Source organism: Malus sylvestris, chromosome 10 (genome assembly GCF_916048215.2).
Source record: "Malus sylvestris chromosome 10, drMalSylv7.2, whole genome shotgun sequence".
Lineage (NCBI taxonomy): Eukaryota > Viridiplantae > Streptophyta > Magnoliopsida > Rosales > Rosaceae > Malus > Malus sylvestris.
Window position 1 is genome coordinate 19,912,451 of NC_062269.1, and position 109,818 is coordinate 20,022,268.

At 39.1% G+C, this 109,818-nt stretch overlaps 2 protein-coding genes, 4 long non-coding RNA genes and 1 pseudogene across 8 annotated transcripts; 1 reads left to right on the top strand and 6 right to left on the bottom strand.

Moving 5' to 3' along the window:
• Positions 1-12,526: 12,526 nt before the first annotated feature.
• On the top strand, positions 12,527-14,114 carry LOC126587852 (uncharacterized). 2 transcript variants are annotated; one of them, XR_007611236.1, is made up of 4 exons: positions 12,527-12,768; positions 12,837-13,152; positions 13,250-13,371; positions 13,501-14,114. It is a non-coding gene; the product is annotated as an uncharacterized LOC126587852 (long non-coding RNA). The 2 variants fall into 2 exon arrangements; XR_007611235.1 differs by having other exon boundaries at positions 12,837-13,371.
• Positions 14,115-14,777: 663 nt separating this feature from the next.
• Positions 14,778-16,051, bottom strand: LOC126587847 (uncharacterized). The gene is made up of 3 exons (XM_050252933.1): positions 15,749-16,051; positions 15,603-15,649; positions 14,778-15,178 (listed from the first exon to the last, which is right to left on the bottom strand). Exons 1-3 carry the CDS (start codon positions 15,963-15,965, stop codon positions 15,047-15,049), a joined length of 396 nt encoding a protein of 131 aa, XP_050108890.1. The 5' UTR covers positions 15,966-16,051; the 3' UTR covers positions 14,778-15,046.
• Positions 16,052-20,383: 4,332 nt separating this feature from the next.
• On the bottom strand, positions 20,384-22,436 carry LOC126587851 (uncharacterized). Its single transcript, XR_007611234.1, has 3 exons — positions 21,908-22,436; positions 21,097-21,540; positions 20,384-20,933 (listed from the first exon to the last, which is right to left on the bottom strand). It is a non-coding gene; the product is annotated as an uncharacterized LOC126587851 (long non-coding RNA).
• A 16,396-nt stretch (positions 22,437-38,832) lies between these two features.
• LOC126587848 (magnesium transporter MRS2-3-like) lies at positions 38,833-68,308 on the bottom strand. The gene is made up of 6 exons (XM_050252934.1): positions 67,630-68,308; positions 52,224-52,439; positions 51,998-52,126; positions 51,674-51,837; positions 51,360-51,588; positions 38,833-39,595 (listed from the first exon to the last, which is right to left on the bottom strand). Exons 1-6 carry the CDS (start codon positions 68,080-68,082, stop codon positions 39,308-39,310), a joined length of 1,479 nt encoding a protein of 492 aa, XP_050108891.1. The 5' UTR covers positions 68,083-68,308; the 3' UTR covers positions 38,833-39,307.
• A 13,033-nt stretch (positions 68,309-81,341) lies between these two features.
• Positions 81,342-81,937, bottom strand: LOC126587853 (uncharacterized). Its single transcript, XR_007611237.1, has 2 exons — positions 81,810-81,937; positions 81,342-81,501 (listed from the first exon to the last, which is right to left on the bottom strand). It is a non-coding gene; the product is annotated as an uncharacterized LOC126587853 (long non-coding RNA).
• Positions 81,938-90,853: 8,916 nt separating this feature from the next.
• Positions 90,854-93,427, bottom strand: LOC126584302 (putative serine carboxypeptidase-like 52; annotated as a pseudogene).
• A 441-nt stretch (positions 93,428-93,868) lies between these two features.
• On the bottom strand, positions 93,869-95,507 carry LOC126587850 (uncharacterized). 2 transcript variants are annotated; one of them, XR_007611233.1, is made up of 5 exons: positions 95,186-95,507; positions 94,866-95,081; positions 94,645-94,743; positions 94,474-94,554; positions 93,869-94,391 (listed from the first exon to the last, which is right to left on the bottom strand). It is a non-coding gene; the product is annotated as an uncharacterized LOC126587850 (long non-coding RNA). The 2 variants fall into 2 exon arrangements; XR_007611232.1 differs by having other exon boundaries at positions 94,645-95,081.
• Between the last annotated feature and the right edge of the window lie 14,311 nt (positions 95,508-109,818).

Below are 109,818 nucleotides of genomic sequence, written 5' to 3' on the forward strand. Positions count from 1 at the left end.
CTCATTGGCGGTCAAAACAGAACTTCCGTCTTCAAAAGGCTTAACACATCAGTATCTCGAAGCTCTATTTTCAAAAGGTTATCGAAACCTAAGAAGCAAAGCGATACGACTAGCTTTCCTCCACGACAGTCAGTTATGGAAAGACTTGGAGAAGCCAAAGAGCCTTCCAAAAGGAGAAAGACAACACCAGAAGTAGAAAAGATCGATCGTCTGGCAGAAAAGGATGACGTTCGAAGTTCCATTCCTTCAAGAATGAAGCGCCAAGCAATTTTAGAGGTTAACACAGTTGGATCACTGAAAGTGAAAAGGCGCACCATTATCCACACTGGACAATCTTCATGCCAACAAGCTCGAAAGGTCAACACTGAAGAAGAGGCCCAAGACGTCTTCCACATCACAATCCAAGAAGGTGAAGAAGATGAAATCCTCGAGGAAGATGTCATTGCAGCACCGTCACAACTCGAAGATGGAAGGCAAGCCACAGTTTACGATCTCAAAGAACTCAACTTAGGAATAAGTGAGGAACCAAAGCCTATCTTCGTAAGTGCATTACTAAGTGCAGACGAGATAGAGAAGTATTACCAGCTGCTATTAGAGTACAAAGACGTCTTTGCTTGGACCTACAAGGAAATGCCTGGCCTCGACCCTATCATTGCTGTGCATTATCTTGCAGTCAAGCCTGGAACGCGACCAATAAAGCAAACTCAAAGACGCTATCGATCCGAGCTCATCCCACAAATCGAGGCTGAGATTGACAAGTTGATCGAAGCAGGCTTCATTCGAGATGTGCAATACCCTAAGTGGATCTCTAACATCGTCATAGTTCTTAAGAAATCTGGACAAATACGTGTTTGCGTAAACTTCCGAGACCTCAATGATGTTTGCCCAAAGGATGACTTCCCATTGCCAATCATTGAAATCATGGTGGACGCGACCACTGGCCATGAGGCACTATCATTCATAGACGGCTCTTCTGGATACAATCAAATTCGTATGGCTCTTGAAGATGAGGAACTAACAGCCTTCCGCACTCCAAAAGGTATCTACTGCTACAAGGTGATGCCCTTTGGCCTGAAGAATGTTGGAGCTACATATCAACGCGCAATGCAGAAGATCTTCAATGACATGCTACACAAGAATGTAGAATGCTATGTAGACGATGTGGTGGTCAAGACAAAGAAAAGACTAGATCACTTGAAGGATTTGCGAGTAGTGTTCGAAAGGTTGCGAAAATACAACCTCAAGATGAACCCGTTAAAATGTGCATTTGGCGTCACATCTGGAAAGTTCCTCGGCTTCATTGTCAAGCATCGTGGCATTGAAGTGGACCAATCAAAGATCAAGGCCATTCAAAGTCTACAAGGACGGCTAGCCTTCATCAGATGCTTCATCTCCAACCTTGCAGGGCGTTGTCAACCGTTCAGTCGACTCATGAAGAAAGATGTTCCATTCGTATGGGACAAAGCATGCAACAATGCTTTTGAAAGCATAAAGAAGTATTTATCAAGTCCACCTGTCCTGGGGGCACCTGTACCAGGGAAACCGCTCATATTGTACATCGCTGCTCAGGAAAGTTCAGTTTGAGCACTCTTGGCACAGGAAAACGAATCCCAGAAAGAAGAAGCGCTCTACTACCTTAGTTGAACGCTCACCGGCGCTGAGTTGAACTACTCCCCAATAGAAAAAATGTGCCTTGCCTTGATGTTTGCCATCCAAAAGCTCAGACATTACATGCATGCTTACACCATCCACTTGGTTGCTAAAGCTGACCCGGTCAAATATGTCATGTCCAAGCCAGTTTTGACAGGACGACTAGCTAAATGGGCATTGCTTCTCAATCAATACGAGACCATCTACGTCCCAGCTAAAGCCATCAAGGGACAAGCGCTAGCAGACTTCCTTGCCGACCATCCAATCCCAGCCGATTGGAAAATCTCAGACGACTTGCTTGACGAAGAGGTGTTCTACATCGACATATTTCCGACATGGACGATGTTCTTCGACGGATCTGCACGAGCAGACGGAGCGGGGGCAGGAGTAGTATTCATGTCGCCACAAAGGCAAATACTACCTTATTCATTCCAACTAAGCGAATTATGCTCCAACAACGTCGCTGAGTACCAAGCACTGATCATCGGGCTCCAAATGGCAATCAACATGGAAATCATAGCCCTTGAGATATATGGCGACTCCAAGCTCATAATCAATCAACTCTTGACTGAATATGAGGTTAGGAAAGATGATCTCGTCCCATACTTCCGGCTGGCAACGCAATTGCTACAAAGATTTGAGGCCATAACACTAGAACACGTGCCAAGAAAAGAGAATCAAATGGCAGACGCTCTCGCCAACCTAGCATCGAGCATAACGTTAGGAGAAGACGAAGCCACAAATGTGCCAGTCTGCCAAAGATGGGTAATCCCGCATGTCACTGAAATGGTACTAAGTGATACAAATGTTATTTCCATACTTCCGGTCAACGTTGAAGAATGGAGACAGACGCTGATCAACTACTTTGAGCATGGAATACTCCCAGATGATCCAAAACACCGTTCTGAAGTACGTCGACGAGCGCATCGCTTCCTCTATTACAAAGGGACACTCTACCGGCGATCTTTTGAAGGAGTACTTCTGAGATGCTTAGGCGAGGAAGAAGCCAATTAAGCCATGGAAGAAGCACACTCAGGAATATGTGGAGCGCATCAGTCTGGACCGAAGCTTCATTTCCAGCTCAAAAGAATGGGTTACTACTGGCCAAGCATGGTAAAAGACTGCCTAGAACACGCCAAAAGGTGCCAAGCCTGCCAATTTCACGCCAACTTCATACATCAACCGCCTGAACCATTACACCCTACAGCTACTTCATGGCCATTCGATGCATGGGGATTAGACGTAGTAGGACCAATTGCGCCAAAGTCATCTGCAGGAGAAGCTTACATCCTGGTTGCAACAGATTACTTCTCCAAGTGGGCTGAAGCCATACCCCTGAAGGAAGTCAAGAAGGAAACTGTCGTCCGTTTCATCAAGGAACATATCATCCACCGATATAGCGTGCCTCGCTACATTGTCACTGACAACGGAAAACAGTTCTCCAACCGACTCGTGGACGAGCTCTGCGAGAAATACAAGTTCAAGCAGCACAAATCCTCCATGTATCATGCTCCGGCCAACGGTCTTGCAGAAGCATTTAACAAGACATTGTGCAACCTCCTGAAGAAGGTAATTGGCAGAACAAAGAAAGACTGGCATGAAAGAATAGGCGAAGCACTTTGGGCATACAGGACGACATATAGAACACCTACCCAAGCTACACCTTATTCTCTCGTATATGGCGTGGAAGCTATTCTACCACTCGAAAGTCAAATCCCCTCGCTAAGGATGGCTCTACAAGAAGGCTTGACTGACGAAGATAATGCAAAGTTGCGCCTTTAAGAGCTGGAAGCCCTGGATGAGAAAAGACTCGAAGCCCAGCAACACTTGAAGTGTTATCAAGCACGACTCTCCAAGGCCTCCAACAAGAAAGTTTTCCCTCGTTCTTTTCAAATGGGAGATCTCGTCCTTTCATTGTGTAGGCCTATCATCACAACTCACAAGACAAAGAGCAAGTTCACGTCAAAATGGGATGGACCATACGTAATACAAGAAGTCTACACCAATGGCGCCTACTTAATCATGGTGGAAGACGGCTTGAAGATCGGCCTTATCCATGGCAGATTCTTGAAGCGCTATTACCCCTGAAAGGTGACAACTCATGCTCTTTGTTCGCATGAGCCTAAATTGCATGAACCAAAGCTCCTAGCCCGCAAGAGCATAAACTGTGTACGGTAAAATCATCATCAAAATCACTGTTCAATTCATCACTAATTTGAACTAAGTTATGACTTGATCCCTCCTCAACAAAGGGTACGTAGGCAACTTGAAGCATCAAAACTTCAAGTACAGTCACACCATTTAAAAATATATATATATATATATATAACACTTTGAAGATTGAAAAGAAAATTCAAGAACATAAGTGCTTTATTTCTCTGGAAGAAGGAGTCGGCTCCAAAGCCTTATTATTAAAAAAAAAAAAAAACATAAGGTACTACTTGAAAACTATGTCCTTAAAACTACGAAGGCGCTCTTCAAGCGAGCCTTCCAAAGTCTTCAAAGTCTCTACCTCGATGGGAGACAAGATGGGCAACTCCATAGCCATGCCTTTCTCTCGTTCTAGGCACGAAATCTCCTCTTGGTACTGAGAAAGTGCAGTTCCCTGCTCCGCAAGAACACTTTCAAGTTGCGATGCTTCGATTACCAACTGCTCCCGCTCTCGCACCAATGCATCTAGACGCCCCTGGACAGAAGTTAAAGAAGTCTCCGTGACTTGATAATTTCCTGAAACAGCTTGGTGAAAAGACCGGACTTGAGCCAGTGACGAGTTTATCGTTGCTAGCTGATGAGCTCTAACATCTGGACTCAACTTCTCCAAGGAAATAGCACGCAAGGAAGAATACTCAGTCGAGGCAGCCATAAGTTCGGCAATCTTGATCTTCAAGGATGAGGAATCAACGTTAAGGTTGTCAATCGCAGAAACAAACTTCAACAAATCCTCATTGAGCAACGTAAGGTCTTCCAGTGGACACTTAGAAATCCTCGCTTCAATATGGCCCTTGATCTCCATTGCCGCAACAAGACTGATACGACGGATGAGTCGCTTAGTACCGCTAAGGTTGGGCCCTCTCAAAGAGATCTCAGAGCTAGCTGGCAAAGGTGTTGGACGCATGACAGGTTCTTGCATACCTCCACCTACACATGGCAAACTCGGGAAGTTCGGCGGATTTGGAACAAGCTCTACACCAGGCGGATCCCCGATCTCTCTATCTGTAGGTAGGCCACCTATAAATAGCATCTCCGTATAAGAATAAACATCTGCAGTTGCCAAATCAAAATGACGGGAAGGCCCAACCTAAAGACAACAAAGAAAGATGTTAGAAACAAAAGCCAAAATCATAAAAGCAGAAGAAATTATGAGAGAAAATAAAGTACATACATCTCTCTTAAATGTCGCACGGTCATCGAATTGAGGGGGTCTAAACACTTCTTTCTTCTTATGACGAAAATTGACATCACTGTCAGCCTGAGCATCCTCAAGTGGTCGCTTGTTTGAAACTTGTTGACGCTGCTGCAAAATAAATTCATCTTCGTGCGAGTCACCTTCATCTCCTGCCTCTTCAGAAGCATCCGAATGTCGAGGAGACAAGCATGGGCGTTAAGGAGCTAAAGCTACAGGCCTATCTCGCAAAGGAGTGACACTCGCATAATCAAAAGGTACCAACTGTGTAAGAACCACAGAACAACCCTCTTTTAACGCATCATGATGTGAATGGGAAGAATTGGTACCACTTGCCGTCCCTAAATTCTCATAATATACCTTTGACCACCAACGTACGTAAACACGGGTTACTGGATTACTTTTGAACTCGACCTTGGTCGGCAGGGTGATAGAAGCATTTGTACATGCACGGGTACACGACTCCCAATGCATATACACGGCTTGTAAAGATTCTGATCGAGCTTTCTCCCTCAACGTGCCTGGCATATTTTGGACAAAACCAAATTGCCTACTAAAGCGATGAGGACTGTACGGCTGAATAATACATCGGTCTTCTTGCCGCAAAGAAACATACCCTGAGCGGAGACTTATAAGGTAAGACAAGTCTGAAAAGTGGATATGTGAATCATCTATGATGTCTTGCCGCACCGTACCAAACCTCGCTAGGCGATCCATCTTCAATCCTTCACAACTTCTAAATAATGCTTGCGCCTGCTGATCGTCGAGACTCTTCACATAAAACACGCCAGAATACTTCGTCATCAAAGGTCCTAGCTTGACTACGGAAGGCCCAGACTTGTCTAAAGTTGACGAAGAAAAATGAGTACCAAAGTACTCACCCAACCAACCGTACACATAATGGTAAGGAAGTACCGCATCACGATCTTCAGTGCTTGCCAAGTCCGAAACAACTCTTAAGCCGTGGTAAATATTGGCTAAAACCGGTATAGCAAGGCTAAAAGATTCGCCTGCAGCCATCTTGCTAGCAACTTTGAAGACTCCAGGACGAATCAAGTTGACATCGTCTTTAGGGAAGACAAACTTATAAAGCCAACAAGCTAAGAATGCAGCTAAGTAAGATTCTTCCAAGTGCTCTAACGCCACGCCAAGATCCTCAAATGTCCTTAACTTGTTAGGGGTACGGCGCCCAGCTAGACCAATGACGCCTGACGGATCAGAATCTCCCTTAGGCCTGGTTGTTTTGTTACGACCATTTTTTTTCGAAGGCCTCTTGTACTTCACGGCATCCCAATACCAAAACTGGATCCACGAAGAAATCTTCACGCCTGACTTACCGGGGGCCTCTTGGAAAAGCTTATGGTATGCCCAGAACAAATAGCGGCAGCTAGCAGGCAATCCTCGACTGTTGCGACAAGAAAACTCCTCCACACTAGGAACAACCTCGTCATAAAATTTTCCCTGGATGGGCAGACCCCCTAGCTTGTGGAGATCCCTAAGTGAAATCGACATCTCCCCTTGAGCCGTGTGAAGCGTGTTGGTCGCTGAACACCAATGCTCAAAGAATGCACGAATGACGGAAGGATGGCGATCATAACTAAACAAAGATGCGTATACAGCATGATAAAGGCCTGTGTTGGTAAGTACATCTTTGGAGCGGCTCAAGACATCTTCAAGCCATTCCCAATAAAACTCAACGAAGGTGGCTCCTCCAGTAGTCGACAGGGTGCTATTCCAAGCTATAGCTCCGCTACGGATACGATCACCAAGAAGCTTAGACTTAACCAAAGGGATGGCACGATCATGGTGCGAAGAGTTCAAGATAAGAATCCTCGATCTGCACACCTTCCTCTTTGTAGTTGGTCGAACGGAGTCTACCAGCTCCCAAAACACCTCAGAAGACCACGACTTAATATGCATGGAGTTGTCTTTTATGGGAGGAACAAGTGCCTTAGGGCCAGTCAGTGGCACATAAAGCTTCAATGTCGTTCCACTATCTTGTGGATCGCCTTCCTTCGCAAGAATGGTGATGGTGTTGTTTTTAAAGCACTTAAGAAACACCATGACTGCAACGGAAAAGTTAGCCACAAAGCTTGAATAGGCACGGCAAAAGTGGGCAGCTACAAGACAGTCCTTCAAACATGTTACAGTAGCAAAGAAATCCATCAGTGAGGGAACAAACACACTGTGTATAAAAATAGACACATTATATGGTATTATATGTGTGTGCGTATATGGGTGTGTGTGCACACACACACACACACACACACACACACACACACACATATATATATATATATATATATATATATATATATAAGACACGTCAATCAAGTTCCATATACAAATATATATAATGTGTACACAATGATGGTGATGGGACGATTGAAGGAATATATATATATTCTAGCATCATAAACAGATTATATATATATATATATATGAGGTCCAAAAAAAAAAAAAAAAAAAAAGCTTAAAAAATACCTAAAAGCTTGCTGTTACTGCACCACGATGTCACTTGTCTGCATCCTCCCTCTGCTCAATCTTCTGCCCATTGCCAAGCAACCTATGGGGGTATTTATAGGAAAAAAAGAAGAGAGGGTGATGATTAAAAAAAAAAAAAAAAAGATGGTGCGGATTGCACCATCTAAAAAGGAAAAAAATATAAAAATATAAAAAAAATATAAAAAAATTAAATAAATAATAAATAAATTAAAAAAAGGGGGGGATGGTGCGGATTGCACCATCTCAAAAGAAAAAAAATATATAATAAAATAATATAAAAAATATATATATAAAATAAAATAAAAAATAATAATAATAAATAAATAAAAAGGGGATGGTGCGAATTGCACCATTAAAAAGAAAAAATTATAATAATAAAAAAATAATATAAAAAAAGTAGGGATGGTGCGGATTGCACCATCTGAAAAGAAAAAAAAATAATAATAAAAAAAAAATAAATAAATATATAAAAAAAAGAAAAAAAGAAAAAAAAAAGGATGTTGCGGATTGCACCATATGAAAAAAAAAAAAAAACAAATGCATTGAGAGAAATAAAGTCCATTTCATTGATTTCTCTAGAAAAATTACAGACGGAACATTTACATACCAAAAAAAAAAAAAAAACAAAAAGAAAAGTGCAAACAAACAAAAGCCTTCATTGATCAGGTGGCGCCTCAGTACTTGGCGGAGCCCCAGATCGGAGAGGCACCAGAGGGTGATTATTCAGAGCATTATCACTCGGCGGAACCCCAGAAGGAGAAGGCACCGAAGGTTGATCATTTGGAGCTTCATTACACGGTACAGCCCCAGAAGACGAAGGCAAATGCTGCTGGAACAAACCCGCAAACCTCCGATGATCAAGTAAAATCTGACCATCAGATTCCTGCATCTGGTCAATCTTCCTCTTCATGTTTGTCGCATAGCTATGTGTGAGCTTATGCAACTGTTTATTCTCTTGCTTGAGCCCTCTAATCTCCTGTTTGAGACTTATCACCTCAGCTGCCAATGATTCAACTTGACGGGTTCGAGCAAATAGGCGTTGGGCCATATTAGACACAGAACCTGCACACTGCACACTGAGAGCCAGAGAATCCTTAACAGCCAACTCATCAGACCGTTTGGAAAGTAGTCTGTTATCTCTGGGAGTGACAAGGTTTCGGGCCACCACCGCAGCAGTCATATCATTCTTCACCACCGAATCCCCATCAGTAAGAGGACCAGTAGGGGATATGAAGGATGGGCGCCATATGTTGTCTGGGGAAGGCGGGACTGCCTCTTCACCAAGATTTAAGTCAAAACGACGGTCGGAGGGTCCAGACATTTTCAAAGGTGTTGAAGAAAGAAGAGGTCGGACAAATCAAGATCTTAGAAGTGCAAGAAGGGAGTTTTCTACAAGCAAAAAATTCAAGTGTGCTTTGAAACAAACTGCGTGCCTCTATAAAAATCAACACTCGACGGGAGTTCAGAGATTGAAAAAGCGAGCTCAGAATTCGAAGAGGCCAATTCAAAAATCGAAGACGCAAGCTCAGAAATCGGAGAAGCATCTTGCTTTTCCAGATACGTTAGCACCCGTCACGCGCAAACTCAGCTTTGCGAAAATCACGGGCAATTTGTTAAAGCGCCAATCCCAGATATCGAAGAGGCGCTAGTCTTTTTCAGCCTCGTCAGCACCCGTCACGCGCAAACTCAGCTTTGCGGAAATCACGGGCAATTTGTCGAAGCGCCGATCCCAGATATCGATGAGGCGCCAATCTTTTTCAGCCTCGTCAACACCTGTCACATGCACACTCAGCTTGGCGGAAATTACGGACAATTTGTCGAAGATTTCTGATAAAGAAGAAAGCACGTGAAGCCATACTGATCAATCACGCATTGGTTGCCGACACGAGTAAAAGAATAGTACCTCTACAGGTACTAAAGAATTTTCTATAACTGTCCACCTTCACCCTTCATAGCAAGGCAGACATACATAACCTTTCTTCATCTCCGAGAACCTTTCTTCATCTCCAAAAATGCCTTCCCAACGAAGCTTCTCGAGTTACTCAGTGTTTCTTATTCCTTGGGGTACCTCTGCTAACAAATGACACCAAAGCAAAAGTATCTCATATCACCAGGGTAGAAAGCAAGAGTATCTCATATCATGCGTTCTCCCTGTCCTTTCCTTTGTCCTTGTTCTTACCTACAAAGACAAGGATAAAGAAAACAATATGCCGGAACCTCCACTCAAACTCGGATGCCACATTTGCCTGGAGAACAGATAAGGCAAGTGAAAATGATACCTTGCAGCATGTGGAGACAATGTGCAGAAGAAACAAGCAGAGAAGAATGCAGTCTTCACAGTCAGCTCAGCAGAAGGAGTCCGAGCTGAGGAACTCAATAAGCTACCACATCTGCCTGAAGAAACAAGCAGAAAAGAATGCAGCCTGCACAGTCAGCTCAGCAGAAGGAGTCTGAGCTGAAGAACTCGAGAAGATGCTACATTCTGCCAGAAGAATAGATAAGACAAGGGAAAATGATACATTGAAGCATGTGGAGACAAGCACAACAAAGCACGTGTCGATTCATCCGCTACTTCTTCAAAATCAAAAGTATCTCATATCATCAGGTTTGCAATCACTCTGGGTGGAGGACTCGTTTTGACCCTCAAATTCTTGGGTCGACTTGCTAGGCGTTGTGGGCTGCATATGCCGTTTCACCACCCTTGGATCAAATCCTTAAAGATCAAGTCACCAACTGGAAGAAGAACCCATCAATCTTGAAGATCATACCGTTGACCAAACTGCTCAGGTGTGAATTAAAAAGATTGAACAAAGCAACAAGCCGTCACCTTCACCTCGTGCCTGCTTGCCATGTGTTCGAGCCAACCTTCAAGAATCAAGCTTCAACGGCCCTTGAAGAAGTTTCCGGCCAAATTCAGGATCAAGTCTCGACGGCCCTTGAGGAAATCACAAGTCCGATTCAAGATCAAGCGTCCACCATATTTGAATCAAATCCAGTTCAAGAATAAGCTGTGGAAAATCAACAATTGGAGGAATCCAGAAAATCCTCCAACCTAGTTCAAGATCAAAGCTGTGGAAAGTCAACAAGCGCAACAAAATACGTGCCGATTCATCCACTACCAAAGCCAAAGATCATCTACCACATGAAGCTCCTTGTGGTCCAATTTCAACCTTCAAGATCAAGCCTCGACGGCCCTTGAAGAAATCTCCAACCCAATTCAAGATCAAGCCTCAACGGCCCTTGAAGAAATCTCCAGCCCAATTCAAGATCAAGCCTCGACGGCCCTTGGATCGACATCTACATTAAGGGACTTCAAAACGCATCTCCTACACGTGACAAGCACATGTATACGACGCGCCTTGAAGTGGGGGCATTTGTAGACATCGAAATTTCGGTAAATAAATGTTGACCGATAAATCAAAGTTTCAACGCTCATGTATTACATAAATTTTACACGTAGCGTGTGTCTAAACAAAAAATCGAAATAAATTGGAAAAGTCATCAAACAGGACACGTGTCAACACCTGGCAGAAACGACTTATTTCATCTGGAATATTATATTCAAAATTAGGCCTTGGAAATTTCTATAAATAGGAGGCTAATTCACTCATTTGGGAGGAGGAATTCATATTACACCTTGAAGCTCTGAAGCTCTGAAACTCCGAAGCTCTCAAGCAATTCCCGAAAGATCAAGAAAGCCCTTTTCGATCAACAATCATCCACCTTCAAGATCAAGCCCCAACGGCCCTTGAAGAAAGTGTTCTTCGTTCTTCGTTCATCATTCTTCCAAGATCAAGCCCCGACGGCCCCTTGGATCAACAATCATCCTCCTTCAAGATCAAGCCCCGACGGCCCTTGAAGAAAGTGTTATTCGTTCTTCGTTCATCATTCTTCCAAGATCAAGCCCCGACGACCCCTTGGATCAACAATCATCCACCTTCAAGATCAAGCCCCGACGGCCCCGTGAAGAACTTCCACCAAATTCAAGATCAAGCCCCGACGGCCCTTGAAGAAAGTGTTCTTCGTTCTTCGTTCATCGTTCTTCTAAGATCAAGCCCCGACGGCCCCTTGGATCAACAACATCAACAAATCCACACGTCCAACCATTCTTCAAGATCAAAGCCCAAAAGCCCCTGGAGATCCGTTCATCACTATTCTTCAAAGATCAAGCCCAAAAGCCCCTTTGAAGATCCGCTCAAATCCACCTTCAAAATCAAGTCCACGGCCCTTGAAGAACGCTCATCCTTAGATCAAGCCCAACGGCCCTTTGGATCAATCGCACATCCACAAATCAACACCTTACGGAGATTGAATCAGATGATCAAATTTAAGAGAGATTGTAACCCAAAATTATCAAATATAAATATTATTTTGTGCACGTTGTTCTTGTCTCTTTCGTTTCAGGAAATTTTCGTGTTCAAAGTTACACAGACTTTATTCAATCCACCAAAATTAATTTTCATAATGCTGTCTTTCGGTTAAACATGATTTGTTGCGGTATACATCGTCTCAAATCTATAGAACTCTCTTACAGTATATAAGTTGCAGTTTGCATTTTTTTTTTCAAACGCATGTAAAGCTGTTTGAAATGTGCACTAATCCTTTTTTTTTTGGTCCTTTTTCTGTCTTCACTTTTATTTAATACACAGAGAACATCATTTTGAATAGCACTGGCTCAATGCTTTTCTTCGTAGATCCAAACATTACAAAATTAAACTCACACAAATCAGTGTGAGTCCTTTCACCCCCATAAAATCAAAATCATGACATGGTTAAAATTCTTAAAAAAAAAAACTATTTGACTTATGTTCAATGTGAACTATTACAGGTTTTCAGCTTGGCCTCACCCTATTAGAACGCTCCCTCCTTCTTCCAATCAGGCAAATGAGATAGACATTTTACAAACTGGAAAGAAGGTGACAATCGAGGAATTGGGTTATTTGGATCCTGACTTATATAAGGTATATCAATAGTTAGATTTTATTGCATTGAACCAAAAATGTTTGAGCTCTTTTTAACTTCTTTAATCAAACTTATCTATTTACTAATTGTAGTGCTTGCAAATATAAATTTTAAAATATTTTGCAGAATGATACGTTTTTGTGCAAAATGTCAATCAAGCAGTATAGCACAAGATATGAATGGTGGTACACCGCTTCCGCTACATGTGCAAAACAAATGTTCAAGGAGCATTAAATTTTTAAATGAAGGTACAAAGTGTTCTTGGTGCTTGAAGATGATACGTGTGAAATCAATGCTCTAATCATTGGCAAATCAGGTGAAAAGGTTTTTGGCATGGCCTGTAAAGATTTAGTCTTCAATCGATCAGCAGATCAAAAACAGTTGCCAAGTGAGTTTCTCAGACTAATAGGCCAGAGAAAAAAATTTCACCTCCGGTTTTGGAAGTAGGAGATGTACAACATTTCTGAAGACCTTAGCATCCAGCCATCAACTCCACAGTCCATTAGCAGAGAAATTGCAATCTCTTCTACAACGGTTTCATCTTCCACTGCACCTATTGAGACAACTGGGGAATCACATAAAAGAAAAAGAGAACCAGTTAGAAAAACGCTTTTTACAGATTCTGAAAAAGGGTTATACTCTGTATAACATTATTTTTAACTACATCTCAAATTAATCGCAATCTAATCCAAATTAACTTTTTCGATTTTTTTGATATCTTTAACGCAGTGAAACAGGAGATCTCTGAAGCAAATGTGCAAGATTTCGATCAAGTTCCAATTAAACTGTTGAAAAAAAAATCCTCCCCAACTAGCTCAAAAACGGACGTTGCTGCACAGAAAAAAAATTAGGTGACTTTGTTTTCGTACTGCTTCTTTCATACTATAAATCTATTCATGTACAAACCGTATTCCATGTGTATTAACATTTGCTTCTCTTTTTGTATTTTTTTTCCAATTATCCAAATTTTTTATCTGCAGTGATTGCTCCAAGGAAAAAAAAAACTTTTGCTGCTCTACAGAGGATATTATCATCTGTTGTCCAAAACAGAACAGTGTTGACTAGTATTTTTTGTCTGTAAATAGTCCTTGCTAACATGAATTCCCCATTTTTTTGGTGTATAGAAACAATTTGCTGTTTTGAAGCATTTTATCTTCAAATGGTGATACCAATCAGCATCTAGGGTAGTTATCAAAGGGGAATATCAGGATAACCACTTTTGTATGTGGATGACAGAATAGTTGATAATGCCTTCTCTGTAAAAAAATATTTGCAATATTTTCTATCTCTACATATTTATATGTTAATGACATAATCTATAGCTATATTTTCGCTCCTGCAACAACGTGCGGGTAAAATTTACTAGTTTAACTCTATTTTGCAGACAGTTCCTTTTGAATTAAATGTGGTAAACTAATTTACTCCAAATTCCAATAATTTTAGTAAAATGGTTTGGTTTGTCGATAACTATGCAGATTCTGTCATGAGTATTCAATCAGGTTCATTGACGTTGATAAAGGCTCAAACTGTTTGTTTGATGATTTTGATTTTGATGGTTGTGTAATACTGAACCGGATCGAGTTCTTGGAGAAGAAAAAACCAGGTTTATACAGAGTTGGAAGTGGCTGCCGCTTTAACCGGATAGGGGTTCAATGCTCCAATGAAGGATTCACAGGACTGAGTTTGCTGGAGGAATTCCTGGCAGTACAGGAGGCGCTACTTATATGAATGCTGGAGCAAATGGGCAGGAGACTTCTAATGCCAAACGTAGTGTTGAATTTGTAAGTTTGTGACAATAGTCAATAGACGGGAAGTTTCATAAACTTAACAGGACTGATCTTGTTTTCGGGTACTGTTCATCTCCATTTAAAGTATGGAAGAATTAGCAGTCATCATTGCTGTTACATTTGAACTGCATCACTCCTAAACTTGTAGGGGAAGTGATTTCCAAATACCCTTTTCTCCCCTAGATCAATGTTTATTTCTAACTTTAGGATTGAATAAATCAAAAGAGAACCAAGATTTATAAATAAACATGAGTGTGAAGAAGGAGAAGGGGCGTATGGAAATCATTTCCCAACTTGCAGATGCTTATGGGTGGTGTGGCTAAATTTGCAGGAGAAGAATGTCTCAACCGGTTGGGGAACAATCCACTGGCTCGGTCTTCCACAATCCATTGGACAGTAGCCGAGATTGAGAAAGTCGGGTTGAATGGGTTTAGAGTGGGAGGGGCAATGGTATCCGAAATGCATGCAGATTTCTTTATAAACTGCGGTGGCACAACCTCTAAAGATATGCTTCACCTCCTTGCCTTAGTGATCAGAAATTTTCAGTACAACTCAAGGAAGAAATCTTATACATTCATACGGAATTAACCGATGTGAATGAAAACAAAGATAGATGATTTGCCAAGACTCTACATAATTGAATTGCTGATAAAAATATTCATTCAAATTGAAAAGATTTGTGCAACTAAGACACCAGATGAGCAGCTTCTTTGCTTTCAATTTTAAAATTTTGAAGTATTCACTTGTTATTTTGAAGCCAATCGAGAATACCCTTCTCTGATTCTGTAAGCTCCCCTTTCTTGGCCCTAATGGTTCCTTCCTCAAACTCAAAGTAGTCCTTGTAATTGCGCTTGAAATAACTGTCCATTCTCTGCAACATATATATGTAAAACAAGATGTGAAAACAATAAAAAATGCATTATTTATATGAGTGTTGCTATTTAGACACTCTCTAATACTAGTGAATACAACGTGCAATGGCAGGGTCCATCTTTATTCATCTTTTGTAGAGAGCGTGTCAGTTTTCTATGGCTAAATAAAATTATTGTATTTAGACCCCATGGAAACAAAATTATACACTATTGCTCCTCTAGCATTTCAAAGAACACACCACCTCCTTGTACAACAGTCATAAAGAAAACCATATATTTCTGGAAAACATATTGAAGAATTAGTAGACCGGTGTTACCTAATGGGCATTCCCTTGCACCGAAGTTCGAATTTCCCAATAAATTATTAGACATGTTTAGAATATTGCATTATGAAAAAAAATGTTGTAAAATTAGAAATGTTACCTCCTTATCATTCTTGGCCTTGTTCTCTTCTGACTTCTTCAGATACTCTGATACAAATTTCAATCACTACTCAATAAGTAAACGCAAAACCAACAAAAAAAAAAAGCAGGGACAAAATAAACACAATGAAGAGATAAGCACTTTACTTTTCAGAAGCTCAGCCCCAGAGTCACTGATTGGAGGAGTAGCAACTAGAGCGGATAAGAGCAGCCCTCTTCTTCCAATATCATTGGTGCTTGTGGCAGAAGTGCTTTTCTTTGGTGCTTTTTTCTGCTTTCTGTGAACCGCCTGCACATTTGATGAAGCAAACTTGTTCACAGTGACAGTCAGTGCCATCAAAATGCTCTGGCCTATTGAACTCATGGCTTTTGTACTACCACCACCAGTTTTCTAAGCATATAGATGACGACGATGAGGTTATCTTTTGGGTTCAGCTCTTTGTCTACAATTCCACGTCAGCAGGCTTGAGGCTATAGAAGTCTTATCACTACTGGTTCCAAATTGAAATTTGCTTATATATAATAGGTTTTTTAGTTAAAATTGTTTATGAGATTTGCATATCTTCTCATTTTAGTTTTTGAGATTTGAAATCAATACAAGTGATTCCTGAGATTGTCCACCATCAATTATTTTGGTCTTTTCGTGAATAGTTATGTTAAATAAAAATTAGAATAACAAAACTACCCTCAATTAATAAACAATAGGCAAGGATATTTTTGTTAGTTTAATCTTATTTATTGGATATTTTTTGCAGAATGATCAAAATGATTAATGGTGGACAAACTCAAAGACCAATTCTTTCAATTTTAAATCTTAGGATAAAAAAATATTATATAATATTACTTTTTTTACGCAGAGAGAGTTCGAACCAATGACATCTTTCAACTCTGAAAAGAAAAGTAATATTAGATCAATAACAAATTCATATTAGCTTCTTTACTAATAACAAATTCATAGTAGCTTCTTCATGTGACTTTTGCAAATATATTCATACAAAAGTAAACGAATGCTGAATCCTAAAGTTTTACTCCCATTACTCTATCCTAAAATTGGGGAGGGGGTGACTGTAGCTCAGCTACAGTGAATCTGAAATTGGGGGAATTTCAGTTTATTTACGAAATTACCTCTTCATCTTCCAAATTTCTTTTTTTTTGGCGGAGGGTCTGGGTTAGGCCCTTTGGGCCATGCGTTCGTTTGCATTGTGTTTAAGGGCGGGATTTTGAAGTTGAACAGGGACCTCGCAGAGAGAGAGAGAGTGAGGCCCATTCCTACAAGATTTCATCATCGTTTGACAAACCCATGCCCACATGTGCTGATTGAAAAGGTGAGAAATGTTTTTCAAATATTGTCTACATTCATCGCTTCACTGAATGTAGTGTGTTCAGTTCTGGCATTCCCCTCAAAACATCATTTCTGTGTAAGTGTAATTGCTGTTTTTCTCAGTTTCCTTCTGCCATTCCGTCTGTTCATTGAAGCGACGACGGAAAATTTATACAGATTTTTTTTTGGGCTGTGGCTGTGGTTATTTAAGCTACTTGCTAGAGAATTGGTTATTGAATTTTCTGTATAAATTTTCTGGGTGTGATCTAAAACAAGTTGGACTTGATTAGATGCTTACTGATCCTGCTTATGCGTATCTTTTTTTATAGTGCATATTACTTTTGAATAATAATATTTCTGTATAAATTTGGTTATTGAAAAAGCAAATTGTTTAACTGTGGAATATCTGGTTATTTTTCCATTGAATGGTAATTTAGTTGCAGTTTGTTGTCATAGTTTCATAGGAAGAATTTGCGAAGGCGCTTTGAGAATTTGAATGGTAATTAAGATCTTTTAGCAATCCTTTCCGGGAACCTGTAGTGATCCTAAATGAGTCTAACTCTGCCTTGATCATGGCTCAACATAGAAAATTCATGGAATATCTTCTTTATAAGCGTCATACACTAGGCTGGGATTTATATCTTTTGTAGGATTGACATCTCCATATCCATAAGCAAATCCACTATTGAAAATGTTGTTGCTATCATTTATGATCCAAGTTGCATACACAAAGGAGAGTTGCTAGCTCAAAATCAAAATCCAAAAGGATCATTGCTTCACATTGTGATTCTAAGCCTTTCATTTCCATATACAAAATTTAACGCTATATGTCATACTATCACTTACAGGCCTTTTATGCAAATGGAACCCCATTTTTATTATTATTTTAAATGGGGATTCATTGTGAGACTCACTCTACATCGAACTTCAATGATCCAAACCGTCTATTTTGTAAGTCTCAATTCATAGATCATCCTTGCAAAAATTCAATTCAATCCGGAACCATTTGCCAATTTAATTATCACGATGAAATTTCATTGTTTCTTATAGAACAAAACATTCGTTAATTTATTTGAATCCAATTAGATGCCTTAAATATTTCAGATTAGGCTAATATTTTGCAAGCATGATCTATGAGGTGCAACTTGAGAAATACACAGTTCACATTATTAAAGTTTGATGTTGTGTGTGCCCCACAACTAATTCCCATTTTTAAAAGAAATGAGAATTCATTTCCTTAAAGGCTTCCGTGTCCAGTTCATAGTCTCATTTATGGTAAAGATGTACATAAATATTCGTTTTTAAACTCAACCATTGTTTCCTCCTCTTTTCCATCCCATTCAATTACAGGATGAGAAATCTTGTATGTTTGCAAGTGTATGGCAACCCATTAAAGAAAAAGGGAAAAAAATTTGCTCTGTTGTTTGGCCATTTCATGCAATGTAGCTCAGAAAATGTACTTTAGGAAACTCGAACTATTGGTCCAAGTAAAATGGAACTTCTGCGCATCTAGTGTTGGTATGACAAATTGTTTAAAATTTTAGTTTATATAATAAATTGAAAAATATGAACAAATTCATACGACGTTTGAAAAAATTTCCCTTATATATTCTATTAGTAAAATGTGTTGCCAAATTGCAAATTTGTGTTATAATACCAAACCATCTTATCAATTATAATAAATAGCTCAAAATGACTTAAGTTCGTTGTTGAGCTAGAAATTTTTAACCTCGGCTAATAGAAGAAGGAAGCCAAGCCTGGCAAATGTTTGGAAATGAAATTAAGTAAGTCGAACTTGAGCAAAGTGATAATCAATTTAGCTCGTTGCTACCCCTACAATGTGATGGTCATAGTAAAAAAATTTCTTTTTCGTTAGAAACTAAGAAGCTGTTAATTATATGAGCTTATGATTACACTGTTATTGTAAGTATTTTTTTTTTTCTTTTACTATGCATCAATGAGTGAGATTCAAACTTTTAAAAGTAATAATAATAATAAAACTGCTTCCAAAACGTCCTAGATCAAATACTAATACTAATTGATACTTCATACTTGTTTTTTGTGCATAATTTTCACGTTATGGTTTCCTATACCTAATAATGAAGGTATGACTGACAAAGCAAAAGATTTTGGGTCAAAGAAACAAAAACATCACAAAATACTAGTAGAACAATAGAAAAATGGCAAACCTCAACTTTGGGAAATTGGGAGGGTCACCTTCACCCTACTATGATTAATTTATTATAGGCTTTTTATCCAAAATGGTTCATAAGATTTGCATCACTCCTAACTTTGGTCCCTGAGATTTGAAATCAATAGAAGTAGTCACTGAGTTTGTCCACAATCAATCATTTGACTGATTGTTTATTAAATTGAGGGTATTTTTGTCATTTTGATCCTTATTTAATATAATTTTTCATGAGAGGGCCAAAATGATTTGATAGTGAACAAACTCAATGATCACTTCTATTAATTTCAAATATCAGGGACCAAAGTGATAAGTTATGCAAATCTCATGGACTATTTTAGCTAAAAAGCCTTCATTATATTATATGCTTTGCTCACGTTGGTTTTTATTTAACACCATTCTAATATACTATACATATTCCGATCAATAAAAATAGGGATGTTTTGATATAGGCGTCTGATTTTTTTTAATTTTTTACAATTTTAGTGCCACATGATTTTTATTTGTCCATTTTATTATTCTTAAATTACAAAACGTGCCATAGATTTTATCAAAGCAAAACACTGATGCCCATAATCCTAAATTCTTCACGATAACAAAAAAAAAAGTTTCCTAAATTCTTGCTTAACTCATATCTTAGAGTTTGAATCAAAACAAATACTGCATAATATATGTCCTCCATGCAGATAACAAGCATTTGAATTTCATAATATATACTAACCATAATTATTTCCTACCAGAAATTTTTTTCCACCTCCACGATAACTTATGTCCGTCGTGCAAGATTTTCTTTTCGTCGTGCAAGATTTTCTTTTTCTTATGAAAAAAAAATCTTCCACTTCTCTTCTAACTCTCTTAATTTGTAGCTATAATTGAACTATTGCTTAATTATGAGTGCATAATATAGGTACGATTTGCCTTGTGCTTTGGTACGTTAGTTAATGTATATTTTGGTACGTATATATATATTTGATGCGGCATGTAAAGCGAGTTTGTAACGTAACAGTTTTTTTCGCACGATACGTAATGTTAATTTAGACTGTAACACTCATTTTGTACTTAAAGTAATACTTATTTTGAACATACCAATCATATGGTACATGAAGTAATATTAATTTTGAATGTACCAGTCATTAATTTGGTAGGTAAACAATATTAATTTTGAACGTACCTATCGTTTGGTACATAAAGTAATGTAAATTTTGAACGTACCACTTATTTGGTACGTAAAATAATATTAATTTTGAACGTACTAGTCATTTGGTACGTAAAGTAATATTTAATTTTGAACGTACCAATCATTTGGTACTTAAAGTAATTACAGTAACAAACGTGTTTGTTGTTGTAATTAAAAACATACTAAATACTGTTTGTGCAATGTGAGTTTGGAACGTTACCAAATATTGTTTGTGTTTTTTTTGTAGCACACGAACCAAGTTCTCACTCCATTCTCAAACAATGATTTAGGAAAAACCATATATGTATCAAGAAAATATACCAGCCATACTAGAGGATCCTCAATCCATGAAAGAAAGTCACAGTTCATTTTCTTCACAACCTGATGATTTGCTTGGTTGCTATCTAATCGCTGCCAAACACAATTAAAACTTCGAAATCAATCTCTTCCAAAATACAACTTGTTGCAGAAAAACATTCTCCATGCGCATTATTCATATTAACTGCACTATTTAAATCAAGCTCCAATAACACCGATGTGAAGCCAATATAAGCCAATATCAGGAGCAAACATACGACCCTCTCTTTGACACACCCTGACCCCGGATGTTCACTAGGACTCCAAATCGAGCTGTGATGGTCGACACCTGAAGGGTGACGAAGCCATAAAGTATGACGATGTGGAAAAATGTGAATAAATTTAAACCTAAGTGCCTAAATACCAGAGTGCGTTGGTGAGCGGGAAGGAATCCACTTCACACGTGACGTTAGAGCATAAGTAAGTACAGTAGAGTGGATTAAGAATCATACCCTCGAAAGAATCTCCAATACTAAGAATCGCCATGAATCTTCAACGATAAGAAAGCTCAGCTAATAAAACCTAGAGGGTGAAAACAAAACAAGGGTGAGTGGCCCTAGAAATGAAATTTTAATAGGAACCATCTATAGCATTATAACCCCTCGCTGCAACACCTGTATGGTTTTCAGAAAATCATACCACGTATCAACGTGAAATCAAAAGTATATCAATAGTAAACCATAAATATACCACAACACAGCATCTCATCATCAATATCAATAATCATGTGATTAATAACCCATATTAGCACACAAGTCGGAGTCACCTCTAGTGACCTGCACGACTTATCCATATCTCATCACATATGCTAGCTCATAAGTTAGGAGTCAGCTCTAGTGACATGTACGACTTATCCATATCTCATCATATATGCTAGCTCATAAGTCGGGAGTCACCTCTAGTGACCTGTACGACTTATCCATATTTCATCACATATGCTAGCTCATAAGTCGGGAGTCACCTCTAATTACCTGTACGACTTATCCATATCTCATCACATATGCTCGCTCATAAGTCGGGAGTCACCTCTAATGACCTGTATGACTTATCCATATCTCATCACATATGCTAGCTCATAAGTCAGGAGTCACCTATAGTGACCTGTACAACTTATCCATATCTCATAACATATGCTCTAGTGACATGTACGACTTATCCATATCTCATCATATATGCTAGCTCATAAGTTGGGAGTCACCTCTAGTGACCTGTACGACTTATCCATATCTCATCACATATGCTAGCTCATAAATTGGGAGTCACCTCTAATTACCTGTACGACTTATCCATATCTCATCACATATGCTAGCTCATAAGTCGGGAGTCACCTCTAATGACTTGTACGACTTACCCATATCTCATCACATATGCTAGCTCATAAGTCAGGAGTCACCTATAGTGACTTGTACGACTTATCCATATCTCATAACATATGCTCGCTCATAAGTTAGGAGTCACTTCTAGTGACCTGTACGACTTATCCATATCTCATCACATATGCTAGCTCATAAGTCAGGAGTCACCTATAGTGACATGTACGACTTATCCATATCTCATCACATATGCTAGCTCATAAGTCGGGAGTCACATATAGTGACCTGTACGACTTTTCCATATCTCATAAGTATACCTGCACACGAGTCGAAACCACCTAAGATGGTATGTACGACATGACTGAGTGTAAATAAATATGCTTAAATGCTACGATCACGTGAAGACTGTGTGAATAATCATGGGTCACCTACAAGTCGGAACCATCTATAATGATCTGTATGACAGGCCTGTGCACCTACCTTGGATCCAAGGTGAGCGTAAGGTGCGGGAGGTAAACATCACGTGAAGGATTGTGCCCTGGCCACGGGTGGGAGCACTAACACCGGGGTGCAGGTTTATGAGCTCTAAATGCATCTCATGTGACATTTATAACTCATAGGCAACTTGTACGACAATGTCGGAGTTACCTAAAACATAATGTGATCATGCCATAACTCAATCATTTCAACTAATACCATAACTCACCTGAACTTACCTGTGGGTTGCGCGTTCATCTTCACACTTCAAAGCATTCATAATAATTTTGTGCAGGTAGTATACACATGGATATGCCATGATGCAAATCTAAAACTCAACCTTAGCATAATATTTTTTTCAATATATATACATATATATAATATGGCGTAATATGCACAATCTATAACGCCCTACTCCCAAATTATTTATTTTCAGAAATAATTATCGGGGATAAGTCCAACTAAACATTAGTTTAATTAACTATCATTACTCACGTTTCCGTATTTCAGTTTCTTGATTCCTTCCACATTGATTTATGACCAACATCCAATCACTAAAAACATAAGGTTAAATCTCATATTTTCACCGATTTCCTTCACATTGCTCAATTCCCAAACATTGATTTATGACCAACATCCAATCACTAAAAACATAAGGTTAGACTGCCTACGTACCCTAAACAGGGATCAAGTCATTCGTAGTTCACATAAGTACTTCAAAGCATTCACAGTAATTATACGCAATAAGCAATTTATAAACGTTGTGGAATTGTCAATCACACACACACACACACACATATATATATAATACACGATAGAATGGAAAAAGACCCACTCACTTGAGGTCTGTGCCACGACTCCCTAGCACGCATGTCGAGACATCACGAACCATCGTCGCCTATGACCAATTATTAAATCACATCTCAGAGTTCGTATTGATAAAATATATAATTTACATAAAACACATCCCTACGTAATTCAATTTGGAAGATCTGCATCATGGATTTCTGATCCATTGCTTCCAAAGATCCACATTATACCTCTAGAACAACATCCTAAAGTCTCATTACGATCCAACGGTCGAATCTCCGCCAATTGCCAAAACTAAGTGGCAGTTAACCTTTTATTTCATGAACTTACAAATTCAATTCGAGAAGATCCATATATCGGATTCCCAATCCGTAAGTTCTTTTGGTCCTCAAATATTACGTACTAAAACATATTAAAGTTTGGTGACAATCTAACGGTCGGATCATAGATTCATACAATGACCTATTAACGTATCGTAGAGAATTTAGGTTCCAAAGATCAACCTACGTCATTCAAATATCAAAATTGAATTCAAAACATTTAACATAGCTTAAAAATATCATTGGCCGCGTGCCACCGAACGCGCCGCCGCGAGTGGCGGTCAGCCGCCCTAACTCGCCGGTAAATTCATCTATTTCCAAAAATTACCAAAACTTACAAAAATGAAGATCTCAAAGAGAGTAACAAATTTCATACCTGCCACAAAGTCCAAAAGTGGATGGAAGATGGTCAATTTTTCCCACGAAGCCAGCAGGTGCCTAAAGCTTCCCGGTGTCGATTCGTTGTTTACGATGGTCCAACCGGGTCAAGCTTGGTTGGGTTTTGCTCCTGGGATGATGGGCTACAAAGCCCAAGTGGTGTCATGGGCCATCGCTTTGCCAATTCGCCGGAAAATTGAAAGGGGTGGTCGGAGCATTGTTGATTGTCATCGAAGTTCGTGGCCTCAAAGCACCACATACCGTGGTTAATCAAGGTGGTTCTTGGGTGGGTTTTGTAGAGGAGAATGAGAACTTTAAGATGGTTGTGGTGGCATCGAAAAATTCCATTGGAGTTGGCCGGAATCAACCTTGGAAGATGGGTGTGGGCAATGGGTGTGGGTGCGGTTTTGGGGGGAGCTTTCTTTTTTTTTTTTTTTTTTTTTTTTTTTGCCCTTTTTTGATTTCTGATTGGGCTGCTGCCCATTTTTTTTTGGTCCTCCTTAACCAATTAATTAATTTTAAATAACCAACTTCAAACGTTCGTAATTATACCGTTATAATCCGGACTTGCAAACAGCTTTCGTCTATGTGTTTGTACTAACGAGTACTACTTAAATACGCTAAAAGAATATGTTATACGTTCCTCTAGACGATGGTCAACAGAAATCAAAATCCTTGCCTCTAGGCATTTTCATCAATTCCCTCGATTAAAATAAATTAAAAAATGAAATTTTAGGAACAGGTTGTCACACTCTTGCTGCCAAATGGGAATAAGATATATTTGTAAAAACAACCACTAATTAAAATGAAAAATTATATTCGAATTTCAAACATGGGAGATCACAAATTTCAAACGTGAAGATTAATTTCCAAACATTATAAACAAGCATAAAATATTCCCCTAAAAATGAGGCCACATAAAAAAAAAAATTAAAAAACAACTCGTAAAAACCGATATAATTTTAGCTTAAAAAGTATGTAATTTAAATAAACAACAAATGCTGATGTGGTCGTTGGTTCAAGCATCTTAATCAAATCTGAAAAAGAAACAAATGTTTAATCTAAAAATTGTTCAAAAGTTGCAGGGGATTCTAATTATACCTAAAAAAATCTATATCTTAGCATTAAATAGAGTTTTGGAACTAAAATTAATTTTTATTCTTCTATAAGACATTTTTCTAAACTTCATCTTATTTAAGGATTAAATTCTAATTTTCTATTTGTTAAATTGCATGATAACCTTGAAATATTGGCCTATGTTTCCATCTCTGACACGGCAGTTCGAACCGATATGGACTTCACCAAGGTATGGACTTCACCAATCCCATGATTTAGTTTGTTTCTAAACAGGGAATCCCTTAAAATGTGTTAATATTTACAAAGAAGTAGGTTGATAAGAATGTTAGAGAGAAGCGTCAAACCTGATTTTGGAAATGCATGAAGTAAATTGCAGCTGATAAGTATAGTTAATTACTGCACTAATTTCCCTATCCCGTCAGCCATTTTGTAAGATATAATACTAAAAATGGAGAATCAAAATTCAATGTGTATGGTTTTAAGATAAAGATGACGTATTTCTATATAAACATTTATACGTGCAGAGATGTACTCAAACATTGTTTCCTACTCTGGTAAAGATGTGTAGAGATATTCGTTTTTTGAACAAGAAAACTACCATAGTTCCTATTGAGAAAACCAGCCAAGTAATCACAATCCATTGGTTTAACTTAATCAAATTTGATCAGCTTCTTAAAAGAGTTAACAGAGATGTAGAACTAACAGGTAAAACTTCTAATTTTGAATGCTGCTACAATACTAAAAGCATCATGGTTAGTTTTTTTATTGAATTGAGATTATGCTGATGCTTATAACCATGGTCTAAAATATCCATAATATCCCGATATTTCCATCGAAATTTCCGTGTTTTTGGACTACCGATATTTCCGATATCATCGATATTTTAGACATTGCTAAGTCACTCATATATCTTACCATGCAATGTATAAAGTGTAAAATGTTGTACTAATTCACTATATATAAATGATTATGGTGTGTTTAAACTTCTTTCATTAATTACTACATATTTTCTATACTCACAATGTTTGCCAGCTCACTATATAATCAATTTAAATCAGTTATATCTATCATGCAATGCATTTCCTTCCAATTTTTTGTGATAAACTAATAGATAATTGACTAAATAAACATTTTACAAAGTTTCAATAAAAATTTCCAAGTTTTTCTTACAATTTCCATAGTTTTTATTCAATTTTTATCGATATCGATAACATCCTGATATTTCCATCGAAATTTCCATGTTTTTGAACTACTGATATTTCCGATATCATCGATATTTTATACCTTACTTATAACTATACTATCTATAGATGTTTATGGTTGTTTGATGGTTGTGCAACTAACTGAAGACGTCATGGTGCAAAATATCATACTCGAGAAAAAACAAAACCAGCAAATCCAAAATACCTAGCAAGTCACGCTTCTTTAACATTATGACTACGCATTTATACATGTATAACCATACAAACATAATATAGAAAACTCTAACTCCACTTTTTATTGTAGAGGAGAACAGTTAGAGTTTAGGCAGAAACTGCAACAGATTTTCATGACGACACATTGTAATTGCTTTCACCAACTGTCTTCATTACTTTGACTGCACTCAAAGTAAAGCAGTACCAAGGTCAATATTTAATCACTTCAAATTTGCTATTTGCTAATTGCTATCTTTATCTTTATAGGAAAACATGTTTTAGGGAGCACATGCTCAACAATTTGCTTTTTCAATCTCGATATTCCAGAACTTTCAAAATATAAACGAGAGTAAATCAACCATTTTTCTTTAATGTTTGTTTTATTTATATTTTTACTATCTATTTGGGTACTGCTAAAAATATGCAAATTAGGTTCAAATACGTAAAATCGCCCGTTGAAATTCTGCCTACTTCTGCACAAATGTATGCAAAGTCTCCTATTGCAGCTGATGCTGAATTGAAGACAATTAAACAGTAGCTTTTGCTTGATCCTGCACTATACAAGGTTAGTCCACTGTGATTGACATTGTTAAAAAAAAACATCCACTCTTCTGTGAATTGTATTTTGCAACCGGTTGATACTTGATTGTCTATTATAATTTGAAAATTTTGTCATATCATGGTAGAATGCATGTCTCATATGCCGAGCCACAATTGTGGGCTACGATTTGAGCAAAGGATGCATGAACCATGGGAAAATTTTAATGTGCTTTTTTTTTACATTCTTTTTATCTCTTTGCATTGCATATACTGCAAACATGGTTTTTTTTTTTAAATACCCAACGCTATGACCTTAGGAACTTAGAAATGGAGTGTAAATTGAAGACACACACAAAGCATGTTAGGAAAAAATAAAGCCTTGGGTTTGTTGCGATGACATAATTCGTTTCTTATTTAGGTTCAAAATAAATTTTATTGTGGAGAACACCAAGCCCGGATAAAGGAGGAGGGGGAGGGCGTCAGGTAGTCGACAGCCGGCACTCCATGATCACGTCGAATCCTTATGAAAATGAATCCAGAACAAAATCGCGCTAAAGCTAGGGCGTTACCCGTAAGTGGCGCGCTGTGTGGCCCGAGCACAGTGATAAGTGAGCAAGGGTCGCTGTATCTCCATCGGCACCCGGATGCAGTGTTAAATGAGCAAGGGGGCCATAGAAACTTCTTTTCGAACGACTCCACTCAAAGTTGTTTGGGAGCATATGCTCCTATCAACTTTACCCGGGACACACAAAAGAAGTACTTTGATCCTATTAGACGGGGGAGGGTGAAGAAGCTAGGACAGAAGGGTAGAGTTCAAGAGAGCAAAATGCGTTTAGGAACGTGGAATATAGGAACCTTAACGGGAAAATCTATGGAAGTAGTGGAAGTTATGGTGAGGAGAAGGATAAATATTATGTGCCTACAAGAAACTAAGTGGGTTGGTAGTAAGGCAAAGGATCTAGAAAACTCAGGGTTTAAACTTTGGTATTCGGGCACAAATAGAACGAGAAACGGTGTTGGCATCATCGTGGACAAGACCTTGGTACAAGATGTTGTAGATGTCAAGAGGGTAGGAGATAGAATCATGGCAATCAAGATTGTAATAGGACAAGAACTTATCAATGTGATTAGTGCGTACGCACCTCAAGTAGGGTTGGATACGAGTTCGAAGGAGAAATTTTGGGAAGATCTTGGAGACTTGGTGCAAGGAATTGCTCAGACGGAGAAGTTATTTATAGGAGGAGATTTAAATGGACACGTGGGCAGGGAGACAGGCAACTATGGAGGTTTTCATGGTGGCCATGGTTTTGGGGAGAGAAACGAGGATGGGGAAGCTATCTTGGATTTTGCAATGGCATATGATCTCTTCTTAGCCAACACCTTCTTTAAGAAGAGAGAAGAACATGTGATCACCTACAAGAGTGGGTCGTCAAAAACACAAATAGATTTTCTTCTAATGAGGAAAGGGGATCGTATAACTTGTAAGGATTACAAAGTTATACCAGGAGAGAGCGTGGCTAATCAACATCGCTTGTTGGTGATGGATGTACATATCAAAAGAGTAAGACAAAAGAACAAGACTTGGAAGTGCCCAAGGACTAGATGGTGGAATCTAAAAGAAGAAAAACAAGCCATTTTCAAAGAGAAGGTAATCACCCAATGTGTGTGGGATAGAGAGGGGGAAGCTAGCCAAATGTGGGATTCCATGGCTAGTTGTATCCGAAAAGTAGCAAAAGAGGTATTAGGAGAGTCCAAGGGCTTTGCCCCACACCAAAAGGAATCTTGGTGGTGGAATGAGGAGGTACAAACGAAGGTGAAGGCTAAGAAGGAATGTTGTAAAGCCTTATACAAGGAGAGGACCGATGAAAATGGTGAAAGGTATAGAAAAGCGAAGCAAGAGGCGAAGAAAGCTGTCAGAGAAGCTAAGTTAGCGGCTTACGACGATATGTATAAACGACTAGATACCAAAGAAGGAGAGTTGGATATCTATAAACTATCTAGAGTAAGGGAAAAGAAGACAAGGGACCTAAACCAAGTGAGGTGCATCAAGGATGAGGATGGAAAGGTTCTTGCTACAGAGAACGCGGTTAAAGACAGATGGAGAGGTTATTTTCATAATCTTTTCAATGAAGGACATGAAATGAGTGCTTCTTTAGGGGAGTTGAGTAACTCAGAAGAGTGTAGAAACTACTCTTTTTATCGTCGAATCCGGAAGGAAGAAGTGGTTGTAGCTTTGAAGAAGATGAAGCATAAAAAAGCAATAGGCCCAGACGATATACCAATCGAAGTGTGGAAACTTTTGGGAGAGACAGGTATAACATGGCTCACTGACCTTTTCAATAGGATTTTGAAAACGAAGAAGATGCCAAATGAGTGGCGAACGAGCACTTTGGTGCCTATCTACAAGAATAAGGGCGACGTACAAAATTGCATGAACTATAGGGGTATTAAGCTAATGAGTCATACAATGAAGCTCTGGGAGAGAGTCATTGAGCATAGATTGAGGCAAGAGACACGGGTTTCGGACAACCAATTCGGGTTCATGCCAGGGCGCTCAACCATGGAGGCAATCTATCTCTTACGAAGATTGATGGAAAGATATAGAGATGGGAAAAAGGATTTACACATGGTCTTTATAGATTTGGAAAAAGCGTATGATAGGGTCCCAAGAGACATTCTTTGGAGGATTTTAGAGAAGAAAGGAGTACGAGTAGCATATATCCAAGCTATAAAGGATTTTTATGAAGGAGCAAAGACTGCCGTAAGAACTCATGAAGGACAAACCGAAAGCTTTCCCATAACTGTAGGATTACATCAAGGCTCATCCTTAAGTCCTCACCTTTTTGCGTTGATAATGGATGAGTTAACAGGACATATTCAAGATGATATTCCTTGGTGTATGCTTTTCGCAGACGATATAGTGTTGATAGATGAAACTCAGGAAGGGGTAAATGCAAAGCTTAACCTTTGGAGAGAAGTGTTGGAATCTAAAGGTCTTCGCCTAAGCCGATCAAAGACAGAATATATGGAGTGCAAGTTCAGTGCAAATGGAGGCCAAAACGAGTTAGGGGTGAGGATCGGAGATCAAGAAATACCAAAGAGCGACCGTTTTCGTTACCTAGGATCTATCTTGCAAAAGAACGGACAATTAGATGGAGATCTCAACCATAGAATACAAGCTGGATGGATGAAGTGGAAGAGTGCATCCGGCGTGTTGTGTGACCGCCGTATGCCACTGAAGCTCAAGGGAAAATTTTATAGGACGGCAATAAGGCCGGCGATGCTGTATGGCACAGAATGTTGGGCGGTGAAACATCAACACGTACACAAAATGGGTGTAGCGGAGATGAGGATGCTTCGTTGGATGTGTGGGCACACGAGAAAGGATAAGATTAGGAATGAGGATATCCGGGGTAAAGTAGGAGTAGCCGAAATTGAAGGAAAGATGAGAGAAAATCGGTTACGGTGGTTTGGACATGTGCAAAGAAGGCCTACTGACGCTCTGATTAGAAGATGCGACTATGGGACAGAGGTTCAGGGCCGAAGGGGTAGAGGAAGACCTAGGAAAACTTTGGAAGAGACTCTAAGAAAAGACTTAGAGTACTTGGATCTAACGAAGGACATGACACAGGATCGAGCACAATGGCGTTCTAAGATTCATATAGCCGATCCCACTCAGTGACTTGGATTTTCCAAGTCTCCAACTGAGAAGTTTTCCTCACTCGGGAAATTAAGGGAACACTACCCCAACCTACATGCTCCACTCAGAAAGCTTCAACATACAAGCTTCAACAAAAGAAAATTCAAAGAACTTAGCGAAGAAGGCTTTGGTGTATTTAACACAATACGTTGAAATGAAGGAAAGCTTATTTATTGATATCCCCGATAAGCTACAAATATGTACATATACATGAGTCAAAATAAACACACAAGAGGGAGCCTTCACAAAGGTTGCTTAGGAGAAGTCTCAGCAGTCGGTAGAGCCCCAGAAAGAGAAGGCACCGGAGGGGGATCATTTAGAGCCTCAGTACTGGACAGAACCCTAGAAGGAGGAGGCATCAGAGGTTGATCATTTGGAGCTTCATTACGCGGTACAGCCCCAGAAGACGAAGGCAATAAATGCCTTTGGAACAAACCCACAAATCTCTGATGATCAAGTAAAACCTGACCATCAGTTTCCTTCATCTGGTCAAGCTTCCTCTTCATGTTTGTAGCATAGTCATGTGCGAGCCGGTGCAACTGTTTATTCTCATGCTTGAGCCCTCTAATCTCCTGTTTGAGACTCATCACTTCAGCCGCCAATGATTCAACTTGGCGGGTTCGAGCAAATAGGCGTTGGGCCATATTAGACACAGAACCTGCACACTGAACACTGAGAGCCAGCGAATCCTTAACAGCTAACTCATCAGACCGTTTGGAAAGTAGTCTGTTATCTTTGGGAGTGAGAAGGTTCCTGGCCACCACCGCAGCGGTCATATCATTCTTCATCACGGAATCCCCAACGGTAAGAGGACCAGTAGGGGAGACGAAGGATGGGCGCCATATGTTGTCTGGAGAAGGCGGGGCTGCCTCTTCAACAAGGTTCAAGTCAAAACGACGGTCGGAGGGGCCAGACATTTTCAAAGGTGTTGAAGAGAGAAGAGGTCGGACAAATCAAGATCTTAGAAGTGCAAGAATGAAGCTTCTACTGGTGGAGATTCAAGTGTGCTTTGGAACTTAATGCCAGCCCCTATAAAAATCTGCACTCGACGGAGCTTCAGAAATCGAAGAGGCGCCTGCTCAGAAATCGAAGAGGCGTTTGCTTTCTCAAAAGCTGAGCTGCTTAGAGATCACGAGGGTTGATCTCAGAAATCGAAGAGGCGTTTGCTTTCTCAAAAGTTGGGCTGCTCAAAGACCACGAAGGCCGATCTCAGAAATCGAAGAGGCGCTCGCTTTCTCAAAAGCTAAGCTCCCCAGAGATCACGAGGGCCGATCTAAAAAATCGAAGAGGCACCTACTTTTCCAGCCTTGTCAGCACCTGTCACACGCACACTTAGCTTTGCGGAAATTATGGGCATTCTGTCGAAGAGTTCTGGGGAAGTAGAAAACACATGAATCTTACTGTTCAATCACCCACTTCCCACACGCAACAATAGCTCATGGGTACCACAGATAACTTTGCCAAGAAGGGTAAAAGAATAGCAAAGAAACAGCACTAACAAAGTTTAGACCCATAAATTTTGAAGGTCTAGCTACCATATTATTACCCACAAGAGTAAAGGAACAGTACCACTGCTGGATAATTGGAAAGTCCCTGTGTGTCAACCTCTGTGCTTCGTGGCAAGGTAGACTAGCAAACATGCCCAACCTTTACTCACATTTGAGAAAACACTCCCAATAAGATTGCTTGCTCCAAAATCGAAGAGGCACCGTCCTCCGAATCTCGAGAGCCAGACTCCCAACATGACTACTTCATTAAAAATCGAAGAGAGGGTAAATGAACAGTACCATTGCTGGATAATTGGAAAGTCCCTGTGTGTCAACCTCTGTGCTTCGTGGCAAGGTAGACTAGCAAACATGCCCAACCTTTACTCACATTCGAGAAAACACTCCCAACAAGATTGCTTGCTCCAAAATCGAAGAGGCACCGCCTTCCGAATCTCGAGAGCCAGACTCCCAACACGATTACTTTCTCAAAAATCGAAGAGACACTGCTCCCCGAATCTTCGAGAGCCAGACCCCCAGCCTGATTGCTTTCTCAAAAATCGATGAGGCATCGTTCTCCGAATCAATCGAAGAGGCGCTCGCTTTCTCAAAAGCTGGGCTGCTCAGAGACCACGAGGGCCGATCTCAGAAATCGAAGAGGCACCTACTTTTCTAGCCTTGTCAGCACCTGTCACACGCACACTCAGCTTTGCAGAAATTATGGGCATTCTGTCGAAGATTTCTGGTGAAGTAGAAAGCACATGAATCTTACTGTTCAATTACCCACTTCCCACACGCAACAATAGCTCATGGGTACCACAGATAACTTTACCAAAGTTCTCTGCCAAAGTTGAGCACGTGAAGCTTGCAGCTCCCACTAAATCGCTCTGACCAAGAAAGGTAAAAGAATAGCAAAGAAACAGCACTAACAAAGTTTAGACACATAAATTTTGAAGGTCTAGCTACCATATTATTACCCACAAGGGTAAAGGAACAGTACCACTGCTGGATAATTGGAAAGTCCCTGTGTGTCAACCTCTCTGCTTCGTGGCAAGGTAGACTAGCAAACATGCCCAACCTTTACTCACATTCGAGAAAACACTCCCAACAAGATTGCTTGCTCCAAAATCGAAGAGGCACCGTCCTCCGAATCTCGAGAGCCAGACTCCCAACATGACTACTTTCTCAAAATCGAAGAGAGGGTAAAGGAACAGTACCATTGCTGGATAATTGGAAAGTCCCTGTGTGTCAACCTTTGTGCTTCGTGGCAAGGTAGACTAGCAAACATGCCCAACCTTTACTCACATTCGAGACAACACTCCCAACAAGATTGCTTGCTCCAAAATCGAAGAGGCACCGCCCTCCGAATCTCGAGAGCCAGACTCCCAACATGATTACTTCCTCAAAAATCGAAGAGACACTGCTCTCCGAATCTCGAGAGCCAGACCCCCAGCATGATTGCTTTCTCAAAAATCGAAGAGGCATCGTTCTCCGAATCTCGAGAGCCAGATACCACAGACCACTTTTTCAAAGTGCTCTGACAGAGTTAAAACATGTGAAACTGACAGCTCCCACTACCGTGCTATGACCAAGCAGGGTAAAGGAATATAGCATTACTACTTGTTGTTAGGGAGACTCCTATATATGTCGACCTCCATCCCCAACGGACAGGCATACCTGCAAAAATGCTCAACCCTTCATCATATCTGAGAGGGCACTCCCAACGAAGCCTTTCGAAATATTCAGCTTTCTTTCCCCCCGATAATACCTCTGCAAACAAGCTATACTAGAGCAAGAATATCTCATATCATCAGGGTTAAAAGCAAGAGTATCCCATATCATGCTTTTTCCCTGTCTTTTCCTTTGGCCTTGTTTTTACCTGTAAGACAAGGAGAAAGAGAGCAATCAGTCAGCACTTGGAATCAAGCTTCCAGCCAGGAACTGACTGCCTGGAACCCCTTACCTGATTACTTACCTGGCATTGCTCTCGAGTACTCATCTTCAACATCTTATGTTTCCAGGGAAGATTCCGCATCTGCTTGAGGAACAGATAGGGTGAGTGCGAAGGATACAAGGAAGCATGTGGAGACAAGCGTAACAGCACACGTGCCGATACATCCATTACTCTGTCAAAAGCAAAAGTATCCCATATCAGCAGGGTGGAACGTACTCTAGATTTGATGGACTTGTTTTGACCCTCAAATTCTTCAGTCGGCCTTATACTCTGGAGGAAACCAGAAAACCCTCCAGCTCAGTTCAAGAATAAGCCTGTGGAAAGTTACTTCTTCAAAAGCAAAAGTATCTCATATCATCTCTTCTCATTTTTCTTCTCTTTATCCTTCATGCTGTTGCAAGATGGGGAGAAGGTGAACAATCAGTCGGAGCTCTGATTGCTTACCTTGTCTGTCACCTCTTTCAGCAGACCCCCTAGCTCGGCAACTTGGGGGACTCCTACTACATGGTTTGTATCGCGCTTGACCACGCCTGAAACTACAAGTAAGCTTCAAGTGAAATTGATACATTACCTTGTGCATCTCCACCAGTTAAAGATACCACCCCTGGATGGAGGAAAAGTACTTCCAGAGAAGATGCCATATCTACCTATGAGACTATTAAGGCAAGTCAAGACGACACCACACTCCGATACTTAGAAGTTTCGTGATTACGAGATCATTCTCCCACAATATTTCCTAATGTCATTTGTACTAAATCATTCACTTGTACTCACTAAAGGAGAGCTTGAACCTATGTACTTGTGTAAACCCTTCACAATTAATGAGAACTCTTCTATTTCGTGGACGTAGCCAATCTGGGTGAATCACGTACATCTTGTGTTTGCTTTCCTATCTCTATCCATTTATATACTTATCCACACTAATGACCGGAGCAATCTAGCGAAGATCACAAAAAGCGACCGCTTTCGCTACCTAGGATCTATCTTGCAAGAGAACGGAGAATTAGATGGAGATCTCAACCATAGAATACGAGCTGGATGGATGAAGTGTAAGAGCGCATCCGGCGTGTTGTGTGACCGTCGTAGGCCACTGAAGCTCAAGGGAAAATTTTATAGGACGGCAATAATGCCAGCGATGTTGTATGGCACAGAATGTTGGGCGGTGAAGCATCAACGCGTACACAAAATGGGTGTAGCGGAGATGAGGATGCTTCGTGGGATGTGTGGGCACACGAGAAAGGATAAGATTGGGAATGAGGATATCCGAGGTAAAGTAGGAGTAGCCGAAATTGTAGGAAAGATGAGAGAAAATCGGCTCTGGTGATTTGGACATGTGCAAAGAAGGCCGACTGACGCTCCGGTTCGAAGATGTGACTACGGGACAGAGGTTCAGGGCCGAAGGGGTAGAGGAAGACCTAGGAAAACTTTGGAAGAGACTCTAAGAAAAGACTTAGAGTACTTGGATCTAACGGAGGACATGACACAAAACCGAGCGCAATGGCGTTCTAGGATTCATATAGCCGACCCCACTTAGTGGGAAAAGGCTTTGTTGTTGTTGTTGTTGTTGTTGTGGAGAACACCACAAATTAGTTCAACTTCTTAATAATAGGAAAGCATGCTGAAAATTTTCTGGGTATTTCTTACCAACTCTCTGGTCATTGAAAATGGCCATGATGATTCTTTTGTGTTGCCACCACATCTTAAAAAATTGATTGGTTGCACAAAAAAGTTTCAAGTCCGTTTCGGAAATCATAAAATGATTTTGGCAAGACAAACTTTGTTGTTTTTGGACTACTTGAGGAGGAAGTACCATTTGAGCCAGTGATTAGCTCCGTTGAACCACACACCTACTGCAATTACTCGAAAATAAATTATTGGTGCAGAGACGCCCCTCCCTTCTCCACCTTTGCAACCATAGGGTAAAAATATTTAATCAGCTGCATCAAAAATGGGTGTGAAAAGAGCGTTATTCACTGAAGAAGAATTTGCAAAAGTTCCCAGGTTGGATTTTTCCTTTAAAGTTATTTATGACTCTTAAAAAGACGAAAGACAATTTTAAATATATTGAATATCTTTTGATGTTGATCAAAGCCACTGGAGTAATGTTATGACATGATAGTTGATAAGTTTTGGCTACCATTTACTATGTTTCTTTGTGACCTTTTTAGTTAGACATTGAATGACAACAAATATCATAATGAGACCCAACCGCAGTCTGCTAATTCGGCCAGGGTATCTGGTGAATTTTTCATGCTGATTGTCCCCAAAATTGAACCTTTTGACAAATTTCCTATCAGCATTGGGAAACAGGTCACAACCAAAGAAAATAAAGGAGAGGTATAATTACAATGCATTGTTTAGCCAGTTACCTTAATCATATCCATGGCAACAACACTTATTCAATTATGCTCCCTGTTTCATTTCAGTGCTGAAGATGTTCATTCCCAAAAGAAATAAGCTATAAGAGACTTAATAATGGATTGGTGCAGAGCATTAGAAATGGGTATTTTATTTTGGTCATTTCACTTCTATAATTGCTTGCTACTGACACTATAAGAACCTAATTTAAATTTGTTTTTTTTTCTTTTTTTTGTAATCACTGAGGTGATAACAAAATTTGTAGGACCCATATTTGTTTTGTTGCATGCACAGACAAAATATGTGAACTGCATGCTACTTCTGTTTCTTATGTAAACCAAACCAAACCGAACCTTATTAGTTCGGTTTCAGTTTTGGAGGTTTGAAAACCAAACAAAACTTAAGCTCTTTACACTTTATGAATGTATTGCCTATGATGTTTCTTTTGTGAAACTTTGTTGCCAAATTTGAAACTAAGCCTGGAGTTTTTTCAAGGAGCATACTTGATTCAATTAGAGAGGATATTTTATTGGTTATAGAGGAAAGTTTTGGAAGGCTTTGGAACTTGGAAGAGCTTCTCTATTTGTTTGTTTTTTGAATGGATACAATGATCTTTTTCTTTGCAATTGAGATTGTTGATAGAATATGATTGGTTTATATGATCTTGTATATGTACAACTACCTTCCCACTTTTCACTTTCCCCATTTTCTTATAATTAGTCTACCAATGCCTATTTTCTAAATTCTATATTAAAAAAAGATTAAGTTTTATAAAATAAAAAAATACCGCAACCGTACCAAAACCAAACCAAAAAAAGGAATAAAAAAAACCAAAAGAAAATTGAACCGATTTGGTTCGGTTCGATTTTGGTTTTGGCAAAAAACCGAACCCAATGAAACTGAACCCACCCCTAGAATCAGTACCTTTCGACCCAAAAAAACCAAATTTTTTTTTTTTTTTTTAACTTGGCTCCTTAAAGTAAATAGTCATTCCTCACTCGGGACAAATTAGAATTTGACACATCTGTTAAAATTTTTACTTTTGTGCTTTTAGTGAGTTACTGGTGCATATGTCAAACTGCAACTTGATAATCATCATGAATTTTCTCAATAAGACTATCTCCAACTCTTGGGTTAAAACCTAAATTTTTTAACCCAGAAACATGTTTTATGCTCCAACCTTCTAGGTTAAATTTTTAGTACGAGATTTTAAAGAATGAATTTTGGATTCTTAAAGTAACATAAAAAAAACTATTATGTAGACTATCCTAGTTTAATTTTATGAACATTTTAACATAAAAATATTTAGATTCTGATAAATATTAAAAAATTACAAAACAGACACCATGAACCACCATAAAAGAATATAAAACACATGAAAGAATTTTTTAATTATTTTAGCCGTTGGATTTAAATTTGGACCGTTAGATCTTTTTCTTGACTGTTAGATTTGATCATATTAGATTAAAGCCGTTGGATTCAATGAATTTATAAATATAAAAGTAAAAAAAAATACACATATATTGTGAGCCAACCTATTAACCCGAAGGGGAATTCTGGGCTAAATTTGCCCCAGAAATGTGTTTCGAGTTAAAACTCATAGTTGACCCAATGGTTGGAGACTTTGAGCAAGTTGGGGTACATTTAGAACCTAAAATTTGAGTTTTACACGAAGAGTTGGAGTAGGTCTAAGGAGTCGAGCAACAACAACAACAACAACAAAGTATTTTCCCCTTAAGTGGGGTCGGCTGTATGAATCATAGAATGCCATTTTGCTCGGTTATGTGCAACGTCTTCCGTTAGATCTAAGTAGTAGTTTTTTCTTAGAGTCTTTTCCAAAGTCTTCTTAGGTCTTTCTCTACCCCTTCAGCCTTGAACCTTTGTCCCGTAATCGCATCTTCTAACCGCAGCATCAGTAGACCTTCGTTTCACATGTCCAAACCACCGTAACTGATTTTCTCTCATTTTCCTTCAATTTCAACTACTCCTACTTTATCTCGGATATCCTCATTCCTAATCTTATCATTTCTCGTGTGCCCACACATCCAACGAAGTATTCTCATATCTGTTACACTCATTTTATGTACGTGTTGATACTTCACTGCCCAACATTATGTACCATAAAGCATTGCTAGCCTTATTGCTATCCTATAAAATTTTCTCTTGAGCTTTAATGTACTTTCTGATCTCCAATCTTCACCCCTAACTCAGCACAATGATCTGGTGGTATTCTCCTTTACTTGTAAGTGCGAGGTCTTATGTCTGAATCTCGTAGATGACAAATTCGATATCAAATTAGGTTGCCTATTGTGTGGCTTACCCGAACTTCCCCCTTCCCGTAGTTTAAAATACATCATTGTACTGAAAGAAAAAAAAGATTAATTATATAGGAACATTCGCCTTTCTCCATTACACGTACAATTGTTGAACACCAACACAGTAAGACGGAACTCCGGCCACACGTAAGTTTTCACGTATATACATGCAAAACTCACAATGGCATACCGGATGCATTGTGACTTGAGTTCTGCCAATTCAGGTCGCCTAAGATTCCTCAAACTTTGACCCCAATCTTCTTACCAGCTACCGTTTCCTCGACTAGTAATCCAGATGATAGGAGGGATCGCATCTTTTGGATCTCTACACCCTGAAACATTATTCTCTTACAAACATAAAGTACATTGAAAATGCTGATATTTATTGCATTCATATTTGCATTACGTACGGTAAGCGAAGAAGCTGTACAAAGTAGCGTTTGTCTAGCCGAAGTACATCTACCAGAGGCAGCACACACTTCAGTTTTAGTTGCGTTCTTGATGATAAACGGCCTGGCCTCACTACTCCAGCAAGCGCTTATGCTTGCACCATCCGATAGCAGTCGCATATAAGAATATGGTCCCGGCAGTACTGCCACCAACTGTCCACAGGAATTGTGGCATCCCTGCTTTTTCTTCATCAAATAGGTCAATATGGATGTTCATGCCCATGACACCAGCTACAACAACAAAGCCACTCACAGCCAGGGTTGCTGTTGTCAACATGACCCCCATTTGGAGGAGATTGTTCTGTTTGTCATCCAACATTATGTTGATGTAATCCTCTGTGTCGTCGACGTACTCCCTCAGCTGCCAAGGAACAATCGATATACAATAAATATACAACAACAACAACAACAAAGCCTTTTCCCACTAAGTGGGGTCGGCTATATGAATCTTAGAACGCCATTGCGCTCGGTTTTGTGTCATGTCTTCCGTTAGATCCAAGTACTCTAAGTCTTTTCTTAGGGTCTCTTCCAAAGTTTTCCTAGGTCTTCCTCTACCCCTTCGGCCCCGAACCTCTGTTCCGTAGTCACATCTTTGAACCGGAGCGTCAATAGGCATTCTTTGCACATGTCCAAACCACCGTAACCGATTTTCTCTCATCTTTCCTTCAACTTCGGCTACTCCTACTTTACCTCGGATATCCTCATTCACAATCTTCTCCTTTCTCGTGTGCCCACACATCCCACGAAGCATCCCATGAAGCATCCTTATCTCCGCTACACCCATTTTGTGTACGTGTTGATACTTCACCGCCCAATATTCTGTGTCATACAACATCGCTGGCCTTATTGCTGTCCTATAAAATTTTCCCTTGAGCTTCAGTGACCTACGACGATCACACAACACGCTAGATGCACTCTTACACTTCATCCATCCAGCTTGTATTCTATGGTTGAGATCTCCATCTAATTCTCCGTTCTCTTGCAAGATAGATCCTAGGTAGCGAAAACGGTCGCTTTTTGTGATCGTCGCTAGATTGCTCCGGTCATTAGTGTGGATAAGTATATAAATGGATAGAGATAGGAAAGCAAACACCAGATGTACGTGGTTCACCCATATTGGCTACGTCCACGAAATAGAAGAGTTCTCATTAATTGTGAAGGGTTTACACAAGTACATAGGTTCAAGCTCTCTTTTAGTGAGTACAAGTGAATGATTTAGTACAAATGATATTAGGAAATATTGTGGGAGAATGATCTCGTAATCACGAAACTTCTAAGTTCCGGAGTGTGGTATCGTCTTGACTTGCCTTATCTGTCTCGTAGGTAGATGTGGCATCTTCTCTGGAAGTACTCTTCCTCCATCCAGGGGTGGTATCTTTAACTGGTGGAGATGCACAAGGTAATGTATCAATTTCACTTGAAGCTTACTTGTAGTTTCGGGCTTGGTCAAGCGCGATACAAACCATGTAGTAGGAGTCCTCCAAGTCGCCGAGCTAGGGGATCTGCTGAAAGAGGTGACAGACAAGGTAAGCAATCAGAGCTCCAAGCAATCAGTCCCAGATCAGAACTTTGATTTCGAGTTCCGGTTGATTTTTCACATTCTCCCTATCTTGCAGGCAGCATGAAGGATAAAGAGATGAAAAATGAGAAGAGATGATATGAGATACTTTTGCTTTTGAAGAAGTAACTTTCCACAGGCTTATTCTTGAACTGGGCTGGAGGGTTTTCTGGTTTCCTCCAGAGTATAAGGCCGACTGAAGAATTTGAGGGTCAAAACAAGTCCATCAAATCTATAGTACGTTCGACCCTGCTGATATGGGATACTTTTGCTTTTGACAGAGTAGTGGATGTATCGGCACGTGTGCTGTTACGCTTGTCTTTACATGCTTCCTTGTATCCTTCTCACTTGCCCTATATGTTCCTCAGGCATATGCGGTATCTTCCCTGGAAGCATAAGATGTTGAAGATGAGTACTCGAGAGCAATGCCAGGTAAGTAATCAAGTAAGGGGTTCCAGGCAGTCAGTTCCTGACTGGAAGCTTGATTCTAAGTGCTGACTGATTGCTCTATTTCTCCTTGTCTTGTAGGTAAGAACAAGGCCAAAGGAAAAGACAGGGAAAAAACATGATATAGGATACTCTTGCTTTTAACCCTGATGATATGAGATATTCTTGCTCTAGTATAGCTTGTTTGCAGAGGTATTATCGGGGGGAAAGAAAGCTGAATATTTCGAAAGGCTTCTTTGGAAGTGCCCTCTCAGATATGAGGAAGGGTTGAGCATTTTTGCAGGTCTGCCTGTCTGTTGGGGATGGAGGTCAACATATATAGGAGTCTCCCTAACAACAAGTAGTAATGCTATTCCTTTACCTTGCTTGGTCATAACACGATAGTGGGAGCTGCCAGCTTCACATGTTTTAACTTTGTCAGAGCACTTTGAAAAAGTGGTCTATGGTATCTGGAAAGCTAATGTTGCGTGTAAAGATTACAGACAGGCTCTAGTGGTGCCTCTTCGGTTTTCGAACAAGCAATCTTGTCGGAGATCTGGCTCTCGAGATTCGGAGAACGATGCCTTTTCGATTTTTGAGAAAGCCATCCTGCTAGGGGTCTGGCTCTCGAGATTCGAAGAGCGGTGTCTCTTCGATTTTTGAGAAAGTAATCATGTTGGGAGTCTGGCTCTCGAGATTCGGAGGGCGGTGCCTCTTCGATTTTGGAGCAAGCAATCTTGTTGGAAGTGTTTTCTCGAATGTGAGAAAAGGTTGGGCATGTTTGTTAGTCTATCTTGCCACGAAGCACAGAGGTTGACACACAGGGACTTTTCAATTATCCAGCAGTGGTACTGTTCTTTTACCCTTGTGGGTAATAATATGGTAGCTAGACCTTCAAAATTTATGTGTCTAAACTTTGTTAGTGCTGTTTCTTTGCTATTCTTTTACCCTTCTTGGTCAGAGCGGTGTAGTGGGAGCTGCAAGCTTCACGTGTCTCAACTTTGTCAGAGAACTTTGGCAAAGTTATCTGTGGTACCCATGAGCTAATGTTGCATGTGGGAAGTGGGTGATTGAACAGTAAGATTCATGTGCTTTCTACTTCACCAGAAATCTTCGACATAATGCCCATAATTTCCGCAAAGCTGACAGGTGCTGACAAGGCTGGAAAAGTAGGTGCCTCTTCGATTTCTGAGATCGGCCCTCGTGGCCTCTGAGCAGCCCAGCTTTTGAGAAAGCAAGCGCCTCTTCGATTTCTGAGATCGGCCTTCGTGGTCTTTGAGCAACCCAACTTTTGAGAAAGCAAACGTCTCGTGGTCTCTGAGCAGCCCAGCTTTTGAGAAAGCAAACGCCTCTTCGATTTCTGAAGCTTTGTCGAGTGCAGATTTTTATAGAGGCTGGCATTAAGTTCCAAAGCACACTTGAATCTCCACCAGTAGAAGCTCCATTCTTGCACTTCTAAGATCTTGATTTGTCCGACCTCTTCTCTCTTCAACACCTTTGAAAATGTCTGGCCCCTCCGACCGTCGTTTTGACTTGAACATTGTTGAAGAGGCAGCCACGCCTTCTCCAGACAACATATGGCGCCTATCCTTCGTCTCCCCTACTGGTCATCTTACTGTTGGGGATTCCGTGATGAAGAATGATATGACCGCTGCGGTAGTGGCCAGGAACCTTCTCACTCCCAAAGATAACAGACTACTTTCCAAACGGTCTGATGAGTTGGCTGTTAAGGATTCTCTGGCTCTCAGTGTTCAGTGTGCAGGTTCTGTGTCTAACATGGCCCAACGCCTATTTGCTCGAACCCGCCAAGTTGAATCATTGGCGGCTGAAGTGATGAGTCTCAAACAGGAGATTAGAGGGCTCAAGCATGAGAATAAACAGTTGCACCGGCTCGCACATGACTATGCTACAAACATGAAGAGAAAGCTTGACCAGATGAAGGAATCTGATGGTCAGGTTTTACTTGATCATCAGAGATTTGTGGGTTTGTTCCAAAGGCATTTATTGCCTTCGTCTTCTGGGGTTGTACCGCGTAATGAAGCTCCAAATGATCAACCTCTGCTGCCTCCTCCTTCTAGGGTTATGTCCAGTACTGAGGCTCCAAACGATCCCCCTCCAGTGCCTGCTCTTTCTGGGGCTCTACCGACTGCTGAGACTTCTTCTAAGCAACCTTTGTGAAGGCTCTCTCTTGTTTGTTTATTTTGACTCATGTATATGTACATATTTGTGACTTATTGGGGATATCAATAAATAGCTTTCCTTCATTTCAACGTATTGTGTTGAATACACCAAAGCCTTCTTCGCTAAGTTCTCTGAATTTTCTTTTGTTGAAGCTTGTATGTTGAAGCTTTGTGAGTGGAGCATGTAGGTTGAGGTAGTATTCCCTTAATTTCCAGAGTGAGGAAAACTTCTCGGTTTGAGACTTGGAAAATCCAAGTCACTGAGTGGGATCGGCTATATGAATCTTTGAACGCCATTGTGCTCGGTCCTGTGTCATGTCCTCTGTTAGATCCAAGTACTCTAAGTCTTTTCTTAGAGTCTCTTCCAAAGTTTTCCTAGGTCTTCCTCTACCCCTTCGGCCCTGAACCTCTGTCCCATAGTCGCATCTTCTAATCGGAGCGTTAGTAGGCCTTCTTTGCACATGTCCAAACCACCGTAACCGATTTTCTCTCATCTTTCCTTCAATTTCGGCTACTCCTACTTTATCCCGGATATCCTCATTCCTAATCTTATCCTTTCTTGTGTGCCCACACATCCAACGAAGCATCCTCATCTCCGCTACACCCATTTTGTGTACGTGTTGATGCTTCACCGCCTAACATTCTGTGCCATACTGTAAGAACTCTAACACAGATCGATGATATGCCAATTGAATTACCAATGTTCTGAAACAAGTCAAGTGACAAAACTTATGAACAAGAACAAGGATTGCTGAGAACATACCTGCATAATTTGAACTTGAAGAAGCCATAACAGCCTCTGTGTTCAAAACCTTCTCTTTTACGATCACAATAGCTTTTCTAATCAATAGGACTTAGAACAACATAAGCTAATATCGCAAGAGCAGTGGTTTGAACCATAAATATATAGTGCTCCTTCGTCCATTCCCTATAAGAATTGGACTAGGATTCAAAGACATACAAACCATAAAGATTCATGAGACTTTATAAAGTTCCAACACAAAGTTCTTTTCCAAAACCAATTGAAACTTCTCTCAAGACTGCATTCCTTATCAGATTTAGACTTCTTTATAATATCAATTATCCCAAGACTTATAAGAATCATACTCATACTCTTACATTCTCCCACTTGAGTATGATTCATCACAACAGATAATCATCTCAAATTATTATAAAGGTGATCAGATAAGTCATTCACCATCACACTAGTACATAGACACAACCTGCTTACATAAACCAAAACAATGAATTTATAATTGCCTCTGCAACACAAAATACAGATTTAACTTACAAATCACAATGTCCAGTTTATGTTCATAGCAATGTATCTAAGCTCAAATTGATATAAAAATTACCAAATGTTTTGGATAACAAAAGCTTATCCTCACATACAACTTACCTATGCATTTTAAAGTATTGAACTTAAGAATCTTTTCTGTTACATCGCAGAATTAACTCAAAAGTCACAACATACTTAATTTGCACATTGTAATTATGTGAACCAAAATAGCAAAACCAAACCAATTTGCTCCCACTTATCTAGGCCATACTTAACACAAACAAGTTAAGTATAAGTTAATATCAACTGTATTAACTAACAGTCATTGCAATACACTGAATGTCTTATTAATGTGATCAATTGCCGCAACCAATACGCAAACAAATTCCATGATCACATTCATCCAATTCGTATTTACAACAATGTGATTTTACTTGACCAGAGCAAACACATAATTGATTTGCTCCCACTATATCAAGTTATGTTTAGTTCCAGCAAATAGCACTAAACTTCTCATTACTTAAACAAATTAAGTAACATAAATAATTACCAATTGCTTCAATAAAACCATAATCTGGTTTTCAAGCATCCATATGAATTATAATGGCCGGCTTAAATACTCTTAGCCTTATGCTTACATTCGAACATACGATTCTCCCACTTAAGCATAAGGAGAATATACTGCACAGTCAATAAAGAAATCGGAGATATGAACCAATTGGTTCCCGATTCCTTACCTATTGCATAATCTCAGTTTAGTCATATACACCTAAACCATTATACAAAACAGTCTATGTATCAAAAGATAGTCACAATCCATTCGGAAAAACTTATCTCACATAAACTCAAAATCACCAGTTTCAACAATGATCAAAATCAGAATAGCAAGCACAATATTTTTGCATTCAATTTGATCTTAACTAGTTCAATATCCATCGAGCAAGATCAACCAAAATTTGATAATGTTTGGATATATATCACAACAATATATCTTGATTAAAACGAGATAATCAAGACTACTATTTCTTCTGGAGAACTCGAAGTTCATCTTTCTCCCTATTTGTGATTTCAACCAAAATATAATAGCGGAAGCATGCATCATGAAATCACAAATATACATATACAATAAGCATGCATCGATATATACATGATAAGATTAGTCGACAATAATCCAGATTAAAAATCTTCATGCCTTTAATTCATTATCAACACCATCATCAATTATATACAGATTCGTAAGCAAGTCCTTGGAGAAAATAATGATAACTGCATATCATTAGTCTTATGAATTTCCAATAAGATGACAAATAATTATTTGTTTTCCGATTCATAATAGAATATATATTTTGTAAATGGCTAAAAGTTTATTGTCACAAGACTCATTATAGGTGGTCAATAAAACATCTACCTTATATATTCATTTGTTCATATATTTTCTTGTATGCTTGCATCAATATTCAGAGAAACTTATGCAAGTTCTATTTGATATAGATAAAGCCGCATGCCCATAATTACAACATCTATGCACAAATGCTATCTAGATATGAATACAAATTTAATTCATATATGCGATTTATGTATAAGTCACAAAGCAATTGGCATCCATTTTATATATGCATTCCATGTTGTTGCTTTATATTGCTTGCCGACTTGCACATGATATGCAGTCAAATCCATTCCAACCCAAACTTGATATAAATCAAACCAATTGAAAATCAGGAATTGACAATAAGATGCGCACTTGTGCTGCTCCCCGCAATTAAATGTATCGAGATTCATACATGAAACAATGCATATACACAGACTCTTTAATGAAAAATGGAAAAGTATATCTAGACAAATTTGTTTATGCAGCAAAGTATGATTCCAGACATCTCACAAGTTGGCATCTATAGGGATTTCGAGTTTAATCATGCCTTTACAATTTATATAAATAAACAAGCATACTCGAAATAGCAAAAGGCCTAATTCATTATGCTCCAACTCATCACACTATAATCATGCATATAGGAGAACAATTAATCACGCATGAAACAGTGAAGTGAGTTACCTGAATGCATCATTGGACTCGTATTCGTCAACCAATTGCAATTCCTCGACTCCAAATCAACGAAATTACTTATCCATCAGTGCTCGAGAATCGTCCATGCGGATTGTCATCACTCCAAATTCCCATGCGGATTACCATCATAATCAACACAGCGGAAACAAGAATTTTGAAAATCAGAATTACGATGTTTATGAGAGATGTATACTGATAAATTACTATACTTATCACCAAATAAGCAAGCATGAAAAAGTTCTCTCAAACCCAGATTGAGAAACACGGTTTCAGAATAAGTAACTAATCTTGACACCAATTCCATTTAACTCAATCTAAATGTTATACAAAATTCAAGAAATTGCAATAAGATTTCAAAATACATACCCTTTTATGAATGGTTTCAGGATCGTATCAATCTTAGCATCAATCATGTATAAAGATTGCAGTATTGTATATGTTACATCAGGAGTTTTGTATGTATCAAGGATCAAAATTCAATAAACTCGATATAATACATCAGGAGTTTTGAATTATAAACATACCTTTGGGAACAAAAGAAAAATATATATTATCGCAAATCCAAATCTTAAATAAAGATGGTTGTGAACGAGAAGATCTAGAAGCAAAGCATGTTTGGATCATCACAACTTCAAACCAAGAAGAGAAAAAAGGTGCAAACCCAGAAAATTTCGAACAAGGTTATGCGTTTTGCCAATATTCAATTTAAACAAGGTTATACGTTTACTGGGTTTGGAACGTTTAAGTGTTCATAGCTTTTCCATCAGATTCTTGTGTAAATTTTGAACTTAATGACAATAATCAACTAGGCTCTGATACCACATGTAAGAACTCTAACACAGATCGATGATATGCCAATTGAATTACCAATGTTCTGAAACAAGTCAAGTGACAAAACTTATGAACAAGAACAAGGATTGCTGAGAACATACCTGCAGAATTTGAACTTGAAGAAGCCATAACAGCCTCTGTGTTCAAAACCTTCTCCTCTTTTACGATCACAATAGCTTTTCTAATCAATAGGACTTAGAACAACATAAGCTAATATCGCAAGAGCAGTGGTTTGAACCATAAATATATAGTGCTCATTCGTCCATTCCCTATCAGAATTGGACTAGGATTCAAAGACATACAAACCATAAAGATTCATGAGACTTTATAAAGTTCCAACACAAAGTTCCTTTCCAAAACCAATTGAAACTTCTCTCAAGACTGCATTCCTTATCAGATTTAGACTTCTTTATAATATCAATTATCCCAAGACTTATAAGAATCATACTCATACTCTTACACATACAGCATCGCCGGCCTTATTGCCGTCCTATAAAATTTTCCCTTGAGCTTCAGTGGCATACGGCGGTCACACAACACGCCGGATGCACTCTTCCACTTCATCCATCCAGCTTGTATTCTATGGTTGAGATCTCCATCTAATTCTCCGTTCTTTTGCAAGATAGATCTTAGGTAACGAAAACGATCGCTCTTTGGTATTTCTTGATCTCCGATCCTCACCCCTAACTCGTTTTGGCCTCCATTTGCACTGAACTTGCACTCCATATATTCTGTCTTTGATCGGCTTAGGCGAAGACCTTTAGATTCCAACACTTCTCTCCAAAGGTTAAGCTTTGCATTTACCCCTTCCTGAGTTTCATCTATCAACACTATATCATCTGCGAAAAGCATACACCAAGGAATATCATCTTGAATATGTCTTGTTAACTCATCCATTACCAACGCAAAAAGGTAAGGACTTAAGGATGAGCCTTGATGTAATCCTACAGTTATGGGAAAGTTTTCGGTTTGTCCTTCATGAGTTCTTACGGCAGTCTTTGCTCCTTCATACATATCCTTTATAGCTTGGATATATGCTACTCGTACTCCTTTCTTCTCTAAAATCCTCCAAAGAATGTCTATTGGGACCCTATCATACGCTTTTTCCAAATCTATAAAAACCATGTGTAAATCCTTTTTCCCATCTCTATATCTTTCCATCAATCTTCGTAAGAGATAGATTGCCTCCATGGTTGAGCGCCCTGGCATGAACCCGAATTGGTTGTCCGAAACCCGTGTCTCTTGCCTCAATCTATGCTCAATGACTCTCTCCCAGAGCTTCATTGTATGACTCATTAGCTTAATACCCCTATAGTTCATGCAATTTTGTACGTCGCCCTTATTCTTGTAGATAGGCACCAAAGTGCTCGTTCGCCACTCATTTGGCATCTTCTTCGTTTTCAAAATCCTATTAAAAAGGTCAGTAAGCCATGTTATACCTGTCTCTCCCAAAACTTTCCACACTTCGATTGGTATATCGTCTGGGCCTACTGTTTTTCTATGCTTCATCTTCTTCAAAGCTACAACCACTTCTTCCTTCCGGATTCGACGATAAAAATAGTAGTTTCTACACTCTTCTGAGTTACTCAACTCCCCTAAAGAAGCACTCCTTTCATGTCCTTCATTGAAAAGATTATGAAAATAACCTCTCCATCTATCTTTAACCGCGTTCTCTGTAGCAAGAACCTTTCCATCCTCATCCTTGATGCACCTCACTTGGTTTAGGTCCCTTGTCTTCTTTTCCCTTGCTCTAGCTAGTTTATAGATATCCAACTCTCCTTCTTTGGTATCTAGTCGCTTATACATATCGTCATAAGCCGCTAACTTAGCTTCTCTCACAGCTTTCTTCGCCTCTTGCTTCGCTTTTCTATACCTTTCACCATTTTCATCGGTCCTATCCTTGTATAAGGCTTTACAACATTCCTTCTTAGCCTTCACCTTTGTTTGTACCTCCTCATTCCACCATCAAGATTCCTTTTGGTGTGGGGCAAAGCCCTTGGACTCTCCTAACACCTCTTTTGCTACTTTTCGGATACAACTAGCCATGGAATCCCACATTTGGCTAGCTTCCCCCTCTCTATCCCACACACACTGGGTGATTACTTTCTCTTTGAAAATGACTTGTTTTTCTTCTTTTAGATTCCACCATCTAGTCCTTGGGCACTTCCAAGTCTTGTTCTTTTTTCTCACTCTTTTGATATGTACATCCATCACCAACAAGCAATGTTGATTAGCCACGCTCTCTCCTGGTATAACTTTGCAATCCTTACAAGTTTTACGATCCCTTTTCCTCATTAGAAGAAAATCTATTTGTGTTTTTGACGACCCACTCTTGTAGGTGATCACATGTTCTTCTCTCTTCTTAAAGAAGGTGTTGGCTAAGAAGAGATCATATGCCATTGCAAAATCCAAGATAGCTTCCCCATCCTCGTTTCTCTCCCCAAAACCATGGCCACCATGAAAACCTCCATAGTTGCCTGTCTCCCTGCCCACGTGTCCATTTAAATCTCCTCCTATAAATAACTTCTCCGTCTGAGCAATTCCTTGCACCAAGTCTCCAAGGTCTTCCCAAAATGTCTCCTTCGAACTCATATCCAACCCTACTTGAGGTGCGTACGCACTAATCACATTGATAAGTTCTTGTCCTATTACAATCTTAATTGCCATGATTCTATCTCCTACCCTCTTGACATCTACAACATCTTGTGTCAAGGTCTTGTCCACGATGATGCCAACACCGTTTCTCGTTCTATTTGTGCCCGAGTACCAAAGTTTAAACCCTGAGTTTTCTAGATCTTTTGCCTTAAGACCAACCCACTTAGTTTCTTGTAGGCACATAATATTTATCCTTCTCCTCACCATAACTTCCACTACTTCCATAGATTTTCCCGTTAAGGTTCCTATATTCCACGTTCCTAAACGCATTCTACTCTCCTGAACTCTACCCTTCTGTCCTAGCTTCTTCACCCTCCCCCGTCCAATGGAATCAAAGTACTTCTTTTGTGTGTCCCGTGTAAAGTTGATAGGTGCATATGCGCCCAAACAACTTTGAGTGGAGTCGTTCGAAAAGAAGTTTCTATGGCCCCCTTGCTCATTTAACACTGCATCCGGGTGTCTATGGAGATACAGCGACCCTTGCTCACTTATCACTGTACTCGGGCCACACAGCGCGCCACTTACGGGTGACGCCCTAGCTTTAGCGCAATTTCGTTCTGAAATCATTTTCATAAGGATTCGACGTAACTGTGGAGTGCCGGCTGTCGACTACCTGACGCCCTCCCCTTCCTCTTTTACCCGGGCTTGGGACCGGCCATGTAAGATAAACTTACATAGGCGGAGTTCGATATACAATAAATATACATGAAATAAAAACAGTAATGTTACACATCTAAACAAGAATGCAGAAATTCATTGATGATAAGAGGAGCAAATTCCACATATAAAGATGAATGCATAAATTTTATACTATGTAGTTATGATATGAAAGAAGGATAGGATGTCGGGAAAAGGAAATTTTGGTCTAGGATTTTGGAGAGTAGTAATGGAAATTGGCAATGAAAGCAACATGTTTTTTTCCAAGAACTGAATGAAGACTTTATAAAAAGATCCGGTTACATGTTTTAAACAAAGCAACATAACTTTATAATAGTTTCCTCGTATATAAGTTTTTGTGACATCCCACTTCCTTCTAGAGCAATAGAAGTTATAGAACCGCTCTCCATTTTAAATTATGTTCACTTAAAAATATTTGCACCGAACAAAATTGAGAGGTAAAATGTACTTGCATACCGTGGATAGCTTGTTCAGTGTACCATCAATTTGCACAAAATATGCCTCCAAAAGCATTTCAAGCTCTTCTACATCGAGTTCCTTTCCTATAGCACTATGCGTGGAGCTAGTAGCGGTCCCCTGGCTGTCCCTTCTAAGAAATTGATGCCGGGGGTCATCAGTGTTTTGAGGATCACCTTCAAAATTCAAGTGGTCCCCACCGGCTTCCATTGAGATTTCAGTAGGACCCCTGATACAGTACAACAGGAAAGTTACGACTGAAGAACTGACATGGCTATTAATAAAAATAAGAATGAGATTTTAAGTTTCCTTGCCTGTCATCCATATTTGATCCTGGAGCTTCAGGATCCATGTCATCTCTCTCACCCAAGGACGAAGTGGACGAATTTTCAAGATGTTGCTGAACCAACTTGTCAGTTAGATACATTTCAGCCATATCTTCATCATCATCAAGCAAGTGTTCTAGTTCATCCCTCACCTAGAGGTAATACATGACAAATTTAGCACTGAGAAAGCCATCTAGTTTATCCATTGGTTAATCATGTCATCAGAAATGTAACTTTGCCATGAAGGAAGACCTCCATTTAATCTTTGCCATGAAAGGAAAGGGGGTATGGATTATCAAATGCTATGCTAACCTTCTGAACACGGCCGGTAATTGCAACCAAGCGACTCTTGATTTGGCGGACGTGTTCCAAATTGAGAGTACTAATCTTTGAAGTGAGCTTATCTAAAGCTGGATGAGCTTTTTGCTCCAATGTTTTTGCCTGTTCTCAAATTTGCATAAACAAGGAAAACAAGTTACACATAATGGAATGAATTATTAAATGAGGCAATCCAATCCGGAATACGGTATTCACTTACTTCATTCTCTAAGACACTGCAAGCAGCCTCAAGGCATGCCTCCAATGCAACAAACTCAAAAGGCAGAACCTTCAAACCATCACGATTCTCCTCCAGACCTTGCTTCTCTGTTGCCTCACCTTCCCCATTTCCACCAGCAGCTCTTCTCACTTGTGCATCTGCCTCTGCTTCTTCCATTTCATACCAATTCGATTCATTGGCATTGCCCTCCTTCTCCTACCCAAAATTAACAACACAAAACAATGACAAAATCACAATTAAATACAATGTTCTAAAATTCAGCCTAGGCGCTAGGCAGTGAAGGCCTACCGCGACTTAGTGCAAATCGTTTCAAAAAATCGGTCTGGAGCTAGGTGGTCCTAGGCAGGCTAGGTGGCACCTAGGCGTCCTAGGTGGCTCCTACGTGGCGCCTATGCCGTCCTAGGTGTTTTTTTATTTTATGTTATTTTATTTTTTTATTAATTGTATGCTTTTTTCTTTTTTGAGTTTCATGGTGGTATATTTATGGAAATGGTGTACCTAATTTGCAAAGGATGGATTGACTACAAGTTCATCCAATTGTGAAATGAATTGGAGCACTTTTGAGGGGATACATACAAAGAAAAAAAATAAACTAGATACAACAAGGTTAAATAATTTAGGCTTTGTCCAATTCAATGCAAGGATCATGAACAAGAAGAATTTAGTCTATCATCCAAGAATACACCTCATTATGATTATATGCTTACTGTTTTTTAAATATTGAACTTGTTGGATGAATGTACTTTGTGTATTCTTCTACTTCTATTTTTGCATTTTATTTTTATTTTTTTATTATCCATACAAGTATGGTTTTTTTTTTTTTTTTTTTTTTTTTATTAGAGGTCGCACTTGGTGCGATGGCAAGTGCCTTCGCCCATGAGCGGTAGGTCTCGGGTTCGAGACTTGGGAGCAGCCTCTCCATAAATGGGGGTAAGGCTAGCCGACATTCACCTCTCCCAGACCCTGCGTAAAGCGGGAGCCTTGTGCACTGGGTACGACATTTTTTACAAGTATAGTTTTTTTAAGTGTAAATAGACACTTATTTACAAGATATACAATAAATTTACATAAATTTGCTTAGGGCCCGTGATCGGATCATATTTATATATATTTTTACTTCGAATTCACTCGTCTTTTCTTAGTTAGTTTCTTTTATTTTTGAGCTATTTACGTTATTTTTGTGTTTATAGGATTTGTTATGCAAAGAAAATAAAAATAGAACAAGTGAAATTTTATGTAATAAATTCGTCAAACTGTCTGTGTAGATCAGCTTTTAAATAAAATTAATTAAAAAAATAATAATAATGATAAATCATGATGATGTTTGAAACATCATCATGATTCATGTTTTGTGGCAGGAAGAAAGGCATAACAATGGAATAAAAATAGGAGGAAAGTGAGAGACTCACGGGGTTGAAAGGCAGAAAAGAAAGAAAACAGAAATAAATAGTGGGAGACAGCTACGGATCCAAGGGAAAAAGGCAGCAAGGCTGCCAGAAAGAAAAGAATAAAAGAAAGCTGCCTTGCAGCACACCAAGGAGAGAAGAAAAAAGGGGGAGCTGCCTTTGGGCAGCTCGCAGAGACGCAAGGGACAGGGTGAGCACAGGGAGCTGCCCTTTTGGGCAGCGTGAGAGTTTTGAGAACCAGCGTGGGAAAGGACAGCAGGCACGGGATTGGAAGGCAGGGCAGAGGAATATATACGGGACAGCCAAGAGAGGGTCAGAGAAGAAAAAGCTGCCCTTGCAGCCTTGAAAAACAGAAAGCTTGCGCGGACGGGAGGAGAGAGTAGCGCGGATGGGAGGAGGACAGAGACAACGTCAGGTGGACAGAAGCTGCAAGCCTTCTCTCTCTCGGTTAAATCTTTCCAACTTATGTTTTACTTTCGGTTTAATTTTTCCAAACTTCTCTTTTATTTCTGTTTTTAATAATGTGTAATTAAATTTATGTTGGTTAGAGGTTAATTCGAAACCATGATTATATTTGTAATATGAATTGATTACCTTCAGTTGTGATTTATAAGTTGTGAATTCAATTTACTTATCCGTTCGTATAAAAACTGATTTGTGTATGTTGGTTGAGAGTGCACGCTTAATTTACATGCATGAATTTGATGCTAGAATATAAGTGAATTTCACCTAATCGTTATGAACTTATTTTCACAAGTAGTAAAGGTTGCTAGTCACAATCACGTTAAGTAAATTCTTGGCAAGAGTATCATGCTTTTCATAGTTACGAATGCCTCGTCAATGCTTATAGTTTTCACAAAGTTTAATGATCTTTGATTGTATCTCTATTGTGCTTTTCACGTAGGGGACTTTTGAAGAATGTTTTGAATTGTTGTATGCGTTTTCCCGTCCAATTCAATAACTTAAGGAAAACTTGAAGATTAAAAAAGTGCTGTTCACGGTTAATCTGGAGTATTGAAATTTACAATTTATTAAAAGAACAACTGGAAATCATTTTGTATGCAAGTATAACATGTGTGGAGAAGAACCCTCTAGCTAGTCCGTCATTTATCATTTCACCTTAACTTCATGTTTTTGTCAATTCTGTAATTTAATTAAGTTTAATTTATTTTTCATCAAAACCAAACACCCATCCATTATTAAATTATATTATTTATTTAGTTTTCTTTATTGTTAGTCTTTTAATTTAATTTCCGTCCATTTCAGTTCCTAGTGTTTAATTTAATTGTTTTCATTATTTTGAGTCATTTTAAGTGTGTTTCGAGTTATTAGAGTTTTTAGCCTAGTTTTGTGTCCTTGAGTCTTGTTTAATATTTTTAAATTAATTTAGAATAGATTAGCAATCCCTCCTAATCCCCGGCCTAGAACGATACCCTACTTACATCTATACTACAATTGTCAACAAGAGGGTTTAATTTGTGTGTTAAGTAATTCACGCATCAAATTTTGGCGCCGTTGCCGGGGATTAGTAACTTTGCTAATCCTTTTATTTTTGTTTTTGTTTATGTTTATATTGGTGTTTGTGTATTTTACTTTTGATATTTGATTTATTTTTCTTTCTTTGATTTTAGGTTCAAATGGAGCCGAGAGAAATTTAAAGGAAAGATGCGTCCGGCTAAAGACGTTAAATCAAGCGCTTCTTGGGAGGCAACCCAAGCATTCAACGAAGGGAGACTTTGGAATCACTAACCCAATCAGCTTTGCATTCTTCCACCCTTATCTTTACTGCTTTCATTTTGTTTTGTTTAGTTAGTTGTGTTATTTGGTTGATTTCTGTGAGTTTGTGTTATTTAGTTTAAGTGTGGGGGAAGATTAACCAAAGTCTCTTTACATTAATTTACATAAAAAAAAAAAAAAAAGGATAAAATTTAAAATTAATGATAAAAAAAAAAAAAAAAAATTCAAAAAAAAAAAAATTCAAAAAAAAAAAAAAAAAGTACAAATATTTTACAATGATGTAAACTAATAGTATTCATTGGTCGGGTGGTGCTTCAGTAGTAGGCGGGGCTTCAGCAGTCGGCGGGGCCACAGAAGGAGGAGGCGGCAGAGGTTGATCAGTTGGAGCTTCACTACGCGGTGCCGCCCCAGAAGACGAAGGCAGATGCGGTTGGAACAAACCCACAAACCTCCGATGATCAAGTAAAATTTGACCATCGGTGTCCTGCATCTGGTCAATCTTCCTCTTCATGCTGGTGGCATAGCTGTGTGCGAGCTTGTGCAATTCCTTATTCTCATGCTTGAGCCCTTTAATCTCTTGCTTGAGACTCTGTATTTCAGCCACCAAGGATTCAACGTGACGGGTTCGGGCATATAGGCGTTGGGCCATGTTGGATACGGAACCCGCACACTGCACACTGAGAGCCAGAGACTCCTTGACCGCCAATTCATCAGACCGCCTTGCGAGCAGTCTGTTATCTCTGGGAGTGACAAGGTTTCGGGCCACCACCGCAGCGGTCATGTCATTTTTCATCATCGAATCCCCCACGGTAAGGGGACCGGTAGGGGATATGAAGGATGGCCGCCATATGTTGTCTGGTGAAGGCGGAGCTGCCTCTTCACCAATGTTCAAGTCAAAACGACGATCAGAAGGGCCAGACATTTTTCAGAGGTGGTAAAGAAAGAAGAGAGTCGGAATGATCAAGATTAAACAAGTGCAAGAAGGGAGTGTTTACAGGAGGGTACTCAAGTGTGTTGTGGAACAAGCTTAACGTCTCTATAAAAAGGAAGAAATCAAAGAGGCGCTCCTCAGAGAAGCGTCCTCTCGCAAATCGAAGAGTCGGGGCTCCGTTCTCAAACGTCTGATTCTTTTCTCAAAAGAGGAGTTTCCTTTCTCAAAAGCCGGATTCTTTTCTCAAAAGAGGCGTTTCATTTCTTAAAGGCTGGGCTTGCTCAGAAACCACGAGCCGAACCCCGGATTTCAAAAGATCAATTTGTCCAGACGTGTCGTCACTTGTCACACGCAAATTGCTTTGCGGAAATCTCGGGCAATTTGTCGAAGCACCAATTCAGAAATCGAAGAGGGAAATTCAACAGTCAAAGACACGCTAGCTTTCTCAAAAGCTGGGCTTCAACCCACGGGAAAATCTTCTTTTCCAGATTTATCCGCACGTGTCACATGCTACCTCTACAATCGACGATGCTCAGAGCTCGAAGCGCCGATTACAGATATCAATGAGGAATCAGCTTTGCGGAAATTACGGGCAGCTTTGTCAGAAAGCGCGTAATTTGTATTCTTCACCCATCCACCGGCTGCCGACAATGAGTGAGAGAACAGTTCCGGTTGTGAAGACAAGTCCTATAAGTTTCTACCTTCGCCTTCCACAGCAAAAGCACACTCTCTCAGCACACCCTCTCAACACCTCTTCATCTCCGAAAATGCATTCCCAAAGAATCCTCTCGAGTCACTCTGTGTTCCTCATTCCTTGGGATACTCCAGCGAACAACCCATTCAAAGCAAAAGTATTTCATATCATAAAGGTTGAAAGCAAGAGTATCTCATATCATGCTTTCTCCATGTCCTTCTCCTTGTCTTTGTTTTCCGACAAGGAGAAAGAGAGCAATCAGCCAGCATTTGGTATCAATCTTCCAATCTGGAGCCAACTGCCTGGAACCCTTTCCTGATTGCTTACCTAGCCTTGCTCTCGAGTACTCATCTTCTTCATCTTATGCTTCCGTTTTGTCTACCACATCTACTTGGGGGACAAGTAAGGGAGGTGAAAATGAGACCTCGAAGCATGTGGAGACAATTCAGCTAGGGACAAGGAGAAAGAAAGCAAGAGGTGGGCACTTGGAAAGATTGAAGAAAGAAATAAGGACCAACACCTTTCCCTCGTGCCTGCCCGTTGTGCAGAAGAAACAAGCAGAGAAGAATGCAGCTTGCACAATCATCCCAGCGGAAGGAGTCCGAACTGAGGAACTAGAGAAGCTGCCACATCTGCTTGGAGAACAAATAAGGAACTGCAACATAACCAAAGAGCAAAGCTTCGCCGTACAATATCATAAAATCATCACTTGCAAGTGAAAAGCTAAGTGTCACCCTGTTCAAGAGGAAAGCTGTGGAAAGTCAACAAGCACGACCAATGATTATTTATTAGTTTTATTCATTATCTTTTATCGTAATTTTCAATTTTTCGTTTGCAATTTTTTTTTAATTAATTTTCTTGCGTACTTAACTGAATTTTTCCTTTTCTTTGCAGGAACTTTTGGTTATTTCCACCCTTGAAGTTGATTGCAGAATTTTAGCTTGGGGGTCATCGCTTGATTTTACTGCAAATTAGGGAAGTTTTCAGTCCAATTGCGTTATTTTGTTTCTTATTATTTATTTATTTTATTTTATTTTTTTATTTGCATTATAGTGTTTTCTGACATTGGGGACAATGTCCAGTTTAAGTGTGGGGGTAGAAATCTCCAGAATTTCATTTGTTTCTGTGTTGCTGTTTTTTGTGTTCTTAATTAGTTTTGTTTTCTTTTAAAAAAAAAAAAAAAAAAAAAAAAAAAATTTAAATAAAAAAAAAAAAAATAAAAAATCGGAAAATTTAAAAATCTAAAAATATTGTCTTGTTTCCCTTATTGTTTTGAATTAGATTTTTGTTAGTTTCCCGACCCAATGATATAATTGGATCAAATTTGAACCATGATCATCAAGAACTTAGTTAACATGTGTTTTGTGAAATTCCTAATTCTCTTGTTAGTTTTGTACATGTTTGATCATCTTTGAAAAACCAAATGCACATAGCCTTGTTAATGTGAAACTAAAGTATGACTTAAAGCTTCATATGTGAATTTAGTGACCATATACATCCTATGTGAGTTTTTGAGCCGATTGAAAGTGTGTGCATTTTTCATACACTCCTATTCTTTCATGTGTGATGAACTTATGTGAGATACATCTCTAGAACTTGCGTAACGATCTTTCGAAATGTTTGTCATCGATTGCATGAACTTGGAAATGATAGAGGCATTAGGTTTACCACTATGGCCCAAAGAACCATGTTTCCCAAAGAAAATTGATATCATTAGATTGCCAATTTGAGCCGTGTATGTTGAGCCTTTTATTTCTTATCACCAGATATGTCTACCCTTATACCTGAAACATTTTTCCTTACCCTTTCCAAGCGAGCAATGTGAGATTGTCTTATGAGAAATGTTTGTAAAGTACTTTGAAGGTGTTTGGCAAAAAAAATAAGTGTGGGGGTATTTCATGTTTGTATTAAAAAAAAAAAAAAAAAAAAAAAAAAAGAAAGAAAAAGAAAGATTGTATACGAAGAAAAAAAAAAAAATAATGTTTTTAAAGTTTCAGTTTAAGGGTGTGATTGGAGGTTTCAGAAGAATCGTTGGAAAGATTGAGTTCTTATAAATCTAAACAAAAGAATTGCTTGCAATGTAGCTTGGAACTTGTGTTTTCCTATTCTTTCGTTTCAATAACCCTATCCCTAAGCCTCATTACATCCAATAAAAGTCCTCTTGATTTAAGTTTTGCAATTATGATTGTGGAGATGAGATCTTTATGCAAGCTTATGGTAGAAATTTCACATTTGATTCTTTGAGCAAAACACATTAAAACTAAACACATGTGTGATTCAGTGCATATCCCGTGAGAAGGTCGCTAGTTTGCATATGATGATTTTAAAAATAAAAACTTGAAATTGCATTAGCATGGCTATCTCACACACTACACTTCAAGGATGATTTAAAGATTACTGCTAATATTTGAATAAGGAAGATGAACTTGGATTAGTTCCTTGATGCTAGCTATGGTTCTTGATGATTTGTTTTCTTGAATGAAATTCTATGAGGGTCACATAGAGGGAAGCTAATGTTTTTCTTGTTACTTCTTGTTCTTATTTTCTTTGTTTTGCTCGAGGACTAGCAAAAGTTAAGTGTGGGGGTATTTGATCGGATCATATTTATATATATTTTTACTTCGAATTCACTCGTCTTTTCTTAGTTAGTTTCTTTTATTTTTGAGCTATTTACGTTATTTTTGTGTTTATAGGATTTGTTATGCAAAGAAAATAAAAATAGAACAAGTGAAATTTTATGTAATAAATTCGTCAAACTGTCTGTGTAGATCAGCTTTTAAATAAAATTAATTAAAAAAATAATAATAATGATAAATCATGATGATGTTTGAAACATCATCATGATTCATGTTTTGTGGCAGGAAGAAAGGCATAACAATGGAATAAAAATAGGAGGAAAGTGAGAGACTCACGGGGTTGAAAGGCAGAAAAGAAAGAAAACAGAAATAAATAGTGGGAGACAGCTACGGATCCAAGGGAAAAAGGCAGCAAGGCTGCCAGAAAGAAAAGAATAAAAGAAAGCTGCCTTGCAGCACACCAAGGAGAGAAGAAAAAAGGGGGAGCTGCCTTTGGGCAGCTCGCAGAGACGCAAGGGACAGGGTGAGCACAGGGAGCTGCCCTTTTGGGCAGCGTGAGAGTTTTGAGAACCAGCGTGGGAAAGGACAGCAGGCACGGGATTGGAAGGCAGGGCAGAGGAATATATACGGGACAGCCAAGAGAGGGTCAGAGAAGAAAAAGCTGCCCTTGCAGCCTTGAAAAACAGAAAGCTTGCGCGGACGGGAGGAGAGAGTAGCGCGGATGGGAGGAGGACAGAGACAACGTCAGGTGGACAGAAGCTGCAAGCCTTCTCTCTCTCGGTTAAATCTTTCCAACTTATGTTTTACTTTCGGTTTAATTTTTCCAAACTTCTCTTTTATTTCTGTTTTTAATAATGTGTAATTAAATTTATGTTGGTTAGAGGTTAATTCGAAACCATGATTATATTTGTAATATGAATTGATTACCTTCAGTTGTGATTTATAAGTTGTGAATTCAATTTACTTATCCGTTCGTATAAAAACTGATTTGTGTATGTTGGTTGAGAGTGCACGCTTAATTTACATGCATGAATTTGATGCTAGAATATAAGTGAATTTCACCTAATCGTTATGAACTTATTTTCACAAGTAGTAAAGGTTGCTAGTCACAATCACGTTAAGTAAATTCTTGGCAAGAGTATCATGCTTTTCATAGTTACGAATGCCTCGTCAATGCTTATAGTTTTCACAAAGTTTAATGATCTTTGATTGTATCTCTATTGTGCTTTTCACGTAGGGGACTTTTGAAGAATGTTTTGAATTGTTGTATGCGTTTTCCCGTCCAATTCAATAACTTAAGGAAAACTTGAAGATTAAAAAAGTGCTGTTCACGGTTAATCTGGAGTATTGAAATTTACAATTTATTAAAAGAACAACTGGAAATCATTTTGTATGCAAGTATAACATGTGTGGAGAAGAACCCTCTAGCTAGTCCGTCATTTATCATTTCACCTTAATTTCATGTTTTTGTCAATTCTGTAATTTAATTAAGTTTAATTTATTTTTCATCAAAACCAAACACCCATCCATTATTAAATTATATTATTTATTTAGTTTTCTTTATTGTTAGTCTTTTAATTTAATTTCCGTCCATTTCAGTTCCTAGTGTTTAATTTAATTGTTTTCATTATTTTGAGTCATTTTAAGTGTGTTTCGAGTTATTAGAGTTTTTAGCCTAGTTTTGTGTCCTTGAGTCTTGTTTAATATTTTTAAATTAATTTAGAATAGATTAGCAATCCCTCCTAATCCCCGGCCTAGAACGATACCCTACTTACATCTATACTACAATTGTCAACAAGAGGGTTTAATTTGTGTGTTAAGTAATTCACGCATCAGCCCGCCTAGCTGTCTAAGCGTTAGGCCCTTGCCTACCGCTCGACTAACGCCTAGCGTTTTTTAGAACCTTGATTAAACAACACCACAATCAGCAACACAACTTTTTTTTTTAACAAAAAAATATTATTTGTACTAAGAGGGAAATGGTGTGTTTAGCCTCATAATGAGTTAGCAATAATGTGCAAGGTTCTAAAAAACGTTAGGCGCTAGTCGGGTGGTGGGCTAGCGCCTAGTGCCTAGGCGGCTAGGCGGAGTCTAGGCGGGCGCCTAAGCGGCCTAGGTGGATTTAGGTAAATTTCTGATATATTATATAAATTAATTAAATTTACTATATAAAATGTAAATAATTATTGACTAATATGCTATTTCTTATAGAAGAACATTCATATATGAATGTTTTATGTACATATATGAAATGCTTGCCTAGGAAAAAAAAACAAAATATTATCTAAATAATTTATAATTTATATAAGATATATATACACACATAATATATATCCCAAACTTTTAAAAATATAAAAAACCCACATAGTGGGTGGTTTTCATTGTTAAACCATCAAATTGTCCATTACCCATCCACCCAAGGTGGTTTTCGCATCACCCGTCCACAAAACCATCAAAGTCCATGGTTTTCAATTTTAAAATCACAAACCGTCCATGCTCTTTCACATCACCCAAGCTTTTAGTCCTCAACTTGCACCACCAACACATATTGAAATGTTAGTCTCTCTCTCTCTCTTTTCACACTTTCTCTTCGCACTCTCTTCTCTGCTCTCATCTTCACAGATGAGCTACAGAAATTATGAAATTATGAAATTATCTTCACCGGCAGTCTCTCTCTCTCTCTCTCTCTCCACAGAGACGAGCTACATAAAATTCTCCGGGTCTCTGCTGCTACGTACGAGATTGGAAGTTGTAGATCCTTTGCGAAAATTGCAGCAAGTTTGGAATTTGCAGCTAGATTCAAACCACCTAAACTACCGCCTAGCCCGCCTCAGGCGCCTAGCAAGCGCATAGGCAGCCACCTATATCCTCTCCGCCTAACTGAACGTTTTGGTCTAAATCGGGTCGGAGCTCCGCCGCCCAGTGCCTAGGCCGATTTTTAGAACACTGATAATGTGGTTCAAATTAGCCTTTGGCGAGAATTGAACCTAAGACCTCTCACATAATGAATACCACTAGACTGTAGTACTAAGTGGCCACAATAATCACAATTAACAATGTTAGAATTCCCTCCTCATGAAATTAAATGCCTATCTTTAATGCGCAGCTGTCTAAGAAGAAAAATCCTTGGACAAAGAAAGGTTTTTCCAGTTTCAAGAACTGTGTAAATGTAAAGCAGCCCAATATTGATTGCTTTGTCTATGCTCTTCCATAGTTTTCTAGAAGGCCGTTGATTACGAATATATATATGTTTTTAGCCTGAAGCTCTTCTGCAGAGTGTGAGTGTAACAGAAAAATAGTGAGTTCATCCAAAAGTGTGTGCGTGCTCTTGAGTTAGTCAGCCTCTAAAGTTTAGAGAGATTAGTGTTTGTAATCCCATTCAAATAATGGACGTATTTTGGACTTTGTCCTGTGGTTTTTCCCTTCACATCGGAGGGTATTTTCCACAAAATTCTAGTGTCTTTTTGTTCACTTATAATTTCTGTTTACATGTGTTTTATTTCGTGTGATTTACACCAGCAGCAAGCTGCTGTTTTCGCTGCAGCAAACTCAACAATTGGTATCAGAGCCGGGTTGCTTTGTAGATCATGGATGTCAACACAAGTCGAATGGTGAGCCTAAATGGAAGAAACTACATTATTAGGAAGTAAAAAAATGGAGGACTTGCTGTATTGCAAGGATATGTTCGATCCAATTGAAGGTGACAAGCCGGAAAAAATGTCTGATGAGGAATGGAAGAAACAAAACCGAAGAACCATTGAAGTTATCAGGCAATGGCTTGATGATAGTGTGTATTATCACGTTTCGATGGAGACTAACGCACTTCCGTTGTGGAAGAAGCTTGAAAGCTTATACGGAAGAAAGACAGAGGGCAACAAAGTTTTGTTGACGAAAAAACTTGTCAATTTAAAGTTCAAAGATGGCACCTCCGTCAATGAACACTTGAACGAGATGCCAAACATTGTCAATCAGCTCTCTTCAATGAATATGGTGTTGGATGACGAACTACAAGCTCTCCTGCTTCTCAGTTCTCTTCCAGACAGTTGGGAAACCTTGGCCATTTCTGTGATCAACTCTGCTCCAGATGGAGTCCTGTACATGAATCAAGTCATTGCTAGTTTGCTGAACGAAGAAACGAGAAGAAAATCCACGAATTCTTCCTACTTAGAAGCTTTGGTTGTAGAAAAGAGGGGAGGAATAAAAATAGAAGTGATTATCCTCAGTTTGATGGGAGTTCAAGAAAGGACGTCGTATGTCATTATTGTGGTCTAAAAGGTCACTATAGAAGAGAATGCAGAAAACTCAAGAATGAGAAGAAAAATGAAGAAAAATGAAGAAAAACAAGAAGAGAAAGATAATGCTGCTATATCCTTAGATGGTGATATTATTATTCTCTCGGAGTGTGAAAAATCATGCTTGAATGTCTTATGAAGATACCACTTAGACAGTAGACTCCGGAGCCTCATTCATGCTGCTTCGAACAAGGCATTTTTTTCATCATATAAGGCTGACGAAGTGATTGGTGAAGTGATTCTAGAAACTGATCGTGGCAGCAAACTCATGCTCAATGAGGTTAGACATGTGCGAAACCTACGCCTAAATTTAATTTTTGTTGGAAAGTTGGATGATGCCGGATACAAGAATAAGTTTTCAAATGGGAGATGGAAGCTCAAAAAGGGATCCCTCGTAATTGCAAGAAGAAGAAAATGTTACACTATATACAAAACCCATGCTCAACTATGGAAGGGGGAGCTGGATGCAATGGAAAAGGATGCTTCGATCAATCTATGGCATAAGCAGCTGGGTCATATGAGTGAGAAGGGTTTGCAGATTCTTGCAAAGAAAATAAATCCTCCCTGAAATTAAAGGTATGCACATAAACAGCTGCATTCATTGTTTAATAGCCAAGTAGCATAGAGTTTCTTTTCAAAGAAATCATGAAAGAAAATCAAATATTTTAGACATGGTTTATTCAGATGTGTGTGGGCCATTGAAAGTTAAATCCTTCGGTGGTGCTTCTTATTTTGTCACTTTCATAGATGATCATTCAAGAAAAGTTTAGGCATATGCTTTAAAAACAAAAGACCAGGTGCTATCAACATCTAAAAGCTTTCATGCTATGGTGGAAAGAGAGACAGGAGTGAAACTAAAATGCATTCGCACCGACAATGGCGGTGAGTACTTGGGGCCATTTGATGAGTATTGTAAAATGCATGGCATTAGACATGAGAAATCTGTTCCAAGAACTCCACATCACAATGGTGTTGCGGAAATGATGAATCGCACCATTGTGGAAAAAATAAGATGGTTGTTGTCTCATGTGAAATTGCCCAAAACGTTTTGGGCAAAGGCGATGAGAACATCATGTTATTTGATTAATTTGTCTCCTTCATCACATTTAAATGGAGATGTTCCAGAGAAGGTATGGAGTAAGAAAGGTGTCTCATATGGACACTTGAAGACATTCGGTTGCAGAGCATCTATGCATATACCCAAGGAGGAGAGATCAAAGCTTGAAGACAAGGCCAAGCAATGTGTATTCTTGGGATTTGGAGATGAAAAATTTGGCTACAGATTGTGGGATCCTGTAAGCAAGAAAGTGGTTCAAAGTCGAGATGTGGTTTTCTTTGAAGACCAAACAATTGAAGATTTTGAGAAGAATGTAAAATGTGATCAGCCTTATTTTGATAGTCTAATTGATTTCAATCCAATTTCTCCTGTTGTAGCTCACGATGTTGAAAGGGGAGCTGAACTGAAATTACAGATGATAATCATGATGGCCAAGAAAATGCACCAGTAGATTATAATACCGAAGAGAGTCAAGAAGAACAACCCACGTGTGAACAAGATATGGAGTTAAGAAGGTCCAACAGACAATGTGTACCATCCGTGAAATATTCGCCCCACGAATATGTCCTACTTACAGATGGTAGCGGACCTGAATGCTTCCAAGAAGTGCAATCTGATGTTCACAACGAAGAATGGTTGAAAGCTATGCAAGAGGAGATGAATTCCTTGCATAAGAATCATCCGTATGATTTGGTGGAAGAACCAAAGGGAAAGAAAGTTCTTCCAAACAAATGGGTTTTCAAACTAAAGTACAATGCGAGATTGGTTGTGAAGGGGTATGCACAGAAGAAAGGCATTGATTTTGAGGAGATATTCTAGCCGGTTGTGAAAGTGACTCTCATTCATGTTGTTCTGGGATTGGCAGCAAGCATGAATCTGGAGATTGAGCAATTAGATGTCAAAACAGCATTTCTACATGGTGATTTGCATGAAGATATTTATATGGAGCAGCAGGAAAGTTTTACAATCAAGGGGAAGGAGCATATGGTCTGCAAGCTGAAAAAGAGTCTATATGGACTTAAACAAACTCCGAGACAATGGTACAAGAAATTTGAGTCCTTTATGGTTGATAATGGGTTCAAGAAGACAACTTCTGATCATTGTGTGTTCATTCAAAAATCTTCCGGTAAGGATTTCATTATATTGCTTCTATATGTGGACGATATGTTAATTGTTGGTCTGGATGCTGATAAGATTGACAAGTTGAAGAAGTTAAGCAAATCCTTTGATATGAAGGATTTGGGACCTGCGAAACAAATTCTTGGCATGCAAATGGTTATCTCAAGAAAGATATATTGAGAAAGTACTTGAAAGGTTCAACATGGACAAAGCCAAGTCTGTAAGCTGTCCATTTGCTGCTCACTTCAAGCTAAGCAACAACCAATGCCCTTCAACAAAGGAAGAAATGGAAGAAATGAAGAAAATTCCCTATGCTTCAGCCATAAGAAGTTTAATGTACGAAATGGTTTGCACTAGGCCAGACCTTGCCTATGCGGTAGGAGTGGTGAGCAGGTTTCTTGCAAATCCTGGGAAGGAGCATTGGGCAGCAGTTAAATGGATTCTAAGGTACCTTAGAGGTACTTCAAAGTTATGTTTGTGTTTTGGAAATAATAAGCCTGTTCTTGAAGGCTTCATGGATGCAGATTTGGCGGGAGACAGAGACACGAAAAGATCAACCTCAGGCTATTTATTTACTTTTGGAAGGGGAGCAGTGTCTTGGCAATCTAAATTGCAAAAATGTGTGGCCTTGTCTACTACAGAGGCAGAGTACAGTGCCATTACAGAATGTTGCAAGGAGATGTTGTGGTTGAAGAGATATTTCAAAGAACTTAGTCTTCACCAGAAAAAGTTTGTCATCTACTGCGACAATCAAAGTGCCATCCATCTCAGTAAGAATCCAAGCTTTCACTATAAGTCTAAACACATTGATATCAAGTATCATTGGATTCGAGATGTGCTTGAGAAAAAATTGTTGCAGCTGGGCAAAGTTCATACCAACAACAACAAGTCTGATATGTTGATGAAGGCTCTTCCTAAAGGAAAACATGAGCAGTGCACAACATCAGGAGGTCTGCGTTTCTTCGACATGAGTCGGGAAGGGGGAGATTGTTAGAATTCCCTCCTTATGAAATTAAATACCCATCTTTAATGCGTCTAAGAAGCAAAATCCTTGGACAAAGAAAGGTTTTTCCAGTTTCAAGAACTGAAATGTAAAGCAGCCCAATATTGATTGTTTTGTCTATCCCCTTCCATAGTGAGTTGATTACGAATATATATATATATATATATATATATATATATATATGTTTTTAGCCTGTAGCTCTTCTATAGAGTGTGAGTGTAACAGAAAAATAGTGAGTTCATCCAAAAGTGTGTGCGTGCTTTTGAGTTAGACAGCCTCTAAAGTTTATAGAGATTAGTGTTTGTAATCCCATTCAAATAGTGGACATATTTTGGACTTTGTCTTGTGGTTTTTCCCTTCACATTGGAGGGTTTTTTCCACAAAATTCTGATGTCTTTTTGTTCACTTTTAATTTCTGTTTACTTGTGTTTTATTTCCTGTGATTTACACCAGCAGCAAGCTGCTGTTTTCGCTGCAGCAAACTCAACAAACAACACAGCTCAATACTAGAAATCACAATTGCAATCATAAACAATGGCCATTAGACGAAATATTTAAACTTCTTGGAACCTGGATTTTCGCGGGTTTGGTGGTGGCTTGGTGGTGGCGCAAAAGCCGCCGCTGAAGCTCCTCAATAAATGGAGTGACAAACGGGTCTTGGGAATTGAGCAGCAGGACCTCATGGGCGGTGATGATGGCCTTGATGTGCTCCAAGTTGATCACGATAGCTCGCTCTCGACCCAACACCGTAGACGGGTACGAAAGAAGCGGATCCAGGATCCGAAGGTTCCTAGCGGGTAGACCGGTCCGCCGCATGATGGCGTGCTTGCCAGCCTCGACAACCTGCGCTTGCCCGCTGGAGTCCAAAAGCAGCCATGGCCTCACGCCAAAACCCTTCTTCCGCAGCCCGCCGGCCACCGACATGCCGAGGCCGGGCATTGTGGGTCGGGTCGGGTCAGAGTCGTCCTCCGTTGGGGCTGTGGCCGACTTGGATGGGTGGTGGGTGGGATGAGGGATTCTCATCGCGGCGGTTGGGAATTGGAATTTGCAGGTCAACCTTTCCTGAATCCCTCTCTGCTTTGTTAGAGCTGGGATGAGTTGCTGTGTTCCAAGTTTTGCTATAAAGAATTAAAGATGAGATCAGAGATGGTAGACAAGATTAATATCCCAGACTCAACTGGGGGAAACATTTTGCAGTAAGCCCAAAATACGGGGAGGTATTATTAGAGTCATGCTCCTTCTCATTTTGAGAAAGACCAGATTAGTCATATGATTAAAGAAACAGTTAATTTCCAATGATCAAACTGCACATGATAGTAAAAAAACCAAATCTTTTTTCCTAGGGATCCTAAAGATCCCGTGATCGTGATCGTTCATTGTACATCGTGCGGTCAGTTTTCGTTAGGTACTATTTATATTTAATTTTAAATTTTAAAATAATTTCTGACCACACAATTTATGATGAACGGTCACGATCACGGGATCATTAGAATCCCCAAGAAAAACATCTAGCGAGGATCCTTTTCTGTAAAAAAGAGTCACATAATAGGGTCTACGAGTCATCATCAGAAAAATTTGGCTAATAATAAATGGGAAATCATGCCAAGTCCTTCAAATCGACGATACAAATAAAGTTACATCGTGTTCAGATGAGAAAGTTTAAGATTGAGAAATTTTAAAATGACGGAAATTGGAATGATATAATTATATTTTCTAAAATTTATGAATTTTCTTATTTGGAAGCAGCCTCTTCATAAATGGAGGTAAAGCTAGCCGACATTCACATCTCCCAAATCTTGCGTAAAGCAAGAGCCTTGTGTGCTGGGTACCACTTTTTTTTTTTGTGAATTTTCTTATTTAGTTAACCTAAAAAAATAATGAAAGTTGAAACATAATTTGTTATTTTTAAACTCTCACTCATGAAAATTTAGAAATGACACTTATTTACATAGAATTTAAACTTGAGAATTGAAGGTCCCAAATTCCAAATTTTTTTCTCACGCGAAAATTCTAAATTTTCTATGTTTATAAATTCAAACAAAGAAATTAATGTAAGTCAAAACCCGGTACTGAAAACTAAGCATAGCTCAGACTATGTCCCTACATATTAATGTCGCTATTGAGATCATCTAACATGTTGATGTGGCTATTGCGATCATGCGAACCACGACAATGCACAACTGATGAACAAATCTCTACCAAACTTGCTTGATGTATGGTAATCTTAATTTTAGGGCAAAATAGGTCCAATGAAAGCTTCCAAAAATGCTTAAAATGGTTCGTCGGTGTTTAGATTATTTTTAATTTGAAGTCGTTTCTGTTTGTATTCTTTCTTCTTGTTTTGTCAAACATAGAATTCACTAGCAGGAATGCCCGCGCTTTGCTGCGGGTTTTCAAACTATAACCAACAACATACATGAAAATATCCACAGAAAAATTAAATGAAAATCTTGCAGCAATACAATCGCATTCTTAAATGCAACAATTTAGACAACCCACGTTTTACCTAAGCAACACTCACAAAACCACAAACAATCCCAGAAAAGTTACTGACTTTAGAATTAATTCAAGTATATTAGGAGCACGTTTGCACTCAATACAGAAAACCAGTCGAAAGCAAATCCATAGCTCTTCTAACTTTTCTATTTGAAATTTGTGGGCAATAAAAACTGTCGACAAAATAAAACAAAATTTTCACAAATTATCAAAATAAAATTCAGCAACAAATTGCCAATGAAAAGCACACAATTCATAAACAATCAAAATTAAAAGCATGAAAGAGTGAGAGTAGTGTATTAGGCCGATATCCGACTCGTCATGGAGAGCTTCAGTCACTGATCCTGGCAACTCGGCTAAAAGAGCTTTGAGAGAAAAATAGGCATTATTGCAACTATCTTGAGAAGTGAATTTCACATCCACAACTGAAATTTCAAAACCCACCACTGAAGCACCATATGGAAACAACAAAGAAGAAATTTAGTCAACTTTTCCATGAAAATCCACCTGTAGACTATTTGTGCATTCCTTAAACAAAGTTATTTTCTGATCATTAGTATCCTAACCAAAGCTATTTCCAACTTCAACATTCAAAACAAAAACATACAGAGTTTATATTAATCACTAAAAGTGATGTTTATATTTTGTACCACTACTGATTAACCTTAATACATACATTTCGAGGTCCTCACTAACACTTGAAACCTCTTGGACACTGTGAACACGAACTTTTCCTGAAACGAAAGAGACAAGAACAACGTGCATAAACAAATATTTGTATTTGATGATTTTGGGTTACAATCTCTCTCTATTTTGATCTTCTGATTCGATCTCCGTAAGGTATTGATTTGTGGATGTTTCATTGATCCAAGGGCCATCGAGGCTTGACCTTGGATGAACTGTTGGAAGTTTCTTCAAGGGGCCGTGGGCTTAATCTTGAATAATGGTGATGAACGGATCTTCAAGGGTTTTTGGGCTTGATCTTGAAGAACAGTGATGAACGGATCTTCAAGGGTTTTTGGGCTTGATCTTGAAGAACAGTGGTTTATTGATCCAAGGGCCGTCGGGGTTTGATCTTGGAAGAACGATGGACGAAGAACGAAGAACACTTTCTTCAAGGGCCGTCGGGGCTTGATCTTGAATTGGTGGATGATTGTTGATCCAAAGGGCCGTTGGGGCTTGATCTTGGATGAATGATGAACGAAGAACGAAGAAGGCTTTCTTCAAGGGCCGTCGGGGCTTGATCTTAAAGGTGGATGATTGTTGATCCAAGGGCCGTCGGAGCTTGATCTTGGAAGAACGATGAACGAAGAACGAAGAAGGCTTTCTTGATTCTTCGGGAACCTGGATGCTTGAGAGCTTCGGAATTTCAGAGCTTCAGAGCTTCAGAATTTTGCCTAATGATTTTGGTTCCCCCTAAATGAATGAATTAGCCTTCTATTTATAGAAATTTCCAAGGCCTAATTTTGAATATAATATTCCAGATGAAATAAGTCATTTCTGCCAGGTGTTGACACGTGTCCTGTTTGATGACTTTTCCAACTCATTTCAATTTTTCGTCGAGTCACACGCTATGTGTAAAATTTATGTAATACATGAGCGTTGAAACTTTGATTTATCGATCAATATTTATTTACCGAAATTTCGATGTCTACAAATGCCCCCACTTCAAGGCGCGTCGTATACATGTGCTTGTCGCGTGTAGGAGATGGGTTTTGAAGTCCCTTAATGTAAATGTCGATCCAAGGGCCATCGAGGCTTGATTTTGAATTGGGCTGGAGATTTCTTCAAGAGCCGTTGAGGCTTGTTCTTGAACTTTTGTTTGAAATTTCTTCAAGGACAGTCGAGGCTTGATCTTTAAAAGTTGAAATTGGACCACAAGAAGCTTCATGTGGTAGATGATCTTTAGCTTTGGTAGTGGATGAATCGGCACGTATTTTGTTGCACTTGTTGACTTTCCACAGCTTTGATCTTGAACTGGGTTGGAGGATTTTCTGGTTTCCTCCAATTGTTGACTTTCCACAGCTTATTCTTGAACTGGTTTTGATTTAAGGGTGGTAGACACTTGATCTTGAATCGGACTTGTGATTTCCTCAAGGGTCGTCGAGGCTTGATCTTGAATTTGGTTAGAAGCTTCTTCAAGGGCCGTTAAGGCTTGATTCTTGAAGGTTGACTCGAACACATGGCAAGCAGGCACGAGGTGAAGATGACGACTTGTTGCTTTGTTCAATCTTTCTAATTCACATCTGAGCAGTTTGGTCAACGGTATAATCTTCAAGATTGATGGGCTCTTCTTCCAGTTGGTGACTTGATCTTTAAAGATTTGATTCAAGGGTGGTGAATCGGCACGTACAGCCCACAACGCCTAGTAAGCCGACCCAAGAATTTGAGGGTCAAAACGAACTCACCATCCAGAGTGATTGCAGCCCTGATGATATGAGATACTTTTGATTTTGAAGAAGTAGCGGATGAATCAGCACGTGCTTGGTTGCACTTGTCTCCACATGCTTCAAGGTATCATTTTCATTTCCTTTATCTGTTCCTCAAGCAGATGTGGCATCTTCTCGAGTTCCTCATCTCAGACTCCTTCTGCTGAGTTGACTGTGCAGGCTGCATTCTTCTCTGCTTGTTTCTTCTGCACGTTGTCTCCACGTGCTGCAAGGTATCATTTTCACTTGCCTTATCTGTTCTTCAGGCAGATGTGGCAGCTTCTTTGGAAGTACAGCAGCAGTGGGAGACGAGTACTCGAGAGCAGTGCTAGGTAGGTAATCAGGGAAGGGTTCCAAGCAGTCGGTTCCTTACCCGAGTTTGAATGGAGGTTCCGGCATATTGTTTTCTTTATCCTTGTCTTTGTAGGTAAGAACAAGGACAAAGGAAAGGACAGGGAGAACGCATGATATGAGATACTCTTGCTTTCTACCCTGGTGATATGAGACACTTTTGCTTTGGAGTCATTGGCTTGCAGAGGTACCCCAAGGAATAAGGAACACTGAGTGACTCAAGAGGCTTCTTTGGGAAGGCATTCTCGGAGATGAAGAAAGGTTCTGTATGTCTGCCTTGCTATGGAGGGTGAAGGTGGACAGTTATAGGAAGTTTTTTTTTTTTTTTTTTAATACCTGTAGAGGTACTATTCTTTCACTCGTGTCGGCAACCATTGAGTGATTGATCAGTATGGCTTCACGTGTTTTATTCTTCAACAGAAATCTTCGACAAATTGCCCGTGATTTCCGCAAAGCTGAGTTTGCACGTGACGGGTGCTAACGCGTTTGGAAAAGCAAGATGCTTCTCCGATTTCTGAGCTCGCCTCCTCGATTTTTGAATTGGCCTCTTCGAATTCTGAGCTCACTTATTCAATCTCTGAAATCCCGTCGAGTGTTGATTTTTATAGAGGCACGCAATTCGTTTCAAAGCACACTTGAATTTTTGCTTGTAGAAACTCCCTTCTTGCACTTCTAAGATCTTGATTTGTCCGGTCTCTTCTTTCTTTCAACACTTTTGAAAAAAATGTCTGGCCCCTCCGACCGTCGTCTTGACTTAAACCTTGATGAAGAGGCAGTCCCGCCTTCTCCAGACAACATATGGCGCCCATCCTTCATATCCCCTACTGGTCCTCTTACCGTTGGGGATTCGGTGATGAAGAATGATATGACCGCTGCAGTGGTGGCCAGGAACCTTGTTACTCCCAAAGATAACAGACTACTTTCCAAACGGTCTGATGAGTTCGCTGTTAAGGATTCTTTGGCTCTCAGTGTGCCGTGTGTAAGTTTTGTGTCTAATATGGCCCAACGCCTATTTGCTCGAACCCGTCAAGTTGAATCATTAGCGGCTGAAGTGATGAGTCTTAAACAGGAGATTAGAGGGCTCAAGCATGAGAATAAACAGTTGCACAGGCTTGCACATAACTATGCCACAAACATGAAGAGGAAGATTGACCAGATGCAGGAATCTGATGGTCAGATTTTACTTGATTATCAGAGGTTTGTAGGTTTGTTCCAACAGCATTTGCCTTCGTCTTCTGGGGCTGTACCGCGTAATGAAGCTCCAAATGATCAACCTTCGGTGCCTCCTCCTCCTGGGGTTCTGCCTAGTACTGAGGCTCTGAATAATCACTCTCTGGTGCCTCTCCAATCTGGGGCTCCGCCGAGTACTGAGGCGCCACCTGATCAATGAAGGCCTTTTTTTTTTTTTTTTGGCATGTAAATGGTCCCTCTGTAATTTTTCAGAGAAATCAATGAAATGGACTTTATTTCTCTCAATGCATTTGTTTTCTTTTATATATATATATATATATATGTGGTGCAATCCGCACCATAGGACTAATTAATTTTTTTTTCTTTTTTTCACATGCTGTCGTCCACCATCATTCTTTTTTCTTTTTTTTTATTTATTATTATTATTATTTTTTCTTTCCTTTGCTTTCCACACGACACTGTCATTTAAAGTAATGATGCCCTCTTTTTTTTTTATTATTATTATTATTTTGTCCTTATGGTGCATGAACCACTTTACTCCACCATCCCCTTTTTTTATTTTTATATTTTGGCCTTTGGTAGTGCTCAAACACACTGCATCATGACCCTATTGAATTTTTGCTATTATTATTTTTTCTTTGCTTTCGGTGGTACCACCACTCATGCCGCACCAATGTTTTATTTATTATTATTTCTTTCTATATATCACTACAACTTTGATAGCTTCCTGCACCTCTCAGTTTTCTGCTTGACGGAGAAGATGATTGTTCTGAGGCAGTGGATGAAGCAGCTGTATTGATGGTGCTGTGTTTGTTGCAGAGGAGCTTGGTCCATTCCAACAGCAAAGAGGAGATGCGGGAAATGTCCGACGAGTCCTCGGGGTCTTGTCAATAGAGTTGTTGTGAGGATAATGCCAGCAATGGGGACCACCAATGACGGTCCTAACCAACGCTGTCCCCAAAGACGCCGACGACCGCCCCAGCACCGAAGCTGAGTTGAACGAGGGCGCAATGCCCAGCGGAAAGTGAGGGGACCGTGGTCGCCCGAGGAGGATGCAGTGCTAAGCTGAAGTAGCAGACTCCAAAACAAGCTTTACCGAATCAATCCACTCCCTATGATTATGTCTGAACTCATGCCTTTGAAAAAACTACACAACATTGGCAAGCAATTTGAGGGATGAAGCTTCTTCTGGCTGTGAAATCTTTTTCAAGCTTGGAACTTTTGAATTGCAGTATTCCCCAATATTTTCATGTTTCAAAACTTGTTTTTTCCAAAAAGCTTCTCAGTGGATTTGATCGCCACTTGAACAATCCTATTAACGGGAATCTTTACTTCTTGAAAGCAATCATCAGCTATTACAATTTTGTCTTGGACTGCGTGAAACTGTATAAGGAAGTTGCAGCAGCACGTGTCCAACACGACGCAGGACATTAGGATCCCTAGCAAGCCATCCAACAATATCCAGATCTTGTGCATCTGCAGGTCTTCTTTTTGTTTATGGGTGACTCTGCCACTTTCATGAGAGGAAGAAGACGTGGCGGATGACGGAGACATGAGATTTTGCAGGAGGAGGCCCTCGTGAACACCAGCACCGCCAGCGACCCTTGGAATCGCTGTCAGCGCCTTTAGCACCATGTGCGCTCCATACTACTTGGAGCTCGGCTTGCTCCCCACCGCCGCGCATCCAGATGTATCCCCGTCAATTGTCAGTACGTGGAGCTGGATCAAGAGGAAGCTGCACACCGACGGCAGCAAACGCAGATACAGCGTCAGGAAGATGCAGCTAGAGGTAAGGGATGACTCATTATCTTCTCTTCTACTGCAGCATCTGCCTGTCTTGTATCTGTTGCTATGTTCATATTCTCTGCCACTGTTGTAAGCACCGCGACAATCGAACAATGCCGTAGCTTGTTGCGTTCATGCACATGCCTTGGCCGAGCCATAGTTGTCGTTACAAAGCTTCAGCCAGCATTACAAACACAAATCTCAGCGTCGTCCATATTGGATCGTTAACGTCGGGAGCTAGAGCACCGAGAAAGACTGCGTTCGCCGGTGAAATATGTTCGGGTTCTGATTACTTTTTGGCCATCGTGCGGCGGTTTGGATTTGTGATTGGCGAGCGGAGAAGAGCAGTTTGGAGTCGCAGGGAGAGATCAGGGCCGGGGGTTGAGCTTTCTGCTGCTGGGCCGAGACACAAGTGAGGATGGGCTTGCTACCTTGTGAAATGTAGAGGAGAATTGAAGGTGGGTTACAGGGCCTGGGCTGGTGCCCTTTGTTGCTGTTGGGCCTAGGCATATATATATATTTCCCTTTTTTCTTTTTTCTTTTTGAAGAAATTGTATCTCTTTTTTTTTTCTTTTTTTTTTCTAAATACATAATAACATATGTATTCATTTTTTTTTGAAAAAACTGTAATTTAATTTTGTACAAAGAAAATTGCAAATTTTCTTAACAAAATAAATTTGTAATAAAATTGACCTTCTTTAATAAAACATTTATTCTTTTTATTTTGATGTGACTGAACTCGAAAAATTGAACATTCGAGCTGCCTACGTACCCCTCCAAATAAGAGATCAAGTCGTAACGTAGTTCAAATACATACATATTTTTTGGTATTTTCTTTTTGTGCCGTTTGCAGTTTTAACTCATGCAGGCAAGGAGTGTTGGCTTCGTTTGCAGTTTCAACTCGTGCAGACAATGAGCATTTGGTGCCGTGTTACAGTTTCAGCTCGCGCAGGCAATGAGCGTTTAGTGTTGCCTTTTATGCTCGTGCAGACCAGGAGCGTTGGTGTCGCCTTTTATACTCGTGCGGATCAGGAGCGTTGTGCCATGTAGTTTAGGCTCGTGCAGCTGAGGAGCCTCGTGTCCTACAGTTTAGGCTCGTGCGGACAAGGAGCTTTGGTTCGTGCAGTTTAGGCTCGTGCGAACAAGGAGCATTGGTTCGTGCAGTTTAGGCTCGTGCGAACAAGGAGTATTTGGTGCCGTGTTGCAGTTTCAGCTCGTGCAGGCAATGAGCGTTTGGTGTTGCCTTTTATGCTCGTGCAGACCAGGAGCGTTGGTGTCGCCTTTTATGCTCGTGCGGATCAGGAGCGTTGTGCCACGCAGTTTAGGCTCGTGCAGGCGAGGAGCCTCGTGTCCTACAGTTTAGGCTCGTGCGGACAAGGAGCTTTGGTTCGTGCAGTTTAGGCTCGTGCGAACAAGGAGCATTAGTTCGTGCAGTTTAGGCTCGTACGAACAAGGAGCATTGGTGAATTTGTCAAGCAATTTTGGAGAGGCGTTCCTCACAATCTTCATAACAATGAGCCTTGACCGAGTGATTGAAGAAGTCTTCGGGCAAGAAATCGCACATTGTGATGGGGATGGACGATCTTCGTGTCGAAGTTTCATCATCTTCAACACGTTCACGTTGCTTTGAAGGTTGACAAGAGCTGCTTTGCCCCTTTTTCGATTGGCGGACTTGTGGAGGAGACGTATGCTTCTTGTGCAATTTCTTAGGAGTGACTTGAGTCCATTTTTCAACTATGCTCGTCTTAGAGGATGCCCCCGGAGGTTGAGGTAAAAACTTTGAGTAGGAATAGCCAGAAGTGATGGTGGTATAGTTTGACTTCACCACATCGTCAAGATCTAGCTCGATGATTCCTTTCTGAGCCAGCTTCATGATGAGATCTTTCAGCACGAAGCACTTTTCTGTCGGATGACTAATGAAGCGGTGGAATTTACAGTATCTTGGACTGTCGGTGCGTTTCATCTTTTATGGTCGTCTGCACTCAGGCAAGCCGATCACCTTCTTTTCCAGCAAGTCTTCTAACATGGCAACCACATCAGAGTCGGGGAATGGATAAGTCTTCTCTTCAAGCTCTTTCAAAGTGCGTCTACGCATCTCTTGATCACAAAAACCTTCGGTTTGAATCACCTTGCCTCGTGTAGGGATTTTGACGGGAGTAATGTTGACCGTTATTGCTTCCTTGGTGGATTTCCACGCAGCCTTCTCCATCTTTGTCTCAAGAACTTTGTCAATCTTGTAGTCAGAGATCGGTTCTTTCTTCCCATGATGGGCGATGCTTAACTCCATGTCATGGGCGCGAGTGGCCAATTCCTCGAAGGTCCATGGTTTAATGCCTTGAATGATGTATTGCAAACCCCATTGCATGCCTTGGATGCACATCTTAATTGAAGAGGTTTCCGAGAGCCTATCTTTACAGTCGAGGCTTAGAGTGCGCCATCTGTTGATGTAGTCAATGACTGGCTCGTCCTTCCACTGCTTTGTGCTTGTTAGCTCTAGCATGCTCACAGTGCGGCGGGTGCTATAGAAGCGGTTGAGGAATTCCTACTCTAATTGCTCCCAGTTGTTGATGGACTCAGGCTCTAGGTCCGTGTACCACTCAAAGGCGTTTCCTTTCAGCGAGCGCACAAACTGCTTGGCAAGGTAGTCCCCTTCGGTTCCTGCGTTGTTGCAAGTTTCAACAAAGTGGGCAACGTGCTGTTTCGGGTTTCCTTTTCCATCAAATTGCATGAACTTTGGTGGTTGATAACCCCTTGGCATCTTCAAGGCATCAATCTTCTTGGAGTAGGGCTTCAAGTAGAACAAGGAGGTATGTGAGCTTCCTTCGTACTGTGCCTTGATGGTGTTGGTGATCATCTCCTGCAGCTGCTGGATAGAAAGAGATCCCATGAGTGCCGCTGCTTGGTCTGGCTCTGGCTTCACATCGTTTTTCTCCACCTGAGGCTCCTCTTCTTCGTCATCTCTTCTCTTTAGTGGATCATTCTCTGGGTCAGGGTTCTCGTCGTCCTGTGGCTCCAATCGGCTGACGAGTGCAGCGATTTGCAAGTCTTTTTCTTCAACAATCCGTGTTAGCCTTGCGATTGCTTCATTCATTTGAGCCAGTTGTTCTTCGATGGAGGTAACGCCGATGGTCATGACTTGTGCAACCAATAGACGTGACTTTCCTTTAGACATCCAAGATGCTGACGAAGAATGTCGTTGGCTGTTTTGGGATGTCATCTTGTGTGCCTTAGCAGCATGCTTCGGTGCCCCCAGCGAGGTCAGGTTGATGACAGACTCACACCTTTGATGCTCCCTTTGCTCTTTTAGCGGCACCAACTTTAAAGTGGCATGTTGAGGAGCGGTTGTGGCTCCAATGGATTGTCCCTTTTGCGGCAGAAGTGCTTAGGATCCTTCCCTCAGTGGCTGCGAGAACGGCTTGTCCCTTGCTTGATGCCATTGACTTTGAGGTGTGTTTGGATTCCTTGAACGGAGAAAAAGATGAGAGGTAGAGATGGTCCCACTAGGCGTGCCAAATTGTCAACACGAAAAATTCCTGAAACGAAAGAGACAAGAACAACGTGCACAAACAAATATTTGTATTTTGAAAATTTTGGGTTACAATCTCTCTTTATTTTGATCCTCTGATTCGATCTCCGTAAGGTATTGATTTGTGGATGTTTCGTTGATCCAAGGGCCGTCGAGGCTTGATCTTGGATGAACTGTTGGAAGTTTCTTCAAGGGGCCGTGGGCTTGATCTTTGAAGGTGGATTTGAGCGGATCTTCAAAGAGCCGTTGGGGCTTGATCTTGAGGATGAGTGTTTCTTCAAGGGCCGTTGAGGCTTGATCTTGAATAATGGTGATGAACGGATCTTCAAGGGCTTTTGGGCTTGATCTTAAAGAACAGTGATGAACGGATCTTCAAGGGTTTTTGGGCTTGATCTTGAAGAACAGTGGCTTGTTGATCCAAGGGCCGTCGGGGCTTGATCTTGGAAGAACGATAGACGAAGAACGAAGAACACTTTCTTCAAGGGCCTTCGGGGCTTAATCTTGAATTGGTGGATGATTATTGATCCAAATGGTCGTTGGGGCTTGATCTTAGATGAATGATGAACGAAGAACGAAGAACGAAGAAGGCTTTCTTCAAGGGCCGTCGGGGCTTAATCTTGAAGGTGGATGATTGTTGATCCAAGGGCCGTCGGGGCTTGATCTTGAAAGAACGATGAACGAATAACGAAGAAGGCTTTCTTGATTCTTCGGGAACCTGGATGCTTGAGAGCTTCGGAGTTTCAGAGCTTCAGAGCTTCATAATTTTGCCTAATGATTTTGGTTCCCCCTAAATGAATGAATTAGCCTTCTATTTATAGAAATTTCAAAGGCCTAATTTTGAATATAATATTTCAGATGAAATAAGTCGTTTCTGCCAGGTGTTGACACGTGTCCTGTTTGATGACTTTTCCAACTCATTTCAATTTTTCGTCGAGTCACATGCTACGTGTAAAATTTATGTAATAGATGAGCGTTGAAACTTTGATTTATCGATCAACATTTATTTACCGAAATTTCGATGTCTACAGACACATAAAGCTGAAAAATGCAAATAAGTAAATTACTTTGAAAAATATATTAGGATGATATTACCTTCCCAATCACAGCTCATTTGCATCTTGCCAAAATTGTCGGACTCGGATTTAAAAAATTTCGACATTGTATTGCTAGGACCACCCAATTGGGTTGATTAAAAAGCATTCCTTTCCCAAAACCTTTGAACTGTTCAGAGTCCAAATTCCAGAAAACAAATGCTAATCAATAACAATTAATGCTGGGTAATCACTGAAATTAAAGTCCATAATTTACTAATGTCAAACATACAGCCAAAGGAGCAATCAATTTACTGAACTCCAAAGAAAAATCTTCACAGAAAGTATCTAATTTCCAAAAGCTTTTTCATTCATAATTTGAAATAATTCAAAATTGCAAGCAAGAAAACGCTCCAATTCGAAAAAGCTCTGCAAGGTCATGAAATTGCCCATGAATATTGCCACAAATTGTCACTGGCCTTTTCACATGCATGCAAATAAATAATAATAAGTGTCTACCCATATGGTTTAAAAGATCCACACCAGTGTTACCAGTTCAAAATGAAGGACAATAATAACGCTTTTTTCCCATACAAAATGAAATAACAGTGAAATATGTAATGTAATACAAATATAATAAGAGACTAAAGAGACCAAAATTTACACATGAACATTGCTTTCTCCCATTAGAATTTCCTTGGCTTTCTCGCAGAACATTCTCACCTACAGTGAAGCAATGAAGGAATGATCATGTATTAGATGATTCTCATACCAAAAGACAGGAGATAACTTCTTCTTTCTTTTTTTTAAATAGAAAACATAATATAACTTAAAAGCTGCTTAAACAAACAATTCTGGCATATAGCCAAGTTCTATATTGAGGTAAAAGTCCCAGATTATACTTTAGTCCATTTCACATAGTTTTGTATGAGACAATTCACTTTGAAAAATACAACTGTCTTATCTTAAAGTGGCAATGCAACTGCCTTATCTATAGTCAATCGCTAAAATATTTATAGGAATCCAATCCATTTTTTAAATAAATGAGAAGCATGCTATAAGACAATTTGGTTCTTCACCTAATCAGCTCAAAGTTCCCTCGCCAAAATGCATTCTTCAACTGAAATAGATTTATGAGACTATAAGTATCACCTCTTTTTATGCCATATCCAACTAATTTCATGTCATTCCGAAAATGGCCTATTTACCATTTCCCGCAAGATACAGATTATAGATCTTGTAGTAAATTTAGACAAAGTAAGGCATTTGATTTAAAATCACAATAAACAGAACCAGCATTACATCACTACAAACACAAATAAAAGCAACTTGCTTGTAGTCAATTAGGCTATATGATCTTTGCTTGCGGCATCTCTAACTATTCGGTGAACGTCTTTCACTTAATGAATCATGCGTTTTTCAAAGCATTACTAATATACAATTGAAAATCATAGAAAGAACGAAAAATGAACATTTCACAACGAAGAACTAATTTCTAATTATTTAAAAATTAGTCATCAAATTTCATAAATAAATAAACCCAAAAGAATGCAAAAAATTGGAACCTTTGGGTGAGCAAGTAATGTCTCGTATCAAAATCCTTTCTCCCTTCGGCGAAAGCTCTGTGCCGCCGCTGCACCCAAACATGAATCAGAGAAGAAGCAGAGGATTGAGCATGGAGTGGAGAGAGTTCCACTGCGAGAGAGAAAGAACAGAGTGTGTGTATTTAACAATTTAAGCATGATCTGATGGATTTTTAAGAATGAAATTTCATATCATAACCAACTTATCTTAACAAATTTGTAATCTTTTCCTATCAGCCAAACACAAAATTCGAAGATCCTTCATATCTTCCTTTCTTTTTGTTTCGGGTTTTGACCTAAAACCCTAATTTGAACCAAAATGTATAGAACGAAGAAGAACATTAGATCTACTACTAACCTTTGTTCTAATCATTCTCTTTGAACTCGTTCTCCAAAGCTTTATCGATCATGTCGACGAAGCTGCCTTCTATGGGCTTGGAGAGCGAGACACTGGACTCGGTGGGCATTGGCGTTAAGGAGGAGATCTGAGTTAGTGACCGAGTCATCAGCAACAACATTCCCTACTCCTCACCCTCCCTCCCTCTCTCTATGTCGCTCTGTCTCTTCACCCTCTCTCCCTCACCTTTTCTCCCTTTATCCTATCTCTATCTCTATCTGAGAGGCATGGCCTCCCATCCCCGAAACGTCACCGAATGACAACACCTTCTCCCTCCATCTCCCTCTCTTCTCTCCCTTTGTTTGCGCTAAGCCATCCAATCCGTCCAAAACCATACGGACAAAATTACCCTCCTAACTTTTGATAATTACCTTCCAACCCAGCCAGAGATATGATGGTAGTGATGTAAATAAAGCAAAATCAAGGGCCAATCATTTGACTGTAGCTAAGCTACAGTCAATTCATTCCTCAATTTTAGAATAGATAATTAGAAGAAAATATTTTTTTTAAGGCTAAATGATAGCTTTATTGACAAAGTTAAACAGTACAAGAAGTTACTCGAACCAAAATTATAATCAAAATACAAAGCCAACTTCGGCTAGTCAATGAGCTGTGCCGCACTGCCGCTAGCTGAAGGACTTAATTTTTTGCTGAAAGGTTACTTTATTACCAATACAACATAATTACATAAGAAGAAGCCTAACTGCAACGAACGCACAAACAAAAAAATAGACCTCTGTGTGCTTTCTCTCCTCCGTGAGAGTGATTCTCTCCTCTGTGAGAGTTTTTCTCAGTGATCCTACTGATCTCGTTCCCTTGCTTTTATTCTCTGTCGGTCTGGGGTTTTAGATCTATTTGCTTTTCGTTCTTAGTTTAGGGATTTGGTTGATGTTAACCCTGGCTCCATGGGCTTGTAAACTTGGATCTGGGTATTAATGATTTTCTATGCGGTTGGTGGGTTTTACAGTTAATTCGAGTTTTCTCTCACTCGAGCTGTCTCTATCCCAAGCGACATCGCGGATTGTGCAAGGATGTAGTCAGAGCGAGGCGATCTTCCAATAAGGGGCAACAGTTGGTTGTTACTGGGGTCTGGATCTCAAGTTGGTTTTAATACTTGGAGACAGATTAGTAGCAGGCTTTAGGGTGGCGATATGGATGGGACTTCCATCTTTGTGGTCTTGGGGGTTATTTATGGATCTTTAATAAGGAAATTAATGGAACCCAAGACACGTCTGGATCTATTAATGGAGTCTCAACTGCCAAAAATTGATCAGGGGGTAGATGCTTGGTTTAAAGCTGTATGGTGGAGACTAACGAAAATAGTACATAATCGCGGGGGGGGGGGGGTGGATCTGCAGTAAACATCAGAAAGAACATTCACTTTGTTCCTACCAGTCTGAACGTCACTGGGTGTTTTTTCTCTGCTTTATACAGTCGGAAAAAAGATTATTGCTCTTTCAATTGAGGAGGCAGACAGAGAAATAATAGAGAGGAGAGAAACAGAAGAACGGTTAAGAAGTTCAAAGAGAAAATGGCGAATGCTGTGGAGGAATTGGTTGTGCAACTAGAAAGTGGAATGGAGCTCTCGAACATGGAATTTGGAGTGAAACTCATAGCAAAGGTTCTGGTGGATCAACAGTTTAACAAATGGGGTGTGAGAAACATTTTGAAGAGTGCGTAGAAAGAGTTTGGGGAGATTTAAATTAACTGGGTGCAAGACAACCTGTATGTGATCCTGGTTCGAGACGAGAATATTGCAACACGTTTACTGGAATAGGTGCCTTGGGAGGTGATGAAACAAAACCTCTCTGTGAAAAGGTGGACGGAAGATCTTGCAATGGAAGAAATCCCGATGCACATGGTGCCCTTCTGGGTGCAGATGAAAGGTATCCCTCCGTGTTTGTGCTCTGAGGGTAATTTAAACCACCTGGCAAATAAATGTGGGGATTTACTGGAGGTTGAGGATATCACCAAAGCTAGGGCTTTCCTTTGAATCCGAATTATGGTGGATACCACGAAACCTCTAGTAACGGGGTGCTGGGTTACCAGGGCAGGAAACAAGGAATCCTAGGTTGAATTTCAGTACGAGCGGTTGCAGGATTTCTGCTATAATTGTGGTATCATTGGTCATCCTAGTATTGAATACTCTGCGTCAGCAAGGAGGGGAGATGGGGCAGGATACGGGGAGTGGACTAGAATGAAAATGATCAGGGATTTTCCAGAGGCTCCGAGGGTGATTAATACGGCTCAAGGCAGGATGAGGCAGGCGGGAGTCAGCAGGGCGAGAGGGACTTCGAGTCAACGAGAGGGGGGAAATAATAATGGGGAAGAAGAGGGCAGTGAGACAGTCAATAGAGGAAGTGTGGGACATATTGGGGTTGTGAATACGCTGATTACCCAAGTTAGCTCACGAGAGACAGCTAATCCAACTGTGGGCGCTACGAGTACGATCACTGATCATGCTCACGGCTCTATGGAATGGATGGATGGGCATAACACTGTTGGGCTGCCTATAATGAGTACGGGTGTAATGGAGGAAGAAGGGCAATCAGGAAGGGCTCTTGGTACTCATCGGGTGAATATCAGAAGAAGGCAGGTTGAGGCAGAGGCGAAGAGGAGGGTGAAGGGGGTAGAGAGCACCTCACAATATCCTACGGGGATGGTAGATCACGGAAGTCAGTATGGTCAAACTGAGCAGCTGATGAACCAGAATCTGCTAGAATGAATGCAACCGAATAACTCTGTTCTAGGCCATCTGGAGGACATAAGCATTTTTCAACGAATGGGCCTAAAGAGGAATGCTGGGGAAGGAAGTAGCAAAAGAACCTCAAGACCGACAAAAAGAGCAAAATGACAAGCTGCTTCAAGGGGACGAGCTAGGAAATGTGGGTATACAGGATGTGTATCTGGACATAGTGAGACGAATGAAGCCTATGAGGAAAATCTAGTGGAGGTTCCAGTGTCAGAGGAGAATTTATGGCCTCATCTGGAGGACATTGTGGATGAGGAGGAAACTATGCGGAGTCAGCGATTAAGAAGCAATCAAGGTGGCGGTGGCGGCTGGCCCGATACAGCAGCAAGTCAACCATGATAAACCTGATTCGGAACTGTCGCACGGTAGTTCGAGCCCTACATGGGCTTATTCGAAAATATAGACCATTTGTGGTATTTTTAATGGAGACTAAGATGCAAAACCACAGAATAGTGGGAGTTCGTAGGAGGATGGGTTTTGTGAATGGGTGGGATGTTCCTCCGGTTGGATCAGCAGGTGGTCTGAGCTTGTGGTGGGATGACAATTTGGAGGTCAATGTTATATCATCCAACAGGAACTTGATCCATACTGAGATGCGACTTTTTGAGGATGAGTGGTTTAATGCTTCATGGGTTTATGGCACTCCATATAGAAATGAGAAAATTAAGTTTTAGCAGTGGATTACGGAGGAGCTGAGCCCGACGCGTGCCCCTTGGTTTTGTGCGGGCGACTTTAATGAGATATTATCTGAAGATGAAAAATCGGGAGGGAGTCCTTGGCATCGGTCGACTATTCCATTTTTACAGTCCTTCTTAAATTGTATGGAATTGGTGGACCTTGGATTCTTAGGGCCAAAATTTACTTGGAGAGGAACCAGAAATGGCAGCTTAGTGCAGGAAAGGTTAGACAGGGGTTTAATTAACGGAAGCTAGCAGACTCGGTGGCCAAACTCGGTGATTATTCATGAAAATGTTAGGGCTTCCGATCACTGCCCGCTAATATTAAATACTGACCCGCTGGCCCCCAAGTGTAAACTTATGTTTAGATTTGAGGCTTTTTGGTGCAAAGATGAGGGATGCAGGGAGACCATAACACGATGCTGGAATGTGGGAAGTGCTGGTAGAGGGGTCGCTACGTGGCAATGGAAGATTAACACCACTAGAAGATGATTGATTAGCTGGAGTTCGGGCAAGTTCAAAGCCAGAAAGCTTGAGCTTCAACGGTTATACTCTTATTTGGGGAATCTGCAACGACAATGGGAGGAAAATAAGGAAGAAATCAGTGAGGTTACTGCAATTATTAATCGGCTTGAGGCATAAGACGAATCATACTGGGCGGCAAGATCTCGCATTCGGTGGTTGCAGGCTGGCGACTCAAACACTGCTTTTTTTCACCAATCTACAATCTAAAGGCATAGACGAAACAAATTAGCCCGAATCAGGAATGAGGAGGGTGGTTGGCAGGAAGATCCGGCTAGAGTCAGACTAACGGTGGAAGCTTATTTTCAAAGGCTTTTTACGTCGAATGGCAATCGAGATTGGGGGGATATTCTCTACTGCTTGGATCCGATTGTAACAAATGATATGAATGAGACTTTATGTAGCCCCATCTCTGATGAGGAGATTAAAGATGTTGTGTTTAATATGGGAGGATCAAAGGCACCTGGACCTGATGGGTTTCAAGGTTTGTTTTTTCAATCATACTGGGACATTATTGCAACTGAGGTACATGGCATTGTTACTGACTGTCTTAGGGGTGATGGTTGCCCTTCTGTTATCAACTTTACTAATATTGCTTTGATCCCAAAGGTTTCAAACCTGGAAGAGGTAAATCAGTTTAGGCCCATAAGCCTTTGTAATTATTCTTATAAGGTTCTATCTAAGATTTTGGAGAATAGGTTGAAGCCCTTGCTGCATCAAATTATTTCTCTGAATCAAAATGCGTTCATCAAAGGAAGACAAATTCAAGAGAATATTATCTTGGCTCACGAAATTTTTCATTTCCTTAAGATGAGAAGAACAAAGACAAAATTCGAAATGGGGATTAAGCTGGATATGAATAAGGCTTATGATAGGGTTAAATGGGACTTTCTGGAGGCAGTTATGGTGCATCTTGGTTTCCAACAAATGTGGATTGCTATGGTTATGAAGTGTGTTAAAACTGTGGAATTTTCTATTTTAATCAATGGGAGGCCGGGGCGAACCTTTAAACTTACAAGGGGACTTCGACAGAGGGATCCCCTATCACCCTACCTGTTCCTTTTTATCAGTGAGGTTCTTTCGCTGTTAATCGGTAGGGCGGTTCAGTAGGGGTATTTGGATGGCATTAAATTATCTACTTCGGGGCCTATGCTCTCTCACTTATTGTTTGCTGATGACACTCTAATTTATCTGGTGGCTACCAACCAGAATTGCAGGAATCTTTCTTCCCTTCTTAATGCTTATTGCAGAGCGTCCGGGCAACAAATTAGCCTTCAGAAATCGGTGGTTTATTTTGGGGCGAATACTCTTGCCCATTTATCTTCGGAGCTTTGTAATATCTTAGATATGCCCAAGGTGGAAGACCCAGGAAAATATCTGGGTTTACCATTAATTTGGGGGAGGTCGAAGAAAGAGGCTTTACAGTTTATTATGGAGCGGATCTTGACGAAGATTGCGAGCTGGAAACGGCGTTTTCTATCTCAAGCAGGAAAGGAAGTTCTCATAAAAGCAGTGATCCAAACTATTCCTATGTACACAATGTGTGTGTTTCGATTGCCCATGAGTTTTTGCAAGGATATTGATGCAGCTGTGGCGAGGTTTTGGTAGGCGGGAGCGGATCGGGATCGTGGAGTACATTGGGTTAAATGGAATGACTTGAGTCGGCCAAAAAAAGAAGGGGGTTTGGGCTTCCGCAATCTCAATGATTTTAATATTGCCCTTCTAGCCAAACAATGTTGGCGATTGATTCATGACCCGGACTCTTTATGGGCTCGTGTTTTGAAAGCACGATACTTCCCGAATTCTTCCTTCTTGGAGGCTAAGAAGGGTGGGATGGCCTCTTAGGCTTGGGCGAGTTTATTGGAGGGGAGGGATCTTATTCTAAGGGATGCTAGATGGCAGATTATGGAAGGGATGAAGGTTCGGTTTTGGCAACATAATTGGATCCTGGGAATAACCGGGGGGGGGGGGGAGGGGGGCACCCTACTCCTCTTAATCCTTCAGTCATCAATAGGGAGTGCAAAGTTGCAGAGTTCATTGATCCGAGTTCGAGGACTTGGAACTTGGACCTTCTCTCAAACTTTATCTCGGATTCAGAGAGCGATACCATCTCTAAAATCTATGTGGGGCTGCTTTTAAGTCCTGATAAGCTTGTCTGGCCTTATGAGAGAAATGATTCTTTTTTAGTGAAGTCCGGATATTGGAGAAATCACAGTAGACACCCATGCATAAACCTTGATCGCCCATCCTCCTCACGCAGTGTTCATCCTTGGATTTGGGTTTGGCTATGGAGTTGTAAGGCTCCCCCTAAGATGAAGAACTTTCTTTGGCGAGCTCTTAAGGAGGCTTGTGCTACTAACTCCAATTTGTTTCGACGTAGGTGTGCCACTTCCCCCATTTGCCCAGTTTGTAATGAATGTGTGGAGACCTTGGAGCATATTTTCCTTATATGTCCTTGGGTGTCTAGAGTATGGTTTGGGGGTCCGTTGAATGTTCAGATCAATCAAAGCTCAATTACTACTTTGGCTGAATGGGTGTATGGGGCGTTAAATCAAAATATGGGTTGTCAGGAGGATCTCGTTCGGTCTATGAGGTACCTGATTTTTACATGTTGGTTTATTTGGAGAGCCTGATGTGATGCTGTTTTCAACGGTGTTAAGCCTTCACCTCTTCGATCTATTCGAACTATCATTATTGCTTTGGAGTCTTTTATGCAAGCCTCCGCCCCCCTGCTGTTATCATCCACAATCCAAACTAGCCGTCATCGAGGTACGCGCCTTCTCACTCTTTAGTCTCCTCCCCCAGTCAATAAGATTAAGGTGAATGTTGATGCGTGTTGAATGAGGGACTCCTGTTGTGGTAAGATTAGGACTGTGGCCCGTGATTAGTTGTCGGGTTACAAGGCGGTTAAAAGTGTATGGATGCATGCATCTTCGGTTAGGATGGCTGAAGCTCTTGCTATTCTGGAAGGGTTCTTGTTGGCTAAATGTTTGTAAATGCAGGAGGTGGTAATTGAGTCGGACGCACAAGGGGTTATTCGGTCCCTCAATTCCCCTTCTTTGAGATGTGATTGGGACCTTCTCCCAATTCTTAGCCGTATCTTGGATGTTGGGAGGAGTTTTCATTCATGCTCCTGGTCGTGGATTCCACGATTGGCATATATGGCGGCGGATTTTGTCGCAAGGAATATTTCACCGGAGATATGCAGCTTTGGCTGGATTGTTCAACCTCTATCTTCGCTAGTTGGCATTTTGAACAAAGATGGTCTTCCATGTCCTCCTTTGTAATTGGGGATGGGTTGCACTGGTAATAGGGCGACGCTGGTACTTGTTGAGGTGGTGTCTTTCTTGATCCTATTTATCTGTGTCTGTATCTTCTGGGGTTGCGAAGGTTGTTTCTCTGCGTGTTGTTTGGCCTTGTGCCTCTATTCTTTGAATCTATCCTTTTACCAAAAAAATATATATATACCTCCATTGTAACCAAGAGCCCAAAACATAAAAAACAATGAAGCAAATCCTAACAGCTTCCTACACTATCATCGTTGGAAATCTGCTTGCCCATCAACTGAACCAACGTCCCCAACACACACCTGAAATCAAGCTAAAAAGAGCCCCAAAAGTAGATGAAAACAGAGCCAATGCATAACCCTAAAACAGAGCCCCAAACACTGCTATTGAGTACCACAACTGTAGCCGCCACAAATCGAAGGAAGCTAGTGGGAAGAAGCAGCCCACTAGCAACAGTGCCGTCAAAGGCAAACCCAATAAAGGAGGTGATGTGAAGATCTGAGCCAGAGGTCAAGACACATTCCAAGTGAGACACGATAAATTGCGGTGAACTTAAGTAGGAACCTAACCAGATTTCGAATAGAGTCGATTGGGATGGAGAGTGAAATGAAGGGGGAAATGAAATAAAACAGGGAAAATAAGGTTAAAAAGTGGAAGGAAGGGGGAAATGGAAAAAGGGCAAGAAGGGGCTACAAACAGAGAAATTAGGGGCACATGGGGTTGGAGGAGAGTGGAGAACAGACCCTTGGATTGGGGAAAATAGAAGCTGAAGGAGAAGGAGAAGGAAATGAAAGGAAAAAAGAGAGGAGAAGAAGAGTACTGCCACCTATGGAGCCAAAAATAATCAAGAAAAATATGGAGGTGACACGTGGATTCTATGGTAAAAATGACAAAATTATCCTCAAGGAACACCGGAACTCCTACACCAGAATAGTGGACAATCATCTCTCAATCAAGTCAAAAGTGCCCAAAATAGGTATTTATTCAAAACCTATTTCATCCATCCTCATCAAATCTTCTCCACAAGGTAACCCCTAAAACATTCATTTCAAATTATATTAATTAGCTAATTAATTGATTTATTACCTAATTAATCTATTAATTGGCTAATTAACTACACATTACACCCAAAAATGCCACAAAGGGCCGGTCACCATCTCTCCAAAGGGGGTTGGCCATGCCCTATATATACTATCACATTTTCTTTAAAAACCTAGGTTCTACACTCTTGCAAAATTCTTCAAATTCTCTAAACATTTTTTCCTCAAAATTCTAATTTTGGCATCGGAGGTTCTTCGGCCAAAGCCCCTCATTCATTGTGGGCACGTGAAACTCTTGGCCTTGACCTAAGGCCTCTCATCAGTATAGATCTTTTCGAACTTAGATGCAAGCTTATGCATCAAACAAATGGACGGTTCATCATAAAGATGCTATTTATTACCAAAATCGTTAATTGAGGGAGAAAGCATTGCATTGCTACAGAATTTGATCCCGGGGCTACGAAATGGATGGAACTGGGAAACTCACACAAAGGAGAGAGAACTCTCACGAAAGAGCTAGAGGACAGCAGTGACTGTATACATGAAAGACTTTGGCATTGGGCACTTACTTAAATTGCCAGTATATATCGATAAAGTCGATGCACTAGTACAACATTGATTAATGAACTTTTGCAGGTACAACATGAGATGAAAATGTTGCTATGGAAAAAAATATAACTCCAATTTTAATCTTTCAATAGATTGACTGGTAATCTCAAATTACTGACTACAGAGGATAGTACGCGAACCACCTGCTAACCATAGCAAGACATTCTTCAGGTTTGTACTCGGGAGCTGCGTGGCCTCTTCCCTGCTCGAAGAGAAATTTTAGTTTAGCTTTTGCTCAAACAAACTGTTGTGTATTGTTGGAAATTTGAATAGTTTGAGTATAAATTTATTTGTTCCATATTGGCCATTCCTAAAAGATTTTATCACTTTATAAGGTTTTGTCATTTATAGAAAGTGATTGGACTAATAGGTTTGGAGAATAAAATTGGGCTCACCTTTGGGGTTGGGCTTTAGGGTGCACTAATTAATTATAATTAATTATAATTAATATATATATAATTAATTATCAAAAGATGGGCCTTGGACCTTGGGCTCGGGCTCTAATAATTAAATTATTTAATTAATTATTTTTAATTAATTTTGAATTTAATTAATTATTTGTTTTTTATCAATAGACTCATCCTTTTAGATGAAGTCTGAAGAGTTCAGAAAGAACACAGAGCAAAGCACTCCTCTAGAGAATATGTCTCCCAACAGACACATCCCATTCTCATACCTGTTGCGAATAAGCATGCTTCTATTATATATACATCCATCTGCATGGCATTTAAGACACAGAAAATCAATATTCTTCTTCTACAATCTCAAACATCCTTTCTGAGAGAACCACACAAAAGTTCGCCAAAAGTTAAGTTTTCCGGTGCTGGAATTCTAACTTGATCGTTGAATCCTGGTGAAGTAGATGTCCGTAGAACTACAAGCACTGGGTAGGGACGAATTTCTGTTTCAAGGACATTGCGGTACGCAAGCCTCGATCTTCAATCTTTTTGTTTTAAATTATTTCGTTGTTCATACTCTGTTCGATATTTATTCGTATTTATTATTTATTAGCATATATAAAATTATCACAGATTGTTGACATTTATCCAACATGCATAAAATCAAAGTTTGATGGTTTTTTTTTATTCTTGCCCTTATAGTTGTGTATGTCAACTGGTAGCTTTCATGTGTATACTGCACTCAGTATCTGGGGAAGAATTTTTACGTAGTGTAGCTTGAGAAAATTGCAAATTAATTTTCTTGCTAGATTGAACTTAAATACAAGAAAATGAGTTAGAAATCAACCCTGCAACTTGTCCATTGACGAGCCATGGTTTCCAGAACCGTCAAGTTCAGAGATTCTATCCAAGCAATTGTAGCCGCGTAAGGAACATTCATGTCTTGGTCTCCACTGTCGATTTTTCAGCCCAATATTTTGTCCAAGGATAAGGAATTAACGAACAAATAAGCGCTTCTTGTTTAAAACTTTTGTAAGCTTGAGTATAAGACAGAATTAATGTAAGAGTATACCACATTACCTGTAAACCAGAACTCTGTAGCCTTGTTTTATGAGGTTTTCATGATAAATAAGACTAGAGGCAATATCATGTATAAATGAAGTTTGTAAGCTTGTATTGCATCTCGCCCATTCCTCAATACTCCTCTGGTATTGTCATTTCATAAACTCAGTTTGATCAGAAAATTATGTCACGTATGATAACTATTTCATGGTTAGTTTTAAAACAAAATATGCAAATTGAAAACATATAGTTTTTGGCTTTAGTTTTAAATTTGTGCACATTTGCCTATACATTTCTTCTGATTATCTTCCATCCTTCCTCGCTCTTCTATATCCCTCATTTCTGCCATGTATTCCCCTCTATCTCTAATACAAGCTAAAACTAAAAACGAAATTGTTATCAAACGAGCTTTTGTATCATATTATTTTTAATTAAATTTTACTATGTTTTTCTTTTTCGTAACATTAGAATATAACTAAATAATTGCCTCCCGAATGTGAAGAGCATTCTGAACCGCTTTATCATTTGCCCAAATGTCAGAGAAGATAAAGTTGTCTTTCTGCATGAAAAGCAATGTAGATACATGCTGAGTTAATAAAAAGTTTACATTGACTAATGCATGTGTGCGTGCAGAAATATATAGAGGGCAGCTCACCCAGCACCATTGCCTTGGAAGTTGAGAAAAAGGAAGGAGAAGTTTTACAGCGTCATTACTGAGATGGTTCGGAGTTGGTGATGAATCAATACATTTTGGTTCCAATATATGCATATCGTTCATGTCTTTGACACACTGTTGATTCAAATATAAAGTCAGTACCTCTTGATATATCTCACAATATTACTCATACAAGTAAAGCCATAACTTTTTTTTAAGAGTAAAGTGATAGTTTTTAGTGAGTCAGATAGTTAGTTATTAAAGAAGTAGAAAATTGATGAAGATCGTATCCGCACTAGGACCATTCTCTAATCACCTCTTTGACAAGGTCCAAGTCTTCTAGGCACAAGTCATTGTCTGGATCCACATCGATATACTCTCCCTTACAGTTTGTTTTAGTTGACTACGAAAGTTTAACAATGACCACCATAAGAGAGACAATAATATCTTAGTAGCAAGAAATTAGTTTGGATATATGTGTGTGTGAGCCCTCGTGCAAGAGCATTACATATAGATATGTATTCACTACTAAATTAAACAGTTTGCACGACGAGGGAGATTTTGTTGCGCAAATCATTATTAGGTTGCACGAAAACTATGGCAACCAAAAAATCGTTGCGCGTATTTTGTCGTGCAAAGGTCGTGAAAAAAGACATTGCAAGACGAAAAATTTCAAATTCGTTACGCAAAAAAAAAATTGCGCCACGCTTTACTACTCATCGCGCTAAAGTTATACGGACGAAGGTTTTCGTCGTACGATATAAAAGGGTACAAGTATGCTTTGTGACTGCTTCGTCTCGAAAAGTTTGCGTGACGAAAAATGTAAGAGGCACATGGTAATGCATGACGAAGTTATAGGACGTGCTTAATTTTGCGCAACAATTGTTCGCAGTCGTGCAAGTGTAATTTTTATTAAAAATAAATAAATAGAATAAAAGGAAAATTAAAAATAAAAAAAAAGATTTCATACTAATGACAAAAAAAAAAGCAAATTAATGAATAAAAATGTACATACAAATATAAAGTTTTAAAAGAAAGTAAGAACAAAATTATAAAATAAAAATAAAAATAAAGGGAAAATCTATAGGAATGTCGTTCGAAGGATCCTGCTGCTGGTTAGGGACGGGGTCAGAGGTCGACGGGTCTGATTGCTGTGCTTGCTCGGTGTGGAAGGGCTGTGAGGGCGATGGTGCAAAAAAACCGGGAAGATGTATTCCGGAAGAACTGAGGGCTTGTACAAGCATCGACATTTAAGACTTGTACGATGCCAGCTCACTCCTCAGGCCATCGACTTCTTATGTCAAAGCCGTAACCTGGCCCTTTGATTGCGACGATGATGAGGCTCTACTCTCCTGTTACCTGGCATTTCCCATCCTCCGACAATAAGTCCCTAGCCTCTGACCAAAAGTCTGGTCCAACGTTTCTATGACGATGTGAAACCTTGCATCCTCAGGTGGATCCACATACTCAATTGGCATGTCTGAGGGAAGCTAAAAGGCGGACTCTTGAAGCATCGACTGACTTTTCTCCATCATAGTCGCCTGTGAAAAAAAACATGGATTATTAATAGAGAACAATTTGAAATAATTAGTATAAATGTTGAATCCATAAGAAATTACTTACATGAAGGGACTCGATCAACTCATTCCTAGGCCGAACATAAACGTCAGCAAAGGCATCGATCTCTGAAAATTTTGAACCCTCCTGAAATCGAAAAAGATAAGGAAAATGTTAGTAAGAAAAAAAAATTATTAGCGACATTTTAAAATTGGAAATGAAAGATGTAATATATACCTTCCATCGCGCCTCCATCCTATAGGAGAAAGGCCTTGAACCCGAATGGTGGAGAAGAGTCATCTTCTCCCGATTGATCTTGCTCGCCTTCACCTTCTTCTGTTATTAAAAAAATAAACATATTAGTTGTAATACTTAAATAAAATTAAAAAAATAATAATAAACATTAGTAAAAATTAAAAAAAGTAAAATGAAAGAAGTCGTAATTAAAAACGCAACACATAGCCCGGCTTCTAAAAATGACCGTAAAGCCAAACCTAAATATCTTGTCAGTCCTCCAACTCCTTCGGATAACCCTCCTTAAGAGCGACATGCGGATCATCAAATTGCTAGAAACATTGGTGCAGGTCACTCTTCCACTACTTGTAGCGTTCAGAGAAGAGCCGATTGAGGTACATGAACATGTCCTCGTCCATGTCCTCCAAATTGTAGTTTGTCTGCAATGTAACAAATATTTTGAAGGTATTAGTAATAAAAGACAGTAATAAATATAAATATATAAATTTTACTTGAACAGCATTAAAAAGGCAACGCTACTTACGGACAATTGGTTGCACACCGTGTTCTTCGTCTCTTCCGACATCGCCTTCCAAGACTTCCACCGCATAGGGCAAAAGGTCAGCACGACATGCCCAATGTCGTGGGCCTATGCACTATGCTACTCTGTCGTTGGTGCTGCTCGATGTTGCTCATCATATCTGATTGGGATACGACCGTTGGTCACCCGGTTAACATTCGCCGTCTTCAATTGCCGACAAGGTCCTTGGGTGTTTTTCTTCGCTGCAAAGAGATGAAAAAAAAAATCATTAACCCAAAACTAATAACAAATCCTACTAAAATTTCGGCATAACCTCCCCTATATTTAAAACATTTCCCAAAACCCTGAAAATAACATAAACAATATACGCAACACAATGATCACGACAGTTTAATAAAAGGTTCGAAATGATGACAACTTTAAATATTTATTCTATAAATAATTAATACCTGAAATATTATTCTATAAATAATTAAGGCCTTAAATATTTAGTCTATATATAATTAATTACTTAATCCATACAATTATTTTCAGCATAAGTACGATATTCATTGAAGATTGTAAACACATATAAACCGAGGATAAGGTTCTTACATTAGGTTCCAATAAAAAAACCAACAAGAATTGAAACATAATTAAGTCCGAATACATCACATATAAAAAAACACCTTAAAATTTAAATATTGTCTACTATTTGGATGATCCTGGTCCATTCTGCAAGACGTCATAACATCATCGATTGTAACCTCCCTCCAATGTATTATCCATCAACTTCATCAACTGTTCATTCGTATCATCATCAAGAGTATACTTACACTATTACACATATATGCAAATAATTAATTTTAACATATAACTAAAAATTTCACAAAATTAATTATTAATCCATCAAGAATAATATACTTACTAATATTTCATCCATCATAGCCTTCTTCACATTCCCGAACACATCTTTTCAAGAATGCCACTCAACAATGGGACAATTATTCCCCATGGCTACAACAATCTCATGCGCAAACTCCAAATGATCCCTTAAATCATGCGGGTTGGCATCATGTACACTCTCACCCTTGTTCTTATCCGCCATCCTAGCACGAATAGAATTTTGAAGAATAAGGATAATAGAATTGTGAAGAATCAGGACAGAAGAAACGAATATTTATAGGTAGGTTAGGACCTTTGCGTGACGAAGCCTTTGTCGCGCAAACACCTATATTAAATGCTGTATTAATTCCTCAAATTCACTTGCAGTAAATGGTCAAAACTGACAGGAACTTGCGCGACGAACTATTGGTCGCGCAATTTCTTTATTTCGTCGTGCAAGTTTTTCGGGCCAAACAAAAGTACCCGGTGTTTTCTTGCTCACTTTCCACGACACCAGCGATTATTCGTTGCGCGAAGTGTTCTTGCGTGACGAAACTCTTCGTCGCGCAATTTTTTTTCCCTCCTCTCTTTTATATTTTGCGCGACGAAGTGTATTTTTCGTCGCTCAAGTACGTCTTGCGCGGCAAAATATTGTTCGTCACGCAAAATATCGTCGCGTAAGCTGTTTTTTCTACTAGTAATTGTTGAAAGTTTTGTTACATTGAAACATGAGTCAAATAATTTTGGATTCTCCCACCTATACTGTCAATTTGGATAGCGTTGGATGCTCACATTCTAATATGTGCGTATAACTTACGCAAAAAACTTTTGACGATCTTACTAGACAACCATCTCCCAAAATTTTTGTCACGCATAAAATGAACAGCAAAGAATACATGTACAGCAAAATTACAAGTACATACCTTAAATTTTGGCTTGTTGCCAATGGAATGTGCGTAGTCAAATGAAAGTGGACCTACAGCAAAATTACAAGTACATACCTTAAACCTGTTTGTAAGAATTAACTATACGAAACTATTATGTACTTATCGCGTATAGATCAACTTATTTTGGTGAGTTACCCTGTCACGAATATTCGGGCAAGCCCTTCAAGGGGTAGGGTTACTTATCAGTAAAAGGATATATACATAACAGTACCGAAACAGAAATATGTACGTACCGATATTTACAGATACAAGGGTACGAAGAGATTTTTCAGTGTGATCGTCATACGAAATGGTACATCACCTGTTTTCATAGAAATAATGAGATATGTATGTTAAAAGGTTAATAACTTAAAAATTAAAATTTTCCACCACTTACATAGAAATATGTGGTGTACCATCTATATTCCCGTCACAGCTAAAAATTTCTCCCTCCGGTGAGCCAAAGCACAAGAGGATCGTTCTCTGGACTCCTCTCTGACTCAATGAAGTAATAAAATAATTGCACATCATCGTCGCCCATTCCGACGTACCTTCATATAATTAAAGACATAATGTGATATTTCTGATGTATATATATTGCAATATAACTAATAGAGCTATATTAGTTTAATCAACTAAACACATAGATTATATTACAAAAGATGAAGGAACATATATTTTATATATATATATAGGAATTGCTTAAGGGGAGGGATCCCCATTTTTTCAAAAAAATGGGAACACGCTTTCCATCGTTGGATTTAACTTTAATGAAATTGTGTGGTTGAAATTGTGTGACCTGTGTTTTAATCTCAACCACACAATTTCATTAAAGTCAATCTAACGGTGGGGAGCATGTCCCTATTTTTTTGAAAAAATGAGAATCTCTCCCCTTAAGCAACCTGATATATATATGTACATAGCAAATATGAGCAGCTTGGCTGCGGAAAACAGAGTGCAGGAAAGCGAGCATTTTGTTTGTAGTGATCATTCAAATCTATCTGCTGGTTTCCAAGTCAAAACCTAGCATTCATCGTAGCCATATACATCTGGCACCAGATTAAACTTCACAAAATAGTTCAAGTTTACCAAATAAAACAGTTTTGGTACACTGCAAAGTTTTAATTTCAACAGTATTAGTATACCGAAAAGTTATCATACACTAATCTCTAATATCTGGCTAAAAATAAGGGAGGAAGGAATGCATGACTACAATTTTCAAGTGTTAATTAATAACAATGTTGGTCTAACTGACATATTATATTTTGGGTAATGCTAGAGAGATTAAATTTGGAGACTAAGTTTTGAAAATTAAAGGACATAGAAATTGATGATTGATTTATTACTTAAAAGTTGATAAACGTGCTTATTCATATTTGTAACACATAATTTAATTTGCAAATTTAGTCTCCCTAGCATTATTCATATATTTTAGGGACAATACTTGTGTCCACTTCGTGAGTGAACCTATTTGTCTAAAATTTTATAATCAAACCATCCACTTTCAATATGTGAGAATGTTCTTTTTTTTTTTTTTTTTTGGTGCTAAGATAATCTTTAAATGGTGATTTCTAAAAGTTTCAGTCGAAACTTGGTTCAAACTTCAAAAGTTATGGCCCGAACTCGATCGTTTCACATGTACTCAAAAAAATACCAACCCAGTTTCAAGTTTGAAGGGTAGATCACCGGAAAAGCCCGATAGGGAGTTGATGATGGACCAACTTGATGCAGCAACATAAATGTGAAAAAGGAGGACAAGGAGAAGCACTTGCAGAAACATGGTGGATTATATGAAAAAGGAGAACCAGGAGAAGCACTTGAAACTATATATATATATATATATATATGAAGGGATTGTAGTCTCACTAGTAGAAAAACATGTTTGCATGATGGAATCTTGCGCGACGGAGCAAATTTCGTCGCGCAAAGTATGTTTGCGCGACCCAAAACACAAAACATCGCGTAAACGGCCTTTGCGCGACGGCGCTTTGAGCGATGTAGGCTAGCATCGCGCAAAATATCTTTGCGCGACACAGAATCTTTGGCGTCGTGCAAAGTTGTTTTGCGCGACGCCAATCTACGTCGCGCAAAGGCCGTTTGCACGACGTTTTGGCGTCGCGCAAGACCTTGGCGCCAAACAAACAATACTTTACCCTTTTTTTGCCAACTTTGCGCGACGCAGGTGTACTTGCGTCGCGCAAAACATATTTGCACGACGTAGTTGTACCTACGTCGCGCAAAGTCCTTTTTTTTTGGCCTTTTGTTTATGGGTACAAAATAAATAAATTAAAATCTACTTAGAAAATACATATACCATTGAATTTGATGGGAAACGCATTGTACGAAATTAGTTTCAACGATCCAACTGTCAAAAATCACAAAGTCCTTTTGCTTTTCTTTTGGGGTTCTTGCAGTGCCTTTTTCTTTCATGGTATCCATTTGTGTAAATGTTTTAAATTGACGATCGAATTAGTTCATTGTATTCATATAGGGTTAAAGAGTGTAGCTGTAAAAAATCATCAAAATCGGAGTTAAAATAACCGTTAAAAACGTTATTTTTTTGTTTATAGCAGTCGAAAGGGTTTGTCCCGTTACTTGATATCTGTATGTTTGTTTTTTGCAATTTTTTATGTATGCGATCTCGAAGTATAGACAAACAAGTTTGACGGTTGAATCTTTGAAACTATTTTCGTACAATGCGTATCCCATAAAAACGTTAGATTCACTAACACTTGGAGTTTATTTATACTTTCATTAAATATAACATAAGATTTTGTGGTAGCCACTTGTGTAAATATTTTAAATTGACGATCGAATGAGGTTATTGTATTCATATAGGATCAATGAGTGTAACTGTAAAAAATCATCAAAATCAGAGTTAAAATAACCGTTAAATTGTGCTTTTTCGTATATAACCATCAAAACATTTTATTTCGTTACTTGATCTCTGTATTTTTTCTTAAGATTTTTGGCGTATGTGATCTCAAAGCATATACAAACAAGTTTGACGGTTAGATCGTTGAAACTAGTTTATTACAATGTGTATCCCATCAAAACATTAGATTCACTAACACTTGGAATTTATTTATACCTTCATTAAGTATAACATAAGCTTTTATGGTATCTACTTGTGTAAATATTTTAAATTGACGATCGAATTAGTTCGTTGTATTCATATAGGGTCAAGGAGTGTAGCTGTAAAAAATCATCAAAATCGGAGTTAATATAACCATTAAATTGTGATTTTTTTTATAACCGTTGAAAAGTTTTGTCCCGTTACTTGATCTCTAAATGTTTGCTTTTTGTTGTTTTTGGCGTATGCGATCTTAAAGTGTATACAAACAAGTTTGACGATTAGATCATTGAAACTAATTTTGTACAATGCATTTCCCATCAAATTCAATGGTATATGTATTTACTAAGTAGATTTTAATTTATTTATTTTGTACTCGTAAGCAAAAGGGCCAAAAAAAAAGGGGGGAGGGGACTTTGCGTGACATAGGTACTGCTGCATCGTGCGAAGCTGTTTTGCGCAATGTAGTAGCACCTACGTCGGGCAAAGTACCTTTTTTTTTTACCTTTTGCTTTTCTTTTGGGGTTCTTGCATTGCCTTTTTCTTTCGTGGTATCCACTTGTGTAAATGTTTTAAATTGACAATCGAATTAGTTCATTGTATTCATATAGGGTTAAAGAGTGTAGCTGTAAAAAATCATCAAAATCGGAGTTAAAATAACCGTTAAATCGTGATTTTTCGTTTATAGCCGTCGAAAAGGTTTGTCCCATTACTTGATCTCTCGACGTTTTTTTTTTTGCAATTTTTGGCGTATAAGATCTCGAAACATATACAAACAAGTATGACGGTTGGATCGTTGAAACTAGTTTTGTACATTGCATATCCCATCAAAACATTAGATTCACTAACACTTGGAGTTTATTTACACTTTCATTAAGTATAACATAAGATTTTGTGGTATCCACTTATGTGAATATTTTAAATTGATGATCGAATCAGTTCATTGTTTTCATATAGGGTCAAAGAGTGTAGTTGTAAAAAATCATCAAAATCGAAGATAATATAACCGTTAAATTGTGATTTTTTGTTTATAACCGTCGAAAAGTTTGTCCCATTACTTGATCTCTGAATGTTTGTTTTTTGCGATTTTTGGCGTATGAGATCTTGAAGTATATACAAACAAGTTTGATGGTTCGATCGTTGAAACTAATTGTGTACAATGGGAATATGTATTTACTAAGTAGATTTTAATTTATTTATTTTGTACCCATTAGCAAAAAGGAAAAAAAGAAAAAAGAAAAAAAAAGGACTTTACGTCGCAGTTTTACCTACGTCGCGCAAAGTCCTTTTTTTTTTTTTGGTCCTTTTGCTTTTCTTTTGGTGTTCTTGCATTGCCTTTTCCTTTTGTGGTATCTACTTGTGTAAATGTTTTAAATTGACGATCAAATTAGTTCATTGTATTCATATAGGTTTAAAGAGTGTAGCTGTAAAAAATTATCAAAATCAAAGTTAAAACAACCGTTAAATCGTGATTTTTCGTTTCTAGCCATAAAAAAGTTTTATCCCATTACTTGATATTTGAATGTTTGTTTTTTACGATTTTTGGCATATGCGATCTTGAAGTATATACAAACAAGTTTGACGATTGGATCGTTGAAATTAGTTTTGTACAATGTGTATCCCATCAAAACGATAGATTCCCTAACACTTGAGTTTATTAATACTTTCATCAAGTATAACATAAGATTTTGTGGCATTCACTTGTGTAAATATTTTAAATTGACTATCGAATTAGTTCATTGTATTCATATAGGGTCAAGGAGGGTAGTTGTAGAAAATCATCAAAATCGGAGTTCAAATAACCGTTACATTGTGATTTTTCGTTTATAACCGTCGAAAAAGTTTGTCCCGTTACTTGATATCTGAATGTTTTTTTTTTTTGTGATTTTTGGCATATGCGATCTCGAAGTATATACAAACAAGTTTGATGGTTTGATTGTTGAAACTAATTGCGTACAAAGCGTTTCCCATCAAATTCAATGGTATATGTATTTACTAAGTAGATTTTAATTTATTTATTTTGTACCCATAAGCAAAAGGGCAAAAAAAAAAAAAAAAGGACTTTGCGCGACGTAGGTGCAACTGCGTCACGCAAAGTCCTTTTTTTTTTGTTGCCCTTTTGCTTTTCTTTTGGGTTCTTGCATTGCTTTTTTCTTTTGTGGTATCTATTTGTGTAAATTTTTTAAATTGACGATCGAATTAGTTCATTGTATTCATATAGGGTTAAAGAGTGTAGCTATACAAAATCATCAAAATCAGAGTTTAAACAACCGTTAAATCATGATTTTTTGTTTCTAGCCGTCGAAAGGGTTTGTCCTGTTGCTCGATATCTGAATGTTTATTTTTTGCAATTTTTGGCTTATGTGATCTCGAAGTATATACAAACAAGTTTGACGGTTGGATCGTTGAAATTAGTTTCATACAATGCCTATCCTATCAAAACGATAGATTCCCTAACACTTGAGTTTATTAATACTTTCATCAAGTATAACATAAGATTTTGTGGTATCCACTTATGTAAATATTTTAAGGGTAAAAGACTGTTTACTACCCTCATATTTTGTGGTTTTGAACATTTAGTACATCAAGTTTTTTTCGTCTCAGATTCATACCTAAAGTGTAAATTTTGGCACAGTCTCATACATCCGTTAGTCAAACTGTTAAATCTGCCGTTAATTGTGACGTGGCGCCATGACTGGGCACCACGTGTCATTCACGTTTTTTTTTTCCTTTTCTTCTTTCTTCTTCCTTCTTCTGCAACTTTTTTTTCTTCATCCTTTTCCTTCTTCCTTCCTCCTTCTTCCTTCCCCCTTCTTCCTTCCCCTTCTTCTCCTTCTTCCTTCTTCTTCCTTCTCCTTCTCCTTCTTCTTCTTCTTCCTTCGAATCTGGGGAATTTTTTTTTTTTGCTTCTTTCTTCTTCTTCCTCCTTCTTTCTCTTTCTTCTTCTTCTTCTTACTTCGACTGCAACTCCTTCTCCTTCGTCCTTCCTCCTTCTTCCTTCTTCCTTCCCCTTCTTCTCCTACTTCCTTCTTCTTCTTCTTTTTCTTCCTTCGAATCTAGGGAAGATGAAAGTTTTTTTTTTTTCCTTCTTCTTCTTTTTCCTTCTTCTTCCTCCGAATCTGGGGAAGATGAAGGTCTTTTTTTTTCTTCTTTCTTTTTTCTTTTTTCTTCTTCTTCCTCTTCCTTCCTCCTTCTTCTTCTTCTTCTTCTTCTTCTTCTTCTTCTTCTTCTTCTTCTTCTTCTTCTTCTTCTTCTTCTTCCTCCGATTGCAACTTTTTCTTTTCTTTCTTCTTCTCTTCCTCATTCTTCCTCTTTCTTTTTCTCCTTCTTCCTTCCTCCTTCTTCCTTCCCCTTCTTCTCCTTCTTCCTTCTTCTTCATCTTCCTCAAAAAAAAAAAAAAAAAAAAAAGAAAAGAAAAAACCTTCATCTTCCCCAGATTTGAGGAAGAAGAAGGAAGAAGAAGGAAGAAGGAGAAGAAGGGGGAAGAAAAAAAAAGTTGCAGTCGGAGGAAGAAGAAGAAGAAGAAAGAAGAAGGAGGAGGAAAAAGGAGGAAGAAGAAAAAAAAAAAAAAAAACTTCCCCAGATTCGGAGGAAAGAGAAGGAGAAGGAGAAGGAAGAAGGAGAAGAAGGGAAAGGAAGAAGGAGGAAGGAAGATGGAGGAAGAAGAAAAAAAAAATTGCAGAAGAAGGAAGAAGAAAAAAGAAGAAAAGAAAAAAAAACGTGGATGACACGTGGCACCCAGTCATGGCGCCACGTCACAATTAACGACAGATTTAACAGTTTGACTAACGGATGTATGAGACTGTCCCAAAATTTACACTTTAGGTATGAATCTGAGACGAAAAAAACTTGATGTACTAAATGTTGAAAACCACAAAACATGAGGGTAGTAAACAGTCTTTTACCCATATCTGATTTTTCGTTTATAACCGTCAAAATCGGAGTTCAAATAACCGTTAAATTATGATTTTTCGTTTATAACCGTCAAAAAGGTTTGTTCCGTTACTTGATATCTGAATGTTTGTTTTTTGCGATTTTTGGAGTATGCGATCTTGAAATATATACAAACAAGTTTGACGGTTGGATCGTTGAAATTAGTTTCGTACAATGCCTATCCCATCAAAATGATAGATTCCCTAACACTTAGAGTTTATTAATACTTTCATCAAGTATAACATAAGATTTTGTGGTATCCACTTGTGTAAATATTTTAAATTGATGATGGAATTACTTTAATGTATTCATATACGATCAAGGAGTGTAGCTGTAAAAAATCATCAAAATCGGAGTTAAAATAACCGTTAAATCATGATTTTTCGTTTATAGTTGTTGAGAAGTTTTGTCCCGTTACTTGATCTTTGAATGTTTTTTTTTTCAATTTTTGGCATATGCGATTTCGAAGCATATACAAACAACTTTGATGGTTGGATCTTTAAAACTAGCTTTATACAATGTGTATAACACTTAAGAAATTGAATGATATATATGTTTACTAAGTAGATTTTAATTTATTTATTTTGTATTTATAACACTTAAGAAATTGAATGATGTATATGTAAAAAAAATTATTGTGGGTTTTTGTTAGAAAAATATATTATTGTGGGGTTTATGTAAAAAAAATTTGAATTTGAAAGAAGGAAAGTCACATTTTCAATAATTTTTATAATTTTTTTTTTAAAAACTACCTTGCGTGATGCTTTAATGTGATCGTCACGCAAAATCACTTTCGCGACGTCAAATTATATACCTACGTCGCGCTAGTTGTGATAATTTTGGCGGTGCAATAGTGAAAAATAAGCGCTGTTTTTTCAATTTTTGTAGTTTGGACCCCAAATCTTGAACCCTTCTTTCTCTTCCCTCTCGCTCATCTCTCCCTCTCTTTCCCGTGAACCCCAAATCTTCCCTCTCGCTCATCCTCTCCCTCTATCTTTCCTCTTCACAATCTCGAATCCAACCACCACCGCTACTCTGTCGGTTGTCTCTCTCCCTCTCGTTCTAAACGACGGGCCGCCACGCAAATCTCCAAGCCGCAATCCAAGGCTGAAACTTACACCGCTGTAGAGCTCAGGGTGGCAATTTTGTAAATTACTTGCCCCAGGATGAGGCGATGGTGGCTGGGCTCGGCGTCGACGAAGGCGGATTGAACGCCCTGGAGTTGTGGAGAGTGGTGGATCTTCTTAACAGAGAGCTCTCTGGCTTGCTGAAGTTAAACCTAAGGTTTTGGCGACAAGGTAAAATTACTGCTATGATTACTGTTATGTCATTTACATCTTGACTTGCAAAAGCTGGAAACTTCACACTGAATAATCAATTTTTTGATAATATTTTCACTGTTTTTGTGTTGCTGCTGCCCCATTCTTGTCAGTGGCTAGTGATAAATCGTTGCATGAATTTCTAGATAGTTTTTTACAGTTTAGGAGTAGATGGTATGAATTCCCTCATCGTGGCACCAAGGAATTGGTGGCGGGGACATCGTTGGGGAGTTCGAATTGAGCCACATTGTGTTTATCACTACACCACGAACCCTCTTTAATGGGCAATAGCATTCATTTGTAGCATTTTTTTCTTAAAAATGCTATCAAATAGTATTTTATGCCTTTAATAGCATTTTTTATAGCGTTTGCATATTTTATGCCTATAACAGTATTCTATTATATGGTTATTAGTAGTGAGTCAGTGACGTCCCCATTTGGATTTCTGGGTATTTACTTTGATGCAGAGGGGATGAAGGCATAAAGCTTGTAACTGAAGCAATATGCTATGTAAGAATTTTCAATGACTTGGGAATTGTAAGCAATGTTGATGGTTGTGTGATAACTAACTAAGGTTTGTTGTTTCAATGGGAAAAACAGAGTATTAATTTCGTATTGATACAATTTTTTTTGTACATTTTTGTTGGCTCAGGAGACACAGGGAATGCCTGAGGAACTGCTTGGTGCCCACCCCACGTACCTGTGTCAATGCAAAGGCTATAAGTTTACCAAGAAGACCGGTAAGAAACACGCTTCTTTCACCTAGCTTTCTAATCATTCAACTACAAATTGTCGCTTGTCTTGCATATCATAAACTTGGCATCATTCATCTTCTACTGTCATACATGAGAAATTTCATGCCTCCATGAGTTGTTTTGCATTGCAGCTGTTATGTGATGTGAGCACACCTGAGCCCACATATATAGATAACTAGTTTTAGTCAATTTGCATGTCAAGTGAGTGAAACTGTTTCTAGAGGCATGTAATCACAAAAACCTGCTTCTTGTTCTAAATCCACACATATGTTAGAGTATCTATACAGTAGTTATAATAATGTGGGTTTTGAATTCAGCTTCCGCTTAGCGATACATGTCTGCTTATGTTGATTATATATGTGGGTTTTGAATCAACATGTTAACTAATTGGCTAGGTTTTGAATCAACATGGTAGTTTTTTGTTCAAATGGTAGTTTCTCGATCAATTTACCAAGACTTTCCTCTTCCAAATGATTCAACAGATTGCTTCGTTAGCAATTCAAAGTCGGACCAGTCTTCTGCTTAAAGGTTTGAGACTCTAGACTCTGTAAAAAGTATGAATTCAGGAGCATTGTTTCTCTGCATTAACACGTTTCTAATTTGTGTTGGCTTAATTACTTTCTTCATTTTGCAGGTCATCACCTCAGCAGAACTCATTGGTGGCAAACTTATTGGACTTTTGAACCTGTTGGTACCTGCTGCCTTCATTCGTAAGTCTCAAGCTCAATACAATATCCCATTAGTGTTAACTGAAAAAGTTCGATCTTTACTTTTAGTTGTTAATTAATGGGATCGTATAATTTGTGGAATGCGTTATTTATATACCATTGGATTTAGCATAATTTGTTCAGGAAATTATCATTAATTTCGTGAGCATGAGATGAAGGATTGCAAATAGCAAATTTAACTTTTTTTCCTTAAAGGGTAAATGATCAAATTTAGCAAAAGCTATTACTTCATAATGCTGCAATTATTTCTTTTTAATGGCTCATGGATATGCAAAAGTAACTTTAATTTCCTCATGTCAGTTTTCTTTGTTTTTTTCTTCTAGTTTCAAATGCAAGAAAGGATTAGTTTCTAATGTTATATTTTTATGGTTAAAAAAGGATTAGTTTCTAATGTTAATTTCGTCAGCATCTACTGCTCTGTTCACTAGTCTGTCCCTCGGGCTGCCACACGGTGGACTCTCTCACTCGGGCTCTACGGCCCTGTTCACTAGCCTTTCCCCCGAGCACAAGCCAACGTTGGAACTGCTCTTATAAGTCCATGTAAAGTTTTTCCTTTCACCAATGAATGACTCTTTTACCTTCACATTCTCAAATGTCCCCTCATGTGTGGCGAATTTTCAAGTCAAACAAGTGGACAACACGAATTGAATGACGTGGAACACGTGTGGTCGTTGGGCTTCACACGTGGGCCAACCTACCTTGATATCATGACAACAACCCAAATACAAAAGCTCGAAGAAGAAAATGTAAACTGATAGAGAGAAATGCAATGTAGCTTTTGTATTAAGACAAGGACAATTATTACAAAATGGTTCTTATCTAGTATTTATAATATGGACAAGGATTGTCTGCCCTCCTTGTTTCCGTGCCTTCCTGTTTTGTGTGGTTACGGTTAAGTCACGTCAACATTTTATATTGTTTTTTTTATAGAGATAATAAGACAAAAATGAATAGTTATATAAAATATTGACGTGGCTTAACCGTGACTACATAAACAGGAGGGTATAGGAGGGCACGGAAACAAGGAGGGCAGACAATCCTTGTCCTTATAGTATACTAGGTAGCTTAATAAGTAAGCTACCTTACTAACTAAGTCAACCAGATGGTGACACTTGTCACTACAAGATTATCTCATATTATATCACACATCATTCAATACCAACCCCAAACAACGCTCATACTTCACGAATGCAATACTAAAGTACTCAAAAAATGAGTAGGAGCTCCTATTCAAAGTTTTTTGTTTCTGATTTAGAGACCTTCATGTTTATGACCAGAACTGTCCATATTATAAATCATTCTATAAAGATCAAGTCTGCAAAATATTAATTAAAACTAAGGTCGTTTAGTCATCGAATTGTATAAGAATAGATGGACGAATATGGTAAAAACATTACGAACCATTTATTTATTTATTACAGTTAATCGACTTAATAAACTTAGTTACAATTCATTTTTTATAGAGATGGTTTTTATTGAATCGTTCTGTTTATAAGCACAAAGTTTTGTGAATCAAACACAAATTTTTTTGAATATGACATACTTCTCATCTTTGAGTATCCGAGCATTGCTTTGCAAATAATGCTGACTCAATTGTTAACTTTTTGTAGGCGTATTCATGCATGCATTTGAAATTAGATTGGAACCCCTTATTTGTAATCCCGCCATAATATGACTTTGTACGCATTGGAAATGTTATAACTTGAGTACGTACCATATTTAGAGTCAAATATGACTTCAAGTTAATTTAGGAGAATTCAAACTTGAGTGCAAAAAAGTAAGCACACTCTTCCAAATGGCTTAACACATGTCTACAAGTGATCCTAGTCTTTCATCAAGTGGGAAAAACAATGATAGGAAAACATAATATACCAAAATTGCGAAAGACGTTTAGATGGTTAAGCAAACATTCAACTACTTTATTTTTACAACTATTTATTCTTACAACATAACAAAAATAATTTTTTTTAAAAGCACATCAGTACTAAACTAGTCGAAAATCATACCCGAACATGCACAAAAGATTAAGATTAAGTGTTAAAGTGGAGACTTTAATGTTTCATGTTGATAATGAGTGGACCCATCAGTGACCTCTAAAAAACAAGTCATTTGTGTAAACCCATGAAACTCCTTATAAAGTTTAATTCTTTTATTTCTCTTTAAGCTATTGACTACGTAATTTGAATACGTGAAATTTAATATTGCAAATTGGTCAAGTAAATAAACACTAGTCGATATAAAGAGAAAAACCATAGAGAAAATCTAGTTTCCCGGACTTCATCCTTTAGTCTTGAAATTAGGGGCAGTCCTTATTGTTCTCTTTCTTCTCTTTCTTCTCTTCTTCACGTTTTCGGTAGTGGTCATTTTCTCGCTCTGCCGGGAAGAGCCTTTGTGGTTGTGGCACCCTCCAGATCTTTGAGCGACAATTATTGTTCATATATGAGGTGGTGATTTGGTAGTTCGTGCGCTTGGCAAGAATGTATGAAGAGAAACATCAACGTTTGTTGGAGATGATTTAAACCTTTATATGTGGAACTAAAATTTAATCAACCTAATATTTGGACTACATGTCAATATGAAGGATTGGAGTGATTACACTAATATACCTATAAACTAATGAGAACACATAACACTTACTTTCTGAGTTTGCCATAATGATCAGAAAGTAAGGAACGATATGATCCCGATGAAACTAGGGTTTGCAGTAGCAGGTTTACTGCAAAAACTTGTGGTGCATGAAGGCCTTGTTCTTCTTTTCTCTGGGACTCGAGTATGTTCTGCAAATGATGGAGATTGTATCAAAATGAACTGGTGTCCGAGAAGAGAGACCATGCAGCAGTTTTATCGCACAAAGCCATAACTGTTCCATCCATCGTGGGTGCAGTTATGCCACGTTGAGTAGAGTTTTTAGCTTACTCATCCTCTTGAGTTTGTGTGGTAGTTACTTCCCTTTTAAGTGTTTTATCATGATTAAAACACATATTACAAGTCCATAAATAATACAAGTCCATTAAATTTTCATAACATATACAATAACA

Excerpts from the sequence above, each read along its gene's own strand:
- LOC126587847 (XM_050252933.1), bottom strand. The coding sequence starts at position 15,965 with ATGAGTTCAATAGGCCAGAGCATTTTGATGGCACTGACTGTCACTGTG. Across the intron at positions 15,650-15,748 it reads TGGGGCTGAGCTTCTGAAAA|AGTATCTGAAGAAGTCAGAA; the intron begins GTAAAGTGCTTA and ends AATTTGTATCAG. Across the intron at positions 15,179-15,602 it reads AGGCCAAGAATGATAAGGAG|AGAATGGACAGTTATTTCAA; the intron begins GTAACATTTCTA and ends TATATGTTGCAG.
- LOC126587848 (XM_050252934.1), bottom strand. The coding sequence starts at position 68,082 with ATGAGAATCCCTCATCCCACCCACCACCCATCCAAGTCGGCCACAGCC. Across the intron at positions 52,127-52,223 it reads GCAGTGTCTTAGAGAATGAA|GCAAAAACATTGGAGCAAAA; the intron begins GTAAGTGAATAC and ends ATTTGAGAACAG. Across the intron at positions 39,596-51,359 it reads CACTGAACAAGCTATCCACG|CTGAGGGAGTACGTCGACGA; the intron begins GTATGCAAGTAC and ends GTTCCTTGGCAG.